Source organism: Taudactylus pleione, unplaced genomic scaffold (assembly GCF_031769625.1).
Source record: "Taudactylus pleione unplaced genomic scaffold, aTauple2 ptg000183l, whole genome shotgun sequence".
NCBI lineage: Eukaryota > Metazoa > Chordata > Amphibia > Anura > Myobatrachidae > Taudactylus > Taudactylus pleione.
Window position 1 is genome coordinate 3,476,138 of NW_028284585.1, and position 144,179 is coordinate 3,620,316.

Consider the following 144,179-nt stretch of genomic DNA (forward strand, 5'->3'; position numbering starts at 1 on the left):
ATATCAGATAATGCAGAGCCTGTTGTGGTTGGAAAAATGTGACCATGCCAGGCAAGTGGTTATTCATTGTGTCAGTGACAAGTGTTTTTTTTTTTTAAAATGTTTCAAAAAAATTTACAGGTGCCTAAAATGACACAAAATATATTTACACCAATTTTAGTGTACACCTAATTTAACTACAGCATTTATTTTTACCAAAAAATTAGCTTTCTATCAAATTTTCACTGTTTTACAAAACTGCTTATAACAGCCACATTTTGACATATACAATGATCTTACAAACCACAAAAATTGTTTAAATAACTATTTAAATTTCACTGGGTCATCACTATTTATAACTACATCAGAAAGTAAATATCCACGTTTCTACCATTACTGCATCTAAACCAACCTAAGGTACATCTTTATAAATAATATTCACTTCCTGTTTTGTTTCACTTGCTACATTACACTTTTAGCAGAGTTTATTAAGTTCTGCATTCTAATGTTTTCCTTTCAGAATGCAACATTGTATAGTGCTTTGTAATTTTTTCCTCCTACATATGCCATCACTGTCGAGGGTAGCATTTTAAATCATGTATTTTAAACCCACTGATGTTGGCAGAAAGTGCTGCATTGCAGGAAATCATTTATGTGAAATTGCCTTATGAACAGAGAACAATTTAACACTGCAAATAAAGTTTGGTGCATTCTGCCAAGGAATCTTTCTAGAAAACTAAATAATACATGCAACATTATAATAAACAATATTATCTATAGGTTCTATTAAAAGAAGTAATAGGTTATGAATTCACTACAGTGGAATTTAACAGGAGGATGATGTTCAACAAATACTTTATAATGTTTTTATAAATATTTTGAACATAGGAAGATATTTTTTACTGTAGTGTACAAGTGGCATTTCTGTAGTAAGCTTAGGCAATATAATAATTTCTGCTCAGAGAGTGAGTAATACAGTACTTGGCAAATGTATTTAGCTTTGCTAGGAACACTCTGTGTTAGTCTCATGGCTAATGAATTAACTCCAACTAAAAGCATTGTTATTAGGAGTGCCATCATTTGGGTAAGGGTCTGGTTATTATCTACCCCGTAGAGCAAGGACGTCTTCTAAGCATGCAGTTGATTGGCACATGTGCAGTAATGTCCTAGATGGCACTATAAAGCACAGCACTGGTCCCTTGTATGCTCAAAACATTACAGTCAGTGGTGATATTACCACTGACTGTAAAATAACTTTTTCCATTGTAACAAATTTTCCCCAACTGTACCTTCATACATTTTCAATAAACTCAACACTCATAACAATACATAAAAAAATTGTTTTCACAATTTATATACAGCTCTAAAATAAAAACATCTTTGCTTTATAATAATGAGAATATTAAAAAATACAAACAATGCATTGAAAGAATGGTGACATATATATATATATATATATATATATATATATATACTGTTGAATAGAAATAAAAAAGGAAACATAAATAATGTTAGTTAGCTTGTTGGTCATGAATGTGTTGAGTTTGCCTAATTTACCATGCTACTTTTATGGTGGTTTAGCAATAATAGCTATATAGCCCGTTTATAATTTATACCGAGCAATTTATTTGTTACTAAAGGTAGAAAAATAGCCAGAATACAAATGTATAAGCTTGTACTTATTTTTAAACATTCAGAAAATAGCCACATCCGTTAATATGAAGTATGTGAGCTCCAGGTAATCCTAGTTAATAAAAAGAAAAAGTATAACTTAAAAAGAAAAAAAGTTAGTTATAAAAATGTTAACTAAGACAGGGGCTGATTAAGAGTTGCACATATGTCCATTTTGCAGATGGATTTTATGATTTTTCACATTGCACATGCAACCAAGCTGAGCATACACAACTTTGAGCACCAGTGAATATTTCAGAGTTGTGCTTTATCATTTCAATCACATCTCTCCTTGTGGCTGAATATAACTGCACATTTGCACATACAGTATGCTAAATGTTCTGAGAGCATGTTAAGGGTGTGTAGGCAGAATTGTTGGTTATTCAGATTTAAGCTTCCATTAACCAGGTGAAAAAAATTAACATGGCGATCATTGTGGGGTATCTCATACCCCATGATATAATTTACCATAAGTATACTAATTTAGTACGACAGTAATGTCAACTGCTATATCAACGATTTTTGTCCCTTAAGGTATAAAAATAATCAAAAAGGGAATGAGCTCTTTAATCTTTTAAAACAAGAAAACATAAACAAAACTAATTTTACAAACTAAACCTGTAAGTATTCTAGAAAGAAGTTTTTTTAAACAGATCTTTGGAACATGTTTGAATCACAGTCATTAGTAAAAATTAAATTTATGAACACTTGGAAAATAAACTACGTCCATGTAAGATGACGTTTATCAGGATTATTTTGACTATCATTGTTCGTAGTACTCATAGTGTGCACTGTTATCAGGAGTAATTTTAACAAGAGCAGAATTTAACTCAATTCATCATTAAGATATTTGTAAGAGGATAATAAGTGTGATAATCTCAATGAGTTGCTGCCTTCGCAAAACATATAAGCACTCACGCATGCAGCCTCAATTCATGGTGATAGGAAAACAGTGATTATGAATATGGTATTGTTTAGGTTAGAAATGACAAAATACTGCAAGTCAAGAATTGAAAAACCTGAAACATACAGAAGATGATTAGAAGTGGTGCAGAATTAGCAGCCATGGCACAAGCTTGACTGATATAAATTACAACAGACAAGAATTGATCAAGAAAATAAAATAAATTAATAATAACCCTGCTAGATGCATGCTACTATACATGCTAAATATGTGTATGACTGTTTTTACCACAGTCAAGGTACAAATACTTTTAGTTATCGGTGCTTAATGAATGCACTGCACCTATTACATGCAACTAGAGATGTGCATGGACCCCTGGGTTTTGGTTTTATTTCTAAAACTTTGTCATGTTTTGGTTTTGAAAAAAGCATGCGCTAATGTTTTGATTTTGTATTTCTTTAAAAAATTATAAAAACTGTTAAATCATGTAATTTGGACCTGGTTTTGTTCCTATGGTATTAATAACATGAATAACATTAATTTCATGTGATTTCCAGTCAAATTTGACTACATCACAGCTCACAATATTGTTTTCACCAATACTGGTCAAAGGCTGCAGCTGGCTAAGGTATGCGACAGGGCAGTGGCACAAAAACAGCAGTTTAAAAGTATATAGCACATCAATAAAACATAGTGGCACTGCAGTAGCAGACAGAATGACTGTTTAATAAACTATACAATCGTATAGAATTTTTCATTATTCAAGAATTAGATCAGAGGCCCAAGGCCAGAAATAGTAATTGGTGGAGGAATATTTAATGTAAGTCAGGTAAAGCAATGATTGATTGATTGATTGATTAATTACAAACAGTACAAATAATAACTATAAAGAAAAGTAAATTGGAAACATGGCACAAACTATTAAAAACAGGCTACCAAAATCCCAAAGTGATTTTTAAAATGGAAACTGAATCCAAACAGCAAACACAGGCCTCAAAAATTACATGTAAAGCAAGCCAGAGTAACATCCTACTCAAACTTGATAATTTTGAATTATATAATTATATGATTTGATGACACAACACTGTATCTCTGGAGAAACTGAAGGAAATGGGGAATATACACATGAATGAGAAGTTGTGATGGATGGCATTGCAAGATACTAAAAAAATGAATGCCCCAGTAAATATAGCAATATACACTGCCTGTTAAACACACACAATCTTGGCAAAACCCACAAGGAAAATAGGTGCACAATGGAATTGTCCTTGGATCCTCTCACCCACCCTAATGTTGTATATTATCAGCAATAGGGACTATCACATTTGTGGTTGAAGTACTTGGTTTGTTTGGGCCCCCACAAACCAAACTAATAATTGGCTTAAAGAAGCTAGCAGTGTTGTTAATCATAGTCACAGTTGAAAGACGGCATTGTCCTCCTCATCATCACCCTCATCACTTTTAATATCAACATCACACAATATTAGCTCATCTCTACTAGAATCCATGATTACAGTAGTTTCTGTATTTTGTTGTAATTGATGGCAAAAGTTTTAGTAATAGAATTTGTAGTTCATTTTGATGAATATCACTTTTTTCACATTTTTTGGAAGTAGCCTCCTATGATGATCGCTCACAATGTTCCCAGTTGTGCTGTACACTATTTCTGAGTACATATTTGAGGATGGGCAGCTTAAGTAAACCAAAACTGTTTGGTACAAGGGTCTCCAAATTGTCTTGTTTTGCTCCCCATAATCAAAGGGAGTGTGTGATATGTTAATTTGTACATTATCATTAAAATAATCCTGTAATATTCTATTTTTGCTTATTGAATCTGATTGAGTCACAGTATAGGTGTCAATAATTGTGATAAAATATTTTAAACCTAACCAGATATCATAATGTTTCACTTTGGTGGGCTAAGGTGAATCATTATAATCATCACCAGTGGGTCTTTTGGAAAATGTATTTTTTTTTACCAGCAGCATTTTTAAGAGAATCTGAAACAGGAGACATTGCCATGTGACGTGCTCCTTTAGCTGACAACTTGCTTGCAAGTAACTATTTTAATCTCTTAAGATCTGTGTCATTTAGAAAGAAATACATTACGTATGACTTAAACCTAGGTTGAAGCATGGTTTCCAAAATGTACTGATCCAATTGCAGGATGATTCAAACCCTTTGATCATGGCAAACAAAAAAACCCTTCACCTACAAGTCCAGCGTACATAGCAGAATTGCTAAACTTCATCCTCCTTCAGCTTCTTTAGATGCTTTTCCAGTAGTTTAATTAAGGGAAATCTCCTGACTGAGGCTGGCAGTTTCTGAACTCACTTTATTGGTTACAATTTCAAATGGTTTCAGTAAATTGTATAAAATGGAGAGTATTCTCTTTCTCCTTCATCCACCAGGGGACACTGGAGCCTCAGTACAATGGGGTATAGGAGTGGGTTAACCGGAAGCTGGCACCTTTAAATAAAAAACTACTGGTAGCTATCTTCTCCCCCTCTATACCCCCCCAGGTCAGTCTAAAAAATGTGCCCTGGTAGCTGGACATAAGCCTCCTTAGGGCTCTGAAAAGTTTTTATAAGAGCCGCTATCAACAAGAGGACAGTCAGGCAGCCTACTGCCCCTGCCTGTCTGCACCGATGGAGCTGCCGGGGAGACTTCACTACTTCTGCATGTGGTTTGTGCTGAGGTCTCCTGCTACAGAGACCTTAGTCTCTGGGGAGCCCAAAGATGTGCTGCATGTAGTGCACATCGCGGGTTCCAGTAGCAAATGCCCGCCACCAGCAGCACAGGCAGGGCTAAGGTTAGTGTTCCCTGGCTCTCTAGTTAGCAGGTGAGCCAGGACAAGTGTTTATATGGGCATCCACTGTGCACTCCACTAGCGTTGGGAGCGCCATAGTGGGGGGGGGGCAGAGCCTAAGTCTTTCTTCTGCTCCTGCCTCCCAGCAGCCTCAGTGCTTCCAGAGGGATTCTGGTGGCCATTTTTCCAACACTACAGGGTGGAGACTGTGCAGAGAGCTGTGTCAGGAGCCAGGCTAGTACTCGGTGTATCAGCACTTGCATTTTATTCTTGTTATCAGCACTATTATGTTAGCGCTGCAGGGATCATAGTTTATCTCCCTCTGTGCTCCTTTCAGCAAGGTCTGTGTGGCTGTTATTGTACAATCTGTATTGCAGTCTTACTATCCTTTTCACTGTGTGTGTGTAAGGTACAGTATAGACATGTCTAACAAGGGGTCTACAGTTGCCCAAAAATCATTTTCTTGCAAGACTTGTGGTGAGAAATTCACACAGGGACAGTCTAAAACTTCCTTACTGTATGACACATGTGTGTCTCAGCCTCAAGATACTGATCTTGTAGTTCAGCCTATGTGGTCTGATCAATTGACATCAGTTATATCAAATCTGTCATCAGAGCTGGAAGCTGCTCGCAAAGAGAGGGAGAGGCTAAGATAGACAGCAGCTGAACCAGATTGGGCTCGCTCACTGGCCAGATCTGTTGAGGGACTTACAAACGCAATGTCCCAGGCTCTGCCTGCATCTTCTCCTACTCAGGTCCCTAGTAAGAGACTGATTTGTAACCCATTACACTGGGATGAATCAGAGGATGAGGAGGTGCAGGACCCTGAAGAGGACGAGGTTCAGGAAGAGCAAATTCACATTCCTGAGGACTCTCAACCTGCATCTCAGGGCGTAGATGCTTTAATTACTGCAGTATGCCAGGTGTTACATGTAGAGCATTTAGAGGTTACTGAAAAACCATCTATCTTCGGTAAAAGACTTAACAGTCTGTTACTTTTCCAGCATCGAAGGAGCTGGATGAGATTCTTCCCTCCGCATGGAAACACACAGATAAGAAATTTCAAATTTCTAAGAAATATCTGTCTTATTACCCCTTTCCACCTGACAGTAGGAGATTATGTGAAACTCCTCCAGCAGTGGACCCAGTAGTGGCCCATCTTTCCAAGAAGACGGTGCTTCCGTTGCCTGGCGCTGTTTCCTTAAAGGAAACCTCTGATAGGAAGCTGGAACACACATTAAAATCCTTATATACAGTTGCAGGGGTTTTGATGCGTCCAGCACTAGTTAGTTGGTGGGTAAATAAGGCATTTAAGGCTTGGGTGCTGCAGCTGGTGGAGGGGATTAAGACAGGTATGCAAACTGATGACCTAATTCAGTTAGCCGAACAGATTGCAGAGTCAGCTGCATTCCTTGGAGAAGCATCTAAGGACATTTGCAATTTGTCCGCCAGATCTTCAGCATTAGCTATATCAGCTACAAGGGCTCTGTGGCTGCATCAATGGCAAGCAGATGCAGAGTCTAAGAGAGTGGTAGAGGCCCTTCCTTTTACTGGGGGGAGGTACTTTTTGGTTCAGAATTAGATAAGTGCTACAGGTGGAAAATCCACTTACCTACCATCTGCAGCTCCTCCTCCTTCTAGAAGACCTTTAGCAGGTCCTTCCTTTCGGTCATTTTGTGCCTCTGGAAGATTTAGAGGGCATTGCAGAGGAGCTCTGGCCTTCTCTAGGGGTTCCAGAGGCTGCGGTAGAGCTTCGGCATGAGCCGCCTTCAACGCACAGCAGGACAAAGCAGTGGCCAAGCCTGCCACATGACATCCTTGCTTCTCATTTGGGGGATCCCAGGGTTGGAGCGTGCCTTTTACATTTCAAGGAGATTTGGATCCAGTCTTGCCAGGACTCCTGGGTCAGGGACATCATTATTCACGGCCTGAAGTTAGACTTCAGGGTCCAACCTCCTCGTTTTTTCAAAACCAGTTAACCTCTGGTTGCACAAAAATGAGGAGAAATTCAGGAAGCAATACAAAAGCTGTTATTGTCTCAGATTATAGTGAATGTTCCGACCCACCAGAGAGGTCAGGGGTTTTATTCCAGCCTGTTTGTGGTGCCCAAGCCGGACGGCTCGCTGAGACCCATCCTCAATCTCAAGGATTTGAACCCTCATCTTCGAGTTTACAAATTCAAGATGGAATCTCTCCAATCCCTTATAGCGGGTCTCGACAGGAACGAGTTTCTGCTGTCCTTAGACATAAAGGATGCTTATCTCCACATCCCCATCTGGCCCCCCATCGTTTTGCGGTCCTAGACTCGCCTTTTCAATTTCAAGCCCTACCTTTTGGTCTAGAGTGTTCACAAAGGTTATGGCAGCAATGTTGGCCCTGCTGCATTGTCAGGGGGTCATCATTGTTCCATACTAAGACAATCTCTTGAAAAAAGCCTCATCAGAACTTCGGCTGTTAAGGGACATTCACTTAACTCAGAGCATCCTCTTGCAACATGGTTGGATACTAAATTTCAAGAAGTCCTCCCTGATTAATACACAATGCTTACTATTCCTGGGAATGATACTGGACACAGTGCAACAAAGAGTTTTCCTGCCTCAAGACAAGGCTGCCTCCATTCAGCACACGGTGCACCTGATATTACAACACCACCGAGTGTCTGTACATCTCTGTATCTACCTTCTTCACAAGATGGTGGCAGCCTTCGAGGTGATTCAGTATCTGAGATTTCATGCCCCTCCTTTTCAGTTGGATCTCCTCTCCCAGTGGTCAGGATCCCACCTCTTTCTCCATCAGAGAGTTCTCTTGGCACCTCAGACTCGAACATCTCTCATTTGGTGGTTGAATCCTTCCCACCTGCTAGCGGGAAGAAGGTTTGCGGTGTGGGATTGGACCCTCCTCACCACGGACGCAAGTCTGAGGGGCTGGGGAGCAGTGACTCTGGGAAAGCATTATCAGGGGCACTGGATGCAACAGGAAGCCAGGCTGCCTATAAATATTCTAGAGCTGAGAGCAGTGTTTTATGCTCTCCAGCTGGCACATCCACTGCTGGAGGGTTAGGCAATCAGAGTTCAGTCGGACAATGCCACAGCAGTGGCTTATATAAACAAACAGGGCAGCACAAAATAAAGCTGCCATGAGGGAGGTAAACAGGATTCTGCTTTGGGCAGAGGAATTCGCAGTAGTGATTTCGGCGATCTTCATCCCAGGAGTGGAAAACTGGGAGGCCGACTACCTCAGTCAGTAGGACGTTCATCTAGGAGAATGGTTGCTCAATCCTCAGGTGTTCCAGCAAGTTACTGTGAGGTGGGATTGTCCTCAAGCCGACCTCATGGCATCAAGGTTAAACCACCAATTACCAGTTTACTACTCCAGAACAAGGAACCCATGGGTAGCAGCAGCGGACGCACTGACGGCTCAGTGGAAGTTTCATTACATCTCCCTATTCCCATCCGTTTCTGCTCATTCCCTGCTTACTTCAAAGAATCAAGCGAGAAGGGATCAAGGTGCTCTTGGTAGCACCAGATTGGCCCAGAAGAGCGTGGTACTCACAGATACATAATCTGTTAATAGACGAGCCGTGGCCACTGCCTCTTCAGGACAACCTCCTTCTTCAGGGCCCGTTTGTTTATCAAGACTTAAGGCGGCTACATTTGACGGCCTGGCTACTGAAAGGGCCGTCCTCAGGAAGAAGGGTATTCCATCTAGTGTGATTCCCACTATGATTCGGGCTAGGAAAGGAGTCACTTATCAACATAACTACCACATATGGAAAACATATGTTGCTTGGTGCGAGAGACGTAATTATCCTCCGTCAGTCTTTAAAGTATCACGTCTCCTTCTTTATCTTCAAGCTGGTCTCACATCAGGCCTTCATCTTGGTTCTTTAAAGGTACAGGTATCCGCAATGTCAATTTTCTTTCAGATAAAACTGGCCTTGCTTCCGGATATTCAGACTTTTCTCCAAGGAGATGTCAGAATCCAGCCTCCTTTTATGCCTCCCATGGCACCATGGGATTTAGATTTGGTGTTGGCCTTCCACCAGTCTGATACTTTTGAGCCATTACAGAGGGTGGAGATAAAGTACTTAACCTGGAAGGTGGTTCTGCTATTGGTGCTCGCTTCGGCAAGACATGTGTCAGTACTCAGTACTTTATCCTGTCACCCTCCTTACCTTATTTTCCACGAAGATAGGGCAGAGCTGCGTACTCAAAAGGCTTTTCTCCCCAAAGTGGTGACTGCTTTTCATATAAATCAGCCTATCACGGTCTTGGTGTTTAAGGATGACTCTTCTAATTCAAAATCCTTGGATGTAGTCAGAGCGCTCAGAATTTACGTAGACAGGACTGCCTACCTCCAAAAATCTGATGCTTTGCTTATTCGGTTTGATTTGGCCCATCCAGGTTAGCCTGCCTCCAATCAGACCATTTCTAGATGGATTCGCTTGACTATCAGGCAAGCTTACGTGGTGGCTTCCAAACAACCACCAGGTCCATTTACAGCACATTCAGTGCACTCGGTAGGTCCTTCATGGGCGGCTGCTCGTGGGGTTTCCTTAAACCAGCTTTGTAGAGCAGCCACTTGGTCAGGCAAGCATACCTTCCTTAAATTCTATCGTTTTGATAGTTTTGCAGCCTCCACTTCAGAGTTTGGCCGTGCGTTGTTGCAGGGGTCTCAGCGCTCTCCCACCCGGGATGTAAGCTCTGGGACGTCCCCATTGTACTGAGGCTCCAGTGTCCGCTGGTGGATGAAGGAGAAACTAGAATTTTGGTACTTACAGATAAATCCCTTTCTGCGATTCCACAGGGGACACTGGACACCTACCCTGCACTGTTCTACCTGCATTGTTACTGTTTTACAGGTTCAGACACTGGTTTGCGTTTAAGTTGTCTAATTGGACTGTTGTTTTCTTTCATGTATATGTTTGGTTTCTTATGAATATGTGATTAATGTAGCTTTTCTGTCTCCTTCTCCTTTTTTTTTCCAGCTCCCCTCGGACACAGTTGTTTTTAGACTGACCAGGGGGGGTATAGAGGAGGAGGAGCTAGCTACCAGTAGTTTTTTTATTTAAAGGTGCCAGCTCCCGGTTAACCCACTCCTATACTCCATTGTACTGAGGCTCCAGTGTCCCCTGTTTAATCTGAGAAAGGGATTTATCAGTAAGTACCAAAATCCTTGTTTTTTGCTCAACTTCTGTAACTAAAAATGTCCCTCTTTTCTCTAACTCGTGGTTTATATGTACACTTGTAAGGCCTGCTGTTTTATCTCCAGTCACAGTCACCAGCATAAAAAGGGCAGAATTCCACCTGGATACTACTTATTGCTTCAGTTGGTAACATGACAAATTACATTGTTGTTGCAGCTGCTGCAATCTTCTTCATGCAGCTGTTGAAAACTAAAAATGTACAGAAATATGTTTAGGCATAGTCAGGATGTCTTGCATGCAGCTCTCAGTTTTCAAGAACTACTGATCCACCAAGTTTATTGTGTGTGCAAAACATGGTACATGTTCAAAACCACCCAATTGTAATGCTCATACAAAGTTAAAGTACTTGTGTTGTGAGAAATGACAATTCCTGAGAAGAGTCTTAGTGGGGTAAGACATTTTGCTATCACATCCCTGAGTTTTTCCAACTAATTAACATCAGTATGCATCATATTTTCATGACTAGAAAAAGGTAAGGGTGGTCTCCATAATATCCCAAACTTAAAATGATGTCATGGCAATTTGATGATTATGTATTTGCAGTGTGAATTTATCTAGACATTTTTTAAACTATTAGGTTACTGTCTCATTGTCTGGAAAAGGTAATGTAGTTTAGTAGCATAGTCAAACCATGAGATACTGTAGCCAGCCAAAGCTCCAAAAAATGCAAAAGTGTATTGAAGTATTTGTCAGTTAACTAAAGTCCTACTAAATGTGTTTGACAAATACTTTAAAAAAAGCATAAGAAATATATATTTTTATGGTTTCTTTCATAGTTTTAGCCACCAGGAACCCACATTTGAAATGTCTAGCTAGCCCCCAAATACACACATCAATATTGTATTACAAACAGTTAACTGTAGTTTAAAATGCTATAATGAAAACATTACCAGTGAAGAAAGAAAATGCAAATACAAATAATCTTTTTTTGGGAGGGAAATGTTATCAATAAATGAGTTTTATAAATGTTTGACAATTATGTTAAATATTGTTTCAGAGTAGTTAGGGGTAAACATTATATATTCTTAAATTATTTTACTATTCCCACATTGAAATAATTTAAATGTCCAGAATTTTTTTTAAAAATAGCTGTTTTTATATGTTGCTGAGTTGTACTTGAACGTTTTAGTTCTGTGATAAAACATCCTATTTTAATTTTCTGCTGTACCAGAATTTAAGTTGCAATCAGTTGCAAACTTTGTGTAAGTTAAAATATTATAGTATCAAGGAAAGTGTATGAAAATGGGTGGTATGTGATGTATCTTTTCTATGTTATCCTTGCAGCTGTGTAAATCCAGAAGTCATTCACAGGCCAAATAATTTTCTTCTTGGAAAATTGAAGTATTTTAAATCATGGATACTATTTTTCAAAAGTAAGTTTTCATATACCTTTTATTTTAAGTTGAAGCTAAGGTCATACAAATCCCAATAATAAGTCTAAAATATGGGCATGCTCCTCTTAGCAGACTGTAAGTAAAACTTATGGCAAATGATTTGGTACACACTGTAACTAAAATGTTCATAAACATAGATTGCTTAGCCTTGAATCCTGTTTCACAAAAGGAGTCTACAGATTACAGACATTAAATAACTGTTTATTCAGTTACTGTTTTGTCTATCTTAATTTGGTGACTGTAGAGACATTTAATTTAGATTTTTATGTTATTTTTGAATGAATGAAAAACAAAAAACAATATGCTTTTTTTAGCATTTTTTATATATATATATAATAAACTGTACTTCAATATGTGTTACCGAATGAAAACTGTTTATTTGCATTTAAAATGCAGGAAATGTTTTACAACAAATGTACCAAAATATGCATATTAGTGAGAACACATGAATAGTTTTTGCTTTAGATTAATGTTTTATTCTTTTCATATGATATTTAACCATTTTAAAAAATTTATTTTTAAATTTTTAAGACAGGCAAATGAAACAAGACATTATGGGCCTCTTTCACAAAGCACAAACGTACGAAGATGCAGTGTAAAATCTCCATTGATGGTGGCATATGCCTCAGTTTACATCTAGATTCTTGCTAAAGTGCATATATTTCAAAGCAATGTAGCAGGTTTCCTTTGTAAATACAAAATTGGTAAATATAGTTTTACAGGACATTGCAAAAACTAGAATTTCTTTGGCAGAATTATATTAATAAAATCAGATTATGATTCCAGAATCACCTACATAACCTTTAAAGCTTCCCTATCTAACTCTCTTCTTAAGGTATACACATATCACATTTTCTCTTTCTTCAATTTCACATCCTCCTAACCCTAGGCCAACATTCCATTGTGACAGCTCTCCAAGAACATCTGCAATCTTGCTGGACCAATTTGCAATATGTAGCACCTATCCTTGTGTATCACCACCTATTTCCCTATAGATTGTAAGCTTGCAAGCAGGGCCCTCTTACCTTTATATCTGGCTGTTATTACACAGCTTTGTTCTATATATGTTTCAAATTGTAAAGTGCAATGGAATATGCTGTGCTATATAAGAAACTGTTAATAAATAATAAATATAGGGCCAAAGGCTTATACTTTGCAAAAGGACTTATTTTTAACAATAATGTGTTTAATTTAAAATAATATGTGTAAATTGGTGCCAGTTGTTCTGAACCCCTCCCACCTGTGTCAATGATATTAATTCCACAGAGTTCTGGGTTAACACACATCTACAGTCTCCAAATACTTTATCTTTTATACTTAATCATCAACTACCACCTCGTGATGAAATCAAAGAGACTCTTGAAGTTCAACCAATAACAACATCAAATCATTATCCACATTAAAAAATGTATAACAGTATGGAAGAAATAAATAATGTTCACAGGGATGCACCGTTCACATACAAAAAGAAAATATGCTTTGTGAAGGAGAAGAATTGAGGATGTCTTAAAAAGTACAATAGTAAAGATTAAAAAAGAGGTAATGCTGAAGATAATCTATATTAAAATCAAGTGCTAAAAAGAGAAATAGATGACAGGGAAGAGAGAGATAGAATAAGAAGGTATGAAAGATGTGAAGAAAAAGAAGAGTAGGGGAGTGCTGAAGAGAGAGTGAAAGAGAAGGAAATACAGAGAAAAGAAGGAAAGTATACCTAGCAAGCACTTTGGACAACATCTAGTATGTCATACAGTATAAACAAGAGAGAATAGTGAATTGACAGTGCTATTAATAAGATATACATTTCAATATGAAATGTGTTGAAAAACAGGGCTCTCTCTCCTTTTTGTTTTCTAAATAATTACTGTATGTGATCTGAGCACTGTATTTATGTATATTTTTAAGTTACATGCTTGTCTGTAAGTCTGAACCCATGCAAATTGTTATATGTTTCATCCTTTGCAAGGTGCTATGGGACCCTTGTGGCACCATATAATAATAATAATAATAATAATAATAATAATAATAATAATAATAATAATAATAATAATAATAATAATAATAATAATTCTTCACTCATCAACATAATATCAAGAAGAAGAATAAATCAGGAATAGTATTTGCTGCAGTAGTCCAAATGTAAATGAGAAAGATGTCTAAATAAAAGGCAGCAACATGACATAATATACCGTTACTGTCATGCTAGTAAATAATGGAGTGATATCAGCTCATTCAAAAGCAGATAGATAGGACAGCTGGTGTCATTTTCACCATTACTTAAATTTACATAAAACTTCAGATACTCTCAGAAGATATGCTTCCTAAGAAGTGTACACATGAAAAATCTCATCAGGTTGCATCTTCAAGGGATGTACTCTACTTATATAAACATTTAATACCCTGCTATGCGAAGTATTATGTTTGACTCTGTGCATTGCGCTACAGCAAATGTGGATGCCATTACACAGGCAGACCACAATTTCCAGCAGCCTCAGCAGCTGCTAGATAATTCTGAACTATAACTTTCCTCTGACTATAAGCAAATAGCTATAGTTGCAGTGGATTAACACTGGAACATCCTTGGAACAGTTTAATATTACATTGATGTTCCATGGCAAATTAATATTAACTTAATGTTCTATGGCACATTAACACTTATATTAGTTATTAATTACATTTTCACCCAGATATTGCTCCACAAATCTCACAGGGAAAACAACATAGTGCACCACCTTGCGGTGTTGACATTTTCATTTTAGACATAGTAACTGCATACCCTTTTAATTCGAGATGTGTGCCGACCCCCATATTTTGGTTTTGGATATGAATTCACCTCTAGGTTTTGGTTTTTCAAAACCACCCTTGTGTGTTTTGCTCTTGGATCTGTATTTGTTTTTTAAATAGAAAAAAACGCTAAGATGATGTCATTTTGACCTGTTAACATGCAATCCAACACCCAAGTTAATTTTTTTAAATCCGAGTTCCATACCTCAGAATGTTCCAACTGGGATTTTGTTCTATAAAGTAAAAAGTAAATGTCTTGTAACAGTGCTACCTTGTACGATGATGTACAATCAAAATAGGTGAAAGTGTGTTATGGTCTACATAGTATCTGATATTACGTATGCTTTGCATGGTTTAAATATTCATATTTATTCGACACATAGCTTATAGACAAAATTCATATAACACACAAAACTACACAAAACATATATAAAATTTCATGGTAAAACTCCATATAAAATCCAACTTGATGATAAAATATTAGGTGGCTGTTCTACCAGATGGCTGAAGTAGATGGGCAAAGATGTCAACAACTGCAGAGAGGTATTCCGGATACCTCAAATCTGTGAGTCCATTCCAATCAGCAACTACTGCTTCCACAGCTAAATCCACTCTCCTGTCAACACGTTTTGGAACCCTGTGTTCCTTTATCAAGACAAGTCCATGTCTTGATAAAGGAACACAGGGTTCCGAAACACATTGACAGGAGAGTGGATTTTGCTGTGGAACCAGTAGTTGCTGATGGGAATGGACTCACAGATTTGAGGAATCCGGAATACCTCTTTGCAGTTGTTGACATCTTTGCCCATTTACTTCAGCCGTCTGGTAAAACAGCCACCTAATATTTTATCATCGAGTTGGATGTTATATATGTTTTGTGTAGTTTTGTGTTATATGAATTTTGTCTATAAGCTATATGTCCAATAAATATGTATATTTAAACCATACAAAGCATATGTATCATCAGACACTATATAGACCATATCACACTCCTATTTTGATTGTACATCATTGTACAAGGTAGCGCTCTTACTAGACATTCACTTTTTACTTTATTGTTCTAAGTCCTAGGTAGACTAAAGTTATAGAAAGAGCAGATCTCCTTTACTGCGCTATAAAGGAAGGGTCCCCATATTTTTTTTTTCCTTTTTGGGATTTTGTTCTACTCAGCACCCCAAATTGATAACGAACTCGGACTCAGTTTGACTCTGAACCCCTAGATTCGGTTGGTGTTGGTTCTTTGAGAACCGTACCTGCACAACTTTACTTTTAATTTACTATATTCTAATAGTAAACCCTTTATGTAAAGGTGAGTACTTTTCACAATTTAATAAGTCTACACAATAGTCTTACGGATATAGTTTTTAGTTTAAAAAATACAAGAATAAATTAGAGGAAACCAAATTTATAACACACTAGTAGAAAAATAAAATATACACTGATATATCAACTATATGCATGCAGATTTAATAATTAGTAAACAACATATATAAAAAGACAAAAAAAATAATTAATTAGAAAAAACATCTAGTATATAAAATGACAAAAAAGAGATTTTAATAAACAATCTCATACAGTATATGTCTGAAAATCATCAAATAGGAAAAAAGACTTCCAAATAAATTAGAAATGACATACAGTAATATTAATACTTGATATGTCTATGGAATCCAAAACCCATAAACAGATCGCTCATACAGATAGAAAAGTGTCTGAAACACAGAAGATTTAAAATATATACACACAGTGCAATCTTCAGACTGGTAAAGCTAATCTGCTATAATTTAACAGTAGTGTCCAGTATACCATTTTTCAGTGTAGTGTAGAAAATTGAGCTTTGATGGTGTTAGATGCAGTAAGGTAATATTAAATATAGCATTGTCCACATACCACAAACAGCAGCTGTACTTCAATCTCATTGTAGTTTATGTTCCTCCTTAGATAGAAATGATCACTGTTTAGGGAAAGAAGAACTGTAGAATTCAGACTGAAGTCTATTGAACAGTCCTTTGCTGTTTTCTTTACAGTGATGATATTCGCTGGATGAATAATATCTATCTTCCTTTTTCTACCACCAGGTCTATCTAATATCTCCATGGGTTCTTAAATGTTACCATGTGGCTCTATTTGAAAAGTGTATTGCAATTGATAGAGCCTTAGTCAGCTTGGAGATATTCGCGATATAAACAGACATACAGTATGCTAATTTGTAGAACACATCTTATGTATATATATTTTCAAGTATATATATATTTTTGTATGTGTTTGCAGCCATTTTTATGTACATAAAATATAAAGTTGCATCTGATACATTAGAGGGTTTTTTTAAGTTTAAGCAAAGCTTAGCAGCAAATTTGTGTTTTGCAAGCCAAACAAATGTGTAAAAATACAGGGGTATAAATGGGATGTAGTCAGGATCCCAACTGTCAGAATATTGATGGTCACAATACCTACAGCAGCAACCCAACAGTTACAATCCCAACAGATCCTGATGGTAAGTATTAGGCTTAGGCACTAGGGTACGGGTTATTGTTAGGCTGCGGGAGTGGAGGGTTGAGCTGCTGGTTGGGGCAGTTAGGGTTATGCTGCAAGAGCAGTTTGTTAGGGTTAGACTGCAGCATGGGTGGTTTAGGGTTAAGATTTGGGTTTAAAATACTTATCAAAATCTGTTTTTTTTACCCATGGGATGCCACTGTCGGGAATCTCATTGTCGGCATTGTGACCGTCAGAATCCAATACCCAAAACCTATAAATGCATCATATAATTGCCTACTATATGCTACTGTTGCAGACTGTCACACATTTTCAAATTGACAAATCCAGCTTTTTTCTGAATGCATTTTACAGATGCAATTTGTGATGCAACTGTTACCAACTTTTCTTTCACACCAAATTCACTAGGCACTGGCAGTAACTACTAAAGTTTACAGGATTTGTGCCAGTTGGATTGCAGCTTCTAGTAACAGGGATCTAACAGGTTGAGAGGCTGTGTCTTAGTCCTACTCCAACATTAGGAGAAAAGGGCAACCAATCAGGAAAGCAAAAGAGAATGGCTCATCCTTGTAGAATACTTGAAACCAGTGGCATATTAAGGTCCTCATGGTTCTGGAGCTGAAATTTCTGAAGGGCCTATAGTGTGCTAATTCAGGGCATGTGACAAGTGCCTGGGGAGTGTGACTAGTTTTATAGGGCATGTGACCACTGTTGTGGGGATGTGGTCTCCACAGGGAGTGTTGGTAAATTTGGCAGCATCGCATCCCCCAGAAAAACTTATAGGGGATGCAGTGGAAATGGAGGGATATCCGAGATATCTGCTGTGGTCCCTCCTTCATACAGCTAGGGAAAACATAATATTTGCAGTTAAAACCCAAAAACTGTTGTTTTTGATGAAATAGCCACAAGTATACAATGATAAATGGACCCATGAGCCTAAACTGAGGCTCTTCCTCAACACCAGATGGTGACTGTCACATACAGAAAAAAATACATGTGCAGTTGCTCATTGGAACCCACATGGAATGTCTGCACAGGTGACCAGGCAAAGACAGAAGAAATGGTAAAGAACAGGAGGAGAATGGCTAAACACAAACTGAAGAAAATATATGATGCAGACAGGGTGAAGAAAAGGAGAAGATGGGAAGAGGAAAGGATGAGAATGGAGGAACACAGTGACAGAACAAAGGGAGAACAAAGGGAGAAAGGAGAAAAGAGAATAAAACATTTCCAAAAGACATTCATACACAAAATAAAGCTGGTACAACATATTGGCCACATCGCTCAGTGTGTATGGCCTATATGTGCAATCCCGCGGTAGCGAGCGGTATTGTCCGGTCGACTGTGATGCACATCCAACTGGATGATATCACATGCAGCCCCATTGCAGGTAACAAAGGATAGAAAGAGGTATCATTCTGTCATTCATTACCTTGTTCTGATATGTACCCAGGATCCGATAATTTGGCCTGACATATTGGCTGGGTACATGTCACTCCAGCTGTGTATCCATCTTAACAGTAAGTGCTAGAGAAAAACAGCTGAGTGTGAGATGTGCCCTTATTTTAAGGCTGAATAAAAAAAAATGGATATCTCCATAGAGATTTCTGGAGGGGGTGGCATGGCGTTTAAAGGGCTACACCTCAAAAGCTATAGGAAGTACCAAACTGAAATTTTGATTGAACTGTCACTCAGTGCCACATGCCAAATTTCAGGGCAAAACCATAAAAACTTAGGCTTTGGGATCGATCTAAAGTTCAAACTGTCTGTTTTTTCTGACACTCTGAGTTAGGACCAGTTTTATGCTGTTCTAACTGGGGGATATTTGGGAAGGCATAACTCAGGGTAGGGGGCAAATTTAGACTTGTGGTTTGTTTTGTTAGGTAGCTAATGTTTCAGGGTGGGGTTCAAGTAATTGAGAAAGTTACAGTTTTAAAACTATTACCTCACAATTGCGCCTATTGTTTAAAGAGATAGGAAGCTTCAGATCATTGTGCAGCCTCAGTAGTTGCCTTTAGCAGGAGGTGTACTCAGTGTTACTTTACTTGGGTGTACCAAAATAGTGTGGGTGGCAGTGGGACCCGAGTGAAAGAATCGGCTGTTAACTGCAGCCTGCACCCTGGGGAGGGAGGCAATTATGGGCTCACTGTTCCACAGCAAAATAAATATTAAAATAAACACAAGACAACAACACCATTGAAAATATTTTTTTATTAAAACTTACATGCACACACACAAGTACACACACATGCACACACTATCTCACATACTCACCGATGTATGCCTGAAACCAATCACGTCCTCTTCTCCAGTAGAATACCACCTGGTAACTGCAAAAAAAAAAAACCCATATTCACCTCCTCCTATGCATGGATCAGGTCCTCTTCATTCCAAAGTAGCTTCCCCGGTATTGGCAAAAAAAAAATTGCAAATACCCGGACCCCCGAATGATGGCTTTGCAGCAGGATTTTACCATAGAAATCCCAGTGCGGAACCTTCTGCCTCTTAGCCAATAAGCAGTTATCACTATTGACTTCAATGGTGAGAACCGCAAAAGTAACTTAAAATTACTGTCCTACCCATTTCAAAAATAGAGCCTCAGTGTTATTTTTGAAATGTAAAGATGGCCACCACTAGCTAAACACAGCTTGCAGCATCATCGCCCCACCCCCTTGACTGCCTTATATAAGCCAGCACAAGGATACAGTACATTTCATTGGCTGGGAGGCAGCAGAAAAGAGCTGCCAAAGAAAGAAGATGCTGGTGAAGTCCTGGATGGGTGGCCCCCTCAAAGTCAAAATGCCGTGGAAGTCCTTGGGGAGGTGGCAGCCATATAAAGCAGCTTAAAGACTGCTGCCCCCCCAGGTGATGGTACTGGAAAATAAAATATTAAAACAATTGGTGTCTTTGTTTTATTTTAATATTTCTTTTTCAAGGGTACTATAGGTACCAGTGGGCCCTTAATCACCCACTTGCTAGTACTTGTGGTTCTCCGAGTACTAGCATGTGAGGGAAACCTTGTTGGACCTGTAGTCCTACTGCAAAAGACAGTATTTTAACTTACATAAGCACCACAATACACAATCAACCAAGCACCCACTCGCCAGGGGTACTGGGGATAGCCCTGGCTATCAGTCCAGACCTGGGGTGCCCTGGAGAGGGGGGCACCTGTATGGCGGGTCCCCAAATCCCCATGGATCCCCAGCCTGGGCTGACTAGCAGTCAGGGTGATGCATCGGCTAAGGGACCTGTCAATGGGCTCCCCTGGCTGTGGCATTACCCCCACTAGAACAGTCTGTGCTGATTCTGGTTAATAAAGTGGGAACCTACATATTTTTTTCCATGTATTTCAAGAACCAGGACCGGTTCAGAGCTGAGAGCTGGTTACTCTTATTATAGAGGAGCCCTATGTCATTTTTCCCCTGTTTTTTGGCAACCAGGACTGGTTCTGAACAGCCTGGTGCTGGTAGTACCTCATACAGGGGACCCCAACATTGTTTGTCCCCTGCATTTAGCACAAGCAGTACTGGGTCTCCAGAGCCCAGTGCTGGTTGTTCCTTCAGGGAAGAGGGGGGCTCACAGTTTTTCTTTCAAATATACTTTTATTAATTTTTTTAACACAGATTCATTACCGGATCTCACTGATCCATCCATGCATCTGTGTTATTGATTTTTTTTTTCTGATGCTTACCACACGGATCACACTGATCTATGTGTGCATCTGTAAATCATTTATTTTACACAAATTCCTGCTTCGTGGATCTCACTGATTTGTGTAGTCAGTCAGCTATCATTAAATCTTTTATGATAGTTCCCAAGTCAAAATGTGCTGTTTAAGCACAATATTGTGTCCTGGAGTACCAGGGAGTGTTCAAGGGAAATCATTCATGATATCACATTGTGAGCATATCATTCCATGTGTAGGGCCTTAAGAAGCAGTTCAGGGCTGGGAATATCAGTGCCTGTGAGGCTTTCTGTTTCCCGATGCTGCCCCTGTGCACTGCCCCACTGTTGCCACTACCCTGCATGGCTGCAGCCTGCCCCCCTCAGCCATCTCTCCCTATACACACCGAAAACACCTCCTGTGTGCTGTCCCCTCCACAATCAGTGCTAGTGTACCATTTTGTTTTCCTTCTCCCCTGCAGATGAAATGGTTTGCTGCTCTCATCCCTGATAGTTATTAAATTTTAACAAAGCAATGAAATTCCATAGACAAAAAACCTTATAATTTCACATGTCCCATTAAGGCTTCTTAGACATTATCTGAAATTTTACAAAACCTATTGAATTTTTGCCACTCAAACTTAAAAAAGCAATGAAATTCCGATAATTAAGGTTGATTCCTTAATTGACGTGTTCCTTGCGCAATATAGATATAGTTTGCCTTCACACCCTGTGGTTAACTGTAGATTCAATACTCACAAAATGGTGGAGTTGATAATTCACAGAATTGTGTGCTCATTGGAATACACACATGCAGTCTATGCAACTGAGGTCTGATCAGTTATGTGGCACACACATACCACTCAGTGCCCACAATCTTCCCATTTCTTCACAAAAACAATCCCACTGGGTTCCAACATCCTTCTCACTCCATACATCCATCTCATTCAGAATACACATTCAGCTCCCTAATTATTAAAACTATCATACTCTGTCTATGCATGTAAACTATCTTCACATCCATACTGCTATAACTTCCCCAATCCCTACAGCTATGTGGTCTTATAACTGTGCTAGTTCTATAGTCCCTCATTTGCACCAATATTTCTTTCCCCATCTAAATTGCCCTGTCTTTCTACAACCATGCCACTCTGTTTCCTTCCATCTGCACCAAAACCTTCCTCCCTGTCACACCACTCTGTCTTCTCCTCACCTGTGCTACTCTTCCTCCATCTGCATAACTCTGCCCCCCTACTGTGGCAGTCTGTCTCTCCCCCATCCGCACCAATCAAGCTTCCCCAAACTTTACTTATCTGTGTTCTATCATTGTGCTAATCTGTGTTCCCTCATCTGTACCAATCTGTTTTTACCCATCTGTGCCTCTCTGTCTTCCCACATCCATGCCACTCTGTACCCATTACATGGTGCTCTGTTCTCCCAAACCATTCCACTCTGTCTCCCCTGCATCTGCACCACTGTTTTCCACCCATCTGCATCACTTTGTCCCCCCATCTGCACCACTGTTTTCCAACCATCTGCATCGCTTTGGATCCTTCCCATCAGTGCTGCTTACTCTGTCTCTTCCCCCACCCACTCCACTCTTATCCCATCTGTGCAGCTCTATCATCTGCTGAGTCTTCAGTTGCATAGACTGCATGTGTGTATCCCAATGAGCACACTACTCTGTGAATTAGCAGCTCCACCATTTTGTGAGTGACAGCAATCACACTATGTGAGAGTGCTGAATCTGCAGTTAACCACAGGGTGTGATGGCATACCATATATGTATTGCACAAGGAACACATCTATTTGGGACATCAGCCTTAATGATTGGAATTTCATTGCTTTTTGTAAGTTTGAGTGGCAGAAATTCAATAGGTTTTGTGAAATTTCAGAACACATCCAAGAAGCCTTAAAGGGACATGTGAAACCGTAAGGTTTTTTGTCTAAGGAATATATATGTGTATGTATATATATATATATATATATAAACTGTATATACACACACATATATACACACACACACACACACACATATTTTATATATATATATACATAAAAAATATCATACAAACTCGGCACTCACATGCTTTTCAAACTGCTACTCCTTTGAACATAGGGAATGTTGATTCCAAAATATTGCAATAATCTGTTAAGCTGACCACCACTTCACGGTCATTCCCATCTGGCCTGTCCCTACACTGATTCTCAGATAAATGAACTTGATCTGCCACCTTTGGCTCAAGCTACATACATTTTAAACATGAAACCGGGTCCTGCCTTAAAGAGACAGGACCACACCCAGGGCTATCAGTTACTAAGCACCTGGAAAAAGAAAAAAAGTTTGTCTTACATTTGAAAAACAGGGTGCCCTAGCAAGTGTGACCAGAAAATTTAAATAAATGACAGGCTTAATCCATGACACTGAACCATCTGGGGTGCCCTTGGCATGTGACCACACCATCTACATAAAAAATATCATACAAACTCGGCACTCACATGCTTTTCAAACTGCAACTCCTTTGAACATAGGGAATGTTGGTTCCAAAATATTGCAATAATTTGTTAAGCTGACAACCGCTTCACGGTCATTCCCATCTGGCCAGTCCCTACAGTGATTCTCAGATAAATGAACTTGATCTGCCACCTTTGGCTCAAACTACATATATTTTAAACATGAAACTGGGTCCTGCCTTAAAGAGACAGGACCACACCCAGGGCTATCAGTTACTAAGCACCTTGAAAAAGAAAAAAAGTTTGTCTTACATTTGAAAAACAGGGTGCCCTAGCAAGTGTGACCAGAAAATTTAAATAAATGACAGGCTTAATCCACGGCACTGAACCATCTGGGGTGCCCTTGGCATGTGACCACACCATCTACATAAAAAATATCATACAAACTCGGCACTCACATGCTTTTCAAACTGCAACTCCTTTGAACATAGGGAATGTTGGTTCCAAAATATTGCAATAATTTGTTAAGCTGACCACCGCTTCACGGTCATTCCCATCTGGCCAGTCCCTACACTGATTCTCAGATAAATTAACTTGATCTGCCATCTTTGGCTCAAGCTACATACATTTTAAACATGAAACTGTGTCCTGCCTTAAAGAGACAGGACCACACATGATATTTTTTATGTAGATGGTGTGGTCACATGCCAAGGGCACCCCAGATGGTTGAGTGCCATGGATTAAGCCTGTCGTTTATTTAAATTTTGTGGTCACACTTGCTAGGACACCCTGTTTTTCAGATGTAAGACAAACTTTTTTTCTTTTTCCAGGTGCTTAGTAACTGATAGCCCTGGGTGTGGTCCTGTCTCTTTAAGGCAGGACCCAGTTTCATGTTTAAAATGTATGTAGCTTGAGCCAAAAGTGGCAGATCAAGTTCATTTATCTGAGAATCAGTGTAGGGACAGGCCAGATGGGAATGACCATGAAGCGGCGGTCAGCTTAACAAATTATTGCAATATTTTTGAACCAACTTTCCCTATGTTCAAAGGAGTTGCAGTTTGAAAAGCATGTGAGTGCCGAGTTTGTATGATATTTTTTATGTAGATGGTGTGGTCACATGCAAAGGGCACCCCAGATGGTTGAGTGCCGTGGATTAAACCTGTCGTATATATATATATATATATATAAAATACATATGCACTCACATTATATATACATATACATACATTTATACACCTGTTGCACCTAATTTAATTGTTCCAGGAATCTGGATTGCTGAAGAATGATCACCACTTTAATGAAGTTCATTGTGTTCACCCCTCAGTAGTTACAGACTGGACACATTGTTGCTCACTGCACAGTCATCAACTAAGGTTGACATATTTAATTATCAGATTTCCTTTTAATCTTGGAATTCATCAAGAAAAGAACAGAATTAGGGCAAAGAAAATTAAGTCCAATATTAAAAGGAGTTTTGATACTCCACTGGCTGATCAGAATAATCATAATGATAAGTCTGAACAAAAAATATAGTGAAAATTTTAACCTAAGTTCACAAATGTTAAGCAATAATGAAATCTCACTTTTGAGTAAGGGCCTGAAATATGCCCCTTTAGCGAATATCAACAATTTTAAACTCTTCGTTGATGTCCAAACATTTGTGAGAAAGCTCTCTATAAAGATTTTTTTTTTAAGAAAAAAGGGATAAGAACCTGTGGATCAAATGGAGAATGGGCTAGCACACACATTCATACCTAGATCAATGTTATATCCCACCTATGTTACAGGAAGCTACATAGAATCTTTTTTGGCTCCAGTCCTGGAGGACATTAAGAATCTTAAAGATAAATAAATTAGATACAATCTTAAGTTTAAGGAAAGGACCACATTAAGGGAACTTAAAGGGAATAAAAATGTGATTATCAAACTGGCAAATAAAGAGGGGCATTGTACTGATGAATACAATGAACTATGAGAAAGAAGTTCTTAGACAATTGTCAGACATTACTTACAAAAAGATGAGGAATTATCCCACTGACAATTTTCAAGTGGAACTGAAGTACTATAATGTTGAATGAAGCCAAATTCCTTTATAAGGATACACCACAAGTACCAGTTTTATATATGTTACCAAAGGTTCATAAAAATCCAGTTAACCCCAGGTAGGCCTATAGTGTCTGGAGTAGATCCATTGACAGCAAAACTGTCTGAATTTATTGATTTCTTTTTTCAACCATTGGTACTTTTTAATAAATTGTATCTAAAAATACTAAGGATATGTTGAATAAATTAAAGGATCTAAAATGGGAATCAGGCTATTTTTTAGTTAGTGCGGACGTCACTTCACTATATACAGTGATTAAGCAAATCAAGGTTTGGAAGCTGTCATGAGAGCCTTAAAGTGATCCAACCTTGATATCGAGTTGCAAGAGTTTTAAATTAAAAGTATAGATTTAATTTTAACACACAATTTTTTTCATTTTAAAGATGACTTTTATATACAACAGGTAGGGACCGCAATGGGCACTAGGTATGCCCTGAGTTATACTAATATCTTTATGGGGTTAGGGGAAGATGAGATGATTTGGAAAAATAACCACTTATGGGGCAAACCTAGTTTCCTGGTCCCGATACATCGTGATTAATTTTTTATATGGAGGGGGAAAAACGAGTTTTAGTTGAAATTTGTACCTTTTTAAATAACAACAATATGAATATTTTACTAACATTTGACATCTAACAAGAAACTATCACCATTTTAGACATCACGGTGTATGTGGAGAATAGTCTGGTACATACAAAGACATACAGGAAACCCACAGATTCCTCTACATACATCCAGGTGGATAGTTGCCACCAACACAACTGATTGGATTCCATTCCTGGTGGACAATTCAGGAGATCATGCAGGAATTGTGCCTATATGGATACATTTAATGAACAAGCAGAGGATATGAAGGATGCTTTCCTGGGCCGGGGTTATGAGATGATAAAGTTCTAAGGGAGCTGTCACAGGCTTTGGAGACTAATAGGGAAGATTTTTTGACTACTAAATCAAAACCTACAATGATAAAAATGAATATCAATGGGTGTTCATTTCGAAATACAGTTCTCAGAATAAAGAAGTGGAAAGCATAGTTAAAAAAACATTGGTCGATTCTGCAGAGGGATCCAATTCTGGGACCAGTTAATCCTCCTAGACAAACATACATTTATAGGAGGGCCGATAAGCTAAAGACAAAATTGGTCAGGAGTGCACATCTGGGACCCACATGTAATAAGGGTCAGATAACATCAGTGGGTTTCTATAGACATGGACTTTGTCTAGGATGTAAAAACATTAAAAATAATTTAAGTCTCATGAAAATTGAGGAAATTGAGATCAATGTTAGAAAACAGAATAAAAGAATTTATCACATGTAATACATCAGATATTCTTCATGTGATTAAATGCAGCTGTAATAAATTCTATATAGTGAGAACTTTGAGGAATTTAAAGATGAGAATAGGCGAGCATTTGCAGAATATCTGCAAAAGTTTTGGAGTCACACTCACTGATGCGCATTTTAAAAATGTTCATAATACAGTATCTCCACTGATGAGATTAAAAGTTTATTTGGAATCAAATTCAAGATCTCTGAAAGGTGCAAAAATTACAATTCTTTACTGCCTAAGGAGGAAATTAAATGCATTTTTTTTTTCAAAACATTAGCACCATTGGGATTGAATCAAGATTTTGAAATTAAATGGTATTATTAGCTGGTATACTTTGCCTCCTGACTTTTAACATCTTTACTTTGTATTCTTCATTTTTATCTTTTATGTCATTATGTGCAATATATTTAGGGTGGGTTTTTTATGATTGATTTTACTCAATAATTGCATTTGACACTATGTATTGCACTTTAAGTAGAAATATTCCTGTAATTTACCCATCCTTTTTTATGTGATGATTATCCTATGGCATGGTTTTTTTTGTTCTTTTAACATGCTGAACCTGTTTTTTTCTTAATTGTTCTAGACAGATTGATTATTGCCTCGGATGTTGGTATTCTAAATTGGCATGTACTGTACATGGTACTAAGGTTACCATGGAGATTGGGTTTAACTCAAACCATCAATTTGGCTACCATGCACACAGGCATCAATTATTAATGGCACTGGAACCCGAAGGTTAGAGAATGCGGGAGCATTGGACACAAGATTTGTGACGCTGCATTCTCTAGTGAATGATGGCCAGAACATGTGGAGTCCAAAGCTTCCGGTAAGGACACCGGAAACATGTGGGTGAAGTATACGGAGGAACATATATGATCAAGAAAGGAGATTTTGTACTCTTGGGACTAATTGTGTTTTTGACATTAGGAAAGGGTTTTTATTTGCACAGGTGGAATTTGTTTACCTATTCTCATTAAGTGTATTAGGATTGGTATAAAGCTGCACATTATAGGAATACACCCCATACCTTGAAACAGATCCTTGATACCAGATCGAAATGCGTTGGTGAGAGGTGGACTACAGGGTTTTGGACTGGATTTTGTGGGGATACATGCGTTTAACAACTTTCTTGGCTGCAGATTTCTTGGACTCTGCAAAACAATTGTATCTGGATATTCTATTGGTATACCATCTCTATTGTTCACAATCTCCAGGAACTGAAATCCATGTACTTGATTGATTTTTAATTTTGCATATAGTATGGTATGTGGGGTAATATATTGTATTTACAATTATTACCAGCTGTATTCAATCTTTCTGAATTAAGAAGAATTACAAAACACTATTGACTTGTCCTTTGGAGAAGGAGGTGGATAAGGATTGAAGTGCTATCATCCTCCTCCCTAAAGATACCTTGAAGCATGGGGCAAATCTCTGGCTCACTGTAAGTAGGGTACAACCTTTTTTCTTCCCTTTTTTCTTATCTTGTGCACAATGGAATTGATAAAGGAAGTAGATTATTGAAAATATACCTTTATGAGTTTCATTACACTCACTGAGAGTGTGAGTTGGGTATGCTTACTGTACTACTGTTCAACAAAGAATATTTATTTGTATTGGACTATTGCAATAGTTTTTTATGTTTCTTAGGATTATTGAAATTTTTTGTTTCTTTTATGTTAAACATCTTCACAAGGCATCCACTTGTTGGTTGAAAATCCAAATTGGAACAAGCATCAAAAGAATTTAAGTATTTGTTTTGTTCATTTCTCTATTATCACTTGCCAGCACCATCTCACACTCACCATCGTTTTTCAGAACTCTCTAATTAAGTTATTGAACAGCAGTATATATTTTCAGCTTACATTGACTTGAGAATATCCAACATAAGCTGAAACAATATACTGTATCTGAACATTGATACCTGTTGCTCAAACATTAGAACAGATACAACTGACTTTGTATATGTTTCCAACAAATGCTGCTATATAGGACCTGCTACAATTGAATGCTGGTGATTATGTTTATTTATATATTATATTTTATTTTTCAATCCTATTTTTAACTCTATTCACTATAATTGATTTAATGCTGTGATTCCAGGGAATCTTTACTGCATAAAACATTATAAAACTGTGTATATGTAGAACTTTCTCTTATATATAAGTCTTTATATATATATATATAACAACAATGTATAGGCGGCACTCGGAGTCTAATGCAAAATATAACCTCACCAGAGGGAATTTATTAGGTCAAAGTTTCGAGGTATAGTACACCGCTTTTGCTGTCCTGAGGAATGGATGAGCTACACCTCGAAACATTGACCTAATAAATTCCCTCTGTTGAGGGTACTTTTCTCAGTAGACTCCGAGTGCCGCCTATACATTGTTGTTATAGTAAGCCTTGGAGGGCACCGGAGCAACTTAGGGATGCATGCCCAATTACACGGAGCCCTTATGACTCCATGGGAGGTTTCTGACCTCCCTGAGCTCTCCTTAGGACACCTGCATTACGGTTTGACAGGTGTAACACCCCAGTCAAACTCCCCACCTGCCACTGTGTACTGTATTGTGTATATATATATATATATATATATATATATATAGATTCTGATTAGATTGTGTTTTTATAAACCCAATGGACTTGTTGGCTCTGAATATTCTTTGAGTGCACAGTCTGGATTATACTTAGGGGCTGTGAGGCTGCTGCCCCCCCAGTAAAATCCTCCACTTCAGTGAGCCAGTGCAGTATGTCACTGCACTGGCTACACTTTGACTGAAGGTGGCTTCCTATTGGAAGTGCCACTTGCCAGTCAAGTACAGGACAGGCAGCCCCAGTGGGACTGCCAGTCTGGGCTTCCATAAGCAGCTGCTCTATGTTTCAGACAGCCCTACAAGACTTCTTGGGGCTGCTATCAATGCTGCACCAAAAAGCTAGTCTTGTAATTGCACATCTGTGGTGCTACCACCGCTCATGTGCTAGTGCCGGTGCCTGGCATTCATTGTGCAGGTAAGAGGGCAGGAGGTGCTGCTGGCTGATAGGGCCCCATTTAAGAACATACCTAAATACTAAGTGTTTTAGAGCATGCCTATAGTAGCTAACAACATTTTCATATTGTGTTAACCCAGTGTTCTCTATTCCTTTTCTGTGGGGACTATGATGTTAATTGTGTTTTTTTTTTGTGCTGCATGTGTCAGGATGGATAGAACCTGGAAGAAAAGTGATATTTCTTGTCACTGGGACAGGCTCTTTAAGGAGCTCATGTCCCAGTAACTGCATGATCATAAAATCCCTGAGAAAATATTCCTTATTGCTGCAAGATGCATTTGCTATAATAAGGTATGTTAATTTTCACAGGCAGAACACTATTTTTAATACACATGCTCCCTAGACAGTTCAGCTAAAATGTATGAATTCAGTTTTAAATTATATTTGTACTTTAAGAGCTCTTACAGCCACCACACTGCTATAGTCATAACTAGAACTTAGCAGATGGCCAAGACTATTGCTGCATTTTATTATTATAGGATCAATTCTGAAGTTCTCTGCAAAACAATGAACACTTATTTTAGATGTCATAGGTGTGTAAAGAAAAGGCATCCATGCCTTTGTTGGCAGCTAAAAACATACTGTAGGAGATCAAATGTTATGTTGCCAAATGGAACATAAAATGACTTGCTGGAAAAAAAACAGAAACAGAAAACAAAATCCAATGCATATATTATCTGCAATGCCTTTATTTTAACTAGATTTTTTAAGCACCAATAAAGAATAAAATATGCTTTGAGTATGTTTTGTTGAGCTGCAAGTTTGAAGAGCTGCCAGAATCACTTAATAAAATGTTATGAAACATTCCCATATGAATCCTTTCTTTTTTCTAAATGGCAATACTGTATAGAAGTATGTATGCTCTCTGGCAGTTTTGACATCTTTAGTCTGGTTTAGGACTAAGGCAGGATGATTAACCACTCTCTTGGGCCATAAACAAAACCTGTCATTTGGCTTTTACCTCTTCAGCCTTTTGCCTTGTATAAATGCTGCAATGCTGTAAAAGCAATGTGTTCAAGTGTTAATTACCAACAATATAGTAGATAAAGAACACACACTGTATTGTTCATGCTATAGTAATGCTAATTTAAATCAGATATTCAGAAAATGCAAAAATGGTGAATTAATTGTAATGTTTTTACTTAGCTTTGGAAATTCATTAAAATTAGAAATGTGCATGTACCCCTGTGTTTTGGTTCTAACTCATCATCAGCCATAATCACTCTCATCTTTTTTTTGTTTATAAAAACAGCAACAATCATGTAATTTAGTCCTGTTCCTACAGTATTAATAACCTCAATAAGATTAATTTCCTATCATTGCAAGTCAATTTTGACCACCTCACAGCTCACAATATTGTTTTCACCAATATTGGCCAAAGGATGGCTGGAAAAACTAAGCAAAAGACCAGCGGAACAAATGCACAGCAGTTTAAAAGAATAAAACATCTATGAACCATTATGTAACAGCAGTGGAAGACAGAATGGCAGTTTAATAAACTATATGACCCCATATAAAGAATGTTTTCATTAATCAAGAAAAATATTAGAGGCCTGAGTGCAGTGTATGGAAATGGAAGTGGAGTATGCAGTGGAAGGCAGGTAAAGCATTGATTGATTGTTTAATTAAGAAAATTTAATTTGAGACGTGGCCTTGCGAGTTCTGTATTGCAACAACTGAGAAGAGATAAAGCCATAAAAGAATACAATGTTATTGTGTATTCCAGACAAGGGTTGCAAGTGAAGCTGGCCATACTACCCCCTCCATATTTGCTAATTTGGTAACAATCCCTATAGTACATGTATGAGGTGAACCAGAGAATCTAAGTTTGAGGAGAACTAGCTCAGTGGCCCAAGGGCAGTACATGGAAATGGTGATGGAGTATGATGTGGAAGGAAGATAAAGCATTGGTGGATTAATTTATTGATTAATTAAGATCATTTAATTTAAGATGTGGCCCTGCAAGGTTTGTTTTGCAGCAACTGAGAAGAGAAAAGACCATAAAAGAATACAATGTTATTGTGGATTCCTGACAAGGGTTGCAACATAAGCTGTTCATACTACCCCCTCCTTCCTAATTGGATAACAACCCCTGTACTACATTAATATGGTGCACCAGAGAGTTTGAGTATGAGCAGAACTAGCTCAGGGGCTTGAGGGCAGTACAGGTAATTGGAGGTGGAGTATATAGTGGAAGGCAGGTAAAATGAATGATCAATTGATTATTTAAAAAAAAATTAAATTGAGATGCCGCCTTGTATCTTCTTGTCCATATTACTAAATAATACTAAATATGCTCTATAATTCTGATATTTTTTATATTTTGTGAGTCACCACAATATTTATGGTGGATAATTTGTAGAAAATTAGTTATGCATTAAAGCAGGGGTGGGCAATTATTTCAGCTAGGGGGCCACTTAAAGCTTTTCAGTGAACATGTGAGGACTGCACGCAAAATACTTTGTATTTACAAAACCTATCATAAAAACACATTTTTATAACAAATCTTTTTACTAAACAATTTATAAAGCAAACAGAATGAGAAAAGTAACACTGCTACATTAAATGTCTAGGTAGGAGAAGTAGGAACAGGAATGGCGGAAGATGAGGGGAAGAGAAAAAATTAGGGGCAGTAGAATAATAAACAATTTAACCATAGTACAATCAAAAAACCGAGTGTCAATTGAAAAATAAAGAAACAATAACATAATAAAATATGGAATCAACAGTAACATAAAATAAATACTCAGTGGGATGAATGAAACCTCTAATTAACCAGAGAAGTAAAGTCAGGTATCATCTCTGTTGTTGCAATATGGAGCACTGCTGCAAGGTATTCATCATTCATGGAAGATCTGTATTTTGATTTGTTGAATTTCATCACAGAAAATGCCTGCTCACATTATGTATATTGACCCAAATAATACCAGCATCTTCTGTGCATGAGTCTTGATCTTTGGAAAGCTTTGTCCATTGAGAGAGGAATAAATTGGGGAAAAGTTTCTGATCTGAAATGGATTTTAAGTAAAGCATCATACTGCAGGTCAACAAGCTCAAGTTGGAGATCACAATGAGCATTGTCAACATCAAATGTGAGGAGACCAAAGATAAATCTTTTTCTATTGTTTTAAAATCATTGAATCATTGAATCTGCACAAAAATTAACCATGTAAATCGAGTATTGATGATGTGTTTTTTTTCCAGATGTTTGCAGCAATCTACTGCTAAGTGGAGAAATGAGTGAACTGCTTATATCCTAAATTACAGGAGAAAAGCAGCAATTTTGGCATAAATTACTTCATGGTGAAAGGCAGATCATGAGCAAAAAACTCCTCCCATTGCAGTCTTGAATTCATTTAATTCATGTGGCCCATAACGTCAACAGCAAATGCAAAATCAGAGAGCCAATCCTCATCTTTCAGCTGGGGAAATTCTGATTATTTTCTTTTCATGTTTAGAAACAAACCAATCTGTTCCCTCAAGCCCCACACTCTTTTCAAAACATTCCCCCACCTAAGCCATCTCACATTGGTATGACATAGGACATCTGTGTATTCGGTTTCAGTCTCCTTTAGCAGAGTTACAAATTGTCTTTGATTCAATCCTCTTAAGCGATTGTAGTTGACCACTTTTGTAACAGTGCCTACAACATTTCTAAATTTCAAAATGCTTTTACAAAAGGTCTCTTGATGGATACTGCAAGACAATTTGGTGTTCTGGTTTCTTTTCTGTGACTAGGGGGCAAAGTTACTAAAGTGAGAATTTTTAGAAGTGAGTTTTAAAAGTGATATTGCCCATAGCAACCAATCATATTCTAGCTATCATCTTCTAGAATGTGCTATTTAAATGCTAAGTAGAATCTGATTGGTTGCTATGGGCAACATCACTTTTAAAACTCACTTCTAAAAACTCTCACTTTAGTAAATTTACCCCTTGGTCTTTTTAGCAATCCAACAATTTTTCCTGTAAGATTTGGGCTTCCATCAGTTGTCACACCAGCAATATTCCCCATTACTCTCCAAATTTGTACACACACTCATTTAGCACCTCCAATAAATCCCTTCCAGTTGTGTATCTTTCGTGGACTGCATTAATGCCAATTCTTCTGTAATATAAAAATTTTCATTGATACTTCAAATGAAAATCATCAACTGGGTTGTGTCTTTGACATCATGGATTTTCATCCAGTCCTAAAGCAAAAAAATTAGAAATAATTGACTTTATTTTTTAATTGCAGTTCCATATTCTCAGATATGTCTTTGATGTACCCCACAACAGTACACCTTGACAAGCTAATGTTTTCAAGCTGCTTTTTCTTGTCTGGGCACAAGATTGTGACAGTGTCAACCATACACTCTTTTATAAATTCACCTTTAGTAAATGGTATACTGTTATTGCTAATTTTGTGTGCTATTATATAGCTCACCCTTGTAATTCCATCAATTCCATGATAGTCCTGTGAAAAAACTTTGCTCTTTTTACATTTGATTCCTATGATTTCTCATCAGCAAATATATTTTTACACTTCAAACCATGTTTTGTTTCAAAATGTTAATTCAAATTATATTCTTTGAACACTTCCATAGATTCCTTACAAATTAAGTACACAAATTAAGCACCCATGAGGTTAAAGAAATATTTAGCAGTCAATTCTTATTGGAATTTCAAGTGTCTACCTTTCTTTTCTTTGTGGAGCTTATTTCTAAATCTGTTGGTAATTTAAATTAAAATCATCTCCAGTTGCCCACAGAATTCCCTTCACCCCCATACATGTTACCCCTATTAAAACAGTATTATATTTATTAATTTTATTATACACAAGTTTCAGAAGGTCATTACCAATGGTCGAATCAAAAGTATGGGCTGCTCAAAAAGCAATAAAAAATTCCAAAATATGTAAAATATACTGTATATACAAATCTATTTAAAAAAAAATCAAACATCTGGTGGCTTAGTGGTTAGCATTTTAGAATTCAATTACTGATCAAGGCCCCATTTGTGTGACATTTTGTATGTTCTCTCTTGTTTTCATGGATTCCCTCATAAACCCCAAAAGCATACTGGTAGGTGCTATGGAATTTATACTGTAAGCTCTCTAGAGACAGGGACTTCTATGAATGATAAATATTCAATGTATAGCAGCATATAAACTGGCACTGCTTAAATATATAATATTTTTGATGGTCATTGCTGTGGTAAGAGCAAGAGGAGAAGCAGAAAACTTCCTGTACAACTGGTAAGCCAGGAGAGTTTTGTGCAGCTTTCGAAAGTAGCATTTGCAGGAACTCCCCTCACTATATGACATATTACTTCCCTCATATTACTAAATTTAAAAAAAAATACTAATAGCATTAAGGAGCTGATTCTGAGTCAGACATAAGTGGCAATGCGGTCAGCAATGTGGATAGTTCTCATGTATTTCAGCAGACTGTGTATGCACTAATCAAATAAATTATTGATTGCAAGGTACTGATCTCATGACAGTGTCATTGGATGGATCATGGTTATGTTGGCTGACCTCATTGCTCATTTGCAGAGTGCAGATGGAGATGGGATCACTCTTTCAGATGGATCTTTTGCACCTATCATGAGGCCTGTGTGTATTTTTTCACAATTTTTTGGTGTACCCAGGCTTTTGATGGCTCTTGACAGCCCTAGTCATTTATGCACATATTCCTGTTGACTGGATAAATTAACTATGCAGCAACTTCAAAGCCACTTGTCAGGGTTCAGCCTTGGATTGGCTGTTACTCACCACGGCACTGGATTCCCCTGACTAGCAGTGTGGTCAGATGCCTGATACAGTGATGGGTGACACACTGAGTATTCTCCCTGTGGCCCAGGTGACTTCTGCAAAATCCTCCTCATCAGAGTTCCTGCAGCGGTGGCCATGGGCACAGCCATGTTGTTTATATCACCTGAACAGTCTCTCATCCAACAGTAACTTTGGCAGCTTCGCTGACTCTCTCCTCCAATGGACAGCTACCTTAGGGTATATAGCCAGACTTCAGGAACAGGAAGTTGCCTAAACAACTTTGCTAGCTCGGTGACAGCTTGCAGTGACAATGTTCCAGTCTCCACAAAGTCTCTACCAGTGATTGTTTTGAGCGATTTTTACTAGGGATTACTCCTGTTTCTTCTCCTAACTAGATTCTATAGTGTTACTCCGACACTACACTGAATCTGGATACTTCAGCTACACCTCAGTACACAGCCTGTGTACCAGTGTCATACTCCGATACTATCCTGTGTCTGGATACATTCAGCAGCACATCAGTGCACAGTCTGTGTACTAGTCTTCAGTACTCTCTGCATCTGTATTCTCCTGAGCATACTCCAGTCTCCTTGCTAGTTCCAGATACCTAACCAAGTTGCTGTGACCTGCCTACTGGGTGCAGCAGAAGCTCAAATCCCAAGTGGAGGGGTCACTGGCAATGACCTCCCAGTAGGGTAGACTCTGCACCTTTGGTCAGGTTTCACCAACTTCTGGATCAAGCTGATGAGGAAGACTTACATACAACCATCCCATTACTGATCACTCCACATCCCAGTACCCTGACTTGCTGTCCTTTGGCAGAAGATCCTTTGAGTCTGATCCTGACACCACTGTGTTTTTGGCAGGTTTGGATTCTGGATTTAAAGGAGCAATAATATTAAATAGAAAGCATGCCTGGTTTTATTTTAACTATGATTATCCCCAGAGCCGTAAATAGGGTGATGCGACATGTGCCATGGCACAGAACGCAAAAAGGCAAGGGGCACTCTTTGGTGGTGCTTGTCAATTTTCTGTTTTAATAATTTCCCTGCAGTGCTTATGGTAGCTGGCCCTTGTGCTAGAACCTGGCAAGATAACAGAATGGAGATTAGTTTCTGCCCTTCCTACCCTATGATCCATTGCATCTCCTTTTTCTCTGAGCGCTCTGCATCTGATCATCAACCCTCACTGGTTGATTCCTCCTCTGTCTTCTCTGCTCCCTGGCTACCTCCCCTTCTGCACCCAGCCAAGGAATGCTAACACAGTCAGAGCTGGGTTAAGGTAAGGGATGTGTGGGGGGCACTTTATCCTTAGACCCCCTCTCTCAGGGACCTTCAGTACATATCATTCACTCTGTGCATGTTCCACTGTCACCCTTGTATATGTACCCTGTGCTGCACTACAGGTGGATAACATTACCACATCCAGACCCCACAGAGTAGCTGTTACATGCATTCTTGTTATATTAGATTATATTACTAAGCCAGCAAATAAACCTTGATTTCCATGTGTCCACTGTTCGTCCCCCACAGCAATGGTCCATGGCTCATCCACTCACTGCATACAAGTGTCTTAGTGGAAAGTGCTGCTGTGGGAGGGATGACTAAGATGGTGGCATGTGTGTGGAGCCTCCACTCCAGTTGAGCATGCTGTTTATGAGAAACTATGACCATGCAGGACTTTGCACAAATCCCGGGGACATTGTATTAATTAGCACAACTCAGAAGAAGTAAGTTTCATCTCACATATTTTTTTATATCCTGTTACACTTATAGACCACTCACTTATGTAGAATGGGTTGGGTACGGGATGCCGGCGGTTGGGATCCTGGTGGTCAGAATCCTGACAGGGTTAGCATAGCCTCCCTTCCTGGTGTCTAACCCTAACCCCCCTAGTGCCTAAATCTAACCTCCCACTCCCCATACCCTAAACCTAATCTTCCCCTTTAGTACCTAACCCTAACCCCTAACCCTCCCCACAACCCTGCTACTTAACTTCGGTAACCCAGCAGTCGGGATGCTGGTGCTGTGTAATGTAAGCACCGGCATCCAGCCCTTCAGGATGCCAAACATATCCCTGTAGAATAGTGTCTATAAGCAGAGTTTGGTGTACAGTTAGCTGCTTGTGTACAGTTAGCTGCTTATGGAACATTTGGTGACATATATAAAGTACAATAGGGTGCATCCTTTATTTTAGTTTATGGTGCCTCCTTGTTTAAACTGTCCTGGGCCCCCCAGAACCTTAATCCAACTCAAAACACAGCCACTGATTTCCTACCTAGGTGCAGTGTTACCAGTATTCCTGGAATACCCTTGCTGATGAGTTTAGTTGCCCGGGGTAGGGTTCATACACTGCAAGCAGCACTCTCTCTACACTGCCAGCTCTAGGCTTGTGCACAGCTGTTCTGATGGACAAATCCTGTTGCTGGTGAAGCTTCACCAGTGCTCTCCTACATCTAGATATGGTGAGTTACAGTATGCTGCCCTAATTATTGTGCATTATCACTGCAACCATTTGATTCACATTTTATTTGGCAGTGACACCTGTGTAAGAGTGGCTATGGCAGTTACTACAAAAGGATTGGTGCCCCTTTATCATGGTGTGGGACAAATCAAAGTTTGTCATACCCCTTCCCCTCGAGGTCATGCCCCTTTTCCACATGACCCTGTTTAAAAAATGAATGGGGGATGCCAATGTTCTTTCAGGCAAAGATCAAAGGTCACCAAACTGTTTAATTACGGCTCTGATTACCCCTTTAAACCAAAACTGACAAAGATGTGGTGACTGTGAAAACAGGTGCATAGTAAATTCACCCTATTATAGCTTAATGAAATCAATAGAAAAACAGCTCTTGTAATCGCTTGTAAATCACTTTAAAGTTTAAAGACAGTATGCCTTGTTAGAAAGGTGCAGGAATTATCTTAAATGATGTATACACCTACTTACTTTTATAAGGGAATTTACAACAGGGTCATTGAAAAAATATTTCCGCTGCGGCATCCACAGTCACCGCCACTGTTGCTACTTCTTCTGCTCTGCTGCTAAACTTCTGGGGCATGCACTCATTAAGCATTCTTCTGATAGGCGGAGCTGGGAGACTGTCAAGCTGCAGTGCACATTGAAACTGGAGAGTGTGTAGATGGGAACCTATAGCTGCTTCCAGCTGCACCGGATTGTTTTCAATGGCCGTTGTGGGTCTGAGGTACTATAGTGCAATTACAAGTAGCTGCTCAGGCTGCTTGTCATTGTGCAGGGTTGAGAGGCAGCAGGCTGGGCCTGTTTGGGCTATTTGTCACTGTGCAGGGGTGAGAGGCATTGGGATTAGCTTGCAGCAATATTTTGCCCACGCTTCTGTTAGAACTATAACCAATAAAATTGTTTGTCTATGCAAACAAGACCATCAAAAATGCCCCACAAATATACAGCTCATAATGAAATGAAAAACAATTCATGATGGAATTGATTTGGGCCCTCCCCCAAACCTTTATATTGTATATTAAAAAGACATACATAGTTTAACAAACCAAGCAGTTCAGTGACAGTGACTGTCTCTTTTGTGACTAAAGTGCTGAGTTTATTTGGGCCATCATAAAACAAGTTACCAATGGGCTGTAGGTGGCTATCAGCATGATTAATAATCTCTACATTGGGAAGATGTCATTTTCATCCTCATCCTCCTCCCCCATGAGTGTTCACATCATCATACAATACTAGCTCATCCCCACTAAAATCCACCATTACAGAAGTCTCTGTAGTTTGTTGCAATTAGCATCAAAGGTCATCCTCTTAGAATTTGTATGTCATTATATGAGAATTAGTATTATCACATTTTTAGGAAGTATCAACTTATGCCATTTGCTCACAAGGTTCCCGGCTGTGCTAAACACTCTTTCTGAGTACATAATAGAGGGTGGGCAGCTTAAGTACACCAAAGCTAGTTTTAATACAAGGGGCTCCAAATTGCCTTTCATTCCACCCAGCAAAAATGACTGTGTGACATGCAAATTTGTGCATGGTCATTAGAGTAATCCTCTACCATCCTATTGATACTTACTTTATCAGATTGAATCACAGTAAATGGGTCAAACATTGTATGCAATTATTTTAAGCTTGATCAAATGTTAAAATGGTGTTTCAATTTGAGTTGACTCATCATCAACATCCCCAGTGGTTCTCTTGAAAAAGGTCAGATTTTTCTTGGTAGCAGTATTTGCAAGAGAAGCTGAAGCAGGTGACATTGTTATGTCATGTGCCATATGAGCTGAGGACTTTCTGGCAATGAGCTCTTTGCATCAGTTGAAAATAAATACATTATGTACAACTTAAACCTGGAATCAAGCATGGCTAACAAAATGAGGAGATCCAATTGCAAGATGATGCAACACTTTTAAACCTGGCAAAGCAAAAAAAACTTGATCTACAAGTCCAATATATTCAGCAGAATGTTCAAATTCACTCAGTTGTAATGTTCTCACAATGCTACAGTACATGTATTATTGTAAATGACAAAATCCTGAGGAACGTCCTAGAGGGGTAAGCCATTTTGCTATGACATCTCTAAGGTTTTCTAACAGGTTGACACTGGTTTGCCTCTTATTGAAGTCAGTGAGACATAGAGTATACTGTCCATGAATGAGCTGGTTTTGCATGGTAGATGCTGCTAAAGGTAATACACCCAACCAGTGGGTTATCTCAGTCATGTAATCTTTAATTTCACTGGCACCACTTGTCCACATATCTGTGGTTAATTCGATAGTGAATACAATTGTATTCTCTAGGCCAAGAACTAATTTTTTTTTAATAGAATCAATATGGAATTTGGTAACAGGGACACAAGACCTCAATTAAATATCTATAACCATAAACATGTATGGCAGATATTGGATGCAGATCTAAGGTTAGAATTGCCATTCTGGCTTTAGTGATCCATTGGGCACCTGGATGGCAGCTTTTAAACTTGCTTCCTCTTGCAAAGGATTGTTTTTAAGTCAATTGTTGTTTGAAACTAGTTTTCTTGGTCTCCTTCTGGGATGAAGATTCACCACTGACAGCAGCAGCAGCCCTGGCATGCAATGATTTGTCTGTGGAAACCTGGATAGGGATGGAGTCAGTTAGCCTTTGCAAATTGGATGCAGGAGGACTACCTCCAATCATTAATGAAGATATTAATGATGAAGGTGTGGTGGTGGAGATTGCATGTGCTGGGATCTATCCATGCTGCTAGCAGCTTACTGTATGCTGGACTGTATGTTATTATTTTACTAGATTTTTCAGCTTTTTCTAAACACTTTGCATGAACTCAATGCAAATTATGAAATAGGGTGGAAGTTTCTAGAGGGTTAACATCCATACCTCTACTTACTCTGGATTAACAAATGGTACAAATGACAAAAGTTGTCAGACTGAGTTAAAAAAATTTCCACACAAAAAGGTTTTTTTGTCAAGACATGATAATGGACTACATTTTATCATGGACAAGAAGTGCTTCCACTGGTGGCTAACTTGATTCAAAACAAATAACATCCTCATCATAAACATATTCATTAGTGCCAGATACATAAATATCCACCTCAATCTGTTGCACTTCCACAGTAGAATCCTTATTTTCTTTGTCACATCTTTATTTGTACTGCTCAACTCCACACTTGCAGAGGATGCATAAATGGTGGTATGAGGCTTCTCTAAAAGCACAGTGTTAGAAATGTCAGACTCACACATATCACTTAGACTTCTCAGGGATTTGTGAACACACAGTTTGTTCTTGAGCCTTACTTTTGTTGAACTGATTTGCCTGTTTTAAATGTAACACATATAGACTTAGGTGATGACTCCATTGGGTGGGATGTTTAGCAAAATAAAAAAATGTGCGCCCCTTGCATCAAATTTTTGATTATTCCAGGTATGCGTGTTCCCGATTCCTATGGTAACCAATTGAAGAAAGTGGTTGCAGGGTTGCAGGAGGCGCAAAAAATTTGAAAAAATATACTCACCTGTCAGGTGATCTCTGTGACTCCCGATGGCCTTCCTTTCATCTTGTGACTGGGGAGGGGGTTGCTGGGTGGTGCAAGGACTGCTGGGAGATGTAGTTCTCCCAGCACTGGATACAGAGGAGAATGCACTCACATGGGAAGAGGGGGGGTCACACCGCATCCCATTTTCAGTCCCTTAATTGAACAGCAAAACCGTGTAGCTGCTGGAGAAACCCTGCAGCACAGGGTTTTTTAAATCTTCTGCCCTCAATTGGTTTCCCCCTTAAAATGAGATAGTGTTGCATGAAAGGTTTGAGAAGATGCCTGACTATGGGCCTGATTCAGCAAGGATTGCAATTGCTAAGCTGCATGCAGGCAGCTTTGCAATTGGGATCCTTGCAGATATAGGAACAATATGATATAGGGCGATCAGGTGATCAAGCTTGCAGAGGCAAAATGCACTTCCACCCAACAGGCTGTCTGTTTTCAACAGCCCAGCTGATTGACCACCAGCAGCCATACTTCTGCTAACCACTCTCCTATGAGGTATCCTCTCTTTCACTATCTCTATAGTGCTCTCTCATTCAAGCCGGACAGAAACTCTCCCTCTGCAATGCTTCAGTAGTAACAAAGGGGAGACACTGTCAGGAGCGGGGACAGCAGAAGCGCTTTTACTTGTTGTTTCCCTGGGGACTGTGTTTACTTCTCTCTCATCCCTTGTTCGATTTATATAGACAAGGGAAAGTAGAAGTTGTATAACATATCATGTCCCCAGGCTTTTCTTTAATTCTGCAATACAGGGATTCAACTCTGTGATATCCATTTACATATTAACTGGATACAATTAACATCAATGACTGTGTTTGTACTTGAACTTTTCATATTTTAAGCCTGTTCTTAGCATTGTTCAGGCATGCTATAGGCAATACTAATCATTGAGAGTAACATATACCATGTGTATTGATGCATATATGAATGTATTTATATATTCACTGTATAACTTTGTCTCTCAGGCCTGATAGTGACAGAACCAGGTAAATTGATCAGATATATCTCTCAACAGGCTTTGGGCAATTCTGTGGCTTTCAATTACGATTCAGTTTTTGATGTGCAACTGCATATATTTAGCCTTTTCAGAGCATTTTCAGGCATATCTTAAACATAACAAATCATTGAGAGTAACATATATCCTGTGTTGTGATGCATATATGTATGTATATTAGGGGTGTGCACCGGCCACTTTTCGTGTTTTGTGTTTTGGTTTTGGATCTGGATCTTTCTTTGTGTTTTGGATCTGGATTGGTTTTGCCAAAACCACCCTTCCATGTTTTGGGTTCTGGGTTTTGTGTTTTGGATCTGTATTTTTTTGAAAAAAAGCATAAAAACAGCTAAAATCACAGAATTTGTAGGTTTTTCTGCTCCTATGCTATTATTAACCTCAATAACCTTAATTTCCACTCATTTCCAGTCTATTCTGGACACCTCACACCTCACAATAGTGTTTTTATGTCCAAAAGGTTGCACCGAGGTAGCTGGATGACTGTGCTAAGCGACACGAGTTGGCGGAACAAACACGTGACCCATCTAGGCGTGAAACTGCAGTGGCAGACAGGATGGCAGTTTGAAAAACTAGGCCCCAAACTGTACATAATGCAAAGAAAAAAAAGAGGTGCAAGATGGAATTGTTCTTGGGCCCTCCCACCCACCCTTATGTTGTATAAACAGGACATGCACACTTTAACAAACCAATCATTTCAGCGCCAGGGTCTGCCACACAACTGTGGCTGAAATTATGGTTCGTTTGGGCAACCACAAAACAAGCTGGCAATTAATCTGTCCCTGCACAAACTGGCTCTACGGAGGCAAGATGTCATCCTCATCCTCCTCATCCACCGATTCCTCACCCTCTTCAGTGTGTACATCCTCATCCTCACAGAGTATTAATTCGTCCCCGCTGGAACCACAGGTCCCTCTGTACATTCTGGAGGCTGGTCTCCCTGGAAGAGCTGATAATTCATTTTATGAACATCATCTTCTCCACATTTTGTGGAAGCAACCTCCTACGCCTTTCGCTGACAAGGTTCCTGGCTGCACTAAACACTCTTTCGGAGTACACACTGGAGGGGGGGCAACTCAGGTAAAATAGAGCCAGTTTGTACAGGGACCTCCAAATTGCTTCTTTTTCCTGCCAGTACAGGTACGGACTGTCTGACATGCCTACTTGGATGCTGTCACTGATGTAATCATTTAACAGACAGACGCACGCTTGTCGCTGCTGCTTTGAGGTTGCAAGTGCGGCTACAGCCCACACAATTCACAAAGACAGAAAAAAAAAGAACAATATTTTTATTGTTTATGGAGCGCACTTTGAGGGTTACAGCACCCTTTAACAGACAGACGCATGCTTGTCGCTGCTGCTTTGAGGATGCAAGTGCGGCTACAGCCCACACAATTCACAAAGACAGAAAAAATAAGATGAATATTTTTATTGTTTGTGTAGCACACTTTGAGGGTGTCACCACCCTTTAACAGACAGATGCACGCTTGTCACTGCTGCTTTAAGGATGCAGGTGCGGCTACAGCCAACACATTTCACAAAGACCGAAAAAAAAGAACAATATTTTTATTGTTTGTGTAGCACACTTTGAGGGTGTCACCACCCTTTAACAGACAGATGCACGCTTGTCGCTGCTGCTTTGAGGATGCAAGTGCGGCTACATCGCACACAAGTCACAAACACATTAAAAAAATAGTTTTTTATTTTTTGGAGCACTTTGAGAGTTACCCCACCCTTTAACAGACAGACGCACGCTTGTCGCTGCTGCTTTGAGGATGCAAGTGCGGCTACAGCCCACACAATTCACAAAGACAGAAAAAAAAGAACAACATTTTTTAATTGTTTGTGTAGCACACTTTGAGGGTGTCACCACCCTTTAACAGACAGACGCACGCTTGTCGCTGCTGCTTTAAGGATGCAGGTGCTGCTACAGCCCACATATTTCACAAAGACCAAAAAAACGAACAATATTTTTATTGTTTGTGTAACACACTTTGAGGGTGTCACCACCCTTTAACAGACAGACGCACGCTTGTCGCTGCTGCTTTGAGTACAGTATCATATGCAGTGACAGTAGACTTGTCAGAAATTGTTGGCACGTCCTTCAGTCCGGACCAGATTTCCAAACCAGCCCTTGACTTATGACACAGGCGCACGCTTGGCGCTGCTACTATGTTGATGCACGTGCGGCTACATCGCACACAAGTCACAAACACATTAAAAAAATAGTTTTTTATTCTTGGAGCACTTTGAGGGTGTCACCACCCTTAACAGACAGACGCACGCTTGTCGCTGCTGCTTTGAGGATGCAAGTGCGGCTACAGCCCACACAATTCACAAAGACAGAAAAAAAAGAACAATATTTTTATTGTTTGTGTAGCACACTTTGAGGGTGTCACCACCCTTTAACAGACAGACGCACGCTTGTCGCTGCTGCTTTAAGGATGCAGGTGCGGCTGCAGCCCACACAATTCACAAAGACAGAAAAAAAAGAACAATATTTTTATTGTTTGTGTAGCACACTTTGAGGGAGTCACCACCCTTTAACAGACAGACGCACGCTTGTCGCTGCTGCTTTAAGGATGCAGGTGCGGCTACAGCCCACACATTTCAAAAAGACCGAAAAAAAAGAACAATATTTTTATTGTTTGTGTAGCACACTTTGAGGGTGTCACCACCCTTTAACAGACAGACGCACGCTTGTCGCTGCTGCTTTGAGGATGCAGGAGGAATCTAGACGGGATTTGGAACCGGGGACACACTACCTCCATCAATTGTCTAAATCCCACTGCACTAATGGCGGATACCGGACGCACGTCTAACACCAACATAGCAGTCAAGGCCTCAGTTATACGTTTTGCTTCAGGATGACTGCTGTCGTACTTCATCCTCATCGCTAGGGACTGTTGGAGGGTCAATTGTTTAGTAAAAGTAGTGATGTTCCTACTTCCTCTCTGGGATGATGAACAACTCCCAGCAGCAGCAATAGCACTAGGAGGAAGTGGTTCTTGATCTTTCCCTATTTTATTTTTATCGGAGAAAGTTTGGTCCTCCATTTATGTTATATTGATATATACGTGCGGCTAAAGCGCACACAAACACAGAAAATATTTTTTTATTTTTGCTGGAGAGTAGTGCACTTTGTGGGTTACACCACCCTTTAAGAAATGAGCCTGCAGGCTCTTTACTTATGGGACACAGGCGCACGCTTGGCGCTGCTCCTTTGTTGATGCACGTGCAGCCACAGTGCACACAATTCACAAACACAGAAAATATATATATTTTTTTTGTTTGGAGTGTACTTTGGGGGTTACAGCACCCTTTAATGGTCAAGCCAGCCGGCCCTTTACTTATGACACAGGCGCACACTTGGCACTACTTTGTTGATGCACGTGCGGCTACTGCGCACACAATTCACAAACACAGAAAATATATATTTTTTTGGTTTGGACTGGAGTGTACTTTGGGGGTTACAGCACCCTTTAACGATCAAGCCAGCTGGCCCTTTACTTATGACACAGGCGCACGCTTGGCACTACTTTGTTGATGCACGTGTGGCTACTGCGCACTCAATTCACAAACACAGAAAATATATATTTTGTAGGTTTGGACTGGAGTGTACTTTGGGGGTTACAGCACCCTTTAACGGTCAAGCCAGTCGGCCCTTTACTTATGATACAGGCGCACGCTTGCCACTACTTTGTTGATGCACGTGCGGCTACTGCGCACACAATTCACAAACACAGAAAATATATATTTTTTTGGATTGGACTGGAGTGTACTTTGGGGGTTACAGCACCCTTTAATGGTCAATCCAGCCGGCCCTTTACTTATGACACAAGCGCACGCTTGGCACTACTTTGTTGATGCACGTGCGGCTACTGCGCACACAATTCACAAACACAGAAAATATATATTTTTTTGGTTTGGACTGGAGTGTACTTTGGGGGTTACAGCACCCTTTAACGATCAAGCCAGCTGGCCCTTTACTTATGACACAGGCGCACGCTTGGCACTACTTTGTTGATGCACGTGTGGCTACTGCGCACTCAATTCACAAACACAGAAAATATATATTTTGTAGGTTTGGACTGGAGTGTACTTTGGGCGTTACAGCACCCTTTAACGGTCAAGCCAGTCGGCCCTTTACTTATGATACAGGCGCACGCTTGCCACTACTTTGTTGATGCACGTGCGGCTACTGCGCACACAATTCACAAACACAGAAAATATATATTTTTTTGGTTTGGACTGGAGTGTACTTTGGGGGTTACAGCACCCTTTAATGGTCAATCCAGCCGGCCCTTTACTTATGACACAAGCGCACGCTTGGCACTACTTTGTTGATGCACGTGCGGCTACTGCGCACACAATTCACAAACACAGAAAATATATATTTTTTTGGTTTGGACTGGAGTGTACTTTGGGGGTTACAGCACCCTTTAACGGTCAAGTCAGCCGGCCCTTTACTTATGACACAGGCGCACGCTTGGCACTACTTTGTTGATGCAAGTGCGGCTACTGCGCACACAATTCACAAACACAGAAAATAATATTTTTTTTGGTTTGGACTGTAGTGTACTTTGGGGGTTACAGCACCCTTTAACGGTCAAGCCAGCCGGCCCTTTACTTATGACACAGGCGCACGCTTGGCACTACTTTGTTGATGCACGTGCGGCTACTGCGCACACAATTCACAAACACAGAAAATAATTTTTTTTTTGGTTTGGACTAGAGTGTACTTTGGGGGTTACAGCACCCTTTAATGGTCAAGCCAGCTGGCCCTTTACTTATGACACAGGCGCACGCTTGGCACTACTTTGTTGAAGCACGTGCGTCTTCTGCGCACACAATTCACAAACACAGAAAATATTTTTTTTTTTGGTTTGGACTGGAGTGTACTTTGGGGGTTACAGCACCCTTTAACGGTCAAGCCAGCCGGCCCTTTACTTATGACACAGGCGCACGCTTGGCACTACTTTGTTGATGCACGTGCGGCTACAGCGCACACAATTCACAAACACACAAAAAATATTATTTTTTTAGCACTTGGGGGTAGCACCCCTGATGGACAGAACACCCCCTGGACAACACTACAGCACCCCTTTAGGACTGGGACACTGCACAGGACTTTGGAATGAACACAGCCCCTATGGAGAACTGACTGCACAACACAGTCCAGCCAGCCACTATGGACTTTGAAGTAGTGGACACAGCCCCTATTAACAACAGCAGCACAGCACAACACAGCCAGCCCCTATGGACTTTGAAGTAGTGGACAACAGCAGCACAGCGCAGCACAGCATAACACAACACTACTCTGCACTACACTACACTACACTACACAGCCCAGCCAGCCCTAACTCCCACCCTCCCTCTTCACTGTCCACAGCCGAGTGAGAAAATGGCGCCGACGCGGGTACCTTATATAGGTTCCAAAACCCGCGAGACTCGGAAGGCGGGATGATGACGTTTTGCCTCGATTTCAGATCCGAGTCAGGCGGGAAAAGTTGAGCCTGACTCGGATCGGCCTTGGATCTGGGGGGCTCGGATTTATGAAATCCGAACCCGCTCACCCCTAATGTATATATGTTTATATTCACTGCATAACTTTGAGGTTATTATTTTCTCACTATGTACCTCGGGGAAAGGAAGCTCTCAGGTCTGATAGTGATTGGACATAACCAGGTAATTTGATTAGACATATTTCTCAACTGCCTAAGGTTAATTATGTGGCTTTCAATCATGACTCTGTTTTGATGTGCGACTGCTATAATCTTAATATGTCTAAATTGGTATTTAATGAATTAATGATATTATTTATATATATCATATCTAAGTAAGGTGGTAATCTACCCCATTTCCCTGTCAATTAAAAATTGTTTCTCTATGAATAGATTAAGGAATTGGGAGTTTAAATAAAATTATTTTCGCCAGTTTGATTATGTATGTATTTTCTTAATGTGTATTTATTTGACCCATTTCCCTGTCATTCAATGATATATTTTTTGTCTATGAGTATATAAGGGATTTGGGAGATTAAATAAATCAATTATGTATATATTTTCTTGATGTGTATTTGTATGACCACAATTTTTTTGCTGGTGATCCCAGGTATTAAGAAGTGTATCTGTAAATAAACTCCTTTTCTAAAAGATATTAATTAAAGGTTATATATATATATTATATAATATTGTCTTTTTCCAATCCCTTTACCCAATCCAATTAAGAGTGCACCAGTAAGACTATATTTGTACTCCTTTGCAATAACAGTTAAGATATAGTAATGCACAGGAGGCATCATGCCTCCTGCTGCATTACTTATCTGAGCTGCATTGTCCAATGCAGTATTGGATACTCTGCGGGAACATTGGCCGACTAAGGTAACCCATGGGGTCATGCAAACTGTCCAAAGCATATGAGAGGAAAAGACCAGGAAATCTCCATTAGCTGATGGAGATCCTGGTCTTTTTTCTCCCCCCCTACAGTGGCAACATGCCTTCATTTTGGAAACAGAGGCAATTGCTGCTCCCTCCCCACCCACAAATGGCTGCAGACTGTCAATCAATGCCTGCTGAATAAGGCCCTATGTTTGGCCATGGATTCAGCAATAGGTGTTCAAGTGCAGGAAACATCAGTAGCAGGACTACCACTCTCAAAGGAAGGCCATGGCCTTTCCTTGCTACTGAATGTGGTGTATGGAATTTTGACAATTTTACATTTGTTTGGCAGTATTTTTCACTTTTTTATTAGAGCTGATATTTGCTTTAACATTGTGAAATATTGATTAGAATTCACGTGCACACTCTGAAATTTTATTTTCCCTGGACCACCTTTAGTAGATGTTGAAGTACTACCATGACTGCTTGCAGCAGGCACAGCACTAGTACTGGATTGCTGCTCCTTCTCTTCTATCGACTAATCCGTATCGACTCACAGCACTCCTAGTATAAGGGTGGCACCTTAATGACATTTTTTTTAGCATACAGGTTTTATTATTATAATTTTTGATAACAGTGCCTGAATGCAAACACATAGTGCCTCACAGCACCCCAAGTATCAGAGTGGCACCCTACTGATGTTACATTTTTTAGCACATAAGTTTTATCATTTTTATTTTTGATAATAGTGCCTGAACACACAACGCAGTGCCTCACAGCACCCCTAGTAATGGTGGCATCCTAATTACATTACATTTTTAGCATATACATATTATCACTTTAATTTATAATAACCATGCCTGAACACACAACACAGTAGGAAATACAAACAACAATCGCGCTCCACATTAAATAGGGCAGCTTGAGAAACAAAGTGACTTCACAGGTCACAAGGTTAAGAATACAAGAAAGCAAATAATATATCTCAGGCGCACCTAATGGGAAAATATTTCTTCACTAGCCGAAATGTATAGCTATGAAAGTTAGTGTGTGGTGATTTCACACCTCTAGATAAATTGTAGTACAAGATTTCTATATCAATGTCATTGTGTCCCAAAAAGGAGGAAATAATCTCAAATAGTTCACCGTGATTCCAATAATACCAGGTTGTCACTCCAAATTCTGTTTAAGATCCTTTATCCACGGGTCATCTCCACTATGTAAGATTCCAAGTATGCATATATGCAAAACAAAAGAGGGTTGCCACAATAGTGTAAGATCTTCACAGTTTTATTAAAATGTAAAACATACAAATGGATGCGTACCATAAAAGACCTTTAAAGCAAGGCACACTGTTGTACATATAGGGGTATTAATCTGCTCCCCCTATAGAGTGTTACCTTCCCAGTCTGGGTACTTCAAATGTCATCACCATAAAACCAATGCATTTCCACCTCCTCTGAGGTCTTTATCAAGGTATGTGGTAAGGAGTGCAACACTCTGTTATGAGTAAGAAACCCTGTATACACCCAATTAGAGGGGCAGCTCTGCCCATATGGGCTGTATCTATCAAGTTAAATCACACCTTACCATATACCTTGATAATTATGTTAGTTTTTAACACAAAAGTATTATATTATTAACATTTTTGAACAGTGCCTGAACACACAACAAAATCCCTCGCAACACCCCTAGTGTAAGCCGGGTGACACTCTAATAAAGAAGTTATACTTTTTATCACACTCTTTTTATATTAGCCAATTTTAACTGTGACTGAACACACAACAAACTGCCTCACAGCACCCTAGTTTAAGACAGGTGACACCCTAATGGTAATTATGACATTATAGTAGGTTTTTTTGTTTTATAAAAAAAGTGTCCTAGTAGGCTTTTTAAGTAACACAGTGCTGGAGTCCACTCCAGTGGTGTTTTTTGTGCCTCACAGTGCAGCAGCAGCACACAGCACCTTTACAGTGCCCATTAAACATAGTGTTCCTAATCTATGTAACCTGCCCAAAAGACACAGTGCTCCTAATAATTTTTTTTATTTGTATTCTTTACAAACAAACTAAGTGCCCCTATACTACCCATACCCTCTCCATTCAGTCTCCAGTGTGATATGGCATCCAGTCATGAGGGAGAAACTTTAATATGCAATCCAAAGCTTGTGAGATCCAATGACATTTTGCCTTGTTTTGAGATCTGAACAAGGCGGGGTATAAAATTTAAAACTTTGGTTCTAATGTTGGACATATTAGTCTTTTTAGTTTCCGTAAAATACATACTTTCCTTTTGTGAATGCACACAAAAATTGGATAACTGCTACCACTGTAGACTAACACACTTCTTACATATATCACTTATTACATTTGGAGAGTTTAAATAAGGGAGAGAAGAGACTTGCAAGGGTACAGAACCAACACATTCATGTACTGTACATGAGCCAAACCAGGACATAGTCACATATGCACACTGTGAAGAGACATATCAGTTACACTTGTTAGAGGGCAACAGCAACATTTGAATGGATAAAGATGATGAACACCAGCATTAGCTAGACCCTTTTTGATTGGATGCCTTATGCTTGGCTGATCACTGATTGCCCTATAAAACTGATTGAACATTGGACCTCATTCAGCCCCACTCGCTAGATGTGTTCGCTCGCTCAATGCCTATGCAAATTCAGGAAGGCAGGCGATCGCACGGCAAGGCATTAGCACACCCACTATGTCTTGGCGTGCGATCGCTTTGTGTATGCAGATGCCACCAGCCTCTGTGTCTTGTGCATGTCATCTCCCGGAAGGGTATGTAACCTTCGGTACATTGAGGACCATGCTTGTAGTTGACTTTACCCTGTCACAGGTACTGCAGGCACTTCAGTGTGAAATACAACCAGGTGGTGTGTACTATGACATTGCCTGTTAATTATGCATGCCTCTGAAATGGTGTTAAGACACTCAGGCATGCCTGGGTTCACACCTCCACTCCCCCGTTTCTAGTGACCTGCCCCTGTTACCACCCACAAATGGCTTGTCCTGTCACTCATTCAGCTGGGCTGTCTATGCTCGGTGAGCTTACACTTCCCGATCGCTCGCACTGGTTCATGCATGTGCACTGAGATGCATACGCATGCTCACAATGCAAACATTGGCTGCCTTTGTGCAAACGCTTCCTAGCGAGCAGGTCTGAATCAGGTCCATTATTCCTTTCTACCACATGTGTCTGTTTACAATTCCCTTTTATCCTCCTTTGTGTACAGTATATCTACAGTGTATTATATCAATTGTATATTTTCTCAACTAGATATGCTTCTTTTTCATTCATACTGTTGTAACATTTGTGTTATTTAATATTATTATTAATAAGAAATGTTTTTAAGATATCTGGACTCAAAAACTTGACTTAGTCTTCCTCTTGCTATGAGTATTTGCAATGTGTCCACCTTACCACTGTACAGTATGTACAGTGGTAAGGTGGACACATCACAAATTATATTATTTATTTATGACCAGTTACCATTATAGGATAAACATATTCTGCAGTTCTCTACAGAGAATACTTAGCCATTCACATCAGTTCCCTAAGCCAGATAGCACTAGGGCTCTCTCCGAGCCACCTGCTGCAGGATTAGATGGCAGAGTAAGGGATAAAATTTATCTTCCTAATTATCCAGTTTGATATGGTTCATATAAACCAGCAATAATAACTTAATACATTTGTTAACATTTTTGTGGTCTAGGTGTTGCAGCAGGACCAATGTTGCAATGGTAATAAATACATGCCCAGTATTTTAGAAACATGACTCATCCCAATGTAAAATATGAGTCACTAGATTACCTTTATCGAAATTTTATTATGCTTTTAGTGAATTTTCTGTGAGAGGAGATATGTAGAAATGTGCAAAAGAAGTGTTCTAGTATGAATATACTTTTGTTTAGGATATATAGTAAATTTGTGAATGTGAAAAAAATATTGGCAAATTAGAAATGCACTAAAATCAGTGGCCTCAAAACTACTGTATATCCTTTCTCTTTAGCAGGTCCTATTTCTGTCTCTATAATGATATATTTTTGTAGTGGAATCTACTTAAAAAAATACCATGTCAGGTTGCTAAGGCAGCTTTAGAAAGTAGCATTTCTAAAGCTGACAGAAATGATTCCATCGAACATCCTGCCGTTAGAGGGCAACAGCAACATTTGAATGGATAAAGATGATGAACACCAGCATTAGCTAGACCCTTTTTGATTGGATGCCTTATGCTTGGCTGATCACTGATTGCCCTATAAAACTGATTGAACATTGGACCTCATTCAGCCCCACTCGCTAGATGTGTTCGCTCGCTCAATGCCTATGCAAATTCAGGAAGGCAGGCGATCGCACGGCAAGGCATTAGCACACCCACTATGTCTTGGCGTGCGATCGCTTTGTGTATGCAGATGCCACCAGCCTCTGTGTCTTGTGCATGTCATCTCCCGGAAGGGTATGTAACCTTCGGTACATTGAGGACCATGCTTGTAGTTGACTTTACCCTGTCACAGGTACTGCAGGCACTTCAGTGTGAAATACAACCAGGTGGTGTGTACTATGACATTGCCTGTTAATTATGCATGCCTCTGAAATGGTGTTAAGACACTCAGGCATGCCTGGGTTCACACCTCCACTCCCCCGTTTCTAGTGACCTGCCCCTGTTACCACCCACAAATGGCTTGTCCTGTCACTCATTCAGCTGGGCTGTCTATGCTCGGTGAGCTTACACTTCCCGATCGCTCGCACTGGTTCATGCATGTGCACTGAGATGCATACGCATGCTCACAATGCAAACATTGGCTGCCTTTGTGCAAACGCTTCCTAGCGAGCAGGTCTGAATCAGGTCCATTATTCCTTTCTACCACATGTGTCTGTTTACAATTCCCTTTTATCCTCCTTTGTGTACAGTATATCTACAGTGTATTATATCAATTGTATATTTTCTCAACTAGATATGCTTCTTTTTCATTCATACTGTTGTAACATTTGTGTTATTTAATATTATTATTAATAAGAAATGTTTTTAAGATATCTGGACTCAAAAACTTGACTTAGTCTTCCTCTTGCTATGAGTATTTGCAATGTGTCCACCTTACCACTGTACAGTATGTACAGTGGTAAGGTGGACACATCACAAATTATATTATTTATTTATGACCAGTTACCATTATAGGATAAACATATTCTGCAGTTCTCTACAGAGAATACTTAGCCATTCACATCAGTTCCCTAAGCCAGATAGCACTAGGGCTCTCTCCGAGCCACCTGCTGCAGGATTAGATGGCAGAGTAAGGGATAAAATTTATCTTCCTAATTATCCAGTTTGATATGGTTCATATAAACCAGCAATAATAACTTAATACATTTGTTAACATTTTTGTGGTCTAGGTGTTGCAGCAGGACCAATGTTGCAATGGTAATAAATACATGCCCAGTATTTTAGAAACATGACTCATCCCAATGTAAAATATGAGTCACTAGATTACCTTTATCGAAATTTTATTATGCTTTTAGTGAATTTTCTGTGAGAGGAGATATGTAGAAATGTGCAAAAGAAGTGTTCTAGTATGAATATACTTTTGTTTAGGATATATAGTAAATTTGTGAATGTGAAAAAAATATTGGCAAATTAGAAATGCACTAAAATCAGTGGCCTCAAAACTACTGTATATCCTTTCTCTTTAGCAGGTCCTATTTCTGTCTCTATAATGATATATTTTTGTAGTGGAATCTACTTAAAAAAATACCATGTCAGGTTGCTAAGGCAGCTTTAGAAAGTAGCATTTCTAAAGCTGACAGAAATGATTCCATCGAACATCCTGCCGTTAGCATTCTATTTCCCCTGAGCATCCCCCTTAAAATCTTGGCAGCTCTGAAAACATTGAATGCAAGTATAAAAATGCATACAAGTATAATCCAGGTAAGGAAATTGAAAATGGTTAAAAGACTAGACCAAAGTATTTAGAAATGAAGGCAATAGAATTAAAATTCATTTTTGACATGTTATCCTATATGAAATGAATGATCAATTTTAAATGTCAATGAGATAAATATTTTTTTAATATTACTGAAATGGATAATATTTGGAATACTTCTTTGTTGAGCTGCAAAATATATTTTAAATTATAAATAGTGTAAGCTCTCTTTTCATTAAAAAATACATTCATAGCAACATAAATGAAATTAATATACAGTTTTGCTTGGTGATAGCTGGAGATCTCACCTTTCAATTATAAACCTAAAGGTTAACTATAGGATGATTAGCACCTTAATTACTTTAGTATTTTGCTGACAAATTGGAGTTATAAGAACTTTTTGAAGAGTTTCAGCAAATAACCTGTGTGCTTGATGAGTGGTGCTACTGAAGAATAAATATAAAGCTTTTTATCACAAGTATGGAACCTTCAAGGCTAACGTAGGATATGGATTTTGTTTATTTGATTGTGCATTTCAAATGCTTCAACTTTGTTGATATGATGTAAGATTAAATGCAGGAAGAAAAGAACTAAAACAAATACGTAAACTGTACTGGAGTAATTCCAAAAGATATAGGGGTCCATTCATCTTCACTTAATATCTATAAACCCTGGCATTCCAAATGCGCCAGATAACTGCAAAAGTGTTCATGAACAGCCAAGTGACAGTGAAGAAAATCATCCTTTAAGGCAGACTTCCTCCATTTCAAATTTATGCTCTCATCCTGCAATGCTGCTTTTTTCCTTTCTTTATCAATTGATGGCACATATATCTCATTTAGCCCCAAAGTGTGCTATCTTGGAGTTATCCTGGACTACTCCTTCTCCTTCAAAGCACACTTTCAGCACCTCTTAAAGTTCTGCAGTTTCCATCAATAAATATTTCCATGATCAGACCCTTTCTCACCCATGATGCTATAAAACTCTCATTCATTCTCTTGTCATCTCCAGATTGGACTACTGTAACATCCTCTTATTTGGACTCCCTGACTCCCACCTCTCTCTACTCCAATACGACCTCAATTCTGCTGCTCGACTTATCTTCCTCTTCAGATTTTCTCAGATTTGCCTCCCCTCTCCTACAAGCCCTCCACTTGCACCCCTTCCCCTTTAGAACCCAATTCAAGGTACTTAAAGTCATTTACAAAGCCCTCACTGATTCCTCTCCCATTTACATCTCTGACCTCATCTCCCTTCACACTCCTATCTTCTCTCTACAAATACATGCCTCCTCTCATGCCAACTGATTACTTCTTCCCATTCCCACTAATTTGCCTGTGCTGCTCCCTACTTCTGGAACTCTCTCCCTTTCTCCATCAGACTCTCCACTTCTATACAAATCTTAAAATGGGCTCTCAAGACCCACTACTTCTTCAAAGCCTATTCATCCTAACCTGCTGCTATCTGGTCCTTCCTCCTTGTCTACCCCATCTGTGTAACACCTATTTATCGGCCCCTCCTCATTAGATTTTATGATCAGGGCACTCTACCCTCTTTGCTTCCCCTTACTTATACCTTCATCTACTCCTCACTCCCCACTTAGGAATCTAACACTTGGTAACTTATGTCCTGTTGCTTATTTGAGTGTTATGATCGCTAATGCAGCAATGCATATAATCCTTGACCTGCATTGTACTGTACTGTAGGTCACTGGTTTCTATGTTCACTTATTCATGTACTTTTTAAGGCACTGAAGAACATTTGTGGCATCATATAAATAAAGGATAATAATAATAATAATAATAATAATAATAATAATAATAATAATAATAATAATAATAATAATAATACAAATGCAGGTGAAAATTAACTATTTCACTTTAATATTTTCCAAGCTTCACTGTGGGTGCATTTGCCATCTTTAGATGTTGTTTGCTACCACACCCCAGTTACGATCCCTCTACCTCTGTCCAGCTCTTACCTACGAACACCGGGGCTTGGTGCACCTGAATAAGTCAGCGCACTAACACTACCAAGTCAGACTCAGCAGTACTAACTTTACTGCTCTGAAAGGAGCAGTATAGGGGATCATGGAGATAGCTGATTTTCAGATCAGTTATCTCAGCACCGTAGCAATGTTGAATATGTATCCACTGCTGCTAATACCAGCAAATTGGATATTGAATTATTGGGGGTTGCCCAGCCCCTTACAATTAACATGATGAATGGACCCCTAAGATCTTCATAGTAGTTAATTGACACCTGTAAGACCAATCCATTTATATAGTGTTACATATATATATATATATATATATATATATAAATAAAAGAAGTTTGTTTTTGTTTGTTGGTGAATATCTTTCACAGCGCTGAAGGTAAAGCTGTCAGATCTAACCTAGTTATTTAGTATAAAAAATAAACTATTAGACCACATAGCGACAATGCAACAATGTGACAAAGTGACAGAGTGACAAAACCTACAGTATATATAAAATTCAATGGTCTGTTAGTTTGTCTGTCCAGTTATGCATTCAGACAACCCTGCACCAATTGGAAAGAAACTAATGCGAGGTGGTTCAGTTGGATAATGGACAGGTTTTAGGGGGTTAGGGTCCTGGTCGGATCTCTCGTTTGGGTACGCTGGGCAGAACTTTGACCTGGGAGCCTGTTCTAAGCCTTCCACTGGATGAATTTGGATTAAATCTTCACAGATTGGTAGTCTCAGAAGACATACTAGAGTGTTGAGGTCCCGGTCGGACCTCCTGCTGGTGTACACTGGGCAGAACTTTGACCCGGGGGTGCCTGCTCTTGGCAGTCCACTTTATGGATTTGGATGAAATCACATAACAAAACTTAATAATTTGGATATTTAAACCCAGGCAAGGCCAGGCACTTCAGCCAATAACTGAAAAAATCAACAATCCAGGTGAACTTCCTGCAGCAAACAGACTTTCAGATACATGCAAAAAAATTGCTGGATGGCACTCTGATGATATGCAATAAGGTAGACCACACAGTAATGGAGATCAATGTATCAGAGGCTCTTTTATCAAGACAAGACGATGTCTTGATGAAAGAGGGAGAGCCTCTGAAACGTTGATCTCCACTACTGTGTGGTCTACCCTATTGCATATCATCAGAGTGCCACCCAGCATTTTTTTGTGTGTATATATATACATATATATATATATATATATATATATATATAACAATTTTCTTCTATCCAAATCACTCAAGTATCTGTAGTACTTTTGGTATGTGACCACATTATCTAAATTAAAAAAAAATCATACCAACTCAAATTCAGGTAATGTTAATTCCAAAATAATGCAATCATTTGTCAAGCTGTCCAACTATGTCATGGTCTCCCCTTCTGGTCAGTCCCTACACTGACACTCAAAAATATGAGCATTCTCATTTGGCTTCAGCTATCACACATATATAAAAACTGTGTGATAGCTGGAGAGAAATGAGGCAGAGCAATGTTGTTTTATTTTACTTTATACTGCAGATATAACTAGCTGCATAAACTTCTACCAAGTCCCTGGACTGGTGCACTTTTATTAGTCCACTGTGTGAAAGTGCACCTGTCTGCTCCAAGAGACTGCGTCCTTTCCCTGATCTTGCCACAATATATGGACACAAACAGTGACTTGCACAATATTTCAACCCCAAAAAGGGCAACTGATTTGTATCTATTCCAGCTGACAAATTCACAGATTTGCCCTGAAAGAGTTTTATTACAAAAATCATAGTTCATTATTTCTCTACAACTTTCTTTTTGAAAAACTAAAAACTTAAAAAATCTGCTTGCATAATTTTCCAACTTTTGCAAAATAGTACTTTATAGGGAATATATATGATTCGTCATCATTGAGAATGTAGACAGTCAGAATGTCAACAGTGTAATGCCTATGAGAGAATAACATCATAGTAGAAAGTTATTTATTGCATTTAACCATGTCAACAGCTTGTAACTTTAAACAAGATGGTAAAGCATCATGGTTAAAGTTATACTACAGACACTGTTAAAATGCTTTCATTAACATTTCTAAATTGTCGGCATTCTCTAAACGACTTTACATTGGCGACATTCTTAACGTTGATGAATTAACTACAACCACTTGGGAGAATCTCCTTTTTATACAATAATATCTTTAAGTCTGTTAGGGTAAGTTTCTATCAGGTTTACACACTGGGAACTATTGTTGCCAATTCTTACTTACAGACTTGCTTCAGGTTATTCATTTTTGTTGGATGATGCTTGTGGATTGCAATATTTAAATACTGCAACTGATTTTCAATTAAGTTGAGATCTGGACTTTGAATTGGCCATTGTGTTGCAGTAATAAAAATTGTAGGTGCAGGTATCACTGATAATGGTTCACGTACAAAAGTTGTCTTTAGCTTGTAATGTAGTGGATCCACACATGTTGCAGTTATCAGTGTTGACTGTGCACCACCATCTCTTATCTGGTAATATTTTGGCTATCCATAGAGATAGAGAGCAGACAATAGATGTCATTCCTTGCAGGACACAACTTGAAGATTTTGGTAAGCAATCAAGATGTAAGAGCAGAAGTAAACATATTACATACCAAAGGTCATCTAGTGCAGATATACTGCAGAACTTTTTATAGTAGTCAATGATCAACTGGATGATATAGTCCTGGTTGTCCTCAACCTTTATTGTGGGAGGAGGATCCATTTTATTTCTCTGAAATGGGTCTTTCTCCATGTGTTTTACAAAGTATATATGAAACACCAGGCTTTCCAAAAGAAAGGTGGTATCATACACAGATAATTCTGGCTTGTACCATATCTTTTTCTCCACTAACCTTTATTGGCTAGATACTAAGTTCCATCTTCTCCTGTAGCCTTTTTGACATTCCCTGAAGTTTTTGCACATATTTGTCCACATATGGTATTCTAGTGGAGAATGTCAGATGATCAATAGTTGCAAAATATGGTGAAGTTATCATGTAACCCTTGTAAAGTCTTGCACTAGATTGTTCAGTGGGAACTTGACTTACTGTATGCATACATACTCAAAATTTATGTCTGACTGTGGGTAGTATCTGGATGAGAAGTTGAGTGAATTTCATAGCCTGGAAAAATGCTTTCCAAACCTCAGTCATGAACTGGACTTTTTTTGCAGAGACAATTTCTATAGAACCAAAGAAACATAGAATTTGATGGCAGAAAAGAACCACTTGGCCCATCTAGTCATCCCCATTTTTAAACATATTGTTACCTCAACCCTTATTGATCCTTACTTCTTCTGAAGGATATCCTTCTGTATATCCCATGCATGTTAAATTGCTCTACTGTCTTAGCCTCTACCACCTCTGATGGGAGGCTATTCCACTTATCCACTACCCTTTCTATGAAGTAATTTTTCCTCAAATTTCCCTTGAACCTATCATCCTCCAGTTTCAGAACATGTCTTCTTGTTCTAATACTTCTTTCTTTGAATAATGTCTCTTTCCTTTACCTTGTTAAAACCCTTTATATATTTTAATGTTTCTATAATGTCTCCCCTTTCCCTTCTCTGCTCCACACTATACACATTAAGATATTTTAGTCTTTCCTGGTACATTTTGTGGTGTAAACCTTGCAACATTTTAGTTGCCCTTCTTTGTACAGTCTCTAATGTATTAATATTCTTCTGGAGATAGGAACACAATATTCGAGATGAGTATGTACCAATGACCTATACAGTGGTATTATCACTTCTTTCTTTCTGCTACTGATTCCTCTCCCTATGCAACCAAGCATCTGACTTGCCTTCCTCATTGCTTTGTTACAATGTTTGCTTGCCTTTAAGTCACCTGAAATAGTGACTTTTAGATCCCTTTCCTCTTCAGTAGTTTCCAGTATAGTGCCATAAATACTATATTTAGCCTTTGGATTTTTGAGACCCAAGTGCATGATCTTGCATTTTTTGGCATTTAACTTTAGCTGCCACATTCTTGACCTACCTACTCTAGTCTACCTAGATCATAAATCATTTGTTTTACCCCTCCTGGTGTGTGAACCCTGTTGCATACTTTTGTATCATCTGCAAAGAGGCATAGTTTCCCTTCAGTACCATTTGCAATGTCACAAATAAATATATTAAAAAGCACTGGTCCAAGTACAGATCCCTGAGGTACTCCACTGGTAACATTTCCCTCTTGAGACTGCACTCCATTTACTACAACCTTATTTTTCCTATCCTGCAGCCATGGTCTTATCCATTCAACTATCTTTGTATCCAATCCCATGCTTTCCAGTTTATTTAACAGTCTGCCATGTGGAACAGTGTCAAAAGCCTTATTAAAGTCTAGATAACTCCCTTTTATCTATTTCCTTAGTCACCCAGTCAAAAAAGTCAATAAGAATTGTTTGATATGATCTCCTCCCAGTAAATCCATGCTGTTTGGGATCTTGAAAATTGCTGGATTTGAGATAATCTATGACTCTTTCTTTTAAGATTTTTTCCTTCAATTTGCCTGTTACAGATGTAATGCTCACTGGTCGGTAGTTGCTTGCCTCTTCCTTGTTTGTGCAGTGGGACAACATTTGCTCTTTTCCAGTCCTCTGGAATTACTCCAGTTGCTAATGACTGGTTGAATAATTCTGTTAATGGTGTTACCAGCACCCTTTAAGCTCTTTTAGTATCCTTGGATGTATCCCATCTGGCCCCATTGATTTATCCACTTTCAGTTTTGAGATTTCTGTTAGGATCTTCTCCTTTGTAAATGTGCTTGTACCTACCTCATTTTTCTGATTACACCTGCAACTTAACTGTGGCCCTTTTTTCTCTCTCTCAGTAGTGAATACTGAACAAAAATAATTATTAAGATGATCAACTATTACATTGTCTCCCTCAACAAGTCTCCCTCTTCATGTCTTTAGTCTTTTTAGTCCACCTTTTGTGTTTCTCCTTTCACTTTTATACTTAAAAAAGTTTTGCCCCCTTTACCCACTGACTGTGCCATTTTCTCCTCAGCTTTTGCCTTTGCACATCTGATTACTTTCTCAGTGTTTTACAAGATACTCCTCTATGTCTTCATTATTTGGCTTCTGCTTGTATTTACTTTCCTCTTTTTTGCTTTCACAATACTTGCTACGTCTTCCCAAACCACACTGGCTTCCTTTTCCTTGTGGTTTTCCTAACTCTTTTGATACAAAGGTCTGTTGCCTTTAATATTGCACTTTTTAAAATTTTCCCACCTCTCCTGCACTCCGTTCAAGTTCCTCCTCTCTGCCAAAGATTTGCTTACACATCTTCCGATCCCTAAAAAATCAGCTTTCCTAAAATCTAACACCTTTGTTTTTGTATGGAGTGAGTCAGGATCTGTCGTTATTCTGAACCATACTGCTTGATGATCACTGGATCCCAGGTTTTCACCTACTTTTACATCAGATATTCTATCTCCATTTGTCAGTATTAAGTTAAAAATTGCATCTTTCTGAGTGTGCTCCCTCACCAGTTGCTGGAGGGAGGGTCCCTGCAATGAATTCAGGATGTAACTACTTATAGTGGAACTTGCCACAGACAACTCCCTGTTTACATTGGTAGAATAAAATCTCCCATGATCATAACCTCTCCTGCGTAGTTTATTGTCCAGATACACTTCCTGACCTGGTGGTCTGTAGATCACCCCAATACAAAGAATCACTTTTTCCCCTGTTTCTATAGTCACCAAAAGGGACTCGTTTTTATCTTCAATACTATGTACTAACATAGTATTTATGCTTTCCTTGACACACATTGCTACTCCTCCTGTTCATCCCATTCTATCCTTCCTAAATAAGGCAAAGCAGTGCAGCTAAAAAAATACATTTCTTGAACTAGAGTGCTTGTCTTAGATTACAAACTGGGAAGGTTGTGGATGAAAATAAATCTATTTTCCATCACACCTGAAGAAGGAAAGTGTGTCATGAGCCTGTAATACAGGATTTATGACACTTTGTTGCTTGTGCAGTTAGTACAGTATTGGATGAATGACCTTAAATCCTTCCTTTCAGTTGGCTTTTGGAATTAGAAGAGGGTCAATATTATTGTTTACTGGATTCCTAGATGACTTGTCAAATGTGAGTTGTATCCCCATTACAGTACCTCATCTGTGGTAACGAACCTTTTGTAATGGGGATCACTGTACAAGTTAGTGAGTGCTGCCATTTTGATCTTGATTTTTTCTAGCAAATCTAAAGAGATGGTTGCATCCAGAGTGAAGACTGGAGTTATAATGGTTTCTGTTGGAGGCAACTGTTAGAATAATTTGTCAGCATTGACATTGTTGCATAGAGGCCAATATTTTAAGTTGAAGGAAACCTGATTCAGAAGAGTTCACAAGAGTTTGTCAGCAAACTCCTGTTATCTCATGTAATAGTTGAACCTAGCAGAGGTAAATCTTTTGTAAAGGTAAAAGAAGGTGCAGTGGTAAAGGCAGTTCTTGACATCATCTGAGAGAGATCATCTCCTACACCATGTCATGTGGCAAATTCAAGTACATAAGCTAGACCAAGGTCAATATTCTGGATACCTGGAGTTGAGGTGAAGAAATGTTTTAAGCTATCAATAGTATATTGTGTCCATGTGTCCTTAGGAGTCCCCTCTTTGTTTCAGCAGTTTGGTCAAGACTCAACTCATGAGTATGTCCTATAAAATGTCTGTAGCATAGCAGTTGCTAAATCCATAAACCTCTGGATTGTAATGAGCCCTCTTGGCACCAAACAATTGGAGAGCTCTGTTTTAAATTATATGCCCAGCACTGAAATATTGCATCCAAGGAAGCTCCCTGGACTTGCTAAAGGAACACTTCTCCATCTTGGCAAATAGTTCATTTTACATTAGTCTTTGATATACATAATCATGTTGATTGTCAAGTGTGCAGGAGAAAAGGAGGATATCATTCAGGTAGATTTGGACTGAGATCTTGATTTCCTTCCTAAAGATGCAATACACTTACAGTATGCTTGTAAGATAACAAGGTTATTACACAGTCTATATGGCATGACTTTGTATTCATAGTGGCCATATTTTGTGTTCAATGGAGGACTCCAATCATTCCCTTCACATCCAGGAACCAGGTTTAGGCCCCTCACATGAACAGTTCAGTGAAGACAATAGACTGAATACATTTTGTGGGAAGTAATTCTGATATTACTGTTGTCAGGAATCGGTATACTGCACTGCAAATCTTACCTGCACAATGGAGTGCGGGCTTGCGCAGATCAATTACTCAGCCAGGATGTTTGCTTTATGGTCAGCACAGCCATCCCCTGTGTACTCCATGTCACCCAGACTGAGGTCTCCCCATGATGTTCCCACCATTCCCAGACCTGAGCACTGCCTTGACACTTCTGTCAGCTGACCGCAAATTCTCCAGTCACTGCCTCAGCAGCAGTCGCATGTTTATTTGCTCCATCTAGCTTCTGGTTTCATTTATTTCAGTCATATTCCTCACAGCGAACACTTGATCCTGGTAGCCAATCAGAGCTGACCAGTGGGGATATAAGGAATCCACTGACAAGCAGCAGATGCCTTGAACAATATGTCTCACTGTGAAGCTATGTTCCCAGGCTCCAGAGTCCTGTGGAAGTCCAAGTCTTCAGTCGGTTCCTATCTGATAACCAGCACAATTGGTTCCTATCTGATAACCAGCACAATCAAGTTCCTATCAGATGATCAGAACAACCGGATCCTATCTGAAATCAGTATTATCAATTTCCATCCAGTAACCAGTATCATCAATTCCAAGCAGACCATCAAATCCATTTATCTTGGCTCCTATTATAACTAGTCACAGTTATTCAATTCTGTGGATCTGGGACTAAGGCCTCAGTATTCTCGGAGAGGATCAGATAGTACACTGGGAAAACCCAGCATGGGGCTGTGACCTGCACATCGGATGCAGTGAAAACCATATCCCCTTTGAGGGTTCCCTGGAGAAAACTGCTGGTGTATAGATTCTGTGCCCCTGGTTTGGGTATTTGCCAACTTCCCATGTCTGTCTGGATCTCAGTACCTTAGTCCAGTCTACTGGAGCTTACATCCTGAGTCCTGTCTACCTGAGCTTCCCTTTTGAGTCGTCTACCTGAGCTTACCTCCTGAGTACAGTCTACCTGAGCTTACCCCCTGACTTCAGTCTACTTTTACTTATCTACAGAGTCCAGTACCTGTGCTTATTCCTTGAATCCTACTGACCTAAGTATATTAATTCATTGCCTTTCCAGCCTGATTATTCTCCACCAGAGTTTAACCTGTCTCAGCTTCTGTATCTGCACATGTGCAGAAACTATATGAAGCCTGCCAGATTTCAGATCTTAGATTCAACCACTGAGCCACCAGTATCACAGTCAGAAACACAAGATCTCAGAATTCTGACAACTCTGTTATGAATCCTTGATCTATGGGTGACTAGGAGCAACAATCAAACAATATAATCATTGAAAGCATTGTGCAAATGTCCCAGCACAACTATATTTGTGTTGGGGAGGGTTTAAATAAAAGAGGGCCTAAAGTGGATATGCAACAGCTGTCCCTGTCCCAATGCAATTAGCATGTATTGAGAGAAAGTTTTGTTATGTGGAGGATCATTAGCCCACCAAAAGTGACTGTTAACTTGGCTTCCAACCTTCCTTCATACCATGCCACTTCATATGACCAGGCATGGGTAATATGACTAATAGCAGGGTGGTATCAGCAATACCCTACTCAATTTCAACTGGAATGAGATTTAAACTAATAATTATACCACCTGCCAGCCACAGTTACCCACCAAACAAAAAAATGCCAATGTAATGCACCATCTCCTACAGACTGTGCCTCTACTGATCCCACTTATTACTGAACAAGATGTCATCAGGCCAAACCGATCCACAGCATCAGGCTTTAACCACTTTAAGGTTTAAAGGCAACCTACTCTCAGCATTTTACATAACAATTATCCATTGCAAGTTTACTGCAAAAGATTGAAACATATGCATTTTATCTAGATTTAATACTATGGACATACATTGAAAGTAGACTAAGGCAACCTATTACAACAGGCTTTGACATTCAAAACAACATTAAATTGGGACAGTGTTGTGCTATTTAAAATTGGACTCAATATTGATTAAGCATGTAAATGAAAGATATACTGTATGACCATTTGTGTCTGGATTAAAATAAGGGCAAAAGGGTAGGATAGAAAGATATAATACTGTTGATATAAACTTATTTATTATAAATTCATCTGCTTTTTTTATAAGATTTGAAAGCACATAAATAATTGTATGGGTTCAATTACATGTACTTTTCTTATGGTGCATTTTCAGAGTTGAACCTAGCCATTTTATGCCCTAGTTGGAAACTGAAATTGCGTCTTTTTTATTCTTTATACAAAATGCAACAAACATTTATTTTGCATTGCTATATCTACCTATAAAATAAATTCCCTTATTTTTTTGTCCCCAAAAACTGTTTAAGACATCTGTCTCAAAATGCTAAATATAAAGTACATTACTCTATATTGTTTGCTTATATTTTAGTTAGAAAAACTAAAAACCTGTAAAATGCTAGAATTGAAGAAAGTGTTAATCTTACACATACCTGTATAATTTATCTTGCATTCTATATTTTTTTTCTTTAATGAAGATTTGTGCTGTCAGTTTAGCACTTGTTCAATATTAATTTTCTTGAAAAATAACTGCTTCATGAATAAATAAATAAATAAATAAATGTAGTCGATTATGATTCATGCAAATGAATAAGGAAATATTCATACATGTCTTAATAGATAAATGTGTATCAGGAGACAAAAGTTATTTTAATATATATTTTTACCATTTGCTCATGGAAAGAAAAAATAATGTCTTTAGTGATTAAACTCCTGACATCAAACAGATTTAAGTACAGATTATTTTGCCATATTTAATGAACTGTGCTAAGATGCTCCCAGAGGGCTTGCAAAGTGCCTTACAACTGATTTTGATTAGCTGCTCATTAATATGTATGTGTTTTCCATATAATTTTAAAATCCGTCCTTAATTCATGAAGTGTTGGATGCTTTTTAAAGTCTTTAATGACAATGATATGTATTCCATTAGCCAATATTCAAATTCAGGAATGAGTGGGTGATTGAGGTGATTGTTATTTTTAAGTACATAAACAGGGTCTTACTGTGCTGTACTATAAAAAAAGCTAAATTAAACTAATTCCGAGTGTGAATACATAGTAAAATATAAAGGCAAACTTTAGTCAGTATCAGGAATATTTCCTTTTCCTGTAAAATCATTATTATGTACCACTTTCCCCTTCACCAGAATGTGATTTAATATATGCTATAAAGTAATTTGCTTACATGTTCTAATTAAAAAGTGTTTGCTTTTTATCATTAACACAACCTAATTTCAATTATTTTAAAAAACAAGTACATAGGCATAAAATTATATTAGACAAGGCCTGAAATATTAATAATTTAAGGCCAGTAGACATTCCTTTCTGCCCTAAACCATTTCTTCTCTCTGCAACACTTGTAAGTCTTTACACAATGTAGGTTTTGTAGATTTTGCAGCTATAGATGTGTCCACATACATCTATTCTCTGTGCAATACAAGTCACGCTACACATAATGCGGGAGCTCCATGTGACTCGATATCGCCGAGCATCTTTTCGTGTGACTTTTTACCTTCAAATCATATTATCCTGTCATGAACGTAAATTTCCGAAAGGTGTAAAATAGCAAACAAAGAAAGATTGTTTTTTTGGCCCTTTTGTATTTTTCTTAAACAAGAGCCTGCTTTCTTATACAGTATACATGTGTTATATGTATATGAGTATAGTTTAGGTAAAATTAATAGTTAATCTTTATATACTATACATTTTTCTGATTTAATTTTTTAACTTTTTTTAACTTTGTTAAAAAGCTTAATGATTCATTTTATAGGAGGCATCTTGGTAGGGTTACCACTTTTCCTGGATTCCTCCAGACAGTCCATAAACAGAAAATCAAACAAGAGTCCAGAATGTTGTTAATCCTGGATGGGTGGGTAGTGTTCCAAAAATTTGTCAGCTGCTTCCGTCTCCCCCACTACCCAGATTTGCATACCTGCAGGATTTCTTAGATGCCTGTTCCTGCACCTCAAACCTGGACTGAGCAAGACACCAATGGTCAGCTTAGAGGTGTCTGATTTGTATATTGGCATCCCCTGTGGGAGAAGACAGAAGGGGAGCTGGTGTATATGTTATTGTCTCTGCCACTGATTTGGCCATGGGACTGCATCGCCTACTGCTACCTACATGTGGCCCTGTTGCAGCCATCACTGCTGTTAGCTGCAGCTTGGGTGCTCCCAGTCATCAAAAAAAACACAGTTCATCTGCTCCCAACTAGTGAGTACCCACATAGTATAATATTTCTGGCTAAAACCTAAAATCTCCAAAAAAAATCATAAAACATTGACTGCAGACAATGCATTTTAGATGGTTTAATCTATGTGCTGCTTCAGTGGCTGATACTAGCTGTTTGCTGCAGAATCTAAAACATGTGAATCCTATGCTAACACACAGCTGACAGGTGCTGCAAGGAACAAGGGATTCTTTTAAGATACATTGACTTTACCCAGTGGCCAAACATCTCTGCAAAATCACCATTAAGCTGACTGAGAGAATAAATACAGACAAAGTCATCCACACATAAAATTAGCATGTTATTATAAATCTGGTTGCCAGCACCCCTGAAGTGCATACATGGGCAAGGAGGAAAACATTGTCTTGAGATGTTTGAACCAGGAATCGCTGGGTAGTGCCTGCTATGCAAATGGGATGGGGGAGGTGCAATGTTAAGCACTCATTCAGACCTGCCGGTGCCACCGTGTTGAATTAAAAAAACCATCTCGACTCGAGTTCGAGTAACTTTTTATTGCGGTCTCCTCCTCTCACCATTGGGGGGATGTGGTCCACTAATTTATAATGAAGCATTGCTAATGAGTGTCTGGCTAATTTAAAATGTTTACCGACTGGTTGCTCTGCTTCATTTCCGGCTAGAGCCAGATGGATTGCTGAATGATGCTGGGCAGCACGTTCTCTAAACTTACAGGTACTGTAGTTTTGCCTATAACAAAGATATTTTTTTGTTCACGCGATACATAGATGACTTACTAATTATCTGGGCAGGGAAGAAGATTGAATTTGAGAAACAAATGGCTAACATCAATCAAATGGATAAAAATATTAAATTCACCTACACCTGCAGTGAGAATTCCGTCCATTATTTGTATGTACTTATATCAAAAGTGGATTCAACATTGATTACCAACATATTTCATAAACCTACAGATAAGAACATTTTCCTGCACACAAGAAGTCATCACCCAATTCCCATGAAAAAGGGACTGCCTTTCTCCCAGTTCCTTAGAATAAGGAGTATTGTGAGTGATCAGAGCCTAGTAGAAAAAGAAATGGATGATCTTTTACATAAATTTCTCCAGCGAGGATATATATCTCAAGATCTCATCACTGCAAAAAGGAAAGCATTATTGAGCTGATGTGAAGATTGTTTAGCTTTAAAAGAATCAACTTCCAAAAATATGTTTCCATTTGTTAGCACTTATTCAACTGCTAGCAACATGGTATCTGGGACTTCCAAATAATTATGGCCGCTTATAAAAACAGATAAAAGATTACCATTCTTTAAAAATACAGGATTGATGAACTGTCATAAACGTGCTCGCAACTTGAAGGATTGGCTTGTCAGAAATGATATTACAGCATATCAACCACCAACATCTAAACATTTTCTTACTAAAGCACCAGGTTCATATAAGTGCATTGGGTGTACAACCTGTCACTATTTGGAGACAGGGTCATCAGTGACACATCCCCATTCAGGGAAAAAGATTCCCATAAAACATGTGCTAAGCTGTACTTCTAAATTTTTGATATACATCATTAAGTGCCCATGTGGCCTTACCTATATAGGTAATACTACCTGTACGTTTAGAGAACGTGCTTCCCAGCATCATTCAGTGATCCATCCGGCTCTAGCCGGTTATGATGCAGAGCAACCAGTTGCTAAACATTTTAAATTAGCCAGACACTCATTAGCGATGCTTCGTTATAAATTAGTGGACCACATCCCCCCAATGGTGAGAGGAGGAGACCACAATAAAAAGTTACTCCAACTCGAGTCGAGAGGGATTTTTTAATGCAACAAGGTCTGAATGAGTGCTTACCATTAGGTTGCTTTTTATGATATAACTTGTGCAGTGATTATATTTTCACTTTGGTATTGTCCTTAGATTAAGATACATGATGATGTTATTCTTTTGTAAAAGATGCTGCTGCTTTTTTTTGTAATAGCATGTCGTTTTGTGAATATCATATTTTCTTTTGTTTGTATAGCTTGGATTTATATTGGATTATGAATTGCTGACTATATGAGGGCTATTAATGATATACAATTCTGTTATGAACCATTCTTAAGATCAAGTCAGTTATATAATTTTCATTTATATATAGGTTCTCCTTTATATATGAGTTCTCTTTTTTAATATATATATATATATATATATAAAAGGTTTTCTCATTAATCACATGATAATTGCATAATATATAGGAGTTAGAGGGATGCAGATATGTGTTGTAATGTACGCTGGTATACACCAGCCCGTTTCAATGGTGATGGTTGCACAGGAGTCTCTTGAGAAAGATGCAGCACACTGAAACAGCTGTCGAGACTAGACCAGGACTATGTCTGTTATATGGCTTTGTTGACAACCAGCAGATTGAAGTAAACAATAAATATTGTGATGCTTGTTTACAAGTTCATGGCTATTTTTGTATAATGGCACTGTAAACTGTTTTTGTACTATCAACGGAGTGATAGTATTTTATCTGTGTGAAGCTGCCTATTTCAGGCTGCACCATATGGATTATTTTGTGGTATATATTATATATAATAAGGGTGTGCACTATGTCACTAACTCTTGGTTGGATAGTGGGTGCAACCGCCATTGGGGATTGGCATGACCTATTTCTGAGGCGCAGTGTCTAATGTGCTGGCGGTATTCACCAGGGACCCTCACAAGAAGGTATGCACTTGGCTGCATCCAACACACAGGTCACGGCCCTCAGAATAGTTTTCCCTAAACAGGTGCTGGTGAACTCTGGATGGAGCGGAGAATACTTTCAACGAAGTCGGCAGGCTGGGTCAGAACTAAATAGACAAGACGGTACCAGTGAGCAAATGTATGCATGTTATAGAGGAAAACTTAGGTCAGAACCAGATATCAAATTCAATACCAGGGGTCAGATGAAATCGGAGTCACGAACAAAGCAGAGGTCATGAACAAGTTACACAACAATGTTCTTCCTGACCATATCCTTTCCAATCCTCCAGCAATTGAACTGAAACTTGGGACATTGTGGAGTCCAAAATCTGTTCAACTTTATACTCCTCTTGATGATCCACTGGAATCACAAAGGGAGGACTGCATTACCTTGAATATCGATTGAGCACCAGAGTTTTGAGAAGAGAGATATGAAATACATTGGGAATCTTGAGAGTACCAGGAAATTTTAAATGGACAGCCACCAGATTGATTACCTGAAGGACCTGGAAAGGACCAATGAATCTTGGAGCAAAATTCATGGTGGGGAATTTTAATCACAACTATTTAGTAGACAACCAGACTTTATCACCAGGGTTCAGTACAGGACCCTTCCTTCTCTTCTTGTCTGCCACCCATTTATACCTGGCTGAGACTTTACACAATTTCTTCTTTACCTCTCTCCAAATCTTGAGGAACCAACTCTCAATGCCACCAACTGCTGGAAGGGATACTGACTGAAGAGCTGGCAATTCAGGTATCACAGGATGCAATCCATACTGAATGAAGAAAGGAGAGTGCCCTGATGCCTCTTGGTATGTATTTTTGTGAGCAAACTCAGCTCATGGCAACAAAGAAACATAATCGTCTTCATTGGCTGAGACATAAATCTGAATTAATTTCTCAAGAACTTGATTTACACATTCACTTTTACCATTACTCTGAGGGTGGTATGCAGAAGAAAAACTTAGATTGATATCAAAGCACTTGCATAAGGACCTCCAGAACCTAGAAGTAAATTGCACCCCATGGTCTGAAACAATGTAGCTTAAAGATTTCCTTTATAAATATGTCAGTCAATTTCAGAGCCAATGGTAAACTTTTCAATGGGACAAAGTGAGCAACCTTGGAGAACATGTCCACCACTACCCAGATTGTATTGAAACCCTGGCAGGATGGTAGATCTGTTATGAAGTCAATTGAAATATAAGACTAAGAATGATCAGGTATCAAAAGTGAACATAAAGAACCCAAGGGAATTTGAGGAGATACCTTGTGTTGAGCACTGGTGATACAGGCTGCCACAAAGTCTTTACCATCACGATGTACAGTCAGCTACCAATACTTCCTGAGGATCAACTCCAGTGGTTTTTTCACTCCTGCATGACCAGATAAGCATGAAGAATGAGCCCACTGAAGTAATTTGGTTCAAATTTCAGGTTCTACAAACATTGTCCCTGGTGGAATCTTGATCTAAGTAACTGTAATGAAAGGCAGGATTCAGAATTGGCTTGTCCTCCCATACTTCATTCTCCTCGGTGGAACTAAATGCTCAAGACAGAGCATCAGCTTTCACATATTTACAACCTGGATGATAGGTAATAATCAGATTAAAACTATCGAAAAACAGCGACCATCTGGACTGAAGATATGTCAGACAATGAGCAGTTTTGAGATAAGTGAGATTCTTGTGATCTGTAAAAACCGTGACTGGAAATTTTTCCCCCTCCAGCAGATATCTCCACTCTTGCAAAACTAGTTTAATGGCTAGAAACTCCTAATCCATGACTGCATAGTTCTTCTCTGGTGCTGAAAATTTACAGGAGAAGAAACCACAAGAGTACCATTTACCCCCTTCATCCTTCTGGGACAAGATAGCCCCAACACCAACTGTAGAGGCATTCACCTCTAGGAATAAAGCTTGATCACAATTGGGTCATCTCAGATTGGGAGCTAAAATTAAACACTGATTTAATTTGACAAACTTCCTCTGCATCCTGTGGCCAAACCTTGGTATCCTGGCCTTTCTTGGTGAGTGCATTTGTAGGGGCTGCAATAGATGAATAGTTTCTGATAAATTGATGATAAAAATTGCAGAAACCAAGAAAACATTGTATCATCTTTAATCCTGTTGGATGAGGCCAGCTGACGATGGCAGAAATTTTCTCTGGGTCCATCTGGAAACTCAAACCCAAAATTATATAAACCAAAAACTTGAACTGTGTTTGGTCAAAGGAGCATTTCTCTAACTTGCAGTAGAGCTGATGAGTGCGAATTCAGGATAAAGCTTCACAGACATGCCTGCGATAACTTGCCAAACCTTTGGAGAATATCAGGATGTCATCAAGATATACTACTGCATACTGGTACAACAGATCTCAATAGCTGTGGTTCATGAATTTCTGAAAAACTGCAGGTGCATTATTTCAAGCAAAAGGCATGATCAAATACTCGTAGTGCCCCTCTTGCATGTTAAAGGCAGTTTTCCATTCGTCCCCTGCTTGGATTGTAATAAGATTGTATGCCCCACAAAGATCTAATTTAGTAAAGATATTTGCACCTTTTATTCGATCAAATAGCTCAGATATTAGTGGTAGGGGATACCGATGTTTGATAGTAATGGTGTTCAAACCCTGGTAATCAATGCACGGTCTCAAGCCTCCATCTTTCTTCTTGACAAAGAAAAGACTGGCACCTGCAGGTGATTTGGATTCTCGGATAAACCCGCATTCAACATTCTCCTTGATATAGTCAGTTACGGCCTGGTTCTCAGGTAGGGACAGGGGAAACACTCTTCCATGGGGAGGCATCTTCCCTGGCAATAACTATATGGTGCAATCCTATTCCCAATGAGCAGGAAGTATTTTAGCAGCATTTCTACTAAATACGTCCTTGAAGGATTTGTATGGAGCGGGTAGACAATCATCTGGGATAATGTTTATACTCTAGATGACCCGATGTGGTGGTCTGATCACTGGTAAACATCTCTGATGACAGTGAGATCCAATGACAAAATTTGGGGCTCATTCATGTCCACCATAGGAGCCTGCTTGCATAACCAAGGACCCAGGATTATTGGACTATCAGCCGATGGAATCATGTAGAAATAAATCCCTTTGTGAAAAGTGACAACTTGCATGATAATCTCTGGAGTCCTTGAACTGAGGGTGGCCATGGGAAGTTTATTCCCATCTACCCCAATGTCACAGAGTGGACTTTTTAAAGGCACACTACAGATTCCTAACTCCAGGACCTTTTTAGCAGTAATAAAATTATCATTGGCTCCTGAATCCAGAAAGGCCTTATGCATTCAGTGGATTTTTCTAACAGCAGGATCACATCAATCACAAACTATGGTAAAACTTTCTTTGTTGGGGTGTGTTGGAGCGCACCTAAGCTGACCACCCCTTGAACAGTTAGGCCTTGTCATTTACCGGACATTTTGGTCAATGAATGAGAAGATGATCTGGACCACTGCAGTACAGGCAAAGTTTATTTTTGAATCTCCTTTCTCTCACAGCAGCTGGCAAACGTAATTTCACAGTCTGCATAGGTTCCTCAGAAGACTCTACCAGGGCAGTAAAATGCAAGCTTGAAGCTGAAGCGCCGAGATTGTTCCCACTCCCATTTTCTCTCTCTGTGGCTCCGGTCTATGCAAATGGATAATGAGATGAAATCGTCCAAGGATGTGGGCAACTCTCTGGATGCTAAAACATCTTTAATTTGCTAAGAAAGTTCTTGCATAAAGGCTGCAACCAGAGCTTCATTACTCCATCCCAATTCAGAGGCAAGGGTTTGGATTGCACTGGGTATTATCCTGCGGTCTGGCTTCCTTGTTTTAATTGCAGGATAGCTGATGTAGCAGACGATACCCTGCTGGGGTCATCAAAAACTTTTCTGAAAGCTTCTAAAAATTTAGAGCTGTCATTATCTACAGCATATTTCCTTTCCCATAGTGGAGAAGCCCAGGCAAGAGCCTTTCCAGACAGCAAGGAAATAATGTTGGCCACTTTGCTTCTTGGTATAAGTCTGCCACATGTTTTGGATTTGGTTTGGATCTGTATATTTTTAATCTAAGAAACAGCTAAAATTACATAATTTTGACCTGTTAGCATGCATTCCAAAACCTAAGTTTGGTTTTTAAATCTGCTCTGAAGAGCAAGAAGATCCGAACCAAGACTGCCTTTGACTCAGAATACCAAAATTTGGTTGTTGTCGGTTCTCTGAGAACCTGACCCACACATCTCTAATATAATATATATATATATATATATATATATATATAATAAAAATTATTTCAGCACCAGGCCGGTGTGTGACAATGTGAAAAGAACTAATAATACAAATAAAAAACACCATATATGGGTATGTCTTTTGGAAAAGTCTGTGTTTCATGCCTAGAAAAATACACTCATAATGGATGGCCAAAGCTCCTTGTTGTTAAGCACATCAACTACTTCAATCTGAAAAATAACAAAAACCAAGGGCACCTCCTAGTGCAATAACTGTTAAAACAGCACCAAAATTGTATGAAGAGGGCTTAGAGTGAACCCTTACCATGTGCATAAAATTATGACCACTTATCTCATGTCCTTTATGAAGATCCTCATAAGGTCACTGACATAAGTAGTGTTTTTCACAGTTTTAATAGGATTCCAAAACAATAAAATAAACACACATAGTGTATTGGTTGATTGGAGGGGGGATTTAAGCCCATGTGTGCAATACTAGATTTTAGCAGTCCCTGAGGAAGGAGATACCGAAAACAGCTGTTGGGACAACTTACTGGCTCACCCTGAAACCAGAATGGGCTATGTAAAGTATTGATCATTGTTCTGACCAGTGTTTGATGAGATGGCTTTTTTGAGCCCATGCTTTGGACTTTGATATTAAATCTTATTTTGGCAATTTAAATGGTGTGCTGTCACATTCCTTAACTTGAGTATTGAAGCAATGGATGGTATATTATATATATATATATATATATATACACACACACACATACTGTATATATATATATATATATATATATATATATATATATATGATGTGAGAATAGATTTGGCTAATGCTGCAGAAATGACTTCCAGTAGAATGGGACCATAGTTGTAATGGGTCTGATGCACTTGCTGGCAAAGGCTCAATATCAGAGGAAGTGGATTCCTGTTAATAAGAAAAAAAGGGTTAATAAGTAAAAAACAGCAGTTACCCAGACTCGTCCCCACCAAAAGTATCTGAGATGCAGACTGAGCACTCAGGGACCTTGGTAGCCTAGGTTCCTCTGCCTCTCAACTGCTACCACTAAGAACTCTCACCTTCCAGTCACCATGACAGTGCTGTGGTTTAGAAGCAAATTGCATTCTTTGTTGAATGATTTTCCTGCCCACAGAAAAGACTTACCAGCCTATTGTAAATACATTAAGATGATAGTACATGTACATGAGCCCACTTGTAAGGATTGGAGATACTTCATGAGGACAACTTTTCCTGAATCCATTATTAAGAATACAACATTTTAAGAAATGTTAATAAACGATGTTCCTTAAATAACACCAAAGGGAAATCTTACTAGCATCCAAAACATTTGTACCACTTTAATAAAACTTTTTCCTCCAAAAATTGACTGACCAAAAATTTTCACTATTAAGAAGAATCTCAGGAATCTGGTCATGACAATTGCCAGCAAACATTGGCTGAGATGAAGCAAAACAAAGGAGTTGATGATGTAGACACAAATGTTGGTCACCAACCATTAGCAAGTAGTATATTGATTGAAGGTTTGATATATCCAATCAGAATCAGGTTGCAAACACAACTGCCCAGCTGGAGTACACACCCCATATCTTACTTAACCAAGAGAGCCATTTAACACAATGCTATCATAAATAGAAAAAAGGAAATGCAGACAACTTCGTTTTTACATGTCCAACTAGAGACACTGCAGTTACAGAAAAAGCAAATGAAAAATGCAAAACAACCCAATTGCAATATTTAGGATGAAAAACCAGGATCTTGCTAAAATATTCCACTATTACATGACTGGCAAATAATGACAGATTTCTTGATATTGTGGTATACCTCCTAAAAGGTGGTGGATTCCAGACCCATAACCATACATGCAGTACATGCTAACCCCTACACCTCACACGTGTCAGATGTACTGTACCAGAATGGATTACAATAATTAATTTCTGTCAGGGGCCTTAACACATAAGTGGCAGGCCTGACCACTTCAGAAACTCAGGACACACCAATATCATGACACAATCTCTGACTGCTAAATCTGACACTGAACCTGCAATTGACATTGACATACAAGGAAAGATACACACTTTTTAATTGATATGAGTGCAACCAAGATGTATTAAAAGGAACACAAAACCTCTCACTTTCAATTTCAACAGTCTTGGCAGCAGATAATAGATGGCTTGCACATACTTTTCCTGTATCACAGTCAGTTCATACTACTAACCACTGAACACACTTTTCTTTCAGCAAATTTTGCACATGCAAATCTCCTGTGAAGAGATTTACCATGAGAAATAGTTTGCACTATCTGCAGTCCTCCTGATGGTATTTACTTAAATGCTCTCCAGTATAGATTGCAGGAGGTCGCATATAATGTTGACATCTTAGACTTGCCTAAGCATTTTTTCATACATACCACACAGATTTAATCAGAAACTCAACAGATGCTTTCAGAGGTACCTCAACACCTTTGGATATCTGTCTTACAATAAGTAGGTATCACCTATACAAATTAATTGTGATAAATCAATGACTACCCCAGTACCCTTTGAACCCTAAAGCCAAGATGGACATATTTCCTGTAATACAAAGTCTATATCAGCCATGTATAGTCATTTGAATACACATTACCTGTATTAGTCCCATCCTACATGTTAAATGTAGATATGGGTGTGGCTATAGTCTTGTGCAGGATGTGAGAGCAGTAAACAATTTTGTGCAGACACAATTTCTAGTAGTTTCAAATCCCGCAAACATTCTTATGCAAGTAGTGTTAGGTTCTGAATTTGTTGTGGACCTGGGGTGGTGATAGAAGCAGACACAGGAGCAGACTTAAATGAAAAAGTGGGGTTTTTAATAAGGGACTGAGAAGACATGGGAGTGGCAAGCAAAAGTCCAGGTATAGCACTAAAGTTCACTTGATAACTGTTGTGAGGGTTAATGAACAAATGTCCAGGTAGTGACAGGCAGAACAGTCCAGTATAGGTATGGTGAGCTAAAACAGAATGCAGGCTTGATGAGCTGTAAGTGAATGCAGGTTTGGTGAGCTGTAGCTGATGCAGACAGAGGTAGTGAAGTCCAGCTGGGAATGAAATGAAACAAGGTGCAGGGAAACATCAGGTTCAGATACTCGGACAGTTAGAAAGGTATATGGAGGAGGTAGGGGAATCCAGCAGGGTTTGGAGCAGGTTAGGAAAAGCAGGCTTAGGCAATGAATTCAATAGACAGGTTTAAGCACAGGAACACTCTCTCTCAGCTCTCGCAGAGAAACACGTTGCACTGGCAATGCAAGGGAGCTCTGAACTCCCTTAAATCCCCAGTGCTCAGCCGTGACTGGTCAGAGAGGAGCATGTGACACACCAGGATAGGACAACTAGGTCACATGTATGGAGGCAAGATGGCGGCGCCCATGCCAGAACGGAACGGAAGCACCACCAGGCCTAACCAGACCAGAGTGACAGTATGCCCCACAGAACCACGCACAGCCAATGCTCTTCACCAGGCACCACCGCCACTGGCAGACGCCCCTCGCCATAGCATCCTCACAGGTATTACACATCGACTACCATGCCGAGAGACCCTGGTCGTGACAAGTAGCACATCAAGTAAGTTATTTCACAGTCATTGATTTGTGTTCAGCTGTTTGTTTTTTCTCTTTGCACCCAGATCATCAGTAATTGTTTGCTTTCTCATCCAGAGGGGTTCAATGCACTTAGGGCCTGATTCAGGTTTGAAAATAGAGAGAGATATCTCACTCAACTGATCATCTTGGTGAAACCATGTTGCACATCAGGTGAGGCAGATGCAAAATGTGCTGATAGATTTAGATTTGGTAGGAGTTTGTCAAAACTGACATCTAAATTGTAGAGTAATAATAAAGCTGTGCAGTATTTGGGGGCTACATTCAGAAGCAGCCAGTATTTACCCCACATGCAAAAAACAATTATGTATTTACACCCTTTGCATTGCAATATGGTTTGTCCAGGTTCACAGTTAAGTGCTATTTCTCACTCTATTCACAAAGCTGAATCAGGTCCTTAGACCTTACTTCCTTAAGGGTTCAATGATGCTCTAAACATATTTTCCCAAACTCTGCACAATTGTCTTCAAACTTATCTGCATCTAAATCTGTACTAATTCAGTATGCTGATGCTTTGTTGCTTTGATCTAACTCTCTTCAACCATCTCTTGCATATACAGTATGTTCCTACTCTTAGAACACATTGTAGCTACCAGACACAAAGTTATATGAGATAAGTTGCAACCCTGTTAGACTAAGGTAACAAATGTGGAATGCTGTTTAACACAAGGTCAGCGACATCTAACACCTGGCAGGAAAAGCATAACATAGCATCATGTGCCTAAAAATCAAAAGGTGAGAACTTTTCTGGGAATGTGTGGATATTGCAGAAAATGGATTACAAATTTTTCACAGATCTCACAACTTCAGCAGCAAGTGATATACTAAAGAATCTGAGCTGGCTTTCCTAACCTTTAAAAAGGCACTCTCATAAACACTGGCCCAAGGCCTTTTACTGATTATGCAATGAGGCACATAGCACAGCAGTAGGGATATTTAAACAAACACATGGGGAATCACAAAAACCCATAGGCCATTATAGCTGTGTGCTTGACACTGTTTCTCCTGATTCGCAAACCTGTCTTGGTGCTGTTATGGCTACTGCAGCACTGCTGAAAAAGTACAAGACATTGGGCCTGATTCAGAGATATATGATATGCACACAGCAGCTGCATCTTTGGATGCAGCTGCTGTGTGTAAATACACTAATGATGTCTGAAGGAAAAATATGCCTCCTGCCAGCATCTCAGATCTAATGCCTTAGTCCAAAGACACAGTATTTAGTGAACATAGCGACCATTTTTTTGACAACATCATCGATCTTAGTAAACTTAAGACATAGATCTTCCGCCTCACCTCCGCTGCCGAGGCCAGTAAAACTGCATTGGTAAATGCAGACACTGGCCTTGGCAATCCCAAAAAATGGGAACAGCATGCTCCTATTTTTGGGAATGGTGCCCAGTGCTGCCCCCTCCCCAACCCCAAATGACTGCAACTTGCCAACCAGCTTAGAGGCAACTGCAAGTACTCTTGCTGGCCCATTCTGGACTGGTCCTGCACATACACAGTCCCCTTGCCATTCGAGATGTATACATACTATTGGGTTTGTGTATCTCTCTGAATTATGCCCATTACTACTACTACTACTACTACTACTACTACTACTACAACACCCACTAACCTTGTATGTACCTCATGCAGTTGTTTCTTTGCTAAATTCTTTTCAGACTAGAAATGTTGCCAGTGCCCATTTCACCAAGTGGGACCTTGCATTGCTAGAACCAACACATTTAACTACAGTCTGGTGCTTCACATTGAATCCTACTAATCTACTACCTTAAGAGATTTTTCATTCACAGAGGGTGGGAGAGGAGTATTAGAATTTTCATGATGAAGAACACAACTGCATACATTTTTGCAGCAAAATTTTTCAGTAATGGCAGATATTTGAGAAACTTCACTGCCAGCTGCTCATATAGCTATCAATACATATAACAGTTGCCACAACAAAATGATACAGGTGTATTGTGTAGAGGATATGCAGTCATATCAAGAATAGAAGTTATAGAGGCTGATCCATTAGGTCCAAGTAGCTGAGCTGATAACATTGACTAGAGCCTGTAACATAGAAGACAAATGAACATTCACACTTACTCCAGATATGCTTTTAGGGTAGTTCATGATTTTGGTACAATTTGGAAACTGGGAGGGTATCTAACTACCTCTGAGAATCCCATATCTTGTGCATAACAAGTTAAAGTACTGATTGATGCAATCGAGCTACCAAAAACAAGAAGCTGTAATTAAATGTCAAGCACACACTTCACAAATGGATACATTTTCTCTTGGAAACAAAAACAAATTGATGAGAAAGCCAAGCGAGCTTCAGTCTCTGACTATGGCTATAATCAAATTAATATGGAGCTACAAGTATCACAAACAATTTTCAGTATGAACAGAAACTAATAGATATGCAAATATTTTGTATTCCAAAGGAAAGAGCAGGTTGTAAGTTGAAGGGTATCTGCAAGAGACCTATGGCTTGTGGAAATATGGACAGGGTATATCAGTGAATCCTACATCAATCCTGCAAGCACTATCTGAACAACATATTGAATGGAGCATATAGGAAGAGGAGGTATGTGTATAATGATTGAGAACTGCTAGAATGCAGTGGAATTCTCATCTTATGTAGAAAATAAAGCAAATTCTGATCTTATCTGTATGAGAATGTATCCAGGTAAGGAAATAACTAGTAGTATGCACATATTATGTGCATCACCCCAAAGCCACTACTGCACCTTTCTCCCTATGAAATACTGTATGGTAAGTTCCCCAATTTGATTGAAACTTTTCTTTTTCACATGATTTAATCAATGATTATTGATAGCATTTTCTCTACATCTTCAGTCACTTTAAAAGGAACAAGGTAAACTATTACAATGACTGCTGTATGAGCAATACCATTTGGTCCTACCTGGAGATTACTGTATGTACAGTAATAGAGACAGAACCAGAAATTAAACTTACTGAAGTATTTGATAGCGATGTTGTAGTACAAGGCTCCAATACACACCAGTAAAATGATGAAGAAAAAGAAGAACCAGGTACAGTATTGGACTAAGAGCCCATGTTTAAGGTGGTTTGCACTATTTTATTCAATTGTAATAGTATTGATATTGATAGCATACACTAGAAGTGTTGTAATGAGTAAGGGCTATGATGGCAAAGAATATTCAATAGGCATTAACTTCCACTTTATCAGTGACACATAAATCCACCCTATTGTAAACACATCAGAATGGTGACACAAATTAGGTTTACTCTGAGTCATTGACCCTTAACATTTACAATACTGTAACTGCCAGTACTAATCATAATGGGAGCTTCACTGACTTGACAGACAAGATCATGGACTATGCATCAGAAATCCTGAGGGATGAAATCCTTTTCAGTTCCATAAAGTAGAGTGCAAGCATGTAAAACTGCTCCCTCACTTTCCTGTTACTGGAACATATTTACTCATCCAGATAATGGATAGTCTCATATTGTCCAATATTACTGAAGTCACCAATTGAAATAGACACTTGGGCTCAGACCCTAGATTAAAAGTTTGAAATTGTCTATAGAAGTTTTTCTTCTGGGTATAAGAAATTCATAAAGGAAAGGCTGCAAAATAACCCCGAGAGCACATGATAAATCCAGTCCATAGTGTGTATAAGCAGAAGAATGAGAACAAAATGAGTGTGTGATCCTATGAATATTTTAGTGGAGCCTGACAATGATAATTCCCATGAGAAAAATTACACTATACTTGTCATTGTTGTCACCACAGTCAAGACCACCAGAATTATTGATGGTAGAAAAAATAGGTCCATTACCTCAATGGAAAAACTGGTAGGAAAGTCTGATAGTAGGAGATGCAATAGGTTGTTGTATGTATTTGTACATATTGTGGAAAATACCTTCAGGAAAGATGCCTTAAATAGTGTAAGGGAGATCCACTAATCAGGCTGGATATCTCACCTCTAGATACTTATTTGAACTATTATGGAAAAGTTCTAATGCTTCTGGGTTTTGGGTATACAGTCATGTACAGTACCACGAGAGAGATATTGAGAGAGAGATAATATAGGAATAAAACCTATAACACTGATCCCTGATTGGATAGTACAGAATAACTTGTATGTGATTGACATGGTCAAAACATTTAATTAGACTAGATCTCCTAGTTTAAAATTAAGAAAATATAATTTGGAAGAAGATAACTATATTGTATGTGTGAATAAGACTTTATCTAAAGATTTAAAGGTTATGCTGGGCTGCCAGATTCATAATATTAGCTGCTACCTGGTATCAACTAATAATTGTAAGCAGTTATTAGGTATTACTACCATTTGGCAGTTCTAATAGCACTGCACTTGAAAATTTGAACAATAGTGCCACCTGTATGAAAAATCTTGTTGAACGTAAAGAGAGCATATATGAACAGAAATGTTTTAATGTTTTCTTTCAGACCTCCCTCTCCTGCCCAATGGGATATATCCTATATGTTTCCATAGGGAATGCATTATATCTGTAGCAGGCATGCATGTAAATGGATGAAACTATTTTGGAACATGCTTTATGGGAACAGTTGTATCAGATACGTTGTTTGTAGAAAAGGAAGGGCTGTGGTACATGTTTATTGAAAAACCTTTCTCTACCAGGTCAAGGTTAGAATGGAGAGAAATACAAGTGATACAAAGAAAGTATAAGCATGTTTTTACACTATCCTGAGGATGTAAGGTTGAATTGGGATTTGGAAATATAATTACATTTGGAACATGGGGAATATCAGCAAATCAAAGGATATGGGACATAGTAGCCATACTGAAACATATTACAGTACTATCAGGTATGTTGTTCTGGTAGCTTCATAAAAAATGGAGCTTATGCAGTACAAATTGCTGTTAAATGATCTTACAGCAGTCCCCTTAGGATATTGTGTCACATTAAAGATATTATATGGGGTGAAGTGTTGCACCTATTTTACAATCTCTTCTAAGACAGAATAAGTGATATATGAGAAAATGCATGATATTTTTCTGTTGAAAAATTATTTTTCTACAGGATATAATTAGATTAATGTGATACCAGAGTCTTATTTTTCCTTGTTAGACCCAGCAAATTGGTTTTCAAAGATAGGAATTTGGTCTTCAGAATCGATATACACAGCTGAATGCCTGCTACCATGGTAGCTCCTCTTATTATGTTTATAATGAGGGTGTGCAGTCCAGCCCCCTTCTTTTTTTCTGTATACAGTATGTGTATATAATGGTATTTCTCACAGTGACTTCCTGGCTCTGACATTCCTCTGAGCCGATTCTGGCCATCCAATGGGACCGCATTCCTCACATGGTTCTGACCCGGTTCCTATGACAACTCCTTAGTATGCCTTATGGAACCCAGTTTACAGCCCCTTACATTAGTGAATCCAGTCAGAGACCACCACCTGCATATCGGGCACAACAAAGTCAAAACCTCCTTGTGAAAACCACCAATATATTAATCTCAGTGCCTCTGTTCTGAGATTACGCAAATCCTACATAATGGCCAACATCTATATTTTCCAAGAGAGAGCTGTGAGAGACATTTTTTAAAAAAGAAAGCAAAGTTAATTGACAACAAGGACACAGCAGTTTCAAAACGCCTACTTTTTTCTAGTACTGTTTCATACTTTGAAAAGAGTGAGGTTGTGACCAGTCAAGGACTTATTTGCTTAACTCTAACCAAGTCATGGAAATATTATTTAATCATAAATTGCTATTGCATTGAAAGGAATACATTTAAGAGCTTTGGGTTTGGCTTAGTGCTTCTTTTTAAGCTTTATATACATGCAAGTGGCATTGCTGTATCCCAAACAGACAGGATGCTAATATATATTTTTTGGAAGAATAAGATTTAATTGAAACCTTTTTTTCAATCAGTCAGTAAGTATTTTTTAAAACGGGGCATGAGGGAGCTCTAAGCAGACTAGTATAATATCATGATAGGGCTCTAAGGCATATATAGTGCCATGAGAGGCTCTGAGATATACAAAGAGCAAAAGGGATGCTCTGGGCTAGCATATATGGGTATGAGAAGTGGCACACTGGCATAATTACTAGAGATGTGCAGTTTGGTTTTCCTCACATAAGAACACACCTAAAATTAGGGGTCCCGAGTTGATTCAAGTCCTAGTTCAGAGTTACTTTGGGGTTCTGAGGTGAACCAAGTTCCAGTTAGGTACTGCAATCAGTTCAGAACTTCGATTTTGTATTACATGTAAGCAGTGCCAAATCACATGGTTTAGCTGTTTTATCAATTTTTTATAATTTTATTAGATCTTTTTTATCGATTTTCATAAATTTTTAAGGAATCCCGTACTGAACCTAAACACTTAAAGGAGGTTTAGCCAAAACCAAAACCATAACATGATGATGAATTAGAACCAAAAGACAGGCATCTGCACAAATTTCTAATAATTATTATGTCACAGGTGAGGCTAAGCCAAGCAGTACTTTAGATTGAGAGCTAAAAATGTGTTATTTTATAAAAATAGTTGATCTAAAGTTATAGTACTGTAGGTTTGATATTTGATATGACATTTACTCTTTTGCACAGTGAACTGTATGATGTTTTCCACTAGGTATACCTCTTCTAAATATCAACATAACTAGATGAATATCTAAGGTAAGGAGGAATCTCATGAAAGCATAAAGCAGGAATGATCCTTGATGTGTAGTGGGTCATCCAGCTTTGCCTTACAACATTTATTGTACATTATATTCTACTTTATATTTATTTCTTCATTTGCATTAGAATTGGGTGACCAGTTTCAAAAAATATAATGCACCATCTTCTTGGCCTATGTAAGAAACCCTTTTTACCCTGCTCTTTTCTTAATTAAAATGACACCACCAACATTCTCTGTATCAGTACTGCACTTACTACAATGATTAATTGTGCCTACTGCTGTCATATCTAACTTTTTGGTTCTTTAGTTTCCACCATGGGGTATATTTACTAAAGTGCAGGTTTTTAGAAGAGGAGTTGTTGCAACCAATCAGATTATAGCTATTATCTTTTAAAAGGTGCCAGATTAATGATAAGAAAAATCTATAAACCCATACTTTAGTAAATATACCCCCATGAGTGTGGGAATGTAGGCTGCATTAAGGAAAATGTATGTTACTCCATTTTTCCAAGGCACAGTAGATAACAGGGACAACTTGTCCTGTAATGGCTGTGACTGACAGTTACAAGCACAGCAATTAATGTGGTCATTCTTACCCATGTTTCCTACCCGTGTTCCCCCAGCCCAACACTCCTGAACTAGCAGCCTGCACATATCATATACACACAAGCAGCCTGCACATATTTTCAGGCTGCTTGTGTGTATTAATGTGTTATTAAAGGGTTACTTTAACAGAAAACAATTGTGTGGGGGTTCCCTCTAAAAGAATAGCCAGCCCTAAGGCTCCAAGAGATAGTCCTGGTTCTAAAAATTTAGGGTACAAAACGTGTAGGTGTCCCCATATTTTATGAACCAGCACTGTGCTCTGTGAGCTGGTGTTGGTTTTAAAAATATGGGGAAACATTTTGTGAGGTTCCCTCTATTTTTAAAACCAACACCATGCTCAAACTGGATGGAGTGTAATGCCACAGCCAGGGTAACCCAAACACACACATACTATAGACACCTTGTTCCCAGTGATCAGTCCCCTTCTCCAGTAGAAATCCACAAATATCTTTAAAATAGGCTTAACCTTTTAATGAGACTCAATTATGTAGTAGTTGCATTTTCAGGGACCCTTGCTGTAATAAAACATGTGCAGTGTCCTGGGTACAAAAATGAAAAGAAAAAACATACATGCCCCACATTTTCCAGATAATCATGGCATCCACGCTTTGTTCCTGGAGACAACTCTAGTGCACATGTGCAAATCACCGGGAAAATGACCACTGTGCCATTTTCCTGGCAATTTCAGTTTGCAGAACTGGCCCACGCGGGACTCCAGAGAGGGAAGTATAAAAATTGTATAGGTGCAGGGTGTGCAGTGTGAGTCCCACAGGGGTTCATTATAGATACTCCACTGATTATTCCCCTCTCAAAGACTTTCAGACCCCTGTTGAAAAACACTTTAACTTTGTTTTGGTTGGATTAATAAATAACATTGGTACACCTTGATTGACAAGTTTCCCACTCCAGATGGTTCCAGGTTAATGGTTATGTATCCCTAAGACCACTAAGAAAAGATAAAAAATCATAATTTTTAAAAGAAAATAAATTGAATTGATTGTTCCCCAAAACTCGTGTTCACCACTATGTAAAAAATAAAATCTTATCCTTTATGTTGGGATTGGTATTTAATGCCACTGGATCAAATACCGACAGTGGCAGCCCAATGGGTCAGAATCCTGACAGCATCAGGTAAGTAGTCTGTCCCTCCCCTCTCCCCCCCTAACCCTCCCTTAGGGGTGCCTAACCCTAACATCTCCCTTTAGTGCCTAACCCTAACCTCCCCTGTTAGTGCCTAAATCTAACCCCTCTCCCCATACCCTAAACCTAACCCTCTCAGGGGGGTGCCTAACCCTAACCCCCTAGTGGTGCCTAGCCCTAACCCTTCCCAGCGGGCACTATCTCACCCACAGGTATCCTATCGACATCCCCTTTATGTTAACCAACATATTCCACATGGAAAAAAATATTTTCTTTTTTTCTCTTGGTATTTGTAAATATTGATATTTATTGGCCCTAGTGTGGAATGGGATTAAAATCTTTTTTTATGCACCAGTAGAAATGAGCAGTTCAGATTCCTTGGAATCCGAAAACACCAAAACTTCCAGAGTATTTGTCTGCCGTGAATCCCTAGATGACCCAAAAAGTCAGAAATCTCGCTGTTGGATCTTGTGGTTTTGGCTCGGGTACCAATTCCTATTGAAATCAAAGGGCAGACCGCTGTTTGGCTGAGAGAGCCAACTGCCATGGCTCTCAGCCAATCATCGCTTTCCCATACACTTTAATGTGGCAAATGGAAGCCTCCAATGCACTGAGGACACTGCCACCCACAGTGCTGACACAACCAGCACCCCAGCACTGCTGATACCACCAACAACTCTGCACTGAAAATACAGCGGACACCTCCGGCACTCCCGCATTGAGGACACTGTTGGCACTCCGGCACTGCTGACACTGCTGGCACCCCTTTGTTGAAACACTACCAGCACTCCTGCACTACTGACACTGCCAACACTCCTGCACTGAGGACACTGCTGCCACCCTCGCACTGTCAACACCACCGGCACCCCAGCATGAAAATAACCACCATCACCCCACACTGCTGATACCACCAGCATCCCATCACAGAGAACACTGCCGGGAACGCCACACTGAGGACACCACTGGGATTCCACACTGCTTATACTTCCGGCACTGCCATCATGGCTAAGAACACTACCAGCACTCCTGCACGGCTAACACCGACAGCACTAATGCACTGAGGACACCGACGACACCCCAACACTGCTGACACCACTGGCACCCCCACATTGGCAACACTGCCAGCACTCTTGCAATGAGCACAATTCCACCACCCTTGCATGGCTGACACCATCTTCACCCTCCCCCACACTGAGGACAACACCGGCACCCTCTCACAGTAAATGCACCATTGATGTATCCAACCTGCATTGTATTTCCCCTGCTCTGTAACCAACCCACAATGCATGCAACCTGCGCTGTATCTGACCCCCACTGTATCAGACCTGCACTGTATCCTGCACTGTATGCGACCTGCACTGTATCCAACCTGCACTATAACCTGCACTGTATCAGACCCAGAGGTACAAACTGCTGTTGTTTGGTTGGTTAGATTTTGTGGAACTTCTCAATAAAAAGGCTGATTGTTCAGGGCTTTCCATGGGCACAGAGCGCTAATCATCAGTGGCTCAAGGCACCAAGGAGGGAGAGTTTGATTTTGTTGCTGTTTGTTAACTACTACTACTACTACTACTACTACTACTAATTTAGAGCAAGGATATTAAACCCACGATTCTTAGTACATTTCAATGTTAGATTGTTTTCTATTGAAAGTACTTGTGAGTTGGTTTGATTGGTTATTGCTAATATATTACTAATTTGTAAAACATTTTTAAACAGAAATATCTACTGTGTATTTGTGATGCTGCTCTGTTGCTCAGATTAACCAGCCAGCCTTTGGCCTATATTGGAGAACAATATTGTGAGCTGTGAGGTGGTCAAAATTGAGTAAATGACTGTAAATGTTACTGAGGTTAATAATACTCTAGTAAAAAAAAGGCCCAAATTATGTGATTTTAGTTTTTTTGCCAAGTTTTGGAAAATATCCAAAACTTCAACCAGTCTGGGCATTTTTGCAAAACCAAAATCAGAGCCCTCCTACCTAAAAATGGAGCGTCCTCCTGGCCACTCGCATAGCTATCGGTGACCACCCACAGCTTATGCGAGCAGCCAAAAAGATGGTCGCGATGGTCATGACCATCGCGACCATCGGGCTTGCGACGAGACCCTGATGTAGGGTCTCGCTGCCACAAGCCCAGAAGTGCTTTTGGCTCTATCAGAGCCAAAAGCACTCCCACTGACATCACTAGTGATGTCAGTGGGGCCGGACCCAGATGGTAGACGTTCCCATGGGTTTAGGCCCACTGTGTGTGAATGAATTGAGCAGCCTGCTAGTGCTGGGGCTGACTGTAGGGGGAGCTGCAGCAAAAGCGTGCAGCCCCTCTAAGGCAAGTCTATCATTCTGCATGCTGCTGATCCTGAGGGTTTGCTGCAGGCGCTGGGTGACACCTGTCAGATAGTGAGTTCTTCTTCCCCAGCACTCTGGATCTGCACTGCAAGTGAGTACCAGTGTGTAGTGCCAGCGGGGGTGGAAGGTGCCTGTGGGAGATGACTTTTACATCTGTTGTATGTATTTGGCTCAGGCTGGCTGGTGTGTCTGTGTCAGCGTGTGTTCGTCTGTGTCAGGGTGGTGCGTCTGTGTCAGCTTGTGTGCATCTGTGTCAGCTTTTGTGTGTCTGTGTCAGGGTGGGTGCGTCTGTGTCAGCGTGGGAGCATCTGTGTCAGCTTGTGTGCCTCTGTGTCAGCTTGTGTGCGTCTGTGTCAGCGTGGGTGCATCTGTGTCAGCGTGGGTGCATCTGTGTCAGTGTGGGTGCATCTGTGTCAACTTTTGTGCATCTGTGTCAGCTTGTGTGCGTCTGTGTCAGCATCGGTGCATCTGTGCATCTATGTCAGCGTGTGTGCGTATATGTCAGCGCGTGTGCATCTGTGTCAGCACGAGTGCGTCTGTGTCAGGGTGTGTGCGTATATATCAGTGTGGGTGCATCTGTCAGAGTGGGTACATTTGTGTCAGCATGTGTGCGTCTGTGTCAGCATGGGTGCATCTGTGTCAGCATGTGTGCGTCTATGTCAGCATGTGTGCATCTGCATCAGTGTGTGCGTATATGTCAGAGCGGGTGTGTCTGTGTCAGTGTGGGTGCGTCTATGTCAGTGTGGGTGCATCTATGTCAGCGTGTGTGTGTCTGTGTCAGCGTGTGTGCATATATGTCAGCGTGGGTGCATCTGTGTCAGCGTGTGTGCATCTGTATCAGCATGTGTGCGTATAGCAGCGTGGGTGCATCTGTGTCCGCATGTGTGCATCTGTGTCAGCATGTGTGCGTATATGTCAGCGTGGGTGTATCTGTGTCACCATCAAATACACAGGGTAGTGTATAGATCCCCTTCAGTATTTGTACCTGGGAGTGACATGCAGTGACGGTGGAAGTACAGTTCCATGCCTATACAGTCCACAAAAAGAAGAAATTTGTTCGCTCGCCAAAGGTTTTTATTCCCCCTCTATGGCCACGTAGATATTAGGGAATGATGTTGGACAGTAATTGATGATGTCAGGACACAAGTACCAAGAGATGACATGGCAGGGGGGCAGATTATGGCGTGACTGAGAGATGATGCAGGAGGGGGAAGCGATGGTGTGCTAAAAGAGAACTCAGGGGGAGATGGTGTGGCTAAGAGAAACAGGGGGCAGGAAGTTACACAAGGGGCACACATCAGGGTGAACCGCTGTTGTATGATGATGACCTTATTAATATTCCTACACAAACAGACATCTTTCGGACGATGTGACCTACATGAATAGTTATTACCAACTGAAGATGCCTTTTTCTCAGGGAGGATACATTTCTTCAGAGGTTCCACTTTGTGAGAGACCACCATACAGGAATGGTGCATATGGAAAGGAATGTTCCCAGAGTGATGAGAAATGGGTGGCATGTCATGTTTGCACGCCCCATTAAAGTGACCACTCCCCTTCTGTTATTTGACTGTGCCCATTGTTTTGAGAGCGCCTCCGGCGGGCAAATATTTTTACCTTGTGTATGTGTGTGTGTTTGTGGGGTGGGGAGACTGGGGGGGCGTCGTTCTTATTCTTACCCTGGGCTTCGGAGACCCTAGTTACGCCACTGCTATGGGGGTATTACTACTGTATATGGGCACTAGTACAGGGGTATTACTATGTAAGTATATATGTGTATGTATATATATATATATGTATGTGTATATATATATATATATATATATATATATATTGTGTAGGGGTAGGGGGCACCAGTCAAAATTTTGCCTAGGGCACCAAATTGGCAAGGGTCGGCTCTGGTTGGAATGAAAATCTTGCAATGTATGGGAGCAAATGATAATGGACCATTTGCTCACAAATACTGGAAACAGACAAAAATGGTCATTCAGATGGTCGTAATCTTTGCTGCTGGTATTTGAATACATCTAATATAAGCTAACAATATTAAGTGTGCAACCACACACACACAAACACAAAATGTATAGGATGGCAAAATTATGATCTAACACACTAATGCTGGACAGCTTTATTTTTACACTGCAATTTAAGTGTGGACACACCCCTCACATTTTAAATCTGAACCACATGCAGTTCAACAAGGTTTTACCCAGGTGCAGTTAATTGTTCTATACTCTATTCCCAAATCTGAATCAGGCCCTTAGATCAATGAGGGGCATTTAATATTGATATTGTATGGTTTGGTTAAAAAAAGATTCAGTAAATTAGATAATATTTAAAATTTACAAGTATTTTAGGTAACTTATCTCTGGCATGGAGTATGGAGGGGATTCTATGAAAACTTAATTGTCTTTCCCCAGAGGATCATTGGACATAAGGAAATTAGTTTGGGTTGTGTGGGAATGTAATTAGGTCCTTATAGAAACCACATGCTGGTACTGTGTCAATCAGTGCTTGTTGGTGTTCATGGGGAGACTATGCTATAAGGATGACTAGGTAATCAATGGTACAATGATAGTTTATTCAACAGTATGCAGATTACAGAGTAATACCCTTCAAACAGGGATTATATTATTTAAAATCACAAATAAGTATAGGTAAATGATCAACGCGTTTCATCTCATCAGGAGACTTTTTCAAGGGCAAAATGATTTTGCATACTGTTGAATAAACAGTCATTGTACCATTAATTACCTAGTCATCCTTATAGCATAGTCTCCCCATGAACACCAACATGCACTGATTGACACAGTACCAGCAGACTTCAAGGTCAGTGAGGAAAGCGGAGAAGAAGGAGACTATATTCACATACATCTAGACTATGGTTTGTTGTAAACAATTATCTGCCCACAGTTTTTGCCGACCTGTATATATACACATATAAGTCAGCACGTGTGAACACTCTGCCGACAGATGTTGCCCACTTGAGTTTTATTATCATCCACCGTTATTAGTTCTGAATTTCCAGCCTCAAGTTGTTGCCTACCAGTGTGATATCACGATTATATTGTATCATCATTATTTGGGACAAATATACATCACCCTAATATTAAGGACTCTCAGACTCTGGTACTAGACTTTCTTCATACTTATGGGACTCTAGTCCTGAATACCCAGCCTCAAGTTCTTTCCCACCAGTGAATTATTTAGACTGTTTATAGATAATATTTATAATATAATAGATGCCATTACCACAGAGCGCTTGATCTATTTTTGCTATATCAGTTTAAGGAATTAGGGATAATTCCTGAGAGAGCAGCTAGTGGTCATAATTTTGCCTTCCTATGAGCGCCGAATGCTCTTATTTGCGTTTTATTCAGGATACCAGTGTGTTATAAGACTATGTTGTGTTAGATATTGATTTGAAATAGCATAAATTGCAAAATATTTATAAAAAAATCAAAAGGAAAGGAGTTCTGCAATAAATAATGGATGAATAATATTAATTAGTAGTTAAAATAATTACCAGAGAATTGACTTAAGTTCAACAGTCAGAAAATGTAAAAATAAGAGTGAAAATTCACTTAGAGCTCTTAGCTGTACTTAACTGTTAAAATAATACCCATAGAGAGGTAATACAATTGCTTTGTGATTTCTTCACCTTAAGCAAGACAATAAATTAAATCAGGTCCTCATACACTGTTATTTCAATGGCATCAAACAGGTCCTCTCTGCATGCCAGGTCCTGGTCGACTTGTCAGCGCTGATCATCCTTTTTGCTCCAAAAATTTAAAAGTCCAATGTGTGAAATACCGGGGTGCACTAAATCCTTTGAGAGCTTGGCGCAGGGGCAAAGCACTGAATACAATTTTGGATAGGCAGCACTCCACAAGCAAAAAATGGAACACACGCTGTGTTTTCCGTTTTTGTTCGTGGAGTGCATCTTCTCCAACTATATATATATATATATATATATATATATAGAACAAAGAAAGGTGTGGCACTCAAGGCATCTTAATAACGAGACAGCTTACGGCAAAGTATTGTCAACCATTCAGTTCATTCCCAGAACTTTTATCAAGATAAAAACATAGAGACATACACATACCTTTATACAAAGCAGCACCACAAGTGAGGCCGAGTTCCGGGGCTGGGACCGCCCATCCGCCCAGCGGCTCTTTTCAATGACGTCATGACGCCCATGGTGTGACCACGGCGCCCTTGCATGTGTCACCATCACCATAACTACAGAGTAAACAGACAACATATATACACGGAATCACAGTCGGTAATGCTAGCGCTTCAAGCATAAGAAATTGCACATAGGAACCTCTAAAGCATTTTCTTATTAATAACACAAGAGAATATACTAACACTAACAATTATTGAAATAAGGTCAGCACGTTTTTGATATATAGCTGCTACCCTATAAGAAGCAGGCATATGAAATATTCTCATTTAGCCCCCGAGGAAAAATCACATCTAGATAAGCAATCCAACGTGTCTTACATTGCAACAATTTGCAGGCACGGTCCCCACCACGCAATAAGGGAGGGATGTGGTCTATCATCCTGTATCTAATACTCGTTAGGGGATGTTTATGTTCAGCAAAATGAAGCGCTACTGGCTGTTCACTACTGCCGCTTAGCAGGGCACTTCTAATGGCAGATCAATGAGCCGCCATCCGTTCTTTGAACTTCCTTTCGGTCTTTCCAATGTATGTGAGTCCACATGGACAGATTATCTGGTATATCACAAAACATGTATTGCAATTAAGCTGATGTCTAATAAAGATTTTTTTACCACTATAAGGATGTGTGAACACATCACCACCAATCAAATATTGGCAGGTCACACAAGAGCACTTAATGCACCCAAGCTTTTTATTAAAAAAAGGCTGTGACTTCATACCCATTCTAGAGATATCAGTTTTCACAAGTAAATCATGAAGATTGCACCCTCTAGAATAACACGGCATAAGGCGATTACCACTAAGATAAAGGGATTTGTCTGATTCTATCACAGGCCAATGTGCCTTAGCTACATGACTAATAGTAGGGGAGGCTATATTATATCTGTCTACCCATGGGAATTTGGCCTCCGGTGACAATTGACTCTTCCTCCTAATAAGGAGTTGTTCTCGATCTAGGGCTAACACCTTAGCTTTAGTTGATTGTAAATTTTTGAACGAATAGCCTCGAGATCGAAACCGTTCAATCAGCTCATCTATCTGTGTTGTGGTTACTGTTGATACGCAAAATTCTGATCATTTGTGAATACGGCAAGCCGTGAATAAGTCTCTTGGGATGGCAACTTTGCACCTGTAGCTGTAAATTCCTGTCAGTGGGTTTAGAGTAAAGGGTAGTACAGATAACTTGATTCCTTATCAATATTTTTAAATCCAGAAAATTAATTTCAACCCTACTCATATTATACATAAATTTAATGGGAGAGCTACTGGCATTATGAGTTTCCAATATCAATTCCAACTAAGATGCTTCACCACACCAAATTACCAATAGGTCATCAATAAATAAATAATCTTTGAGGAAATATCAGTATTGGAAAAAAAAAAATCATTTTCCACCTCAAACATTACGATATTTACATACACCGGGGCTGCGCTTGACCCCATCGCGCAGCCCCTGAGCTGCAAATAATAAGTTTTGTCAAAAAGGAAAAAGTTATTCGTTAACAGAATCTGCAATAGCTGCAAAAAACAATCCACCAACAGTTCTTTAAAGACAGATTTTTTATTCAAAATTTTTTTAACACAAGCCAAACCATAATCGTGGGGAATCAAAGTGTACAAATTTACAACATCAATAGCCACCAGCCAACTATTTTCAGGGACAACATTAAGCAATTAAAGCTTATTTATTAACATGGTCGTATCTAACAGAAATGATGGCTCATTTTGTATTAGCGGTTGTAACAAAGAGTCCAAAAAGACTGCAGTTGGTTGCAATAATGATCCCCGTGCAGACACTATGGGATGGCCTGGTGGTGGATTAATCCCCTTGTGGAACTTGGGGATAGTGTAGAATACTGGCATGATAGGAAAGTTAGGAATTAACATTTCCATCATCTTATCTGAAATTAGTTGAAAATCCAGCGCCTGTTGTAAGATGTTAATTAACTTCTTTTTACACATAACTGTTGGGTCGCTTGGTACTTGAATATAAATGTCATTATCAGAAAGTTGTCTCTCTATCTCTTTCCTATAATCCACCAAATCCTGAAAGATGATTGCTCCGCCCTTATCGGCCGGACGGATAATCAAATTTTTATTACTCAATAAAGACTGCAGAGCTTTTCGTTCTAATGGTGAATGATTAGGGTGACATGCTTTGTTGGAAATATTTGAATATTCTACCTCCTGATATTTTCTTCAATCGAGAAGGAATTTCCTCCTTCATGATTTTAGAGTCGTCTTTAAAAAACTCTTTCAATTTTAATTTACGCTGCAAAGCACTTTTCTCTATATTACATTGGAGCTCATCAAAACCTACCATAGGCACAAAAGATAAACCTTTGTTGAGTAATTTATATTCACTATCTGAAAGCTCATAGGTGGACAAATTAAACACTAGGTCCTTCTGGACCTTGGAGGCTTCTCTGCTCGACCTCTGCCTCACATTTTGGTGACCTCTCCTCGTGAACCTGCTTTTTGAGCGATTTTTTCTGATCTTGTGAGTACCCCTAAAGGGCTGGAGGCTTGTGTATATCCTTCTGTCTTACTGTTGGAACGGAGATTGTCCAACGACGAATCGGTCTCAAATCTAGTAAACTGCTGTTTGCACCTAAAAAAAGGACGCCAAAACTCTTGTGGGTGTTGACCACCAGTCCATCTATATACCGTGTGGGTTTCATAGTCATTTTCTACTTTCTGTAATTTTTCTTTTTTAAATCTGATTAGGTCACGTTTATACTGTGCCACTTGTGTTTTTAATTTCTCTTGCCAATTATTCTCCAAATCAGCTAGTAAAGTCGGCATATTAATAGATTCAAAGGCAGATATTTTGTCTTTTACTTTCTCTATTTCTTTAGTAGATTGCTCGATCACTAACAATAACAAGTCAAATGAGCACTTATTTAAAATTGCAATCCAATGTCTACAGAAATCAGAGTCATGGCGTCCTATGGTTGGACAATTGCGCACACGGAAGCCTCTAGGAATTTTTTTCAGTTTATAATAGTCACTTAGCGACAATCCATGAAGATAGAAATCTGTTTTCTTCTGTTTCATCTCTAAGACTTTTTGCATATAGAATATTTTCAGCTTCTGATTCTTTAAAAGACAATGTATTCCCTATGGGGTACTGTGCAAAACATAAAGGGTCCTCAATTTCTTCAGCCATATCTCAATTTGGTGTACTGTTTCCAGTACACTTACCCAGTATAGTGCTGAATATGCAGCCAAGGATCTGGAAAGAAGTTAAAAATTCCTGTCTTTCAATTTGAAAAGATGGAATAAATACTTAGATGCCGCAGTTCTGACAAAGTGCTGGGTGCCCAGATTGGAGTCCTCACTGACGATGTGTTTACTCCCAAATATACACGTGGATGGACTTGCACTCCCAATAACACACTCCAAATTGCTGCTGCCGGTGCCCCCACAAAGGTAAATAATAGAACAAAGAAAGGTGCAGCACTCAAGGCATCTTAATAACGAGACAGCTTATGGCAAAGTATTGTCAACGTTTCAGTTCATTCACAGAACTTTTATCAAGATAAAAACATAGAAACATACAGATACCTTTATACAAAGCAGCACCACAAGTGCCTCACCACAAGTGAGGCCGAGTTCCAGGGCTGGCACCGCCCACCCAGCCCCGGAACTCTGCCTCACTTGTGGTGCTGCTTTGTATAAAGGTATGTGTATGTTTCTATGTTTTTATCTTGATAAAAGTTCTGTGAATGAACTGAAACATTGACAATACTTTGCCGTAAGCTGTCTCGTTATTAAGATGCCTTGAGTGCAGCACCTTTCTTTGTTCTATTATTTGCCTTTGTGGGGGCACTGGCAGCAGCAATTCGGAGTGTGTTATTGGGAGTGCCAGTCCATCCACGTGTATATTTTGGAGTAAACACATCGGCAGTGAGGACTCCAGTCTGGGCACCCAGCACTTTGTCAGAACTGCGGCATCTAAGTATTTATTCCATCTTTTCAAATTGAAAGACAGGAATTTTTAACTTCTTTCCGGATCCTTGGCTGCATATTCAGCACTATACTGGGTAAGTGTACTGGAAACAGTACACCAAATTGAGATATGGCTGAAGAAATTGAGGACCCTTTATGTTTTGCACAGTACCCCATAAGGGATACATTGTCTTTTACAGAATCAGAAGCTGAAAATATTCTATATGCGAAAAGTCTTGGAGATGAAACAGAATCGACCTCAGCTGAGACGATATTTAAAGATCTTTTACGCCTTAAGAAGAAGGAAACAGATTTCTATCTTCATGGATTGTCGCTAAGTGACTATTATAAACTGAAAAAAATTCTGAGATGCTTCCGTGTGCGCAATTGTCCAACCATAGGACACCAGGATTCTGATTTCTGTAGACGTTGGATTGCAATTTTAAATAAGTGCTCATTTGACTTGTTATTGTTAGTGATCAAGCAATCTACTAAAGAATTAGAGAAAGAAAAAGACAAAATATCTGCCTTTGAATCTATTAATATGCCGACTTTACTAGCTGATTTGGAGAATAATTGGCAAGAGAAATTAAAAACACAAGTGGCACAGTATAAACGTGACCTAATCAGATTTAAAAAAGAAAAATTACAGAAAGTAGAATATGACTATTAAACCCACACGGTATATAGATGGACTGGTGGTCAACAACCACAAGAGTTTTGGCGTCCTTTTTTTAGGCGCAAACAGCAGTTTACTAGATTTGAGACCGATTCGTCGTTGGACAATCTCCGTTCCAACAGTGAGACAGAAGGATATACACAAGCCTCCGGCCCTTTAGGGGTACTCACAAGATCAGAAAAAATCGCTCAAAAAGCAGGTTCACGAGGAGAGGTCACCAAAATGTGAGGCAGAGGTCGAGCAAAGAAGCCTCCAAGGTCCAGAAGGACCTAGTGTTTAATTTGTCCACCTATGAGCTTTCAGATAGTGAATATAAATTACTCAACAAAGGTATATCTTTTGTGCCTATGGTAGGTTTTGATGAGCTTCAATGGAATATAGAGAAAAGTGCTTTGCAGCGTAAATTAAAATTGAAAGAGTTTTTTAAAGACGACTCTAAAATCATGAAGGAGGAGATTCCTTCTCGATTGAAGAAAATGTGTTCACGATCGTCATTTGAGCCAGTATCCAATAACCCAAGTACCAAAATGTTTATGAGGCTCTTATATCAGGAGGTAGAATATTCAAATATTTCCAACAAAGCATGTCACCCTAATCGTTCACCATTAGAACGAAAAGCTCTGCAGTCTTTATTGAGTAATAAAAATTTGATTATCCGTCCGGCCGATAAGGGCGGAGCAATCATCTTTCAGGATTTGGTGGATTATAGGAAAGAGATAGAGAGACAACTTTCTGATAATGACATTTATATTCAAGTACCAAGCGACCCAACAGTTATGTGTAAAAAGAAGTTAATTAACATCTTACAACAGGTGCTGGATTTTCAACTAATTTCAGATAAGATGATGGAAATGTTAATTCCTAACTTTCCTATCATGCCATGTGTTAAAAAAAATTTTAATAAAAAATCTGTCTTTAAAGAACTGTTGGGGGATTGATTTTGTAGCTATTGGAGATTCTGTTAACGAATAACTTTTTCCTTTTTGACAAAACCTATTATTTGCAGCTCAAGGGCTGCGCGATGGGGTCAAGCTCAAAAATATTGATAAGGAATCAAGTTATCTGTACTACCCTTTACTCTAAACCCACTGACAGGAATTTACTGCTACAGGCGCAAAGTTGCCATCCCAAGAGACTTATTCACGGCTTGCCGTATTCACAAATGATCAGAATTTTGCGTATCAACAGTGACCACAATGTTGCCATTACACAGATAGATGAGCTGATTGAACGGTTTCGATCTCGAGGCTATTCGTTCAAAAATTTACAATCAACTAAAGCTAAGGTGTTAGCCCTAGATCGAGAACAACTCCTTATTAGTAGGAAAAGTCAATTGTCACCGGAGGCCAAATTCCTGTGGGTAAACATATATAATATAGCCTCCCCTACTATTAGTCATGTAGCTAAGGCACATTGGCCTGTGATAGAATCAGACAAATCCCTTCATCTTAGTGGTAATCGCCTTATGTCGTGTTATTCTAGAGGGCACAATCTTCATGATTTACTTGTGAAAACTGATATCTCTAGAATGGGTATGAAGTCACAGCCTTTTTTTAATAAAAAGCTTGGATGCATTAAGTGCTCTTGTGTGACCTGCCAATATTTGATTGGTGGTGATGTGTTCACACATCCTCATAGAGGTAAAAAAATCTTTATTAGACATCAGCTTAATTGCAATGCATGTTTTGTGATATACCAGATAATCTGTCCATGTGGACTCACATACATTGGAAAGACCGAAAGGAAGTTCAAAGAGTGGATGGCAGCTCATAGATCTGCCATTAGGAGTGCCCTGCTAAGCGGCAGTAGTGAACAGCCAGTTGCGCATCATTTTGCTGAACATAAACATCCCCTAATGAGTATTAGATATTGGATGATAGACCACATCCCTCCCTTATTGCGTGGTGGGGACCGTGCCTGCAAATTGTTGCAATGTGAGACATGTTGGATTGCTTATCTAGATGTGATTTTTCCTCGGGGGCTAAATGAGAATATTTTATATGCCTGCTTCTTATAGGGTAGCAGCTATATATCAAAAACGTGCTGACCTTATTTCAATAATTGTTAGTGTTAATATATTCTCTTGTGTTATTAATAACAAAAGGCTTTAGAGGTTCCTATGTGCAATTTCTTACGCTTGAAGCGCTAGCATTACCGACTATGATTCCGTGTATATATGTTGTCTGTTTACTCTGTAGTTATGGTGATGGTTACACATGAGAGGGCGCCGTGGTCACGCCATGGGCATCATGATGTCATCGAAAAGAGCCGCCGGGCGGATGGGCGGTCCCAGCCCCGGAACTCGGTCTCACTTGTGGTGCTGCTTTGTATAAAGGTATGTGTATGTTTCTATGTTTTTATCTTGATAAAAGTTCTGTGAATGAACTGAAAGGTTGACAATACTTTGCCGTAAGCTGTCTCATTATTAAGATGCCTTGAGTGCCGCACCATTCTTTGTTCTATTATTTACCTTTGTGGGGGCACTGGCAGCAGAGTGTGTTATTGTGAGTGCCAGTCCATCCACGTGTGTATGTATATATATATATATATATATATATATATATTATAGAAAATTAAGTGGTTTGTTTGTTTGGTTATGCATTTGGACACCCCTGCAGAAAATGGGATGAAACCAATGTGAGGTGGTCCACTTGGAACCTGGCCAGATGCTAGGGGGGTTAGGGTCCTGGTCGAACCTCCTGTTTGTGTATGCTGGGTGAAACTTTGACCTGGGGAGTCTGTTCTGGGCCTTCTACTGGATGGATTTGGATTAAAACTTCACAGAGTGGGTAAGATTGGATTCCAGAAGACATACTAGGGGTTTAGGTTGCAGTCGGATATCCCATTGGTGTATGCTGGGCAGAAAAATTACCTGAGGAGCCTTTTCTGGGCTTTCCACTGGATGTATTTGGATGAAATCTTCACAGATGCCTGGCAATTGGACTGGGATGCCGAAGTTAATAAATTGAAGATTTAACCCCATAAATTGTACATGTTTATCTGCTTTTTTGCTTTCCTTTCACCTCAGACTCAAAAACCTTTTGTGAAACATAAACAAAGATAAGTCAAATATTAAGTAAATATGAATGTCATTATAAGAAACTATTCACACTCATCATGTTCTTTGTGGAGATTGCTTTCAAAAACAATATTATTATTATTATTATTATTATTATTATTATTATTATTATTATTATTATTATTATTATTCATATTAAATATTATTATCATATAAGCAATGAATAATCAATATTAATACATATTACATTATTGTTCTCAAAACAAACTCATTTTTCTATTAATTAAACTAATATATGTTTATACTGTATCTTACAATTATACCTACATATATCTTATAATTCCACCAACATCACTCAATACACACTCTGTACAGTACAGTATATCCAGGTTTTTTCTTGACAGCCTTAACTGTGGATATTTGCACACACTTTGCACTTGACCAGAGGCATATAAATTATTACTATAAGAGATTATTTATTAGATGATTTTGGACTTGTATTGAAATACAATAATTTGTGACAATTATCTGGCTTTTGACCAAGCCAGCTTCTTACACGGCTTTGTTGTACATTGTCTGTGCTGATAAAACTACTGACCTCACAAACAAGCATTGCCTGGTGTGACATTTATGACCAGCAACCTGACTATGTATGCGGTATATCTCATTTAATAGATTTAGATTAACAACCAAATGAAATACAATTTATCTCTTGAAACCAGTTATTTTTATTAAAGTATATTCAACAAAGCAGAATTTGAAACAAATAAAATATGGCAAAATATATTGCTGCATCTACTGTAGGTTGCCAAATTCCCTCATACATTCTATTTGTATAACACTTATATGGGCCAAGCCATTATAGTAAAAAGTGGTAAATTATCTATATTATATCATGTACCATGTTGATTGTAAAACTCAATCTATACATGGCATCTAATGTTTTAGGCACAAGGCTGAAAACCTAAAATGAAGCATACATTAACAAAGATTTGAAAATTATAAAAAATAGTTAATTGTCACCATAAATCACAGACATCAAATTAATATGAGCTACAGTACAGTACATAGTACTTTCACTTTAACCAATACCACGTACAGTAGTTATTTGATTAACTGTACTTTAACCAAATTTTATCCAAACCCAGGGTTAATGTAGATATGACATCTATAATTACAGAAAGAGTATATTGAATTTAATTTCCTGTAATGAAATCAGTAGGTCAGAGGGTAATTGCAAAAGAGCTTCCTGCAGTATTATTTCCCACTATGATGACTTGATACTGTTTGATATACTGCATGTAAATCCTTAGATGATTTTAGTTAGTTTTTAGGTTATTCACAAGATTTGTGTGAATGAGTGTTTAAGTGTGAAAGCAATGGTATATGGAATACAATTTCAATATTAACTAAAGAAACCCCATTGAGATTTAATCATTAAGTCTTATTAATTAAGATTATATTCAAATGAGTGCTCTGAACTGTCAAATTCAACCCTAATTATTTCACTGACATATGGAGCTATTATGTGGTAATCGTTTGTACATTTATCAAAAGTCAAGTACCCTGTAACCATCACTTTTGGCAATGTGATTTTACAGAAGTGCTAATCATTTTATCATGAAAGAAAGTAGCCAGTATCATTATATTCTGAAGTATAAGGTGCATTCTTTATTCCATAAATTCCAGTTATAATGGAAACTATGATGACCCTTTATTAACAAGTAGTATACACTATTATTGCATGTTGTAAATAACTGCACATGTAAGCCTCTGTGACTTTTTTTTATATACTTTTAGGCATTACAGTACCTATTTAAGCCTTAAAATAATTACTTGCAATTAGTAACTTTTTAAACCTTTTATTTGCCTGAGGTCTAATCACTTATTACACCTCAGGTGATCAGGCTAATTTACACATTTTTGCATACATCAATAAAACACATATTAAGCTCTGAAATTCATTGATATTAAGCCCACACTATATTTTTCTATTTGCAGTCAAGCTTTTTGAATTTAAAACTAATGTCCATAATTTATAGTATGCCTACTATTTTTTAAAATAAATAGTATAGTACAAGTGGAGGTGTGATTGGTATGTGCAATGAACACATTTGCACACAGTTGTGTATGCAGGCCCTGAGGCATGCGCAGTCTACTAAGAATAAAATGCTAGGTCCATATGCAGGTGAAATTGTGTGTAACTATGAATCAGGCCTTTAGTTTTCCTGATAAAACCACTATGTGGCTGAAGCCCCAATGCAAAGCAACAGAAACTAACACACATAATAGTTATTTACATTGTCTCTTCCCCACAATAATCTCACTCCATTTTCCTTCCCACTATTCTCTTCTCTGAGCCTATTCTTCTCAATTATTCTCGATAGTACTCAAATATCTATATCATCTAAAAAAAGTGAAAAGTGTAACAATTCCCCAATATAGCATATATGTCAGCAGCACTCCAGAAAAGAAACACACTTCACAGACGCAGGTAGTCTCAACATTTCGATGCTTTAATGCATCATTTTCAAGATAACAGAATACAGTGAAAACAGCTACTTACATAGACCCCGCACCACACCTCATGTACAGTAGCGGCATCTGGGTTCTGCCTCAGGGCGCCACCGAATGACGTCACAAGCGCGACCCGTTGCCGAGGCAACAAATAAAGTGTCTAAATGGGTCGCGCTTGTGACATCATTCACTGCGCCTGTAAAGTGTGTTTCTTTTCTGGAGTGCCGCTGACATATATGCTATATTGGGGAAGTGTTACACTTTCCACGGAAGGCACCCAGGCTTGTATTTTTACTTATGGGAGTGCCATCCATTTGCTACTGTTATTTTGTGAGTGCTTATTACAGGAAATAGCACTCTCTGGATAAGGGCACCCATTGATTTTTACCATCATACTTGCATTGCATCAATTTGTTTTCATATTATGATGGCTGAGGGAGGATGTGATGCAGCTCAGGACATATATGAAACCATTAATATTGCTTTGCAAACCAAGGGTTCAATACTTTCATTTTCTGAATCTGATGCTGAGTCCATCTTAGTTAAGGAGTGGTTTGATGAGATTGGGTCCAAATCCATTGAACAACTGTATCGGGATTTATTAAAACTCAAGCAATGTGAGCTGGACTATTTTTATCATAGTGTTACTTTGAGTGACTATTTCAAAGATAAACACATTCCCCGTGGGTTTGGTGTACGCAATTGCCCTACAATCGGACGTCATAGCCCTACATTTTGTAAAATATGGATTGCAGTCCTCAACAAGTGTAGCTATGACTTAATGCTCCTTATTATAGATGAAGCGACTCGTGAGCTCAACGTTATGAAAGATAAAATTAAAGCCTTTGAATTAGAGCATAAGGATACACTAACATCAGATGCACAGACTAATTGGCTGGAAAAGCTTAATCTACAGCTTGCAACCTACAAAAGGGATCTTATTCAATTTAAGAAAGTGAAATTTGCGAAGGTAGTCAATGACTATGAGCAGAATAGAGTATACAAATGGATCTGTGGGGGACAGCAGGAATATAATCAACCACCAAGGAGAGAGTTCCGCAGACCTCTGTTTGATTCTAATACGATTACTACCAGTGACTCTGTTGACACCAATGCTCAAAGTGTTCCACCATATATCAATTTAGGGGCGCGTACCCAGAGAGGTGCAGCAGGAAGAGGAGACACCATACGAGATGAGGATGTCAGTGGCAGAGGCAAGAGACGGCCAGGGAGGCCCCCTTTCCACAAGTGACGTTAGTGTTTAACTTATCGCACAGAATCCTTACTGACTCTGAACTAAAGGTATGTTCCTACAGTTCCTTTTAACTGCAAGAGCTGGGAAATAGAGAAGTATAAATTGAACAGACAACTTAAATGACATGAAAAATTGAAGGGTACTAGAAGCAAACCGATGGTGTCCAATAAGGCTGATATTGTTCCTATTGCTGTGTCAAAATTGACAACCAGATATACTTATGAACCTATCTCCAATAATCATTCAGTTAAGTCATTTATGAATACGGTTGATACGAGTGTACATGGTTTACAGAAATCCAAATATTTACATGGTATGAATTTGACTAAAGATGAATTTTGTGCATTGAGGTCTCTGTCAAAATATCCTGATATCATCATTCGACCCCGGGATAAGGGCGGGTCGATTGTTGTACAAGATATTAATGTATATAGAACAGAAGTAATGCGACAGCTAAATGATTCTAATGTGTATTGTCTGTTGGAATTTGATCCTACTACACAATATAGGACAGAATTTCAGGAATGTTTGGATGGTGCGGTATTGGAGGGTATTATTCCTCAGGAATTAAGTGAAGCTTTGGTTACCCACGATCCAATCATTCCTATAATGTATACACTGCCCAAGATACATAAGGGACTTGACAACCCTCCCGGGCGGCCAATCATCTCTGCCTGGGGGTCGTTGTTTCAGCCCACAGCAGTGTATTTGGACACATTAGTACAACCTTGTGTCATGGGCCATCCGGATTATTTGATGGATACAACAGCTTTTCTGGTGAAACTTGCTGCATTGGGTGATGTTCCTGTAGATTGCTTCCTCTGCAGTGTTGATGTATCTAATCTCTACACCATTATTCCTAACACTGCAGGGATTGATGCAGTATGTGATCTTATTAAGGATAATCCCCTTTATAATGGTCCTGATGTTTCATTGGTGTCCCAATTGCTTCTGATGATTTTTACACATAATTTATTTTTATTTGATGGGAGAATCTATTTGCTATGCAGTGGCTGTGCGATGGGGTCCATTGTGGCCCCATCATATGCCAATGCGTACATGTTTAATGCAGAAAGAGAGATTTTCTTTCAAACATGCAATTTATCTAACTGCATTTACTTAAACTCCCGGTACATAGATAATATTTTTATCATCTGGTCCGGCACTAGAGATGGTTTTATTGATATGATTGATAATCATAATAAAACTGACAGTCCAATCAAATTCACCTATACTATCGATAGCCATAAGGTGACATTCCTGGATGTTCAAATCCAGAAATGTGGAGGTAAGATTAATACCACCCTCTACTGTAAGCCTACTGACCGCAACTCCATTTTACATGCCAACAGCTTTCATCCTAAGTCATCTAAATATGGATTATCCTATTCACAATTTCTATGGGCTAGACGCATTTGTAGTGATATAACTACAGCCTCTGATAAGATTGATATGATGATCTCTGGAATTCTATCTAGAGACTATAACAAAACATCATTGTTGAAAGCCAAGGCTAAAGCTATGCGCCTGTCTCATGAAACATTACTCAAAAGGAGTGATCCAGTAGCTACACAAAATCATTTTCCATGGGTCAATCACTATAATACTCTGAGCCAGAAGATTAACTATATCTCTAAACAGTATTGGCCTATTGTGCAGAACAATAGTGACCTTAATTTGTCTGATACAACTGTAATGCCCTGCTATTCCCGGGGTAAAAACACATGGGACTGGCTGGTGAAGACTGATATCAGCAAATTTGGTAACAGTGGAGAGGATAGATTTTTAAGCTTGAAAAAGGGTTGCTTCAAGTGCTTGAATTGTCTCACTTGTAGGTATATGACAACAGGTGAATCATTTTACCATCCTCACAGTGGCTTACGCTACCTTATATGACACAGAGTGATGTGCACAATGAAATTTGTGATCTATATGATCACGTGTCCATGCGGACATTGGCAAGACAGATAGGACACTACGTGATCGTATGACATTACACAGGTCTGCTATCCGAGCGGCCATCAATTCTGGTTCTAGTGACCAACCGCTGGCCAGACATTTTATGGAAGTTGGCCATAACCTGTCAACCCTGAGGTACATTATCATCGACCATGTTCCGATCCTGACTCGTGAGGGCAACAGATCTAAGAAGCTGCTGCAATGCGAGTCACAATGGATCCATAGGTTGGGGACATTATATCCGAAGGGCCTGCACGATAATTTAGGGTTACATTGTTTTTTGTAAATGTTGTTGGTTGGAACATGTTGTACAATTGGGTGATCACGGACGTCTGTCCGGATCTCCCATAAGGTACATGTCTTAGATTAACTAGGTGGCATTAATTCCATTATTTGAATTGTATGTAAGACAGTTTCAGGTACCATATTTGGCTCTGAGACCAACTATACACCAAATACACTGATGTTATTGGGAATAGTTCGTTTATAACATACTTTGCATTAATAGCACTGAATCATGCTTTTAAATGATTTACCTGTTTGTATGTGTTATATTTTTGATACTGTCATGGATATTATTCCTCCATATCTTTTGTTTTTGTTTTTAGACACTTTATTTGTTGCCTCAGCAACCGGTCATGCTTGTGATGTCATTCAGTGGCGTCCTGAGGCAGAACCCAGATGCCGCACCATACACGTGGCCCCTTAAAAAGTGGGAGGCACATATAAAAACCAATGTAATTCCTACACCGTTCACCCGATTTGGATGTAATTAACCTCAAATTAAATCTGAAAGTCTGCAGTTAAAGCTCATCTCTTTTGTTTAATTTCAGAGCCATTGTGGTGGTGAATAGAGGCCAAAATATGAAAATTCTGTCAATGTCCCAATATTTATGCACTTGACTGTATATATATATATATATATATATATATATATATGCAAATGTCCTACATTTGTGCTATATTTGACAATATTTACACACTAAAGGAATATATACAATATACAGATTAGCAGCTTCCCTAGGGTTGGTCAAAATAACCCAAATTGTCAAAAACATATTTATAATACAAAATATTTTTTTTTTATACAAAATCACAAGGAGGCACTCTTGGATTGATAAGAAATAAGTGGACAGCAACTGTGCTTACAGCTATTAGCACAGTTGATGTCTATTTTATTTCCTATCAGTCCTGGAGTGCCTCCTTGTGGTTTTGTGTTTGCATGTAATTTGGGCAGAGCACCCGGTGCAGATCTACTGGAAGGGTGATTGCTGGATTAGAGACTTTGTATATGTGTGTATATATAGTAGTCCAACATGCCAGCACTCCTCACATAAAGAAATAGTATATTGCACCCGGTGCCTTCCTTGTTACCTCTCCTAATGTGGGGAAGAGTATTTAGCAGTCCAGAGATAGGCGTCACTCACGGCGTCTTAATAAAACAAACTTCACAGGCTCGTTAAATATACATCAACGTTTCAGGACTCTTTAATGGTCCCTTCGTCAGGATACAAAAAGATAAATAGCAAACTCTTACCTTAAATACATGCAACACCCAGAGAAAAGCCCACCGGATTTTGTGCACCGACGCCAATGAGATGACGTCACTATTGAAGTGCTCCCCATCACCTTGGTAACATTGAAAGCTATGGCTATGGAAGCCTGCAAGTGTCAAAATGCAAAGAATGTCACAACAAATGGAATTAAATTACCAATAAATAGATGGAGTAATTAATGGTAATATGTGTACTATACATTAGTCATCCTTAGAAAAGTAGGCAATCTAACTATAATCACATAATAATTGATATGGAAAAGTTAATTTCCCAAAATGTGTAACATTAAACAATCAAATCATGTAGCAGTATTAGCACAAATATCCGCACTGTATGATAAAAAATTTCTAGGGAAATATCTATAATAATGTCTACAATTATTGTATGTCCTAACTGCAAAGTTATAGTTAAATGTATTCTGAATAACAAGTGGTAGTACATATACATAATGTCACAAAAAACATTGAAAATTGATTTGCTCATTAAGACCCTTCGATGACAATGTATCCAGTCTGAAAATCCAGCTACTTTCTAACTGGAGTAGTTTTTTAGCTCTGTCACCCCCACGTATATTTGGTGGAACATGATCTATAATTCTGTAATGTAGGCTTGACAGATTGTGTTTAGCCTCCATGAAGTGCTTGGCAACTGGTTGATCACTTTGGCCTTTATTTAAAGCACTTCTAATGGCACTTCTATGTAGCGCCATACGCTCTTTGAACATACGTTCCGTTTTGCCCACATAGCATTTGCTACATGGGCACGTGATCATATAGATCACAAATTTTGTTGAGCATGTCGAAAAATGTTTTTTAGCTCTGTCACCCCAAAATATAACTAATGACACCTATGGTATATGCTGACAAAATTTGGCTTACATACAGTATAAGAACATGGGGGCAAGAGCAAGTGTGACCACAACAATTTTACATGACACTCAAACATCTGCGGTGCGTTTGGGTGTGGTTCTGTCTCTGTCTGTTACAAGTCTGTATATGAGCATAAACCACATGCAGGGCATAAAAGCAGTGAGGGTGGTCATCTCTGGTAATACATTGTACAAGGGTCCACCAGTGGATTATTTTTTACTTTTGTTGGAAATTAGACTGCATAAGAATTATTTGCTTTTTGTTTTACTTTCAGCTCAATGGGACTGTGATGGGGTCCAATGTAGTCCCCTCCTATGCAAACTTGTACATGTATAGCTATGAGACTGCCCACATTATGAAATATATTTTAAATATATTTTGTTTTACACTCATTATATAGATGATTTATTTTTTATTTGGATGGTGACAACTGATGACCTGGATATGGTTGTTTACAGATTGAATGATAAAGGTGATTCCATCAAATTTACAGACAAGAGCAGCCCATATAATATTGAATTTTTGCATGTATTTATTTCCATTTATGATTTTTGTTTTAATGCAGAGATCTTTAAAAAGTACACTGTCAAAAATACACGACTGTTGGCAAGCAGCTTTCATCCACAGGCCCTCAAAAGAGGACTTTCTTATTCACAACTTATCAGTGGCTAGAACTATGTCAAACATATGTAAACTCCCTGAAGTCCTGGTTGAAATGGGCCATAATTTTATTCAGAGAGGATATTTAAGATGGGAGGTGAATGATGACATAAAAAAATTGCCTTTCACACAAAAGAAAGGATTTGTTAATTTCAAGAGAGAAGTCTGTTGATATTAGTTGATTGATGTTTCCAACTACCTTTTTGATTTCCTCTTATGTGATTAAAAATCTATCCTTGAACACTGACATATTATGCAGTCTGAACCAGTGATTGGTTCCAGTTGCCATAATGTTCCACTTTTTTACTATAAGAGAAGTCATAATTTGAAGGAACAGATTACATTCTCTGACATCAGTACACAAATTAATACTACATCAGGGTAGCTTTGGTGCATTTAAATGTTCTGAATGTGTTAATTGTCACTTTATGTGCACAGGGATGACTTTCAGGTACCCCTTGACTGGACAGATGTACACCTTACAACATTTTCTCACTTGTGAATCTAAATTTGTAATCTATATTATTATTTGCCCCTGAAACAAAATATTTGTGGGCAAGACCATATGTATGATCAAGGAAAGGATTGTCATGCACAGGAGTTCTATTAAGAAAGCATAAACAGAAAGTTTGGCTGCGCTTTGGAAGTGCAGCCAAACTTTTCTTTTTATATATTTGTCGAAGTGTTTGCACATCCTTCATTTTGGCAGCAGCTTCTCTTTGGCATCAAGTCCTTCAGGGGAGCACTTTCTATCAGTTTTTATATCTATTAAGAAAGCTGCAGCAATAGATTCCAGCACACCACCATTAGCTAAGCACTTCATTGTCTATGGACATCCTATAAGAGATTTCGTATTCATGCCTATCAATCATGTTCCAACACCCCGTAGAGGTGGGAACGGACATCAATCATTATTACAATGAGGATGCAAATGGATTTGTAAGTTAAATTCAACCTCATCAAATGGGCTTAATGAGGAACTACCTTTTTCTCCTTTTGTTTAAACCTCTAGGGCTTTGACAATATTTTTGCTCTCTGTGAAAACTTGTGATGTAAGAACATTGACCACTGTCATCATATATGTGACTTATTTTTATCATATGTTTTCTCTGTGTACCCAGTTGCACAACATTATTTGATAACATGATTAAGGTTTAGAATAATTATGGATATTGTTGATCCTTTCCTTTCAGATCTTTGTTTTTTACATGATTTTATCTATACTATGCATGTGTTCTATAGAATATTACACATATGCAAGATGTTATCATTCTGGATATCATGATATTTTTTAATACATTTTGCCTATCATTGCTAATTGTTCAATGCCACCAGATCACGTTACTGCTGTCTTGCTTTTTGCTTTTTGTTGTTTCCATATGTGTAATGATGTTTTTTCCTTTTTCTGGTTATGCATTTTGTTTATATTGTCATTATTGTTATGAATACAGCTGATGTTATTTTTACAGAAGATCTTATATTTATGGGATGATAATATGGTTGTTGTTCTACCTCATCTATGAATGTTGTTGGTTACATATTATATGACTACATACTATAAGTTTAGCCTTAATGGATAAGAGTGTCTTTGAATATTGGAATGAATAATGTTAGTTTATTTACATATGGTTACTTGGCAACCAGTTTTGTTAGTGAAATGCTCCTAATGAAAATAGATTATCCTAGGGCTGTTTTTTGCTATAGATGTATGATGTGTGTTTATACATCAGCGGTCTTAATATTTCATTATTTAATCTTTCCAGATCACAATGTGTTTTAGAATATAGTGCTCATTCACACTTTGCAGCATGCTGCCATCCCTCGCTGTGTACCTTGGTAACCAGGTTGCTGGGTTACCTGATTGGTTGCTCCAGCCAGCTGGAGGTTTGACAGCCACTTTCCCACAACGTCACTTCTGGCATGGCAGAACTCCAGTTTGTTCCCCTTGCTGCCTGGTCTGATACTAAGTTTTCGTTGGCTGGATGCCTTCAGCAGGCAATTGTTGGTTGCAGGTTGGAGTTATTTTACACAGGTGGGTTTAATTATTGAATATTTGCTTGTTATATAAAACCTGTATGTAGATCCTTATGTGATTATATGAGTATAGCTTTATCCTGATGCTGGCTTGTTGGATGACTTTTTTCTAATGTTGAAATAAATGTGCTTGATATTTTTCATACAAATGGTGGTTTGCTAGTCTCCATCTGTAAGCTTTTAATAGCTGCTTCAAGGTGGATTATATATATGTGTGTGTGTATATATATGTATATATATATATATATATATATATATATATATATATATGGTACTGATAATAGCACTAGTCCCTATGTGGATTCTGTAAACACCAAGGTCCTTTGATGGATCAGTAAATGTTCTACTATAATTCCATTGTCACGGTGGCTGCTCATAGTTCTCCAAATGGATTGTTGTTGTGCGGTCCCAAAATGTTATGAAAATACAAAAGGTGAGAGCGAGCGCCTTATAGTATAGTATGTTATATAATCAGATGCACACTTATATTAAATTACAAAGCGTACCGTGTGTGCCTAATAATTAGGCATATAATGATATGTCCTCGGTCAGCAACCTTGCATTCCTTTATAGTGTAGGATAGTCACTTCACTCCAGGTAGGATGATAAATGGGGAAAAAAAAGTGCTTGCATAGTGTAGTATATTTTAACAAAACATTAATTACAAACACATATCATCAAAAAAAATACACAATTACAATTTAAAGGTGATTTTGAAAGCTTATCTAAATTGATATAGCAGTCCCAGATAGCAAGGGTCACCACAGCCTCAACGCATTTCGTCCCTTCCGCCTGTATGGCTGGACTTCATCAGGAGGATATTTGCAATAGAAATGGAGAGTTTAATACATATATACCCTGTCCAATTAGTCCATAATGTCCATAAATGGCACATCCAGTTTTCAGCAGTCTGGGTGCCATTTTGAATACTACTGCGCATGCGTGGGACCAATAGATATCGCGGGAGGTCCCACTGCATATACAGAGAGGTGATCTCCGCTAGATATAATTTGTGTGCATATGGGGAATGTCGCACACTGACGGGATAGTGTCCTTAGACACCCACGGGCTGCCAGCCCTTAAGATCGCTATCTCAGAGCTCTCCCTATTCCCATATATTGGTGTATAGGCAAGATGTCTTCGGAATGGCGGCCATTTTGTTGTGGTCTCACACATATGGTGGCCATTTTCTTATGGTCTCTGTGCAAACTTGCCAAATAAATAAATAAATACAGGGTAATTTTAAAAGCTAGATATTCAGGCAGATCATCTATCCATATTAAAAATTACACACTAGATACTTCTAACAAGTAAATAAAAATCCATAATATACTAGTAGCACCATGAATAAATATACATATATACACATTTCATATACTACATATGAGATCTATAAAATAAATGGATTTATACCCAAATATACAAATATATAAAATATATAATACGTAAAAAATGTGTAATGGGGAAGAAAGGTATAAATATCAGCATAAAACCATCCCCCAAAAACCTAAAAATTGAAATTAAATAAAAAAACTAAACCACTAGACAGGAATAACCCATTAGCCATCATAAAATATTAGAAAGATGGAGGTAATTCATAAAAGTAGAGGAAATTCATAAAAAGGGTGTGATTTCATACATTTCATTTAATCCATGTGGAACCATGGTATTAAGGGTAAGAATCTAAAACATCTCCCTTTGAGATATCTTCTTTTCCCTATCACCTCCTCCTTCACAAAGATGTACATTTTCTATTGCTTTGAATTTTAATCCTGCTGGATTAGCATTATGGCACTTGCTAAAATGTTTCGATATGGAATGATTATCAACTTTGATTCTAATGCCCCTCACATATTCTTGTATTTCAGTTTAATGTTTCTTTTAGTTCTACCAACATATTTAAGATGACACAGACACTCAATCATATAGATTACCCATGTCATCATACAGTTCATTAGACTCTTGAGTTTAAAAGATACAGTGTTATTAAAGTTCAAAATAACATGGTGGTTGCTGGGTTACCTGATTGATTGCTCCGGCCGGCTGGAGGTTTGACAGCCGTGGTCCCATGATGCCACTTCTGGCTCGGCAGAACTCCAGTTTGTTCCCCTTGGTGCCTGGTCAGATACGAAGGTTCCTTTTGCTGGATGTCGGCAGCTGGTGATTGTTGGTTGCAGGTTGGAGTTCTTTTACACAGGTGGGCAGTGCTGCCATCAGAAATTGTGGGGCCCGGGACTGACAAAATAGGCAGCCCCCCTCCTCAGTGTCACTGAATGCTAATCGCTTTCATCAATTGTTTATAACTGAAGTATCAAAGCTATATAGCTACTGAACTGCTTCTACTTCTCCCCTGTGTGCAAAATACACAATGATCAGAGGAGTGAGAGCAAAGTGGGGGTGCACATAGCTTGATGGAGGAAAGTAAAATATTAGATCCCTCTTGGAGAACCAGCACAGGGAAGGTGGTAGATTGGTCTCACAATGAGAGCCCACAGAAATCAATCAATGGCCTGGCCCTGGTTTGGGAAAAAGAACACAAATAGACACACATTTAACTTACCTATTTCGATCCTTCTTCAATCTAGACTGCTCCGGATGCTTGCTCTTCACACACACTGCCCGCTGCGGCTCCTCTCCAATTCAGCAGCGTGATGTCATGATGTCATGCTGCATCTATTTCATTGTTAATAGAACAACTTTATTGAGGGCAGGGCAGTGGACACAACAGTCAATACAGGAGAGCGATGCAGCTGGATGAGTCACTTATTTACTGTATTGTGCAGCAGTGAGGGGGCATGGCCGGAGGCATAGTCGTTGGCACTTAGCGTAGGTGGCAGCAGTGTAATGGTAGGAGAGGCCGGGCCAGCGCTGCTGGGCCTCTCTGTCACTATATGCAACCATGGGCCAAGGGGTTACTAGTGGGCGGGTGGTGGTAGTAGGTGCCATGCGAGCCCCCTGATTCCTCGGACCCAGGACTCCAGTCCCAGCAGTCCCCCCCTGATGGCAGCCCTGCAGGTGGGTTTAATTATTGTATATTTGCTTGTTATATAAAACCTGTATGTAGATCCAAATGTGATTATATGAGTATTGCTTTATACTGATGCTGGCTTGTTGGATGACTTTTTTTCTAATGTGGAAATAAATGTGCTTGATATTTTTCATGCAAATGGTGGTTTGTTGGTCCTCTGCTGTAATCTTTTAATAGCTGCTTAAAGGTGGATTTATATATATATATATATATATATATATAAAACTTGCACTTGACTAAGATATTTGGGGGAGATTTAACAAATCTTGTAGAGAGATAAAGTGGAAAAGTTAGTTATAGCAACCAATCAGCTACTAACAGTCATTTTTCTAGCATAGCATCATCATTATCAGCACATTTGCTCTTCTCCATAACTACCCATAAGTGTCTAATAAAAAACAATTGCTGAAGTAATAATAAGTAGGTGGGCTTTCTAAATTATTTAATTTTGCAATGAAAATTCTTAAAGTACAGTCCAATTCATTTTTACTTACACCTATAGATTGCCTATGGGGCAACTATATAAAAAAATATATGTCTCGAACCCATAGCTAAATAAATGAATCATCAAAAGGCTCACAATGAGTATTACACAATTCTTAATACATTTATTGAATTGGGACACAATTCATTTTACATTATTAAAGGGGGCATCAGTAGTTTGACATTTATTAAATGGCAGTGTCCACTATTGTGGCACTACAAGTGCTAGAATGTGAATTCATAAAACACATGCTTTTCATATCTGCATAAAAAATCAGATGTTAGTTTCAAAATGTGTAGTTTAAAAGCCATTCAATGTGTGGTTTTGCTCTTAATAAATCTCACAAAATCTCACAAAATCTCACAAAAATGCCATCGTATTTCAATGTGCACTTTAGATCCACATATGGCTCCTCAGCAGAGCCGGCCCTGGCCAAATTAGTGCTCAAGGCAGGATTTTGGATGGTGCCCCCCCTGCATCCTAAACAAATGGGTGTGGCCTCACGAAACGGGCATGGTCTTACTTGCTCTAGCTCTTCCCCTATTGTGCTACGCTCCCAGCACCCTTCTCCCAGCACACCTCACCCAGCACAGCACCCACCACAGTACCCCTCACCAAGCACAGCACCCCTCACCCAGCTCAGCACAGATCACAATACCCGTCTTCAAGCACATCACCCCTTACCCAGCACAGCCCCTGCATTAACCTATAGCCACCGTTCAAGTGCCCCATCCCTGCACACCACTGCCTGCTGTTCTGGTGCTGCCTGCTCACTGTTTGCTGCTGCCTGGCTTAATCTGTGCTGTCAGTTGAGCTCCGATGATGAATGCTGCACAGCCACAGTAGCAGCTGTAAGAGTCTCGGCTGTCCCAGCTGTGCCTGCCCCAAATCTGTGCCAGCCCCCTAGGCGGGCTTGAGTACCCCAAGGCATTCCAAATGCCCTAGGCATTTGCTTAGTTTGCCTAGGCCTAGGGTCAGCTCTGCTCCTCGGGATCCTCAAAATATGTCATGTGGAGAGAAACAATAGAAAAGTTCATAGTAGTTCAAATTTATAATTGATAAATGCCATATGTGAATGGGAGATAGGAGGTGTCCATACAGAGGATAGGCATGAAGACATTCACAATTCAAATAGTAATTAAGAATTCCATGCCAACACTGGGCAGAATCTTCACCCCTATGGGGATACACTTAAATAAATAAATAAATCTATAATAATAGATACACTCAGTTTCATCAGATGCCTACAAGAGCAGATGATAAAAGAAGCATATATTACAAAGATGGAGTGATTTCAAACACTGTTTTCTCCAAGTCCACATAAGATGATGAGGTATCAATGTGCCTGGATCTGGTTGATCATCTACTGTATACCAAAATAAGGTGTCATGCGGATACTTTTAGATTCACATGAAATCTTTTTCAAAGCGGATGTCTTGTTCTTTCTTTTATTTAGGACTTCAGCCTATTGGATGGCTTTTAGTGTTCACCTGTGGTAGACAAATAATAAGCCACATGCAATAGAACAGGATGTAAGACTGTGAGGTGACATTTACACTACAGCACATTACATGTCCTAATAAAATTCTTCCACTCTGCATTTTGTAAATGACCCACCTAATAAAAACTGTCTGCAATACAAACATAACAAATTCAAAATAATATAACCTGTACAAAAGTAAAACCTGTGAACTGATTACTGGGAGGGTGGGGTGATTTGTAGGGAGGAGGAAGAAAAGGAAAAGATGAAAGGAAAATACAGTAAAAAGGTAATCAGGTAATAGGGCTAAGAACAACTCCCACACACACTTCAACATATACGGTACCCAATTATTTTCTTCTGTTAACTTTTCCTTATATTAAACCAAGGAAATCACAATATGCTTAATATAATGGAGTGTTGTCTTATTCTAATTTATTTATTTAAGAACAGTTATATTGCACACATTCTGTGGTGTTTTACAAACAATTTTGGCCATTCACATTAGACCCTGTGGAGCTTACAATTTATTTTATTGATAGGACATAAGCACACAGTTTGAAGGAGAGCTCAGTCACAATTAACTCGCATGCAAATGTGAGAGTGTACTATTGGGAGAGGGACAAGATGCTGGATAGGAGGTAGTCTATACGATGCAATTATGTGGAAAATGCTAAAGTTATTAGTTGGTCCATTATTATTATTTTATTATCATTTATATATATGCCAGCTACAGGTCCACTGCAAAGCAGGAGATTACAATGAATGTTACAATTACAGCTCCTCCCGAAGAGGATGAACAGAAAGTCACCCTCTCAGCATTGAAAATTTAGGCATTAATGCATCTCTAAAGGGTTTCTGCGCATGTGCCAACTCTCTTAACCAGTCAAATTATTCCCATAATGTAATTGGTTATTTCCTCTAAGTTTCTGCACCTGATTAATTTGTTGAAAAGCACACACTGGGGCAGATGTATGACATTCTGGAAAGTGATAAAATGTAGAGTGATAAATGGCCAGCCACTCAGTTCCCAACTGTCATGTTACAGACTGTGTTTGAAAAATTACAGGTGCTGATTGGTTGATTGTTTATTACTTTTCACTTTTTCACTTCCCAGAGCTTCATACATCTGTCCCTCTATCTCTTGGGAGCCCCTTCTTGCTCTTGAGTCTACATTTTCTTCACCCAGAGCTGACAACAACTAGGCTTAAATCATAGCTATGTATGTGAAGGGCTCCAGGGATCCTGGCCTGGGCTGACTAATGGTCAGGTGTAATGCTTCGGCCAGGGGACCTAGCGAAAGGGTTCTCCTGGCTGTGTCATTACACTCCCACTAGGAAGAGTCCGGTGCTGGTAATGGAAAATACAGGGGACCTACTCATTTTGTCCCCTGTATTTCCAAAACCAGGACCAGTTTGCTGATCCCTGTGCTGGTTGTGCTAAATACAGTGGACCCCTACATATTTTGTAACCCATTTTTACACAACCAAGAAAGGCACAAAAATTCCGGAATGGCTGTGATTTTAAAGGGGGAAACCACATAATTTTTTATTTTATTTTTTGAGTAGGATAGGTGTTCAATTTGTACATGGGCATGCAAAATCACTGTTCAAAATCAAACCAAATCAAATTCAAGTTAGAAAAGGCTTCTAAAATCAAAGTTTAGTAATGTGGGATTTGATTTGGCATTTCTACATTAGATTTGATTCAATTTGAGGTGAGCTAAATTGAATATCAAATTGAATGTACGAATTAATTTTGATAAATATACCCCTAACAGTCTAGGAACACCTGGAAATATTCTCTATGGTAGGGTCCAGTACTGTGCCAGACTAGGAGAATTGCTTTCTACACAACTCAGGTTTAATATCAATTAATAAATAATTACCTCTTTATTCTTTGCAACAATCACATCTTGTCTTATTTTAGTATGTGTGATTAAGGGATTTATATATGAGGTATTATTCTGTGTAGACAAAGCCATAACACTCTAGTTGACTTAATAGCTATTGTTCTATTTGCAATCAGTGGTAGTCCTCATTCTTTATCTTATTCATATGTAAATCACAAGGTATCTTGATTAAACTACTGTATGATGCTACCTTAATCCTGAGTAATTGATAAAACAAAAACTTGCTTATTTCCTTATTTAACCAACCCAATTTTAGTACAATAATAAAATTAAAAAGGAAAAATAAAAATAAATAAAAAAGTAATCTAACCCTAGTTTAAGTAGAGATGAGCGCGTTCAGTTTCCTGGAAACCAAACCCTCCCAAACTTATCTAGTCTGAGGAAATTTGAGCCACTTCTTGTATCTCCGCACCACTTTTGGATCTGAAAATGAGGTGCAATGTCATCTTCCCAGCATCAGATCTCACATGTTTTTTTTTTTTTTTTTTTATAAAGTTTATTGAGTTTTATTGAGTGAATTACAATAAGATAGGAAAGGTAACCTACACCTCGTAAGGTGAGAGTTAAGATAGAGAAATTGTATTTCAAATAACATACATCAGTAGTGTAAATATCACTTCATCTATAATTCTTTATCAGAAATTATATCAACAATAGAGATTACAAAGAACATACTCTTTCCCCTCCGATCATCCCAAAGTGTTGTGGAAAAATATCAGAAAGAAAAGAGGACATCCACCGCAATTAACTACACAATTATCCAATAAGAAGAAATAGATTAATAATAATAAATGACTGAAATAACAAAACAAGACAGGACAGGGGGAAGGGAAGAACACAAAGGGTGAAGACAAACATTTGGGGGAGAAGAAGGTATTGTAGTGAAGAGTAATTGTCTAACTCGTCTTTAGAATAGGATCCAGTTTAGCACATATATATATATATATATATATATATCCATACTTGCATATGCATAAATACCTATACCAACATAAACATAAACACATCCATACATTGATATCAATAATAGGTATCGAAGAGCCAAATAATATTGGAGGACCTAGGAGATAAGGTGAGAATGTTATTTATTTATGTCATAGATGAAATACGCCTAAGAATGTACCAGTCAGTATTTTCAAAGATCTTCATAATGTGAGTCTGAGAAGTTTTTTCTAGAGTGTTAATAAAAGGCTCCCATTTTTGATAAAATTTATCTACTCCTGCGTTAATGTCAGGAATGGTTGAACGACGATCATAATATAATATTTCTAGCATTTTAATTTTAACTTCGGAAAGGGATGGCAAAGATCTCTTGATCCAATGAGTGAGAATTACCTTCTTTGCTATAGTTAGAAGAGTCACTATTTATCGAAATGTAGGTGTTCTCTCCGAACCCAAATTCCAACATTTAAAATTACCACAAAGACAAGCTAATGGATTGGGGGTTAGATGAATAGAAAGCATATTATTTAAGTATTGCATTACTTTGCACCAGAATTTTTTTATTTTTCTACACCCCCATATGCAATGAAAGAATGTGGCATGGGATATCTGACATTTCGGGCATATTCCCTGTTCTGAGTCTGTCATATGCCTCCTCTGTGCAGGGGAAATATATGCCCTATGAATTGTGCGTATATGTACCTCCTGAAGGTAGGCAGATTGTAAATATTTGAGAGTAGAGTCAAAATGATTAATAATATCTGGTATTTCAATTATTGAGGGAATGTCTGTTTTCCATTTATCAAATAGGGAAGTCCAAGAGGCCGTGGTATTATCACTTATCAAGTGATTATATAGCATATTGATCTTATAAGTAATTGTAGATGTCTGTTTTATAAGAGTATGAAGCGTGTTGGAGTTTGTTCCCTCTGATGGGGTATTGCGTATAGTAGATATATAATGCCTAGTCTGAAGATACATAAAGAAGTGTTGCTTTGGTAACTTATATAATTGCTGTAACTTATCAAAAGTTAGGAGTAGTCCTCCCGGGTCAAATACTTTTGAAGCAATTGTCAAACCTTTTTCTTTCCATCGACGATAATTGCAATTTGTTACAGATGGAGGGAAAGCTGGATTTCCCCATAGGGGTACAAAAGGAGTGTAGTAGGGGTTACTTTGAAGTTTTCTATTAACTGAAGTCCATGTATAATATGTGTCTCTAAAAATAACATTAGTTAGGATAGCTAGAGGGATATCAGCTGGTTTAGTGTGAAGTAAGGCACTGGGAGAAAAAGGAGCAAACAAAGCAAAATCTAAAAGATGATCAGTGTAAGAATTTGTTTCCACTAACCAGTCAATGACATAACGAAAAAAGATGGCTAATGAGTAAGAAAGCAGGTCAGGAAATACTAATCCACCATTTTTCCTGGATGTTTTCATTTTGCTAATCGCATTGCGTGGTCTTTTGCCTTGCCATATAAAGTGAGAGAAACACGTAGAAATATATTTGATGTCTTTGTTAGTAAGACTAATGGGAAGCATTTGCATAGAGTAAAATTTTTTTTGAAATATTATGCTTTTTATTACTGCTAGACGTCCTAATAGTGATAAGGGAAGAGATTTCCAATTATCTAGCATACTCACTATCTTGGTAATAATTGGTGTCAAATTGGATAAATAGAGTTGAGCTAAATCAGCAGTAATATGAACTCCTAAATATTGGATTGAGTTATTAGCCACGCGAAAAGGACTAAAGGCTGGAAGGGATTTGCAATATGCAATTGGGATATTAATAGGGAGAATTTCAGATTTTTCCACATTGACCTTATAACCTGATATTGCTCCAAAAGAGGATATGATATCTAAAACTGCTGGTAGGGATTCATTTGGATTTGAAAGAAAGAGGAGCATATCATCTGCAAAGAGTGCGATTTTCAAAAGTACATTACCTATTACAATTCCTTCCACTTTTGGCGAAGCATGTAGTGTTATTGTTAGGGGCTCTATGGCCAAGGAAAATAGTAGGGGTGAGAGAGGGCATCCTTGCCTTGTCCCTCGATTTATTGGAAAAAGTGAAGAAATATAACCATTACATGAAATTTGTGAGAAAGGATTAGTATATAATGTTTTTAGAATATCTATAAACATTAATGGAAAACCAAAATTCTTGAGTGTTTGAAAAAGGTGGGACCATATTACCATATCAAATGCCTTTTCGGCGTCAAAAGAAACTATTATTCTAGGAGTGAGGCAACTAGAAGAATGCATGTGCTGAATAGCCGCTAAGACTCTTCTGACATTAACTACAGAGTGGTGATTCACTATAAAGCCCATCTGATCTGTATGAATAAGCTGTGGTAGAATAAACTTCAGCCTGTCTGCATATATTTTTGTCAAGATCTTGTAATCTAAATTGAGTAACGAAATTGGGCGATATGATCCTGGGAGCATTAAGTCTTTTCCTGACTTGGGGAGAAGTTTAATAATCGCCGAATTAAAGTATAAGGGAATTGTTTTAGTCATGATAATATGATTATAAAAGGAAACCAAAGATTCGCCCATACGAGGAAGAATGATTTTATAAAATGCTGTGGTCAAACCGTCCGGGCCAGGGGCATTAGATTGTTTTAATTGTTGCATTACTCTAGTGACTTCTTCAATGGTTATAGGTTCGATCAGGAGGTTAGATGAATTATCTGATACTTGTGGGAAAGAAGCAGAATCGACTAAGTTAGCAGAAACATCAGTTGGAGAGGTAGTGTCAGGGTTAACTGAATATAGAGTAGTATAAAATTCTTTCATTATGTCAGTGATCTGGGCACTAGATTTAGTCAATGAGCCATCTTCGGTACGTAGAGGATGAACTACCATCGGAGGATGAGAGCCTCTTAATAGATTTGTCAAAAGTTTGCCACTTTTATTGCCAAATTTATGAAATTTAAAATTCACAGAAAAAAGGTATCGTTCCCCTCGAATCTTAAGATATTCATCAAAATGGGTCTTGGCAGTGAGGTATGTCTATCTAGTGTGGGGAGACGGATTAGATTTGAATATCTGAAAAGTGTTCGTAAGTTTAATTTGAAGGTCTAAATAAGTATTAATTGCCTTTTTATTTTCAGCAGAGACATGGGAGATAATAGTTCCGCGAAGAACAGCTTTTCCTGCCTGCCAGAATAGTGAAGTGTCAGATTTCGCAATAGATGAATTAGTGTGCATATAGTCCATCCAAGCTGTTTCTAATACATGACGAAAAGAAACAGACTTGGATAGATGTGTAGGAAATCTCCAGTTACGAAAAGTACCTTTATCTAAATCAGTCTGGAGTGTCATCCAAACCAGAGCGTGATCGGATAAGGCTATAGGTTCTATTGTTGAGTCTAGAACTATTGGAAATTGAGATTGAGAAAATAAAATATAGTCAATCCGTGACAAGGATTGATGAGCAGAGGATAGACATGTAAAATCTTTATCAATAGGATGAGTAGCTCTCCAAACATCTATGAGTTGTAACCTAGAGGCTAACATAGGAATACCCAGTTTAGGGAGCGAGATAATATTTGATGAATTATTAGAATGGTCTAGTGTCAGTGATGAAACTAGATTAAAGTCTCCACAGAATATTAATGAATCTGAGCTATGTATTAATAATTTAGTTAATAAATGAGTGAAAAATTATTTTTTATAAATGTTAGGTGCATAAACATTATAAATTACAAATTTAGAATTATTAATTAGTACCTCCGTTATAACATAACGGCCTTCTGGATCTGCATCAATAGATTTCACTGATACGGGAATAACACGACATGCTAGTATAGCTACACCACGAGATTTGGAGTTATAAAGAGTCGAGCAATCAAAGACCAGTTAAGCATTTGAAGTTTTTTGGTTTCCATTGCTGTTAAATGTGTTTCTTGGATACACACCATATCTATCTGTTGTTTGGATAAATATAATAGTTTTTTGCGCCTTTTAATGGGTGAATTAATTCCCCCTACATTCCAAGTTCCTATTCTCAGAGCCATTATTTTATAAGATACATAGAATAACGTACAATTACCTTTGACGAGCCAGACTGTATTACTTTGATTACCTTCAAGAAAAGGGGGGTGGGGAAAAACATGAGGGTAGGAGAACAAATAGACAAAGACGGGGTAGTCAAAAAAATCATAACAATGAAGTGTAGAAAAACACATTATTTGATATACTCAAAAAATGATGTATATAATATGTGCTAGATATAAAGATATAAAGAAATAAAGTAGAGAACTATGTATTAGGAGACATAATAGAGCCTCACACTATAACCCTTGAAATAATTAACATAGCAGGATGAACAGTAAATCAATATCTAACTTGAGAAACCTATTTTTAGATATATTTCAAATTAAGACAGTATTGATACTATTACTTTAATAAGTTTCTTAATAACTATCAGACATATAAAATTGTTAGTATTATGAAAACGATCCTAGATAGTATTCAACCAATAAGTATATTGATATACTTAGCTAGCTCAGAAATGGGAATAAGGAGAATAAACGGGTGACCAAGTCGACCAACTGCGATTGAGAAGTCCCAAAATTATGAATTTGGAGGAGTATCAGAGATATCGTGAGCAGATGCAGCTTTCTCTTCACTTATGAAGGCTTCCGCGTCAGCTGGGTTTGTAAAGTCCTTATAAGAGGTTCCATCAAAAATCCTAAGTTTGGCCGGATAGATAAGTGCGAATTTACATTTGTCTTCAATTAACTGGGTACAGATGGGAGAAAATGCTTTACGAGCTCTGGATAGCTCAACGGAGTAATCTTGGGAGATATACAACTTTGAGCCTTCCCATTGTAATGACTTTATGCAAAAAGCTTGTTTATGTAGATAGTTGAGACAACGGAAGAGGACAACTCTAGGACGGGCAGATGTGGTACGTGGAAGTTGTCCAATTCTATGGACCCTCTCGACCACTAGATCTCCACAGTCCGATTCAATTTGAAGTAATGACGGTAATGTGTTACGGACAAAGTGGGCTAAAGCAGGTCCTTTGACTGATTCTGGAAGTCCTACCAGTCGGACATTGTTCCTTCTGGATCGACTCTCGAGGTCATCGAGTTTGTTCCATAAGTGGTAATTGTCCCGTTCCAATTTTTGAACAGTGGTTTTTAGGTGGGAAACATCATGAAATAATTCACCAACCCTATGTTCTGTGTCCGAGACATGATGAGTAGACTGTTGTAGTTGAGAAGTTATGTCAGAAACCGGCTTGAGATAAAAGAGGAGTCATAGTCGATTTGATGGCTTCCACAACATCATTATATGTGATATATGAATCATGCGGAGTTGCTACATTTTTAGCAGCAGAGGTTGAGACTTCTGTATCCTTTTCCGATGCCATAGTAGGATCAGCGCAACGTTTCTCTTGCCTTTGTGGCTGTGATTTTGATGTGGTTGAAGGGTAATATTTCTCCATAAAAGTATTCGATGGTTGGGATGAACGAAATAACTGAAGTACATCGAAGTTACTTAGGTAGGTAGCTTCCCAAGGAATATGATGTGATACGAGAGGGTTATCGGTGAGGCTTCATGTAGAAATTTCAAATTACATATAGGTATCGGCTATAGACTTTATTTTGAGTTTTAATACCTCGTGGAGAGAATAAAGATATACGATGTGGAGATTAATCCAGAGCTTTTATATGTATAATGATATTATAAAACGCTGGTTGACCTGTCCTGCAGAGTCAATAAGCTCATACAGCACAGAGAAAAATCCACAGATAACAGTTATGATAAGGAAATAATTCAATCCACTGGTGTGTGGGGGATAATGGATGTATGATGATAATACATAAAGCAGCAGCCAACTGAGCAGGCTGATAATGACCCAAGTCACTCAGATATACAGGAGATTTTAGTGTTGAAGAACAGCTGATATCCTTTTATAAGGGTACAATATATATAGTAGTTGCTTGAGAATATTATTAAAATGGTGACCTGTTTCTATCTGAGATCAGAGTGAGATTAGAGATCACTTCCCAGCGTTTGTTATAACAAATGTTGTGGCCCCCTTGTTTGGTATTAGAGAGCTTGGGCAAAGAGCGGTACCTGCAGAGAAGTTAATTGTAGATAGCAGGAGACAGAAGAAGGATCGCGACGCTGTGGCCTCCGCGCGTGTCCAAACTCGAAGTGCGGAGTTTTCAGAAATTGAGGCCGCTGCTTCAGCACAACCACCAGGCCCCGATGTCAATACCACTCCAAACTCTCCCAGAGGGTCACGAATGCCAGTGTTCAGAGCTGGAAGGCTGCAGGGGCAATATTTGTCCAAATATAGAGGTAATAGACAGTGGAAAACAGGAACAACTGTGTCCTGAAGTCAGAGCTCTCCAGACCAGCGTCTTGCACAGTTAGCTGCCAAGTCACGCCCCCTTAGATCTCACGTGTTTTTAATCCAATATAAATCCCTGCTGTGGTGATTTGGTGTCATTTGTCATAGGACTGCAGGAGGGGAAGGAGGGTAGGCTAGGTTAGCTGATTATCTAAGCTTAGATATCCTAGTAGTGACAGTGACAGTGAGTGTCAGGTTCAGTGACACTGCTTTGGTGGGCAGTGCCACATACAGTGACAGTCCTCTAGGTAATACTGGCTGAGCTACTTTTGTGGAAAGGCAGTCAGAAAATTATTGTTTGTTGTTTTTATAGTGCAGGAACATATTTTAATTACTAATTAAAATTGTGTGTGGCTAAAAAATATATATTTGGTGTTCTAGCTTCAGACAGTGATACTGTGTCTGAAATATCAGTCAGTAATGGGTCAGTAGGTCACGGGCCACTGCGCAAAAAATTGCAGTCAGTGGGCATGTTTTTTTATTATTAAAAAATATATACTGTTTTGTTTGTGATAAAAAAGCATTCAGGCCATGATACTGTATCTTTGTGAAATAACAGTCACAAACAGTCAGTAGGTCTAGGGCCACCGCGCAGTGTGTCATAGTCAGTGGGCATGTTTTTTTGTCTAAAAAAGATACTGTTTTGTTTGTGATGAAAAAACATTCAAGCCTTAATATTGTGTGTGTGATATATAACAATCAATAATGGTCAGTAGGTCAAGAACCACTGAACAATGTATCACAGTCAGTGGGCACATTTTTTTGTATGAAAAAGTATGTCACTAACAGTCAGTAGTTCAAGGACCACCGCTCAGTGTGTCACACATGTTTGTTTTGTTTGGTGATAAATTCAGGCCATAATACTGTGTCTCTTGGTGATGTATAACAGTCAGTAATGGTCAGTAGGTGAAGGGCCAGGGAGTAGTGTGTCGTAGATGGTGGGCAAATATTTGCATGTAAAAAAAGTTGTGAAAAAAATTTCAGACATCAAAATGGAACACGACGATCAATTAACTGAACAGCATGAGCAGCAACCAAACACTAGCACAACAGCTGCTGCCACCACCAGTAATCATGATGATACCGCTTCAACATCATCTACTAAAGCCAATGCTCAAGGGTATAGCGACTTTAAGTCAGGTCATCTAAAAAAATATATATATATTACAGTGGTAAAGAAAAAATTCCACTAATAAAGGAGAACTTTAGTGAAGAACACTTAAATTGTCGACAAGCCACTCACCATATGCAGTTGCAAGGCAAGACTCAGGCCTTTACCTTATATGTGGTGATTTTGTAACTACTGTTATTGAGGCATCTTCTATTGCCTCTCATGATGATGCAAGCCCTTCTCACTCAGAGTGTGTCAAAAACATGAAAACTGGAAAATCAGAGCTAAAAATACCCACTAAGGCAGCAGAAGAAACTGTGTGTTGTTCACAAACATCACAAATCCCTGCAGAAAGTCTAAGGGCAAAATTTACTAAGTGGTAGGTTCTAAACCCCGGGGGTTTGGCAGTTGTTTCTAAATGACAGCCTTGTTCTATTGTATTCTAAAATATGTTTTGACAGCAGTTTGGCAGCAATTTTGGCCTTAGTAATTCTGTGGATAGCAATACCGCCGCCAAACCACCTCCAAATCACCAGGGTTTAGAACTCACTTCTTAGTAAATGTTGACCTAAGTGTGTCCACAAGTGCTATGTGTGAGCCTGACCTTTCTGTACTCATAGAGAAGCCTCATTTCTCCTATTCTACACCCTCTGCCAATATGAGCATGAGTAGCATGGGTCAAGAAGTTGCTGACCAAGACATTGAGAATGCTATGGTAGAAGTGCAAGAAGAGGATGTTGATGCTGAGGATGGTGATAATTAGGATTTTGTTTGTGAGGCAACAGTGAAAGCAGTTCTTGCTCATGATAGCAGAAGGCCGTTGTCATGCCTGGGCATGAGGCAAAAATATTCACCTTATGTGTTGAATTATTTTTACCCAAATCTGGACAACAATTGTCTTGTCATCTTAACCATTTGTAAACCCACAGAAAGTAAAGGTAGGGACTATAATTCAACTAGGAACCTCCTACTTGTTACGTTAGTTGCAGTATATACATGAAATGTTTTTGGCAAAATCAGAAACTTATGCTAAAAAAGTAACAACAAGCAGTCCACTGTCAGCTAGCTCCATTCTCTCTGCTAGATCCAAGCACCAGCAATCTCCACCACTAACACTTTCATTATCAATATCCTCAATCATGATTGGAAGTAGTCCTGCATCCAATTTGAAAAGGCTAAGTGAGTCCTCCCCTATCCATGATCCTCAGAATAATCTTTGAGTGCTAGGACTGCTGATGCTGCTAGGACTGGATCTTCATCCCAGAAGGAGACCAAGAAGACTTCTATTAGCAGTAGCTTAGATAAATCAAATTACTTTAAAACAATCCTTTGATAAAGGAAGCAAGCATGACAGCTGTCATCCAGTTGCACAGCAAATTACAAACTCCATAACACCTATGCTTAGATTAGATTTGTGACCAATATCAACCATTAATGCAGTGGGCTTTAGACATTTAATTGAGGTCTTGTGTCCCTGCTACTGAATCTCATCTAGATTCCACTTCACTAGAAAAGCAATTCCTTGCCTGTACATGAATGTTAAAAAAAACTTAATTAGTGACCTCCAAAATGTAACCACTGTCCACTTAACCACATATATGTGGACAAGCAGAACAGGGCAAACTAATGATTACATGACTATGACAGCCCACTGGGTGGGTGTATTGCCTTCAGCAGCACCAACAGCAGCAACATCTAACAAATGCCAGCTCATTCAGAGGCAGTTTACTCTGTGTATCAACTGCTTCACTAAGAGTCATATCAATGTAAACCTCTTAGAAAACTTTTGGAAGTCATTGCAAAATGATTACAGCATGGTGATTTCAAACACATCCCCTGTTTTGCTCACACAATCAATTTGGTGGGGCAGAGAATGATAGGGCTATGCAGGAGATGCTGTCTGTGGCCCAAAAAAATTCAGGACATTTTTGGCTTTCAGCAGCTGAATGTAGAAGATGGCAGCACCTGCAAGTACAGTTTAATTTGCCCTGCCACCAGCTAAAGCAAGAGGTAGTAATAAGAATGAATTCCACCCTTTATATGCTACAACAGATGAAGGAACAGCAAAAAGCCATCCAAAGCTATGACATAGGGAAATTGTACCTTACTGCAGCGCAGTGGACAATACTTTCTTTGTTGTGCAAGGTGCTGAAACCCTTTGAAGTTGTCCCCTGTGATGTGAGGTCAGACACTTGAGTCAGGCAATTCCCCTAATTTGATTTTTGGAAAAGCAGATCAAGAAACTGAAGGAGGAGCTGAAATTCAGTGATTCTGCTAAATAAGTGAGAGATAAATTCCTTATTCGCTTGCCAGGAGCCAAAGTTTGTCCTCAATCTTAACATAAGATCAATACATTTTGGCAATTGTGCTCAATCCAATATTTAAGTCATATGTTGTGTCTTTCTTTCCAATGGACACAGATCTGAAGAGATGCAAAGAGCTGTTGGCAAGCAATTTGTCAGTTCAAGAGGCATGTTACATTACAATGTCTCCTTTAATTTCTCCGGCAACTGCGGCTTCCAGGAAAAAACTCCGCTTTCCTAAGTGACCCACTGGTGATGCAGATGAGTCAACACAACAGTTTGACATCTGGTTGGGTCTAAAAGAATTGCCAAAAATTTGTGACACCTCTAACGTGACTCCATCTGATATTGTCACCATTCAAGGAATGGTTGAGGATTGTTTATGATTGCATCTGAATAAGCATGTCAGACAGTTCATTTGACTACTGCCTGGAAAAAAAGGTAATTTGGAAGTCCTTGCACAAACTGGATTTGCTTTACTTTAGCTGCCCACCCTCCAGTGTCTACTCTGAAAGAGTTTTCAGCACAGCTGGTAACCTTGTCGATGATCAGCATAGGAAGCTATTTCCTCAAAGTAAGTAAAATATGATGTTCATCAAAATGAACTACTAATTCCACGTAGAAGACCTTTACAGGCAATTATGTAAAAGTCCAGAGGCACCTGTAATGGAGATTCTACAGTGGACAAATTCATATTTTGTGAAGATGATGTAGATGCACATAGAAATCATTGCCAGCAATTCCAGCAATGTTTTGTGGGGGCCCAAACAAACCAATCACTTCTGCCATAAGTGGCAGTCCTTGTTGCTGAAGTGATTGGTTTGTTAAACTGTTTAATTTATACAACATAAGGGTGGTTGGGGGGACAAAGGACAATTCCATCTTGCACTTTTTTTCTATGCATTATGCACTGTTTGGGACATTGCTGACTGTCTTTTTGCTTAGATGACAAACATTTTTGTAGTGTATTTACTGCCATTGTTTCTGCCACTGCAGTGCCACTCTGTTTCCTAGATGTGCCATGAAGGAAGTTGAACTGCCACAGCCACTGAAATCTGCAGAAATGTTGGCTACAGACAGCATCTCCTGCACGCCCCTTGATTTGAAGAAAATCTAAGCCACCAAGTTTGGTTTGTCGGCAAAACATGGGACATGTTCACCCAGTTGTAATCATTAATACATTTCTGCCCTGGCAGTCTAGTGTGTGCTTTCCTTCCGGTGGTCAGTGTGAAATGGCAGCCAAATCACCATCACCATCAAAACCTGCGAAATCAAATGCCGGGATGATTACATTCTACCTATATTTTGAATCCTAGCCTGATGGGAAAACCCCAGATGGGGTTCGGATCCCATTGGGTCTCCCTACCCCCTCATAGATTAAATTAAATTTGCCAACAAATCAATCATTCCTTTTCCTGCTTTCCACTACATACATACTCTACCTCCCATGGGCCACTGATCTTGTTCTTCATTAATGAAAAGTTGCTGCCACTCTGTTTCCTAGATGTGCCATGATGGAAGTTGAACTGCCACAGCTGCCAAATTTCTTCAACATGTGGTTGCTGAATGCTGAAAATATCCAGAAATGTTTATGGCCATAGAAAGCATCTCCTGCTTGCCCCTTTAGTTTGAAAAAAAATTCTGAACCACCTGTCTGCCACTGCAGTGCCACTCTATTTTCTAGATGTGCCATTTTGGAAGCTGAACTGCCACATGTTTGTGCTGCCCACTGCTGTCACTTTTCCAAGTCAGCCAGCTAGCTTGGTGCAACCTTTTGGCCTAAACTGGATGAAAACAATATTGTGAGGTTGTCAAAATTGACTGGAAATGCCTGGAAATTATTGTTATTGAGGTTATTTATACTGTAGGTAAAAATAGGCCCAAATTATTTCATTTTAGCTGTTTTTATAATTTATTGAAAACAATACAGATCAATATCCAAAACCAAAACACACAAGGGCAATTTTGGCAAAACCAAGACTTGAAGGTAATAAAGATCCAAAACCAAAACATGGGGGTTGGCACACATCTCTAACTTTTAGTGAAGCATAACTTCTGTGATTTGATCTGAAAAATAAGATGGCTAAAGCAAAAGAAGAGTGTGGAAAGTAAATAAGATTAAAAGAAAAATAAGAGTAGGATTGAAATATATTTTCCCTTTGTATAGTGCATTGCTTATTTTATAGAGGTGTTTTGGACTTCATGCAAATATGCAAAGAATTTAAAGATACAGGGCCAAATGTAATAGGGTGAGAGTTTATAAAATGTGAGAGTTTAGCAGTAAACTCTCACATTGGTTGAGTTTTATCTTCAAAATGGGAAAACATCTGAATTAGATTTTAAATCTTGAGAGTTTTTTAAGTCTAAAAAAACATGCAAGTTTACTCTGTTACTTTGTTTTTGGACTCTATTACATTGGCAAGTTTAAAAAGTACAAAAACAGACAAATCTCAGGTGCACAACTCCAAATTATTAATAATATATAAATGCAATACAATTTTGCAATCAATAGAGGTATTTAGCATAATCTTGGCCAAGGTTATGGGCCTACCCACCATATCCAGGTAACCTCTGTAGGGTAGGTCCCTAACATACTATGATTCAAATCCAGAGTGCAGGACACCCCAAACTAGCCCTGCTAAGCTTCCCCAGGGCACCGCCATAGTAAGAAAAGTGCAGTATGAAAGATAGTTAGGAGCAGCTACTACTGCATATAAAGAATGAAAAAAAAAAAGTGAGGTACATATATAATAAACAAACAGTGAAGGGTTAAAATGTGTCATAAAAGAAAAATGTGTTATAATGCGGTGCCCTGAAACAGATCAACAAATTCAATCCAGGGGGCCCCATGCCCCAAAAATGAACGAAAGTTGCACTAAAGTATATAAAACTTGTAAGACTTACCTAGAATTGTGCCTAATACCAGTGTGCATATTCATCACAAGACTCCATGCTTTTAAACCAATAAGGTAGGGGTGCTAATCCAGACTGAGGGCGTCTCCTTTCCCTCAAGTGTGCAATAAAGCACATTAAATGGAGTATATGGGAAGGTTTCTGGACTGAACACCCTGAAAATATATATAATGGGAGGTGCTACCTGATGAGACTAATTGTAGGCACAAAAACAGACAAATCTGAGGTGCACAACTCCAAATTATTAATAATATATAAATGCAATACAATTTTGCAATCAATAGAGGTTTTTAGCATAATCTTGGCCAAGGTTATGGGCCTACACACCTTATCCAGGTAACCTCTGTAGGGTAGGTCCCTAACATACTATGATTCAAATCCAGAGTGCAGGACACCCCAAACTAGCCCAGCTAAGCTTCCCCAGGGCACCGCCATAGTAAGAAAAGTGCAGTGTGAAAGATAGTTAGGAGCAGCTACTGCTGCATATAAAGAATGAAAAAAAAAAGGGAGGTACAGATATAATAAACAAACAGTGAAGGGTTAAAATGTGTCATAAAAGAAAAATGTGTAATAATGCGGTGCCCTGAAACAGATCAACAAAGGCAATCCAGGGGGCCCCATTCCCCAAAAATGAACCAAAGTTGCAAATTTTTTTTTTTTTTTTTTCATTCTTTATATGCAGCAGTAGCTGTTCCTAACTATCTTTCACACTGCACTTTTCTTACTATGGCGGTGCCCTGGGGAAGCTTAGCTGGGCTAGTTTGGGGTGTCCTGCACTCTGGATTTGAATCATAGTATGTTAGGGACCTACCCTACAGAGGTTACCTGGATATGGTGGGTAGGCCCATAACCTTGGCCAAGATTATGCTAAAAACCTCTATTGATTGCAAAATTGTATTGCATTTATATATTATTAATAATTTGGAGTTGTGCACCTGAGATTTGTCTGTTTTTGTGCCTACAATTAGTCTCATCAGGTAGCACCTCCCATTATATATATTCAGGGTGTGCAGTCCAGAAACCTTCCCATATACTCCATTTAATGTGCTTTATTGCACACTTGAGGGAAAGGAGCCGCCATCAGTCTGGATTAGCACCCCTACCTTATTGGTTTAAAAGCATGGAGTCTTGTGATGAATATGCACACTGGTATTAGGCACAATTCTAGGTAAGTCCTACAAGTTTTATAAACTGTAGTGCAACTTTCGTTCATTTTTGGGGCATGGGGCCCCCTGGATTGTCTTTGTTGATCTGTTTCAGGGTACCACATTATAACACATTTTTCTTTTATGACACATTTTAACCCTTCACTGTTTGTTTATTATATATGTACCTCACTTTTTTTTTTCATTCTTTATATGCAGCAGTAGCTGCTCCTAACTATCTTTCACACTGCACTTTTCTTACTATGGCGGTGCCCTGGGGAAGCTTAGCTGGGCTAGTTTGGGGTGTCCTGCACTCTGGATTTGAATCATAGTATGTTAGGGACCTACCCTACAGAGGTTACCTGGATATGGTGGGTAGGCCCATAACCTTGGCCAAGATTATGCTAAAAACCTCTATTGATTGCAAAATTGTATTGCATTTATATATTATTAATGATTTGGAGTTGTGCACCTGAGATTTGTCTGTTTTTGTGCCTACAGTTAGTCTCATCAGGTAGCACCTCCCAAGTTTAAAAAGTGTCAGAATCTCTCACTTTTCAAAACTCTCACCCTATTATATTTGGCCCACAGTATCACAAAGTGGTAAACTTTTTACAAATCAACAACAAGCCCTAGTCCTAGATACCGTGGGATTATTTCCATTGTAACAGTGAAAGGCAGGTCAGCAGAGTGTCTGTGTCTTTATTTAAAACAGCAGGCTTCTTGCAAAATCTGACAGCCTCAAACTAAAACTGCTGGGTCTCTTGCATAATATTATACTTCATGACTTGGTACTGTGGGCCCGATTCAGAGGTGCACGCTATTTGCGTGTGCTCGCTCTTAATCAGGGCATCCCTATTTTTTTAATTCCGGCCTCCAGGCCGCTCGCACAGCTGTGGGTGACTACCCACAGCTTGTTTGAGCAGCCTGGTGATGGTTGCGATTATCATGACCATTGGCATTGTGAGGAGACCCTTGTGGTAGGGTCTCAGCACTCGCAATGCCAAGTGGACTTCCAGCTCTAATAGAGCCGGATGTCAACTACTGACATCACAAGTGATGTCAGTAGGGCCACCCACAAATGGCAGGCATTCTTTTGGGAATGCCTCAATTTGTTCAGCCACACCCCCTACCTGCCTACAAAACAGGGCGAGCTGTTGATCAACATTGACAGCTACCCCGTTTTGCTGCGAGCTCCAGAGCGAGTGAAGGTATCACTCACTACAGGGCTCATGCACGCCGCGCGTGCACACTGGGCCACCATCAACCCGCTTATTGCACTCGCGAGCAGGTCTGAATCAGGCCCTGTATGTGCAGTAATTTGGTTTTCTAAGTTGGAAATGGGAAGATGTGTTTATCTATAATAGTGCAGGCTATGTGGTGCACATGTGTTGCTGGGTCCAGCGAGGCCTACACCGCACTCCCTACACCCATTTACAATACTTACCTCTCTGTTGATGCTGCAGATACCAGTAAAATTTTGCCGGAGATTGTGCATACACAGTAGACTCTGATACAGTATCAGAGTCTATGGAGGACACATAAGCTGCACATGGGCACTTCTTTCTTATGATCTGCCCCTGGATGGGGAATACGTATTTTAATTTGTACCATGTATTTTCATAATTTGATATTCTTAGCACTTTTATAGTATTTCATTACTTTTTTCTTACATACTGTAATTCAGACATAATTTAAATAAATATATATATATATATATATATTAATTTTATCAGAATATTAGAAAATGTGATATTTATTATTTAAACAATGAGATTTACAGTGTATATTTATTTGGAATAGCTTTTACACTTGAAGCTTGTCATTATGGTTTTCAGGTTTAATATACTACTATTTTGTCACACATTGCAATGCCTTGTTCCATATTATTTTCATTGAGTTAAACATCATGACATGCTCACAGTGTATATATGAACACAGTATATTATGTTCTAAAAATAATATTTTGCTGAAGCAATAGTTCATGTTTCCATCTTATTTTCAGACTTAATGTTGTTATTGGGTAAGGAAAAAAATGGAGAGACACAAATATTTGATTTTCTTTTTTCATTTTAGATTTCATAGAGTGTTTATAAAATTGCTTTTTGCTATCAAAGCAGATTGTGAATAACTGTCCATACTGCAATTTCTGTAATTGAACTACATGCCATAAGGAAGACTCAGCTAAGAAATAAATGCTGAAATCTGTGATGTTTTTAGTTTGGGAAGTACAGCAGAACAATGTGAAAATACAACCACACATTTATCAAGACAGGAAGTCCACCTGTTAACCCCTTCCTGCTCACTGATGGCATGAAGTCAAATGTGGGCCAGCACTGAGCTGTACCAGGATCCTGGCAACTGGATCACAGTGCTTAAAGTGAGTGTTATATAGAGTATTTGCTCAATTGGTAAACATGGACTTGTTCACTGATTGTATGAAATCATATAGTTGATTTGTTTTTTGTTTTTAAAACATAGAATACAATGTGGTAACAATTAATTTTAGTCAATTAGGTGCTATAAGTATTTTCCGATAAAGATCACAATTTAATTTTGCTGATAACAGTTCAGTACGTGGAACATAAAAGAGCCAATTAGCAAGGATCATCAAATTAACTTGTCTATCATGTTATTAAAGGTACAGTCATTTTTCTGGATTGTTATAGTGAAAACATACTGTATGTGAAACTACTTTTTAAAATTGGGACTTGTGACATAAGGTATCTGCCATTTGCTATTCTTCATAAATAGATAATTTTATAATATAAACTTTTGAACAATTACAAGCTAATGAGGAATTGGCCACAAAATGAGAATAATCAAAGATGAAAAAAGTTTTGTTCCTGTCATCAACAGTGGTTTATAGACATGGTTTATGCCAGGCACACTCTACAGACACTTACATCTCATTTATGCTTAAGGTATGCTGCAAATCATTTAATTTATATGCAACAACTGCATTTCCTTTTAGGTATCAAATAATTAACTACAAAAACCTTTCTAAAGCAACAGCTGCAACTTCATGTCTTATATATACAAATATTGACATTATCTCACTAAAGCATAATCTATCTCCAATTGATGAAATTGCTCAATCTGTGTCAGAACAGTGCTCACAAGCAAATAATTGTGATCAATTGGGTAGTGCCTATAATCCTCATCAACTGTAATCCGCATCTGTTTGTGAGCACCCATAATTATACCTCTTTTACACCAGAACAAAAACCCGGGTTATTGCCGTGTCTACCCAGGTCAGGTCTTAGTGGAAATATCTCCAAAATAAATAACATGGGTCAAAGCTCAGTGTAAACTGTGTCTGAAGCTGGTTCCGAACTGGGATGGACTTGTGTTCAAAATCCTGGGTCAGACCCGGGATTGAGGTGTAAAAGCCATATTAGTAAGGCTTTCCTAGGCTTATATGATTTTTATTCCCAGGCTGTATGTGTTCACAGTTGAATGCACATATCATTATTGTACTTGTCATACGTTAGAATGCCCCAGTTACACTCATCCAGGTGCAGGCAGGCATATATGGAAAATCACATAAATCAGCATGTCGCGTATGAGTTTACCAACTTTACATCAGAGTTCAACATCCTGCCATATAAGTACAGTACTTATGTTCAATTGAATATTTTTTTCTCCCATAAAATACTTCTCAGTTTAAATTATTTGGGGATTAAATAAATCATCACATTGAGGGAACACATTTTTTTCATTTCACTTTTATGTATTTTAAACTGTTTATTATTGTAGCTTGAACGCACCTAGAAATGCACTTCTGTGCTGAGGGCCCATGTTTCTAATCTTAACTATTTAGAAGTTAAACACTTTTACAGGTGGACTAGCCATGTGTTACAAAACTTTACCAAGGGTTGCTAAAATATGAGATTAATGCTTAAAAAATGGGCAGAGTGCCCTCCTCTATGTCCTCAATCATCACCAGTGCTAGGTAGCTTCATGTGGTATCCACTATATCCATATCAGGAAAATCATGATCATGAATTCCTTCATTACAGTAAAAAGACACCTTCTAAGGACTGGTCATCTGCACTCTTTCTCTCAGAGGTATCCAACCTAATGCTGAAAAGTGCTGGAGCTACTATATTTCCTCATCCTTTTGGCTTCAGAAGCGTGATTCATTCACAAAGTTGGGATCCCTGGAGTGGAGACAAAAACATTATTATAGATAGTAATAGGGACTCATTTTCACTGCCATACAATCAAAACTTTTTTACTACATTTTTTCATACTTTTGAGCACCCTCCATAGCTTTTACTGTTTCATATTGACTACTACTCCCATGGATACTGTAGATTTGTTATAGTAAGTGAGTGCGATTATTTGGTATCTACATATCATAGAAAATATCACATTGTGGGCCTGAAGCTGAGTCGCACATAGAAAAACTGAGATGCTCAGTTGTGTCTGTATAAATCCATCTGTAGATGCAGCTGCTGTTAGTGGCACACCCACATAAATCCTGTGTCTGCCTAGTCACCTCCCTGTTACCTCCCAGGAATTCCCACTAAACACCACTCTCCCTGTGACCAAATTAGTTCAGCATCTTGGTGCAGTAACAATAGGGACACATGCGCAATACGACTTGGACACATGCATCGGCCAACTGCACTCATATAAGCATAGAATGCTACTCTGAGTTAGGCCTTGTATATCACATTTTAATGAACCCTTAGTGCCTCTAATGGTTCAGCACTGATTTCTCATGATGGTAGCAGCATGCACATTGAAAGGATGAAGGGAATATTTATAAACAAAAACCTTGTTCATTTTAAATTTGACAGTCATCAGCAACATGTAGGAGAGTACCAACAGATTGGTGCAACAACTCTGAAAGGAATTATACAGTATACATATAAGGTGAACCAATTTTGCACCAAGATACAGCATTATACAAACATAAAATAAAGAGTTTCAGCTACTATTTTAATTTTGTACCTTCACAGAATCTGTGAGCCTACCCCCCCTATGGAGATGCTATCAGTATCTATTTAACTTAATTTACCAATGGTTTTCTGGACAATAGTTTTTCAAAGAAAAAATAAAATAAAGCTAACACTCGTAAGATAATTTTTAAGTTTTCATTTATTTATTACAAAATATAATTAGTCACACAGTAGAGTTCTAATAACTGTGTTGATGTGATCATCTTCATTTGAGTTTATGACTTCCAAAACAGCTGGAACATGATATGCTTGTTTTTATATGTATTTTTGCAATGAACCAATAATGGTAATTTAGACAGACTTGTAATTTACTTTACAGTGACAAAAGAAGTAAAACAATTCTATAAAAGTAACAATTTATATTAAATGCGTTTAAAAAAATGTTTTTTTATAAATGTGAAGTTGGACCATTTGTATAGGAGTAAGATGTGTCTGCACATTTTCATTTTTATATCTGTATTTTTTTATTTAATGTATAATACACTTAGAGAAATTAATTATGCAACAATCATCATAATGCTGAACTTTTACCCAGCTTATGTAGGTGCAAAATTTACATCTCATTGCTAACATCATAAGTGGCAAATATTACATAGGAGTTGCAGCAAATCCACCACTCCTTGTGACTTCCTCCCAGTGGCTTCCCAATGGAAGCACATTCTACTAATCACATGTTGGACAGGCAGTCCCAGTGGGAGGTATTTTCTCAATCTGGCACTCCAAGTCTGGACAGTGATAGCAGAAAATCCTTCCAATAGTAAGCCACTTCCCTGCTCTTATGGCAGCCCTACCCTGCTTCCAGGGGCTACAGCTGGTACAGTCCATAGAAGCTGTCTTTTTGATTTGTGCTCAAGTGCATGATCATGATTCCATGTGTGCACACATTTACAGGTCCCCTGGACACAAAAGGTAAGAGCTCCCTCTGAACATAACATATCTAAAAGGGGCATGCTTCTGGACATCCTAACTGTACTGTACTTGCATGTGTATGTCTTTGATCCACCCTTCAAGCTTAAGGATCTACAAGACATTTGCAACTCTAAATATGGACATATAAGGTGAACCAATTTTGCACCAAGATTCATCATTATGTTGCTTGAATGCCCTAATACAGTATCTAATACAGTATACAATTAAATTAGGTACATGGTGTGTTAGGGAGGAGCTACATACTAGGCAACTGTAAAAATATGGCTAAATCTGCATCCCCACACAGACTTTCTTGCAAGATTTGTGAAGAAAGAAATGGATTTTTTCAGGATGTTCTCTGATAAATCAGTTGCAAAATTGATCTGAATAATATGGATTCCAGTATAAGTCATATGGACTATAGCTCATTCCAGAGGTGTGGACACCTGATCACTGAGTCAGAGGCCCCCAGCACAGGCAGCACTAGAAACATTCATGGATCATGTTCACATTTAACTAAGCAAAAGTCCATGTATTAACAATTTCTGATTAAGCTCTGTCCATTTTCTGTAAATAATTCTCATTTCAGGGTTCATGAGCAGGACTTTTTAGGAGGTATGGCGCAAATAATTATATAAGTAATTTGGGCTATATTGTTTCCACTCTTGCTGCTCCCACCTTTCTCAGTGTTGTGCATTGTTATGAAGTCTCAGTGATCAAGTGTTGTGAAAATAAAGAGAAGGATTTTGCTCTGATTACACAAATAAGCTATGTGACTGCATTTTCCATGAAAATTGCAAGATATTGAGCAAACTGTTATTCTTTAATAACATTTTGTATCACAAAACATATTCTCTTCTTATAGGTAATCAAAATTATATATTTTAAAGAAACATGCTACATTTTAGAGGAGATTGCAGCTTTAAATTGATAAATGGTTTAAAAATGGCCTGGCACAGCAATAAAAATAAGTATGCTATATTAGTACATGCAATCCATTCAGATCAATAATTGTTTCATATATTGTACCTGGATGATGTTAAATATATAATTTAAGTTATTTTTAATGAGCTCTTGAAACAAAATTTAGAAATAAAATGCAAGCCTATATAGGATGTAGAAGTGTCTTGTTTTTGTGTCTAATTTACTGTAAGGTTGGGTACACACCTAAATGACTGGCAATCGTGCCAATGTTCTGAGCAATTTGTCTTCACCCTGGACATCGCATGATTGCCGGTACACACTTAAAAGATTTAATGAATGATGGAACAATCACTGTTCCATCCTATATTAATATTTACAACCTCACATGCGATATTGTGTGATATTATGTGATTGACTATGCAGCGCAGCCAATCACATGACATCACCTGTAACCACAGGAGTGCACAAATTGGTCATACACACTGCACGATATGCCCAATTTGTAGTTCCAATTTGGCCAAATCGGCTAAATTGTGCTGATATCGTCCTGGTGTGTATTCACCCTAAGTTTGACATATATTTGCACACTGAACAGACATGGAAAACTTTAAAGGCCACAAGGGTAACTTGCATTGAACTATGAATACCAAAATTTTATACCTAAGAGTTGGACTCACATCCCACTGCAATCATCATTAATTTACATGTATCTTACACTTGTGGCCCCCTATCAATTATGTATATATATATATATATATATATATATATATATCTACCTACCTTCTTTTTGCACATTTTGCAACCTTTTTCCCTATTGTAAAACAATGTAAAACTCTAATGAAAAAAACTGATGAGCAACCTTTCACCAAATGGGGTCATTTAGGTGTGGTATTTTAATGGAAAATATAACTATGCTAGCAGTATGTACACCTCACATACTGTAGGTGTACTTTGTTGAGTTATCATTAGTGTGACTGTTAATTGAGGTAATTGTATTTCTAACAGTTACATTTATAGCAGAAGCTGAAGCTGGTGATATATCATGTACAAATTAATCTGGCAACTTACTCCCCAGATCAAGTGTGTATCTCTTAAGATCAGTCAGTAGGAAATAAATACTTTACATATTACTTAACACTATGATAAAACATGGCTGTGAACCTACTGTATTTCAAAATGCGACAAACTCTTGGTTCTCAGAAAATAATACAGATCATAAACTACATGCCAACTTACTTTACCAGAATCACTTAATTTCATGGTTTCATCATAACCTTTTCCAACTTCTCTATCTGCATTTGCAGTTTGCCATTGGGTGTTTTAATTGACAGGCCTGCAGTGTCTAAACAAATTTCATTTTCCAGTGTGCTGCAGTAAGGTAATACACCGTAACATGTCCTCCTTCTAGCTCATGACTTGATGTGTAGGTCTTAATGGCTTGTTGTTGTATGTTCAGTCACTGAAACATATAAAGTTTTAAATTCTGGGGAGAGTTTTAGTGGGGTGAGCCATTTTGCTATGACATTCCTGAGTTAGACATTGGTATTTTTTGGGTGATGCCTGAGATAGAAAAACACCTGGCATCTTGTGCTAATATAATGCAAGGTCATTGCATGAGGAGGAGGATAATATTAAAGGTACTACTGCTACTGAAAACTATAGACCTACCCAGTGGCCTAACATGGTTAAGTAGTCTTTTGTTGCCCATTTTCATTTTTCTTTGTATCTTTAAATTAGTGGTTAGTTTACATAATTGTATTTACACATGACCTTGGCTAATCTGCTAAAGCCTGATGTCTTGGAAAATGGATGCATATCCAATGCTAACATAACTGGCATAGCTTTAGTGATCTGCAGTGCAACAGGATGCTGGTTGTCATATTTAGTTCATCTTGCAAACGATTGTTTCACAGACATTTGTCAATAACAATGATTTTTCTTCTTGGCCCCCTTCTGCAATGAAGTTTTAGCTTTAGCAGCAGTCCTAGCATACAAGCATTTTTCTTGGACATCATGGATTGCATTAGAAGAGTCAGTTATTTGTAAGTTGGATACAGAAGAACTACCTACTAATGATTTATTTGATGATGAAGTTGTTGTTGGTGAAGATTGCACAGGCATATATCCTGCTTTTGATGAACTACTTGAATGAACTTGCTGCAAATGATGAAACAAAATGTACCTAAATGTCTAAAAGCCCTATCTTTACTTACTTTTGCATGCCAATGACTACAGATGCATTGAAAAATATTGTCTGGGTTGGGGTAAAAGTATATTCACACTAGAGAGGTTGAATTTTATTTATTTTTTGTCCAGGTGCTTATCAAAGGTATGAGTCGGTACCACTAGTAGCTGCCTTACTTTGACACAAACAACTTCATCCTCATCATCTTTTTCAAGTCTAATACATTCATCTCTGCATCTCCATATTGTTACCATTATCCTCCTAATCTTGTTGCACAATAGCAACTTTCAAAGTAACGTCATCATTTTCTATATCTAGATCATCATTATTTCTCCTCACTCTCACAATACCAAATGATTGAGAAATTGCGAAAGTATATGAAATATCACAATCACACATACCACTTATGGACCCCCTTAGACTCTCCTTAGGATTCTGTGAACAGCCAATTTGTTCTTCAGCCACAATTTTTTATGCACTGACTTGGCTGTATTTGAAGAGAAAAATCTAGATTCAGATGGACTATGCATGTCTATAAATTCATTTTAATCTTCATATAGTGCTGTTTGGTCTTCATTTTTAAAGTTTCCTTCATATTTACACTATGACCACTTTTATTTGAATTAGGGTGTTCTTTACCCATAATACAGTAACTGACCTTTTTAATGACTCACATGTGTAGACTAATTAAAAGCCAATGTATTTGTCATGGAAAGATGTTCCTGTTGTGAGTCTTGATTCTTGACAAAGGTCCGGCAATATGGAACTAAAACATTGAGTGACTATACACTTTAACTTGTGATACACTTGGTGGTATGTCAATAAAAATAGTGGACATTAAGTTGATTCAAATGGAGAGAGCCCTATTATTTCTCCTGCAAAGTATCTAATATATTCAATACAATATTGTGTAACATATGGAGGAAGCACCCCATGTGCTGGAAAGATATAAGGAGTTTTTTTTCCCTGAAAATATGTAGTATATTGAAAATGAAATGGTTTAACAAACCAATATCTTCAATAACCGGGACTGCCATTTTTTGCGACTGAAGTGTTTGGTTTGTTTGGGTCCTTACAAAAAAAACATCTTGGTGGATTGGTTAAATCAAGCTACCAATCAGCTTAAGGCTAACAG